General features: G+C 41.8%; 7 protein-coding genes across 25 annotated transcripts in view; 5 read left to right on the plus strand and 2 right to left on the minus strand.

The window, feature by feature from the left end:
* Positions 1–19405: 19405 nt before the first annotated feature.
* On the plus strand, positions 19406–60136 carry trim9 (tripartite motif containing 9). 2 transcript variants are annotated; one of them, XM_085767337.1, is made up of 11 exons: positions 19410–20456; positions 31518–31613; positions 32843–32965; positions 46815–46925; positions 47677–47830; positions 48577–48722; positions 51180–51318; positions 53070–53108; positions 54511–54814; positions 55301–55463; positions 56710–58022. In XM_085767337.1, exons 1-11 carry the CDS (start codon positions 19617–19619, stop codon positions 56785–56787), a joined length of 2193 nt encoding a protein of 730 aa, XP_085623463.1. In that variant the 5' UTR covers positions 19410–19616; the 3' UTR covers positions 56788–58022. The 2 variants fall into 2 exon arrangements, with proteins under 2 accessions (XP_085623464.1, XP_085623463.1); XM_085767338.1 differs by lacking the exon at positions 53070–53108 and having other exon boundaries at positions 19406–20456; positions 56710–60136.
* A 1877-nt stretch (positions 60137–62013) lies between these two features.
* On the plus strand, positions 62014–72858 carry pygl (phosphorylase, glycogen, liver). The gene is made up of 20 exons (XM_085767267.1): positions 62014–62342; positions 62946–63047; positions 63178–63256; positions 64177–64280; positions 65018–65149; positions 65356–65467; positions 65877–65959; positions 66096–66233; positions 66692–66784; positions 67264–67410; positions 67580–67743; positions 68699–68813; positions 68952–69053; positions 69653–69800; positions 70137–70195; positions 70310–70451; positions 71131–71338; positions 71435–71569; positions 71753–71819; positions 72474–72858. The coding sequence occupies exons 1-20, from the start codon at positions 62100–62102 to the stop codon at positions 72660–72662; spliced, it is 2562 nt and encodes an 853-aa protein (XP_085623393.1). The 5' UTR covers positions 62014–62099; the 3' UTR covers positions 72663–72858.
* A 310-nt stretch (positions 72859–73168) lies between these two features.
* LOC146963506 (lysophosphatidylserine lipase ABHD12-like) lies at positions 73169–77426 on the minus strand. Its single transcript, XM_085767268.1, has 12 exons — positions 77155–77426; positions 76124–76226; positions 75793–75912; positions 75601–75631; positions 75463–75508; positions 75087–75216; positions 74917–74954; positions 74531–74610; positions 73982–74064; positions 73792–73873; positions 73562–73695; positions 73169–73319 (listed from the first exon to the last, which is right to left on the minus strand). The coding sequence occupies exons 1-12, from the start codon at positions 77255–77257 to the stop codon at positions 73292–73294; spliced, it is 978 nt and encodes a 325-aa protein (XP_085623394.1). The 5' UTR covers positions 77258–77426; the 3' UTR covers positions 73169–73291.
* Positions 77427–79189: 1763 nt separating this feature from the next.
* nin (ninein (GSK3B interacting protein)) lies at positions 79190–103366 on the plus strand. 9 transcript variants are annotated; one of them, XM_085767257.1, is made up of 29 exons: positions 79195–79625; positions 83565–83777; positions 84755–84848; positions 85899–86062; positions 88328–88373; positions 88457–88632; positions 88934–89080; positions 89214–89381; positions 89549–89685; positions 89841–89981; positions 90408–90582; positions 90813–90923; positions 91023–91112; positions 91283–91418; positions 91543–91664; positions 91788–92911; positions 93276–95660; positions 95999–96091; positions 96187–96256; positions 96354–96521; positions 96609–96725; positions 96925–97038; positions 97143–97289; positions 97630–97809; positions 97910–98044; positions 98163–98264; positions 98395–98487; positions 101530–101643; positions 102343–103366. In XM_085767257.1, exons 2-29 carry the CDS (start codon positions 83586–83588, stop codon positions 102556–102558), a joined length of 6957 nt encoding a protein of 2318 aa, XP_085623383.1. In that variant the 5' UTR covers positions 79195–79625; positions 83565–83585; the 3' UTR covers positions 102559–103366. The 9 variants fall into 9 exon arrangements, with proteins under 9 accessions (XP_085623390.1, XP_085623383.1, XP_085623382.1 ...); XM_085767256.1 differs by lacking the exon at positions 79195–79625 and adding an exon at positions 83263–83381; XM_085767258.1 differs by lacking the exon at positions 79195–79625 and adding an exon at positions 83263–83381 and having other exon boundaries at positions 97221–97289.
* A 1365-nt stretch (positions 103367–104731) lies between these two features.
* On the plus strand, positions 104732–115261 carry sav1 (salvador family WW domain containing protein 1). 2 transcript variants are annotated; one of them, XM_085766746.1, is made up of 6 exons: positions 104732–105090; positions 106012–106367; positions 106410–106551; positions 109406–109676; positions 110369–110524; positions 113548–115261. In XM_085766746.1, exons 1-6 carry the CDS (start codon positions 104997–104999, stop codon positions 113759–113761), a joined length of 1233 nt encoding a protein of 410 aa, XP_085622872.1. In that variant the 5' UTR covers positions 104732–104996; the 3' UTR covers positions 113762–115261. The 2 variants fall into 2 exon arrangements, with proteins under 2 accessions (XP_085622872.1, XP_085622871.1); XM_085766745.1 differs by having other exon boundaries at positions 106012–106551.
* Positions 115262–117990: 2729 nt separating this feature from the next.
* On the minus strand, positions 117991–129075 carry atl1 (atlastin GTPase 1). 6 transcript variants are annotated; one of them, XM_085766740.1, is made up of 15 exons: positions 128851–129075; positions 126240–126490; positions 125689–125823; positions 125021–125125; positions 124651–124701; positions 123830–123886; positions 123495–123587; positions 123263–123401; positions 122945–123072; positions 122648–122704; positions 122274–122345; positions 121727–122158; positions 120376–120435; positions 120253–120267; positions 117991–118343 (listed from the first exon to the last, which is right to left on the minus strand). In XM_085766740.1, exons 1-15 carry the CDS (start codon positions 128882–128884, stop codon positions 118230–118232), a joined length of 1743 nt encoding a protein of 580 aa, XP_085622866.1. In that variant the 5' UTR covers positions 128885–129075; the 3' UTR covers positions 117991–118229. The 6 variants fall into 6 exon arrangements, with proteins under 6 accessions (XP_085622866.1, XP_085622865.1, XP_085622868.1 ...); XM_085766739.1 differs by having other exon boundaries at positions 128845–129062; XM_085766742.1 differs by lacking the exon at positions 120376–120435.
* A 1126-nt stretch (positions 129076–130201) lies between these two features.
* The window catches only part of map4k5 (mitogen-activated protein kinase kinase kinase kinase 5), a 33913-nt gene continuing 21354 nt past the window's right edge, over positions 130202–142760 (plus strand). For 3 of the 4 annotated variants that reach the window (XM_085766734.1, XM_085766735.1, XM_085766736.1), the window contains exons 1-4: positions 130210–130734; positions 131588–131847; positions 135657–135714; positions 142123–142213. In XM_085766734.1, coding sequence (XP_085622860.1) covers positions 131740–131847; positions 135657–135714; positions 142123–142213 — 257 coding nt within the window. In that variant the 5' untranslated portion in view covers positions 130210–130734; positions 131588–131739. Of the gene's footprint in view, positions 130735–131587; positions 131848–135656; positions 135715–142122; positions 142214–142760 lie in introns of all 4 variants that reach the window. The other variant, XM_085766737.1, reaches the window with a different exon arrangement.

Here is a 142760-nt window from a genome sequence, read left to right on the forward strand (position 1 = left end):
ATGTATGAAGGTCACCGGTGGGCAGTGCTCCCGTGCTCTCCGCATTGTCACACGGCTCTCAGAGCCTGTTAGGATCCACGTGAGACCCGATGGGCTCCAGTAATTTCAAGGTTTCTAGAGTGATGAGTGAGAAGTGGCACAGCGTGGGAGTGAGGAGGTAGAGCATGTACTCCAATCAAAGCTAAGCCTCTCAAACTGAGGCTGCACTACACAACAGTTTACAATCAGTGTCTCTGGGTTTTGCACTTCTTTCTGCCCCCTCCCCCCCAAAAAATCAGTAACCCTTTCATTTACAGGCTGTTAATTATGTGATAATGTTGAGAAATAACAATTAATTGCATAGTTATGCCAAGAAATAGCCTAGAAATAACGGTCAATTTCATATAAGATAAAGCCAAGAAAAAAACAATTGATTGCGTAGAAATAGCCTAAATTGTAAGGACTTGGTGGAAATTCTGGCCTTTCACAAAAAATTCAAAGCATGAAAAGCATGTCAATCTTTTGCCTTCATGAAAAACATGACATTACTATGAAATTGACTGTTATTTCTTGATATTACTATGCAATTAATTGTTATTTCTTGGTTATTTCTTGACATTATCGCCTAATTAACAGCCTGTAAATTAAAGGGTTACCAAAAAATCTAATTCACTCTCAGTTTTCTGCCTTTTCACCCAAATTCAATAGTGAGAAATTCAATAGTGAGAAAAACACAGCATTGACTGTACATCTTATGACTGTCCATCCATAGTGACTGTACAATTATGATCGTTAACTCTTCCACTAAGACCTTGGTGTCAGAAAATCAGATGAGAGGGGGCTCTTTTGATTGGCTGACTGTTTTCAATCCAATCATCATCATCATCATAATCATCATCAATTATCATCAAAACAGACATGTTCATTTTATACTCTATACACATACTGGAACCTTTAAGTGTGCAGGTATTACATCTAAACGTAGAATTTACCCTGAGCACGTTTGTTCTCATTCCCTCTTTAAAATGGCACTGTGTCAGCAGAATCGGGGGGATGCGCTGATGCGGATTTTCCCAGAAGACCAATGAAGATGACCAGACATACCTGAGAGCTACGTAAGCTTAACATGGCAATTACAACTAAATACCAGCTGCTCCAGGATCCCCATCAACATCTGGAGCCACTGGAGCGGTCTTAATTACCTGTGAGATTTCATATTTTGCCTTGTGTCCTCTCATACATCTTACTTATTCTCGCCACGAGGACTTCCTGTGGTTCAGACTCTCCAGAGGGATTCGTTGCCAACTGCTCACAGATTACAAGCTTCAGGGAGCATGGTTACACTCCAGCTGTTGCTGTAACACACAACATTACAACAACAACAACAACAACAACACTCTTTTTTCACCATGGATAACTAAATTTCATATTAATTGGGCGACAAAATGTCTTGTAAACGTAACCACATGCTGATTAATGCAGTTTTAAAGCATTAACTCATTTGTGTTAAATTATCTGGGATTTTTGGGTGAAATCAGGGCAACTTGGAGCACCTTAAAGTCAACAAATTTGAATATTTATCCATTATGTAGAATTAAATTGAATTTTTAAATTTAGTGTTAGAGATTTTGAAATGTTTTTAAAATGTCTTATAACATGAAAAACTTTCCAAAAGTTTCACATAATGAGTAATCAGTCATTCTTCTCCCTTCAGCTCTATCCACAGTGCCATTAGGGAGCTGTGTGTGAAAGGGGAGCTGGTTGCGTTTTATTGCTTTCTATCAAATTCCCCTCTTTATGCATCATTCTATTATGAGTTTTTCTCTTCGGTGTAAAATCAAAACTACAGTAATTGCCTTTGTTACAGAAGCAACACCTCCTGCTTTCTCTCATAAAAAACTACAGTATAAATCACTCTGCAACCCGAAACCACATTAGGGATTCTTCAGCGTAATGCCTTTTCTCATTTGTGAAGTCGCAGTACAAACAGTATCCTCAGTTTTGAGCTCAGCCGCCTGCAGAAGTGTCAAAGTGTCGAGCGACTGAACCCTCTGGCCACTGATTAATGAGTCTCTCTCTCCTCCCACAGCCCGCAGCCTCTTAAAGGTGCCACTGAGCTCTCATTTGTTTTCACGTCTCTGTCACCTGCAGGCATTGTCGGGTTCAGATGTGTTGCACACTGAATGATAAATGGTTTGTTTCCTGATAATTAAGCCTCTTGGACAGCAGATAGGAGGTGTTAATTAACACTAACACTTCAGACAATCTTTCCTCAAATGCAGCAAAATGGAGAATTCATCAATGACAACTTGGTTGTTTCTTTAAAAAAATGCTTTAAAATACAGTAATTGTTCACACTGGTCACTTGAAGTGTTGACAACTGGTTGGTAACTATAGGTTCAGGTGTGATCCTATATCTTCAGTGCAGGCAGGTTTAAACATTTAAGAAAAATCAGCTTCGTAAATGTTTTAGTAGGAGGAAAAACACTCATTGGGATTATACAAGATAGGCCTATACACACAGTGAGTAACAATGAACTCTAACCCTCCTGGACTTGCTGTCCTGCAGTGATGTATTGCTATCCATTCGTCTCCAGTGGATGCTTGTGGACAGTAAAAACCAGTTTCTAAATGTGATGTACGACCATAAATTCAGGAGCTAAAGAACCGTACGAAATGGTGGATGCTTCGGTGCAGTGTGTGATATCTTGTGAAATGAATTTATGGGTTTGCTGTAAGCCACCCAAGAAGAGACAGGGAATCCATCACCCTGGGGGGAAGAAAATAGTATTTTACCTGCAACTCTCTAACATAATTTTGGCAACAGTGAGATTAGCTGAGAACGCCCTTAGGTCAGTGTTACAGCTGAGCATACTCTGTGCTTAATTTGATTTCTTTAATAGCTTTAATCTCACTGGGAACCAAAGTGGTGTTAGATCCATCTGGAAAAGTTACACACAGTTGTTAGTTTATGATGCATGTCTCTTTTACATGTGTGTTTCTCCATGCCTGCCTGTGTGCATTTGACCAACTTGATATCATTAGACATCAGTGAGTGGATGCTGTTTGCTTATCTGTGCATCCGAGTGCAGTGAGTGATTTTACCGCAGTGCTGTCACAGGTTTATGGGGTGTAAAGAGGCAGCGTCCTTCTGTGGTGTTCAAGGGAAAGGGAAGATAAAGGAGGGGTGATGCACTGAGTGACATAAGAGGAGGAAGTGTTGTTAATAAAAAAAAAAAAAATTGGGGTCAGTCGGACAGTGTGTCACTGGGCCGTGGAGCGCGAGTGATTCTGCTGAGCTCAGCTGACATCCTGACGCCTTGACTCATCATGGAGGCAGCAGCGGCAGTTTTCAGATTTAAGAGACTTAATCTTTATTGGCACTTCATGACTTCCACTAAGACTGTGAAGGGCATAAATTATCACTTCAAAAGTAATTGAATGTGTCTGTGCCTCAAGATGAACTCGCTCAGGGCTCTGAACTTTTATTCCATTTTATTTGACTGGCCATCAAAGGGCTCGAATCATCTGTGATCTTGTGCTTTGTATGCAGCGTTAGACTCCAGATAACATTTCCATTTCTTTTCAGTTTTCAGACTTTTTTCGTTGAAACCTCCTGCGTGTGTCTCTGAAGAGCCCATGCAGTGTTGAGAAACATTTTACAGAAATGCAGAGGAAATGAGGTCAGTGATTTTCAAATGATAATGACTTCCTCCGCTTTTATTCGTCGACATGTAAAGCAACCGCGCTACACAAACAAACAACAACAACATGAATCTGCAGTGGTGTCCATTCGCTTGGTACAAAGCAGACAAGTGCATTTCTTTGCATATTGTGTTTGGTATTTGCAAAGCAGCGGTGTCTGGTTCTCTGGAGTTTTTGCACGCTGTTAGATTAGTTCGGGGAGCGCTCAGTGTGCAGCCTGGGATGCCTCTTTATGAGCTTCTGTAAATGTGTCAGGCAGCATCAGGGGAAAGCCAACTCCTCTGGTCCCTGTAATTGGATTTACATGTGTGGAAGAAGGCCTGGATTCATTTGGAACAAAAGACTTTTTTCTACTCATCCTACACGGTCCATCCTATTGTTCAACATTTTTCAATTCCCTCACTGCTGGAACAAAACCAAAAGTGCAGGCAAGAATCAGCTTGTTGGTTATCATAAACAGGTTAAAAATAGGACAGTGTGGTATGAAGGGAAAACAACACATAGCTACTACTGTGTGCAGTCCTCTGCAATCTAAACAACCAAGATGAATATCAGAGAAGATGGCATTGACATTTTTCAAGAATTAATGTTCAGACACCCACCGCCCACATCATGTTTATATTCTAAAAAAAGATAGAAAGGAAAAAAGAAAGAAAGAGCCTGTCACTGGATCACCATGCAGTGAAATGTTCGACAACACTGTCACATTGTTGGCTCAAAGCTCCTGCACATAACTTTAAGTTAAACATAGTGGAGACACTTATTTTTAATTTCAGACTGTTTACATCCAAATCAAGCAGGAAGTGGGAGGCAAAGTTTTATTTGATGGCTATTGTTAGTTTATCTTCACAAACTAGTTATTTACCCAAACCTCCTCTTTTTGTTTCCCATTGTTTACAGTGCCAATTATGGAGACAGAACTAGAAACATGACCTAAGGTCATTGGTACTGGCAGATTTCTCTATCATCATCAGGCCAGGCATCCCTCTTTTTTTCATCTAAATTTCAGCCTCAAAGTCATTGTTTTATGTCAAAATCATTGTGTTGGGCTGCAGACCAGTAATAATAAAGATAATCAAACATTTAAAAGATCTATGGCTCTGCTTCTTTCTGACCATAGTGTAGCAGGAAATTAGTTTTATTTTGAGGCTGTATTTCTGCTTCATTTCCTCTCACTCTGCAATATTGCAAAAAGAAAACTAAAGTTTGTAATCGCATGAAGAGGCCGAACACCAAGTCGCCCTCATCTTTGCCCACAGTGAAACCCAAGCATCCACCCAGTCTGTGTATTTTAGGGATGATTTCAACAGCCAATTTGTCCTTTGTTTGTGTTAATTTGTGTATGATTCAATCTCCTCTGGATTTTAAGAAACATGAAGCTTCAACCAGGCATTAATACAAAATGCATTAACACTAAGAGCTCTGATGGGCCCATTAAGATTCACACATTCACATTAATGTTGACACTGTGCCTTGCAGAACTGAAGGTGAAGACAAGAGGTGTTGAGTGACATTCAAAACGACGGAACAAATAGCATGGTGCCTCATTTACCATGCATCTAATCATTATCTAACCTTTTTTTCTATTTTTTATTTTATTTTATTTTATACATATAAGGATTGACAAACTCAGTTTCCATCAAAATAAAATCCTAAAGATACTTATTTGTGGCTAGGAATGGTGTATCCAATGCTTATGTGTTATAAATAAAGTTGGTTTAAAACTTCCAGGTGAGTTATGACGAGTCACGCATTGTGCGCACGCGCAGACATGTATGGCGCGTGAGGAGGCACCGGAAGCATGTAAACAACCAAACTACACCGATTTATCAACTCTGGACAAGATCTACAGTAAGTCTGAGAAGATTGAGACGGAATATTGGGCCTCATTCACGAACCGTTCTTAAGAACAAATTTGTTCGAAGTTTTTACGAAGATTGTGGCATTCATGAATGTTTTCTTATCCAGAATTTGTTCTTAACTAAGAACAAAATCTACGAACAGTCAGGAGTATACTTACGCACTTTTAAGTGCTGAGACTTCTGCAAAAATAACCGATTATAGTGTTTTCTTTTGTTCTGCAGTTGTATGATATTATATGATTTGAATAAGAACTATTTTCTTATCTTTTATGATGTTTTTAATAATTATATATTAATAATAATAATTGACAAATCATTGCAGTTTCTTAAAAAAAACATTATAGACACTTATTCATATCAGTTTTTTTTTTTTTAAGTGTTCACACTACACACAACTGTTTTTATTTTTTTTTTTAAATATATGATAATATGATGATATTTATGATGGCACACGTGAGAGTGTGGTCTCTCTGATAACAACCCTAAGAGCTGCATCCACTGCTGGCTACTAAATATAGCCTAAATATAAATATAAAAATATAAACTAAATATAAGCCTTTTGTTTGTTTCATTCCTGCCACAGTAGCGCCACTTCACTACTTTAGTTCTTTTTGGTTTGGAGTCTGGTGCTCCCTCCCAGATTTTCATTTGAGCATTTCAACTTTCCCTCTCACTCCACCTTCTCTGCTCAGTGCCTGTGGGTTCTGTGTGCACACGGCCCTGCAGTCTCATTTTACGGGCATTGATGGGGCGGTTACCTATGCTAATCCTATGTTAATTAGACTCACCTGGTACACGCCCTCAACTTACGAGGAGATGGCATAAGAACACAGCTGCGAACAATTCTGAAGCTTACGAACGCGTTGATGAATCTGACGTAGGGTTTTCTTAAGGAACCTCTTAAGAACAACTTAAGAAAGAATCTAAGAAGGTTCTTAAGAAGATATTGGTGAATGAGGCCCATTGTTATTAACTTACCGCAGCTCAAGTAGCTACGTGAGTTTTGTGCCGTAGCGGGCGAGAGAAAGAGAGCGGGCGACCGGAGCTAGCTAGGAGCTAACTTAGCAGTGCAGCTGTGTAGCGGTGACTGGAGCTGTTTGTGTAAATAAATACAGTCTATGGCTACGACCCAAGACCACCGCAGTGAAGTTAGTTTTTAAGTCGGATATTCGACAGACATTCGCAAGCCACTCCAACATTTCATGTGCAGTGCACCTGTATTGCAGGCTTTACAGTAAACACATGGAGAAGATGGCTACAGCATGAACCGACTTCCTGTTTTCAAAATAAAAATGTGGGATATTTAAAGCAGAGACACCATGTTTAAAGCTATTGAGAAACTATTGAGCTAAATATTAACATATGAAAATTAATCAAATATATTTAGAGATTTAAAATGTAAAAACAAGCAGTGTATCTCATGCAGCCACCTAGCTAGCTACTACAATCCAACATGAATCACATTCTTGGAAGCTATTGAGCTGAAATGCTAAGATTTAGCCTACTTATAAAAATAGGCTATGTCATCATCACTGGAGTTTTACTCGCAGCTATATTTTGAGGATCAATATCGAGGTAATTTTCCCTTATAATATGTCACATTTGATAGGCTATATTTTGTGTCAGTTCAGGAAAAATAATCCTAAAACTTTTCCTCAGCCAGGGAGGAGAAAGGTGAAGATATTATCCAAAGATGCAGGAGCGAGACAAGAAGCAACAAAATCATGTGACAGGACCAGAATCCAAAAGAGATTTGCTGCTACTCCTGTCATGAAAGGTACGTCTCAGTCTGGTCCATATTTTTGACACTAGTGTTACTAGTGCACTGTTTTGTTTTTTTCTCCTTTGGCTGTAAAAATTGTAGTTTTGAAAACCCCCAAATTTCACTTTATTTCTGTATTGCTGCCCTCACTCACCTGCTCTGCATCAAAGGTAGACAACCTAAATCCCCCTAACAACTGAAAATACTGTAGTTTTCTCATGTAGTTTTCTATCTACTGGATGATTACAGGTCTGTTTGAGTTGCTCCATTTAAGGAACATTTCCTTAGTATAATTGCATTAACATTGGATTATTTCCACTCTCTGTCAAACTCACTGTCCTTTAGTATCCACCACAAAGGTGCATCCACTCTTCAGGACTTTCTGCCATCTTTCATCTCTGCTAACTCTGCTATGCTGCTTTCCCTTTGTCACTTCTTTCCTTCTTCCTCCTTTGACATATCTTCTTTTGACTGAATGAGTGCACAAGTTGCTGGGCTGCCATTCATTTGTCTGTTTTGGGTCTATGATTGTTCATTATTGATGCATGTGTACACCAGCACAAAGGCTCAACTGGCCCTCCACTTTATTGATTTGAGCGCGTTGCTGCTGCTGCTGCAGTCTGGCAGGCGAGCTTATTTGATTGGCCAGACATTTGTATCTGAAATTGAATTTGGGGATGATGATGTCTCCCAGTACCTGCAGTGACTCAGACTTCAAAGTTCATATGCAGGAGTAATCAGTGCGGGAAATTAAATTTACATTTTATTTCATTTTCTTTATAAGGACAAGGGGTATTAATTTGTGCCAGTGTGAGCTACAGCTAGTTGGTTCGCCTGCAACCAAGTTGTACAACTACTCAGGTATGCTGTATTAGTACAGATGTGATTTGTTTCAATGTGGTTTTATTTCAATGAATAATCATTGCAAATCACTACAAAGTAACTCACTCTATTCATCCCATCATCCTGATGAAGGTGATGCCCTTTTTCTGACAATGTCCACAGGGCAGTGATTGGTATAATGAGTTAGAAACACAACCATGACACAATGGTAATGTTACAAGGTCTGGTAAAAGGATAGGCATAATAATGGAGGGGGTTGGACACTGAGTTGGCGTTGAGGTGGGGGCTAAGCCCAGAGCAGGAGGGGTAGGAGGTGAATGTATGAGTGCAGACCTGAGCCAGTTTGTCTGCTCCCGGGACTGAACCAGATTTGGTTTGCAGTGTTTTTACTGCCAGTATTTTAATTGAGCCTACAAATCATGTGGTGGAGTCTAAATTCATCAAGTGAAGACTTCTCTCCCACAACAGTAATTGGTTTCCAACCTAGTTGAACCAATGTATTATACAGCACTCTCCATCACCAATATAAACACACCAAATGTGCAATGCCTTTTGGAAGAAAGATGTTTTTCCTTTAACTTCTCACTCCTCTGTATCATATTTAGCAGAAAGACCTAATCTACATCAAGTGCAGACGCAACAATTACGTTGTTCATACATCCCTGCAGGCCTGTGTTGCAAAATATACCATCAATCCTGCTCTTGTTTGTCCAGAAACAGAGAGATACTTCTTATATAAGGTGGATGTCCTTGTTTCTAAGAATGCCCATTGCCCATGTAAGTACAATCGTTCATGACTCAGTGACAAATGATGCTCACACAAACCGATGCTGTTGTCTGAGAGGCAGGAAGGATTGTCGGAAGTAGTGGGAGGACAGGACGGGCAAGTGTGAGGAAGCAGTCTGAATAGCTAGAGGTGGGAAGCATACAACGGCGTATCATTCATGGACAGACACCCACGCAGACACACACTCATCAAAACCCCTTAAAAATATATTTACGTAACGAGCCTCCTGCCCTTAGCAAAGTACATGAGTAAATCCTATTCCTTTTTATAAAAATAGTCCTTTGGAACAGACCCCTCATTCGGATGTGACGTAGAAGATTTCTCTTTTCACATTATATCTCAGTATGTTGAACGTTAACACTGCTGTCAAGATGCCAAATGCATTGTGCAGTAGAGCTGGCAGTCTCTTCAAGTAATTTGTTGATTTATGAAGGTGCCTCATTGAACTACAGTCTGTGTTTTTTAGAGCAGAGGGTTGGACCTCTTCCTGTGCCTGAAACACGTCCACCCACGCTTTCAGCCAATGGCTTGGGGGAAGAAAATTGCACATTTGTGCTTCTTCGCAGAAAATCCGAAAATTAAGACTTTAATGCTCTGAAATGAGGCAGCCAGCCTCACCATTAATCATGAGCTTATATCAAAAGATTCTGAAATCATTTATGAAAACCAAAACTGGCAAAATTACCAGGACTTTCCACTTCCACCCGCTGTTTCATTATATATTCTCATCGTACATTATTTAAGTAGATGGCATACAAGAAACTATAATACTTTTCTATAGGGCACCATAGTGACAGAATAGTTATCAAGTACAGTCTCCAGGGCCGTTGTAAAACCATCCACAATGTCTTTTCTGTGCCACACTGTAAAAACTGTGGTTTTGTGGATTTTATCAGTCTTATCTTTTTACTTTGGGCTGAAAAGAATATTTTAAAGTTTGCCAGAGAAGGCTCTGTGATCTATTAAACGTTTCCCTTAGGGGATAGTAGAGTGTAATGTCTTCCTCTTTTACTCAAAAATAATGTTTTTTTTAACGATGTAAAAGTTGTAGCTTCTCTGTTGTGACCCAACTCCACCATGTGCGACTGATAGATTCAGATACATGGATAAAAAGCAAATGAAACACAAAAACAGACACACCATCATCCAAAAACATTATAACAATTGTTATCACTTATTTTTTATCAGGATACAGTTTTGTGACCATCTCTTTTTCACTGTAATCATAAAAACTCAGCAGAGTACAAACCAAACTCTTAATCTTCACTGTGAATGCAACTATAGTCCTCAGTCCTTCACCACCATCAGAAAATGCCCCGACTGGTTGAGCCAAATCTAACACGAGGCTGCCACAGTCTGTTGTTGGATTTATTTTCTCTTTTTTCCGTCTTTGCTGCAATCTGTTGCAATACCAGTTCATCAGAGACAAACCCAACTGTAAAATTTTCATGTAGCATCTTAAAGGCGTGATGGACTGTTGTCAGAGTAGCTTTTTCTGATTCTTTTTGCTCTTTGTTGCACTTGAAAAGACTGTGTATTTGCCCCACTTTAGTGCTATTAAACTCAATATAAGATAGATGGAAGTTGGGAATGATCACATAAAATATCAGTATAAGGCAAAAATGTGATCTCTGTGACTTTGACTGTGGCGTGATTGATGGTGTCAGATAGGATGGTTTGAGTATTTTGGAAACGCTTGATCTCTGCACTAGAGGAAGTCACAGGTGAATGGATTGGTTGGTGTTGTTCTGAATGTACAACCTTTTGGAGGATTGGCTATAACAGAAAAGGGACCATGTTGGGATCCACTCCTTTGAGCCAAGAACAGAAATATGAGGCTCCAGTGGACACAGACCATAGCTTGGTCTGATGAATCTTGGATTTCAGCTGAGGATCGCAGATGGTAGGCTCAGAGTTTGGCATCAACATCATGAATCCATGAACCCTATATGAGCCTTGTGCACAGACCAGGCTGCTGGTGGTATAATGGTGTGGGGACTGTTTTCTTGTACCCCTTCCCACTAGCCAATCGTGGTTTCATTGCCATGGTCTCAGCATTGTTATTGACCCTGTGCATCCCCTTTATGGCCACAGTTTATTTATTGCTTTCAAATCTCTACTTCCATCAAGACAATGCATCATTTTTCCTGAACAAAGGGAATACCTTTGGGATGTGGATGGGATGAGGCCCATATGGTGTTCCTAATCCAATCATGTAGCCTTCAGGTATACAGTGTCAAGAGATTCATGTACATATCTATAAACGTAATCACTGACTCGTAAAATCAGTGCTTCCTTAATGTTTCTGTCTCGATAAGGACAAGACAATGAATTAAAATAGAAATTACATAAAAACAAAGCGAATACATATGAGAATGTACTGCATGTACAGCAAGCTATTGGATTACTGATAGTGTGACACAGATAACAGCAGACCAAGTGAAATATGAATGAGATGAATGAAAGAAAAGCGTGCCATGCCATCAGAGCTATACTGTATCAACACGGTCTTTCTTGCTTTTCAGTGTCTCTCTGTAGTACAGTGTGAGGTCTAATATTAGTACAGTGGACACATATTGTACGATGACATTTTAAATCTTTCAGTGTTGTAGTTTTTAGTGCATTAGTGAGGTCTTCCAATAAACTCTGCTGCCTTTGGCCCATTTTTACGCTGCTATTTTTGAACAAGAGAAAGGCCCAGGAAAAGCACCTTGTTTTTATAAAGGTAAAGTGGACCACTGTATCTCAGTGTGTAAGGAAAGTATTTTTGAGGTGGGTCCTATACTGCTTCCACATCACTAAGTATTTACAAGTCACATAGTTAGAAATGACATTCACCTGCTTTTTAGTAAATGGATATGGTAATGGTAGTGTCCACCTCTCCTTCTGCAGTGGGATTAGTTTAATGCTCCAAGTGTTTTGAACCAGAAGCATGGACAAACTCACCAGGCCACTAGGAGCTTCCCTCTGAGCAGTTTTCTGTCTTCACTTTGAGTCGTGGACTTCAAAACGCGTTGAGCATCATGAGGATTGAACTCTTAACTCTTGAACTTCTTAGAGCCTCACTGCAGCTCCTACTGATTGAACCCAAGACCTCAAACCTCCAGAGTAGTAGACTTAGTTCCTGAGCTATTTGAACACATACTTTTAAGGCTTTCTCAAAACTTTCCCTTGACTTCAAAATTGAAAGCGCTGGGAATCAAACCCACAACTCTAAAGCTACCAACACTCCCCTAGCCGTCTCCCCAGCCGCATTTATTCTCCTTACAGACTTTGAGTCTTTAATATGGATGTGAGTTTTATACCTGATCTTCTTTTAAAATGACCTTTTCAATAGTTATTCATTCCATAATGTAATGCTTTGCAATAAACTGCAGTATTTTCATCTTTCCTAGTCTGTATGTAGGTTTAGGTATGTAGGAGGTTCTACTGTGTTTGAAGTTGTGTCTTTAGCCAACAGAAGCAAACTGGTTAAATTTCCATCTGATTATTTATTTCATAATGCCTTTGGGATTTCATATCCTTATTTATCTGGAAAGGCCAATGCCCACACCTGACCGTTGCCTTTCTGAAGTCCTTTATTGCTGCTGGAGGTGGTGTTGACCGCTGCACCTCTTATTGCTCCCCAGGGGGCTTCTGCTGCTGAGATGGGGGGTGGCACCAATGAGCAAAACCAGTAGATCAATGGTCACCAGGCCAACCTCTCTGTCCTCATCCAGTGCCTGTTGGAGGTCAACTGTCAATGGCAGAGAGATTTACACGGAGGCCTGTGGTTGGCTGGGTATGAGAGACATTTAAGGGAGTGTGGAAAGCAGAAAACAAAGAAACACAGGAAAGGGAGAATTGACAGAAAATAAATAGTATGAAGGTATCTTAGACAGCTAATATCATGGCATATTTGTTATTATTTTGTATTTGTAGTGGTTTCACGCTGACAGTTTTTAACCAGGGTCTCCATCTTTTTCTCTAACCTTTCATTGGTGAATTAAATTTTAGCTTCCACTGAAATATTATTTTGAGCACAAGCTCAACCAAGCGATATTTATGTTATAAACATTTAGACTCTAGATTTGACAAACAAAATAATAGGTATTCTGCAAAAAGCAAAGCTGTCACTTTTATGATACTGAACAAGGCGAACACTGAAATACCTAAAAACCTTAGTGTGCAGATATTATACCTAAGTATAGCTTCACAGAGCTACTGATATTAGTTTTATTTTTGGCATTCAAATGGCGGTGAGAATGTGATAGAAAAGTGATTTTTGCAACATATCTTAAATCGATTTTGAGCCTATAGCTGTGCACTATCGCAGCTAAATCTCATCAATGGCTTCATAGCCATCAAAGCCAGTAGAAGCTGAACCAGAATGAGAGGATCTGACCCATGATTTTATCTCATACTGTTGTTTCTCACTGTGCCGATCTGTTCCCAGCACAACCTTGACTACAGGGTTTTTGCAAAAACTTACTTAGAGTACTTATATAGTTCACAGTTTATATATCTCACTCTGTCCAATAACTTTACCCAAACAGTAAAACTGCCTCCTCCATCACTCCGATATTCGAAACAACATCCCAAGTTTTATGAGTTCTAGTCCCTGAGGTTTTACAGAGAGGAGTTATATTTCACTGGCAGATGTGAAGGTCTCTTCATATTTGATAAAGGTGTCTAATGGTTTAAATCTCTGGCTGTGGCAGGACAACCTCTCCTTCATTTTCCACAGCTCCCAATGGAGTTTCCATGCTCTATGTCCACTGATGGAAATCACCATCAAAGTTTCATTGCGACAGAATTTATTTTTTCTCCTTTCGTATCTTTTTTTAAACATGGCCTGTAAAAGCAGCATGCACTATACCTCCTCTAGTTACCTGCCGTATTCATGAAGAATAATAAACACAGGCACTGGCTGTTGTGTCACATGATCTCTCTTTTTTTTTTTTGTATTCTCGTGCTCCATTTTTCTGTACCTGTTCTGTTTTCACTATATTGGAGGTAAACAAAGGCGTCCTCAGGCTTGTAACAAAGCCGGCAGTAACAAGAGCTGATTCCATTAGGCAGGGAGCCCCCGCTGGACGCCGGGTGGGGGTTGGGAGAGGGACTGAATGTATGGATCGACAAAATTGAAGGAGGCAACAAGCGGGGAAACACAATACAGGCTCCTATCCATGTGGGAAACCCAATACCATAACTCTTAACTATCATGACATATTTGGGTTATTCAAAGTATTTAGTAGGAGTCATTCCTTGAGGGCGAAGAGGACAATCAATGTGAACAACTGTAACAATCGAGCCTTGCTGAACTGCACAGCTGTGTTATTCAAATAAATGATCCCTGAAGACACATCGATTTCTTTGCGGCTCAACTAATTCACAACTACTTGTCACATATTTCAGCCCAGAGCAGCACTTGGAATTGAATGATCGCATATTTAAAGACGCTGAACAGAATCAATATTTTCCGTTCCGTGCTCGATTCCTCAGGTTGCTGTGGGTTGGGTGAACGTTGTAAGAGTCCCCGTGCAACAGGAGAGCCGGGTTTAGTAGCAAATCCCCAACCCATTCTGAAAAAAAAAATCATTAGGCTATTAATTGCAGCATAGATTCCCTGCAGAGCCGCCTGGACGGTGTGCATGGGAGACATGGAGAGTGTTGCTGCACGTGCCGACCTTTCCCCGCTCACATGTCTCTTTAGGCAGCCTACGCGTACTGTAAAATGACGATTGCACTTTCTCTCTGCTGCTGCTCTGCATTAGCAATGCAGCAGTGGGCTGTCGATTGCCGGCTTTGTGGAAGTTCACAATAACTCCGACCTTGGCCCCTCTCACATGAAAGTTGCACAAGCAGGCAGAGAGAAATAACAATCCAGCACACAATGGAGCACTTCAATGTATTTCAGACGCAGTTTCAGCTGCTTTGGGCTTTTGTATTTTCACTGACAGCATAGCACCGAGGGGCAAAGTGCCAATTCAAATGAGTGGCTAAGAAACACATCATTATGGGATTCCTCTCTTGCTGATTCCCTGCACAAAACTGCAATATTTAAAATCACTATGCATTTTTCTTCTACATTCAGAGGATCAGTCATGCCCTGATTGTCTGCTTGCTGCATGTCTTGACAGTTACTCTTATAAAGTTGTTTGGGCATTCTTCAAAAGATCAGACAAATGCATGCACATTGAAATGTCTGCTCAAGTTTTCTGAACTAACACGGCTCCAAAATGTTTCCATTTTTCTCTTTACCTCGGGGTCAGATGAGTGGCCTAATGCACAACGCTCATTTGCATTTTTTGGCCATTTTATATTCATTCTCCTTCCCTTTCTTCTTTCTTTCTTCTTAAGAATACATTGATGATCTTAAAATTAGACAAAATATTAGACTCAGCAGAACCACAGGAAAAAAACCTCCCAGTGTTATGTTCACTTTCATTAATTCTGGAGCATAATGAATTTATCATCTCCAGTTTCTCCCCGAAGGCTTAATTTGCAAATATTGCATCAAGAAAATGCATTTTTCAGGCCACTGTGAAGGACACAGATGGTGCTGAATCCATAAACATGAGTTCATCTGAGGTAGCGGAGGGTGATGAACTGCGCTGAGATGTCAAAGAGTCAGCACAGTGACATTGGACTTTTGTCATCTAAGGTGCCCGTTCAGCTCCAGAGAGCCGTAATAGCAGATGGTTATTAGGTAAGAACTGTTGCATAAGGAAAGGTTAATGGTGAATGTGCAAGTGATCTTTAGGAACAGCATATTCATAAGTTTGATTCAGTAGTTTCTGAAGGTTGGGTGAACTTTGCAAAGTGCAAATTAACTCTTATCTTCCCAGTATTCGTAGGATTTAATTCTGTGTTGGATGATTCTGCATGTCACAGTTTAAATTCAATGCCATTGCCCAGACAGGAAGTTGTTTGTCATATATATGTGTTGGTTGGTTTTCTAAGTCCAACTATTGCTACCAAACCAGCGTTAGAATTAAGAGCTGTTTACTGACTAGTCTGGAGCAAACACCGAAAGTTAAGCATCAACTCATCATTTCTTTACTGAGGTTAGCACGCTAACCAGCTAGCCCCAGCCCATCTCGTCACTTCACAAGAGAGACTCCATGTAGCTTCTAACCTGCACTGGAGACGAAGCACTGCTCAGAATATATACACATTATTTAAGACATAGAATGGCCAAAGCTCTTGTCAAACAATGATCACTACCCCCCAATCTTCTGCAAGAGCGTTTTGAGGCAGTTTTAGTTTCTTAAAGCCAAAACTGGATAAGAAACTATATATTTAGCCATTGTTTTAACAGCATTGCATAATTTGCGATCGAGGTAAACTAGTATTGAAGCAGAAATTATATGTAACATTTAAAAGACAAGACATTAAGCCAATTTTGAGCTAAATGTCAACCTGCCAACTAACACTTGTCTTTACAAGCACACAGCTGACAACTCTCATTTACTATATTTAGAGTAAAACAATGTCAATTCTGCTTCTTTGTCTTTAACTCAAACAAAAGTAACTTCAAAGGGATACTAAGTTTGTTTCTCTGTCATTTTTGGACTCAGTCTAACCATCCACACTCCCAAATTACAGTAACTTCATTCTTTTAAGAGTTAAAAATAACCCTCTCTTCAGCCACAGCTTACAAAACAAAACAAAAACTCCATCCACTTCCATTCATTCTATTCTCGACAGTATCATGACCGTGTCCCGTAGAGATTCCTATCCAGCCTGGTCTGTGTACGTAAAGCTCCTGCAGTCTGTGAGCTTCTTTACACAGATGGCTTGATGCCTCTGAGGCTGCAGAGGGAGTGTGAGCTGAGAAGAGTTAATAGACTCAGTGCAAACTCACAAAGGAGACTTTATCTCTTATCGATGGAAGGGTAGACTCCAATAGATTATACAAGCTCTAAGCAGGATGATTGAGCTGTTTTAATACTGCTTTTAGGACCAGTTTGACTTGTGAAGAGCAGACCTGCCTGCAAATTTAAAACTAAGATGTATTGCAGCTTAGTAATTTGTTTCCTGCATGTGATTTCCTGTTATTTGATGTTAAGACCAGGGCACAATACAAAGGAAGGTAATTCAGAAGTGTGAAACCAATAGGAGAGGTAGTTTTATTTCAAGGCAGGGACAGATTTGTTTGGCAAACTGAACCAGTCAGTAAAACCTGCCATGCACAGCTTGCCTGCTATTGAGGGTTTGTGCAGTGGATTGCTGTAATCTGACACTCTGTATTCAAAGAGCCTGCAGTAATAATTGTTAATCTTGGCATTTCCACAACAAATCTACAGAAGCAAAAGTGTAAGCAATGTTTAAATCTGCTCCAACTTAAACTGTGAACATTACCATATCCAGATAACGTGCCAAGGCTAAGCTAAGTGCTGCCTTTAAAGTTTAAAATTTGGCTGTTGGCTGCTGTTGCATTAGCACAAACCAGTTAAAGGCACAGCTATTTCCATTTGTCCTGATGGTACCTCTTCTCTAATGCTACTGCACATCAGGTCAGCGAAAACAGGCGCTTCATGGCCGTCTCAGGAGCCTTCTGGGGTGTGATCACTGAAGGGTAAAAAGAAATCTGTGAAGATTTTCTCTCAGAGCCGCCTGGTGTGTCTGTCTTGGCAGCAGGGAAGAGCTGGCACTGCAACAAATAGAGAGAAGATGAAATGGAGATTCAGCGGGATTGGCCACTCGTCTCCTCTAAGGCAGGAAACAGGAAGATGCAATGTGGCCCCCAAACCGAGGAGATTACACGGAGAACAATGTCATCACAGTGGAGGCGTCGGTGAGCACACGTGAGCCAAAAATAGCTGAAAATGACTTCTTAAAAACATTTGATTGGAATCAACATATTAATGCAGGGAATAATTCTACCATTTGATGTGTATTTATACAATATTATGTATTGATAATGGAGAAATGGAGCCCTACATGGAGATCATTAGGCCTATGAACATATATAGAGTTATTTGGCTGGATGCCAACTATAAATCCACATTATCTTTTAATTATCTTCTGTGAAACAACATTATTTTTCAGATTTCCACTTTAATATGTTTTGTCAGCTGTCAGGACACATTACTGAATGCCAGACTGATTATCTTTAGACGTCCATATTAATGTTCTTCCCATTCTTAAACAGCTTTAGAAAATATGCAAATGTAATCTCATTGAGTGGCCTCACGTTGCCCTCCGTGGATCTCAGAAACAGGGGCATCCCGTTAAATGGGATTATTTCATTTAATTTCCCTATCAACAGCTTCACTGAAGACTAAAACTGGGAGCTCACGTTGCCATGGATGTCTCGGAGATGACTGAGGTATTTGGCCATAGAAATGGAGAGGCTCTTTGGATACCAAAGAAAAAAAACCTCTTTTCGGTGCAGTGGAAAGTCGCTGCTTTATCTTATCTCGCAAGGTGTCAGTTTCCATGTTTTCAATCTCCTCCAGGAGTGATCTTTGCTCCTGCAGCAGCTGAGAGGAGAAGCTTTGCAAATAACAAACAACCTAAATCCTGCCAGTTTATACTCTGCTGCAGCGATGCAGAGCTGTACGGGGGTTTTATGCAGATCCTTGTTTAAACAATCTAAGACAGTCTTCCCAGTCACTGTCGACCTTTCTTTTTCTGACTTCAACTCTATTCTAAAAGAAACACTACTGTATTTTTTGTATCAGACAGTTTTTTAATCCTGAAATGATTAATTAGTAGAATATTAAGTCTGTTGGCAGAATATTAATTATGACAGAGTTGACAAACAGTCATTTATCATGCAAACAAACCCAGCATGTGGTTCCAGGTTATCAAATATGATGATTTGGTTTTTTTCCCCTTCATTTTATATTATTACAAATGAAATATCCTTGGGTTTTGAACTGTTGGTTCTACAAAATGAAGCAATATGAATCATTCATGTGTCTGTGGACATGTTTCATTATATTTTTCCAACATTGTATTGACAAAACTGTCAATTGATCAATCAATACAGTTAAAATGCTAATAAGGAAATGATCAGTGCAGCGATCCAAGTCAATTTGCCAATGAGGACTTTGCATAGGCCTATATTGTATAATCAAACAAACCCACAGTAACCTAGGCCATGTAAAGCCCTTAGAAAAAGTGTATCAACAATGTGATATATAATAATAATAATAATAATATTGTACCATTTATCTGGCACTTGTATACATGTAGCTCTGTTTAGCCTACTTAATAGCCCATAATAGCTTTGTCTTCTGATCTATTGTGTCTGCACTATCACAGTATATTAATTAGTCTTGCATTGTTTCCTTATAATCCCCTAAACAACTAGTAGGCTGCTTCTACATGTTCAGCAGTGTCCACAGTCACAGAGTGTGTGTTGTTATCAAGCTCATTAACGGACCCTGTCTCCACACTGACAGTTCAATTGTCCAATGGTTGTCAGGAATCCACTGGTTATCCAATGGGAACCGGTCTGTGCTGATGCTGTTTGCTTATTGGTGAGGAGTGCGTGGTATCTGTTAGTCTGCCTCCTCCGCGCTGATGCCTTTCCTCTGGTCAAGGTTGCTCTTGCAGTGATCAGCAGTGAGCAGGACGCGACTGGAGCCCCGTTTACGCACGAGAGCAGCAGGCTTTAACTTCTGTTTGTGTTTGCCTTTCACGCCTCAGAGGAATCTCTCGCCACACAGCAGCAGCAGCAGTCATGGATGAAATGGAGGAAGAGTTAAAATGCCCTGTTTGCGGCTCTTTTTTCCGAGAGCCCATCATTCTGCCTTGCTCCCACAACATTTGCTTGGCTTGTGCTCGGAATATTCTCGTGCAGACCCCCGATGCTGAGTCCCCACAGAGCAGCCGAGCCTCCGGATCCGGCGTCTCCGACTATGATTACTTGGATCTGGATAAAATGAGTCTGTACAGCGAGGCGGACAGTGGATACGGCTCCTATGGGGGCTTCGTCAGCGCTCCGACCACCCCTTGCCAAAAGTCTCCAAACGGAGTGCGGGTTTTCCCCCCGACTGTCCCCCAGCCTCCGCAGCAGCAGCAGCACCTGCTGCCGCAGCCCGGCTCTCTACCCCCGATCCCCCGCAACTCCTGCATCACTTGCCCGCAGTGTCACCGCAGTCTCATCCTGGACGACCGGGGTCTCCGCGGATTCCCCAAGAACCGGGTGCTCGAGGGGGTCGTGGACAGGTACCAGCAGAGCAAAGCGGCCGCGCTCAAGTGCCAGCTCTGCGAGAAGAGTCCGAAGGAGGCCACCGTCATGTGCGAGCAGTGCGACGTCTTCTACTGCGACCCGTGCCGCCTACGGTGCCATCCTCCCCGGGGTCCCCTCGCCAAGCATCGCCTGGTGCCTCCGGCGCAGGGCCGGATCAGTCGCCGAACCAGTCCCCGCAAAATCTCCACATGCACAGAGCACGAACTGGAGAACCTAAGCATGTACTGTGTACAGTGTAAGATGCCTGTATGTTATCAGTGCTTGGAAGAAGGAAAACACGGTACACATGAAGTCAAAGCTTTGGGCGCAATGTGGAAACTGCACAAGGTACGTGCGTAAATGTATCTGCATAAACCTTTGTTTGTTGTCGGTTAATTGTGCTGTTTCTTTGCGTATTGCGTTTTTGCAGCGATGATGGTGATGAGTCAGTTCACAGTGATTCATCATCCTGAGCCCAGCAACAAGTGTGGCCTAAGCCTTGAAAATGATGTTCCGCTATCTTGTCCGGTCCGTTTAGTATTCTGCGGACACACGCTGAGCTGCAGGTTGCTGATTCCGTCACACTGGATTCAGATGAAGCCTTGTAACAGGCATTACAGTAACTTGGTGGATTTTCCTCCCTGACACATGCCTCCTGCTCACATACGAGTCCGTGTATATCTCCAAAACTGGGACCTCAGTGCGCAGAGATATCAGGAGGCAGCTCTGTTTGTAATTCTGTTCACGAGTGGACATCCAGCAGCAGCTAGGCCTCCTTCATCAACAGGAAACTGCTGCTGTCACATCTGCTTTTCTCCCTATAAATGATAAACTTAAGTTGCTCAGAGATTTCAGCTCTCGGCCATTTGTCTCCTGAGCTTCCAAACAGAGAACTCCCTCTACTCTATATATGCCCCACTCCCCCCTCCCCCTCTGTGTTTTAACAGCCCACAGGTGCCCCACAGATCATTAGACACGGCTAATATTGGAGCTATGCTTTAATAAGAGCCAGCAGTGAAGCACAGTTGCAGGCCTGTTACTATGGACTGATGCTATTTTGGAAGCTGAGTTGTTGTGGGCAGGGTGAGGCACGGGCCTGCATAGGGCTGGACCGGCAAAGCTCAGTTTATATCTCTGCCTCTGCACCAGCAACAACCCTCAACCTCCACACTCCAGCTTCCAGTGAAGAGTGAGGATGTAGAGCTAACTATAGCTGCTCTCCAATACGCACTCATACACCCACACACACCTGGGAGTGGGATGTGTAGTGATGGTGTCTCCTGGTTTCCATTAGAAAACCGGGAGAGAGAAAAAAAAATGCATTGAGAGTTGATGCACATTGCGTAACTGCTGCCTCCCTCCTCCAGGTGTAGATAAGCTGCTCTCATGATGAGTTGGTCTCATATGTCTCCAGAACAGGCATTTTACAGACCTCCAGTCCAATCATCTCCCCCAGATGATGGTGTGATAGTGTGTCACCTCAGATGCAGGGGGGCAATTGTAAAACTAATGGAAAAATCAGAGGCAGGTTTGAACATTTCTCTCGTATCAAATTGCCATCACTTTAAAAGTTGCTGACCTTTACTGCATCTTCGTTCTTGGATGAAGAAAGAAAAAAAAAGCTAAGGGAGTATTTTTAGAAACCAATCAATGGTACCAGGGATATTGGTGCCAATACGCAGCCTGTCGCCCTGTTTTCTGGCTTCCATCAGGTCACCTGCTTATTTCTGACCTGTCATCTGAAGCTGCTGCCTACAGAGCTGTGACAGATGGCTCGGAGCTTGGAGCTCAGATCTGGCATCTTTTGAGGATGGGTATCTTTTGAAGCTTCGGGGTGTTCCTCATATGGATCGTCAGGGGAAAAAATGGGACTTCACTCCATATCCTGCAGAAATACTGTGGATTCTCGTGGATCAAACATACTTGTGCATAGTGAATAGTAGGAACTTGTGGACGAAGTTCAAAGTGGTGGCACTGGCTTTTCCTGAAATCGGATTGATTGCTACTCCAGTTTTCTTGCATATAACTCGCTAACTTGTGTTGTTTGTCCAGTTTTTGGTATCAGTCGATTGATTTTAATTGGCCAGAAGACCAATGTTTTCAAGATCTCTGGATATTTGCAAATTTATGGGTTTTACTGATTCAAAATGAAGTATGTTGTATTTTATTTACCAGCTCTGAGTTTACACGCAGTATGTAGCCACTGTCAAATGTGGTTTTTTTTCTTGGCATGTGTTTCTTTAAGCAGCATGAATTGACTTATTTTGGCAACTTGGGGAGCAGGGAAACAGGATGTACATAATTGCATCATTTTATCAAGCTGTTACGGCTAATGTATTAGCACTGACTAACTGGTGCCTCTTTACGAACCCTAGCAGAGTTAAAGCAACATTAACATTCACTTAGAGAGAACATCTTTGGCCACCTGACGAATGCAAGTCTCACATTCCTTCTCGCTCTGCTTTGGTTTCCCCTGACTCCTGAGAACATATATCTGGCTCTTTAGCTCCTAAATATCTCACCAGAGAGTCGCCACCTTTGTCTGTCTGTTGTTTGGTGATGTACAGTAGATAAATGCAGCTTGGATGTGGTGGAAGCACTGTGATTGAATCAAAACAGTCGTGGGCCATAAAAACCAAAACAAATGTGAACTGCTAAAATGTGGATAACAACTCCCAATTTTTAACAATTTTCACATAAAAAATCTGATCAAGTATAAATAAAAAATACTGGATGGTGCTGCTTTAAAGTTTGGCTTTAAAAACCATCCTGTATTTAATTCACATAGCAAAATGCAGATAAACACACACACAAACATCTTTCTGTCCTCTTTATACATAAAGTGATCAAAGCTTTTGGCAGTTTGAGCTTTTTGCGACTGTGCTGCTGCATTTTTCAGCATCTCTGTCGAACACCACACTGCATTTGAACTTTTAGTGGCACACCTTAAACCCACACCTGCAGCATTTACATTTCTCAGCTACAAAAATTTGGCAGCGCGCTCTCCTACGCTTCTATCACTTAATAAGATCTCGACTGTTTTTCCATCTGGGATTTGTCTTCAAGGCTTTTTAATCTGCACCGTCGTCATCATCGTTCCTCGTCTCAGTACGCTGGGACACACCGTGCTCTCTCTATCTTTGTGCAACATTTCTCTTTTCATGGAGAAAGAGTTGAACCACCTGCCGCCATGGCAACCAAATCCCTCTTGATGTTGTGCAGAGCAGCAGAGGTCTCTAAGATACTGGACCCCACGAGAAATCCATCCCAGATGCTTTTCAGCCTCCCTTCCCCTTCATCTACAGTTCATGCGTGTGTCTGTTGTACAATGGATGCTGCTCCGGATCATCACAGCCCCCGTTATTTATGCTCCTTCTCTGCCATTAGCTCACGCATGCCTCCTTGTCTTGACTTGTCTGCTCTGCTGGCCATTTTGGATTGCGTGACTGTGTCTAAATCACGACGGTTAATCAATTTCACGTCTTCAAAGTCAATTTCAGTTACAAAAGACGAGCAGAAATTTTTAAGATCGCGCCGGCGTCTTCAGATCTGCGTCGCAGGGTTTTTACTGTATGTGCTGACAGGACATCTGCGTTAATCTCAGTAAATCACATTAGAAAAAGGCAGCCTAAGATCATTAAAGCTGTGCATAGCGAGTGGTCGTCGGCTCTTCACGGATGTCACAAGAGGTCACGCAAGACCCCAAATCCAATCTGGGTCATGCTCTGTCACCTCCTTCTGTTTAGTGGCAATTAAAGGTGATTAATCAGACGGGAGGCTTAAGCACAAGAGGGTGTGTGGGTGTGCAGAAAATAAGTCACAGATTGCAGCAGAAAATTAGTAATTTGCCCTCTTGAAGAGATAAATCAGAGGCGGCAGAGGAGATTTTAACCCAGACGACCCTGAAAGTTTCCCTTTGAGCTCAGCATGAAAGCAGAAAACAGTTGTAGAAGTGAGTAATTTGAGGAATACACAAGTGATTTAAGGATTTTTCCACTTCTAGCCTGCACATGTGCTACGCTTTAATGTCGCCATGTGTTTGATCATAAGCCCACTGACATACACAGACAGGATCCTCTGGAAGGTTTCATACAAGATGCCCCAAAAAAGCGGGCTAATGAGGACAGAGAGAGCAGATCCTCGGACGGATATTGAAAGTCTCGTCTCGGTCTTGGGGCAGATGTCGTCAGCGTCTGTTGATTCATTCTGTGGATGAGCTACCTGCCGTCCCGCCTGAACTCAGTGGGGGCGGAGGAAAAGCCTTGAGAAGTCAGGCGCAGGCGGCGGGATCCCTGTTGCTCTCTCCTGCCCAGTAATGAGACTAACTGTCAGTTTGCATCTATTGTATCCACGATCGGTCCTGCAGTGTGACTGAACAGCTCTCAAGACATCCAGACAAAGACCAGCAGGAAACTGTCCCGTACAGAGGATGTATGGGGCTCATTAGAGAGGAGGGGAAATGTGTCACGCTACTTACTGATGTAAAACACTGTTATTTATTAGACAGAGTTTCTAACCCAGGAGTGTTCAGCACAATAAGAGTGTTACTGGTGACAATAGCGTAATATCAGAGAGCACACCGACTCAAAGTCTATTGATAATGACACTTATCAGCAGATCACAGCACAGTAAACACATAAGATCGCTTCAAATTGATATTTTTAGATCATTACTGTCATATCTCTAAATTAAGAGCTGCAGTTTAGTATGTGAGAAGCAAGTTTGTTACAGTTGATATTTCTGGGCATCAGACCAATGGTTGTCAATCAATAATCAACATTTGAGGCCAGGTGTTAAAGCAGAAGTAAGCGATCCGGTCGTTTTGGCTAACTTCTTGTCAGCCGATGGAGTTAGCAGCCCCCGCCCTCGTCATGGATCTATTGGTCCTCGTCCCTACGTCACCACATTCACGCGCATCCCTTGGCTGCACACACAGCCCTTCATTCCGTTCTCTCTCCTCATTGGATAAAGGTTGTAGGATACAAGGAAGTATACAAGACGTTTTCTCCTCGGCTTACGGCAGAGCAGAGTGACTGACAGACCCGTGTTTCGGACCAAACACTCTATGTAAGTGATTGCTGTCGGAAGATATAACTATTTAAGACTTATATTAACACAAACATTCTGCATACTTCTGCTTTAATAATGCTCATCCAAACTTCTATTTGGATAAGCAAACCAAATCCTGCATTGACACTTTTCCTGCGAGGGGAGACATTCCTGGACGTCCTCCCCTGAGTCCTGCATTGTTAATGACAAATAAAGGCTCAGCAACCTGTGGTGACACCACAGACTAAATCTTTAAGTATGCCATCGTCCCTATAAGTGATTCTGTGCAGATAATAGACATGGTTGTCGTACTGTTCACAGGCGCAGACTGTAATTCACTGATAAGGGGATGAGACGGAGGACAAAGGCGCGACTGAGGTCTATAGAGACTGAAATTTCACAGTATCCATTCAGGTTGATGCGGCTCCATTACAGGCAATGATATTTACCCCTCTAGCTGGCATGTAAAGAGATTAGCCGTGCAAATGTTAATGAAAGAAAGAGATAAAGAACTGGAAAATGAGAGTATGAACAGTATGACCCAGGATGCCCTGAGAGAGGAAGGGAGGCAAAGACTAAGCGTGAAAGAGAGGTAGAAAAATGGTGACTGTGTCATCGCCAGGTAAAACACCTCATGTCCAGTCTGTCCTTATGTGTCTACACAGGAAATAATGGCTGATGCACTGCATGTGACACATTTTTTATGTAACTTTTCTGGGTGAGAGCTCAAACTGCCTGAATATTTCAACTGGCTCCAGGCAGGAACTGGGAGAACTGAGAGATAAATGTCTCAAAACTGTAGCATGCCAATTTTCTTTCTGGTCTCACTAAGAAAGAAAAAGAAGAAAAGAGATCTTTTTTTATCCTTTCCTTTCTGTACATAAATGAGTCCCAACCAAAACAACTTTCAGAGGCTTTGCTGCATTTTAAAACAGAATATTTTATCACTTCCTCCTTTACATGTGGCTCTAACACAGTCAGCCCACATTAAACCAGGACACCAGTTGCATAGAGAAGTTGGCTCAACCTGAAATCAGAGTCTCATACAGGTTGACCCTGTTTTTAAGAAGATCATCAACCTAACTTCATCATAATCAACATTTTTTTGGTTTAGCTTTCCAAGAAACACTGATGTACTGTAATTCTCAGCCCATCTCTGTCCTACAAGAAAACCTTATAAAAGTCAAGCAAATTGGAGTTAATACAAACGGTGTTACCAGAAGGAAAAACAAGTCAAACAAACCTCAGAAAATGGAGCCAAAAATCCTGGATCACAGAGACCAAACTAAACAAGCTTGAGAAGACAAAAGGGAAACAAAGACCAAAGATAAATCCAGCATTTCAAAAGTGATCTTGTTTCTGATTGGTTAACACAAGTCTATAATTTAATAAGAAGGAATTGTAAATGATTAAGTTCAGACACCTTGCTGATACACTCAAGTAATGGCTAATTATAGGATTTTTGGTCGTGGTTACATGTGGTACAGGATTCAGGAACATTTGGTGCTCCACAGGGCCACTCCAGACCTGTGGCCATGAGTGTGTTGCAGCCAAAGCAAATGGCATTGGATTCCTTAGACATAGGCAGAATGACAAAAGAAGCAGCTGCTATTATTAATATGCATCTTAATTTCCTCCAGGACTGCTTGTAGTTTCCTCATTTTGGAATCAGGCCATCTTTCAGACCTGAAGAGGACAAGCATCCTTATCCCACCAGTTCCGAAACTTACAGCTAATTCCACCCGACACGCATCTACAACACTTGTCGTGTCCCAGGAAGAGGATTTCACATTGTTTTGTGGTGGAAAATCGACAATTTAAAGGTTCTGAAGACAAGATGAAGAAAGTGGAAGAAGAAGGAGGGTTAGGGTTATCAAAGAGTGACCTGGTTTGGCCCCAGATGTGGCAAAGCCCTTTAAGAAACCACTGCTTCCTCTTCTTCTAATGCAGCAACAAGAAGTCCTAACTTTCTTGAGAGGGTTTTCTCCTGACCAGGCGTCCTCCCCTTTGACACAGTCAAACTAGACCGGCAGGTAGACAACTTGATCATCTGCTGGAGACGGCGCCCTTGCCAGATAAATCCGGCGCTGACGAGAATAGATCACTTCTGCCCCATTTCCTGCCGTGTTGTCCCAGGTGTCCGTCAAATAAGGACTCTGTTTCTCACATGAAGAGACTGTGGCAACTTTCAAAAGCCCACATTGTTATTAATGTGGTTTCTTCACTTTTTTTAAAAATGTGTGGATAGTTAACGACTTCTCCTACATTATTGATGACGGCAGATATATGCAATGAATAATGCACCAGCCACTTAGGTTCTGCGTGTGGAAAATGGTTTCATATGGGAACTTGTTAAGCACGGAGGAGTATCACAATCTGGCCAAGTTTTTAACTCTTCCAGCGTGTTGGAGGATGTAAGAGCTTAATATTTAACAACAGAAAGGTTCCCGAGACAGTAAATATCAAGTCGCCTGCTTCATATTTCAGGATGTATTCTCAAAGGGCTGCAGCAGTTCATGTAAACAGCCACAACCTTTCATGTTCGAGTCTCTGGTTGCCGATACTTTAGGGGGAAACACAATCAGTAATCAGGCTGCGCACAATTACGCTCATTTGAGTTTCTTTCATCGTAGGGATTTGGTGGAAATGTGTCTCTCTGTTTGTTTGTGTCTTCTCTCACCAGAAGTTGACCCTGGCGTCATCTCACGTTTGTTTACAGCACGCAGCCAAATGACTGTCTAATACACACAGGATTAAGTGAGCCTAAAGAGACTGTTTAAAGAACAGCAGAGAAAGTACTTAGCCCCGGAGCTCTGAGGAAGAGCAGGGGACTCTATAAACATTTCTGTGAGAGAGGTAAAGGCAGCTTTTTGAAAGTAGGTTATGGGAACTCAAAAGCTATCTTTGCCCTGGAAGTGATGGAACATTTTGTAGATACATGTGTGTGTTTTATAATTAGCTTGAAGAGGAGTGCATTTACTTTGCTGCGGCTTTAAGAGCTTAGCAGTGACATTACACCTACCTCCTCCTGTCCTTGCACTTCCCACTTCCTTGTGGGGGCTCTAATCCAAATTGGCTGTGACGCCTCTCTGACATGGGCGCTTTCCTTTGACAGATTGGCTAGTTCGCTCGGCCGCAAAAAGAGAAATGAAACGCGCAGTATGGCCCCAGAGCTGCTGCTGGTGAATTATTCATTTCATGCACGTGTTCCCACTCGGCGTAATTACTGAGATGATTAGCACTCCCAAATAGTAGGGACACCCTATAAGCTCACCATCTCAACAAACCCTCTGAAGCTCAAACATCCCAGCATCCTCCTCTCCACCCTAACGTTGCATGATGCTTTTATTACGACAGTCCCTGAACACGATGTATTTCACATCCCTGGGGCGAGCTTGAAGTCGTGTTGCATTAATGCAACTGGAGGATTGTTGAGGATGACACTTAAAAAAAGCCATGCGCTCTCTGAGGAGACCGTATATATATCAGCCAGAGCTAAAATTACAAGAGCATGAATCATGTCATGGTGGTGAAATCTATTCCAATGGCAAGAAATGAAAATGCAAATCAAGTATGATGAGATGTAAATATCATGCACGATAAGTTATGGTTAATAGTTCTCATCAATCATCATGGAAGTGATTGAAATTTCATCGTGTTGACCATTTCCTCCCTTTGGGGGTCATGTTTTTTTTTTTTAGTCTTTTCAAAACCAAAAACACAAGAGAAAAAATATTAGAAATGAATAAAAAAAATATATGTTTATCTGCATTAGTGTGAGCTGCATGCCTGGCTAATCTAGTTACCAACATGATTAGCAACCAGGCGAATTTCCACAGAGCAGATCAACACAATCCATATCCAAGTAACCTTTGTAAGTGTAGTCAAGTGTCGCTGACTTAGCCAACACTTGCTATAGGAGATAATCATCAGTCGTCAGCTATAAATGAGAAGCCAGTTTTTGGTAGCACAAGAACAGGAAGTATGACAGGCCTCGCAGCAGAAAGTCATTAATTAAACAGTCAAATAGCCGGTTCATTAGATGTCAAACTGTAAAGCTCTGGTTTCAGGCCCATCGTGCTCCTCAAACCCATCTGTTGCTGAAGTCTGTCTTTCCGCTCATCTGCCGGCCGCGGCGTTGTGCTCTTTACTGGGCAGGAAGTAGCCGTGAGCGGTGTAGAAATAAAACCGCCTTTACTTTCACGGCACGTTTTGACCTGGTTTTGTGGGCTGAGCTCTGCAGGCTCTCGAACAGACATTGTGGAAAAACGCCTCCAGACAATCAAGTGCTTTTCATTTTATCTGGTCTGTTGCTGAACCCATGCTGACTGTTAACCGGGTGAAGAGAGGCGGGAGCTCCCTCAACGTCCATTACTGTATCAGGGAGGAGAACATAATGAACATCCATGCTTGGATTTTTGGTCATTTTGCCAAAATTCGCTACATCATGCTTCCTAAATATGACAGTTTGATCCATTTATCTGTTTTATTTTGTTATAAACTGAATTGGTTTTGGATAAAACGAGCAATTGCCATTTTTGCCACTAGTTTCCAGTCTTAAAATACTGAATGATTTATCTGTAATGTAAATATTCTTTATCTTTGAAGGCCTATCTCAAAATTTAATGGAAACCTATAGGGTCTTGAGATATCCTGTGTTGGTAGATGTCCCAACATGGGAGAGACAACATACGCTTCATGTCTTCAGGTCTCTTGAGACATTGGAATATGATTCCCAAGTTAACGAAGAGGAAGTTCCTTGAAGTGCTACACAATCCTGGAAAAGTTTACATTTCTGTCTTTGCTCAGCTGTTACCAGCTCAGACTGTCCCTCGATGCAGTAGACTCATGTTAGCGGCAGCTGTCATGGTTTCCCAAACGCAGAGGTCAAAGGTCAGCCATCAGCCCCCGCAAACGGATTCCCATTTGACCAAAGCAACGTCAGATACCAGAAGCCGGGTTGACACAGGAGGAGCGGAGAGTGCGTATGCTGGGGTTGTTTTCACAGCGTTTTCCACTGTATCAGCTCGTTGCTGGTTTTATTGCTGTCTTCCGGAGTTGAAGTGATTTTTTTTTCTTCTCTCCTTGTTTGCCAACTAACGCCCAGTCCCCCTCTTTTCCTCCCAGAAGACAATACACTCCCCCTAAGTTAACGGTCGCCTGGTTCACTCAACCGAGCCAGGTTCCCACAGGGTCAGGCCACGTCCTCTCGCTCTGTCACCTCCATGTTCACACAACCCGGCTTCCACATACGTGAACACTCGGACTGTTTTCCCCCCTCTATCCAAACAGAGGCATTCGTGTGTCATCGCACACATCCAAAGCGCTGGCATTTCCCGTCAGCTAGAGGAGCTGTAATCCAGTAAGAACAACCATGCAACAGTCAAGTGTCTGTATTGTACATAAATCATCTTGGTTTTAGCTGGAAATGTCAGTTTGTGTGTGAGAATAGGGCTGACAGTGCATTTTGTCTCAGGGGTGAAAACTTTGACACTTCAAAATGTCAGCTTCTCAGCAGCTATAAGGCAGCTTTGTCTTCACATTCCCCTACAATGCACTTTTGACTTCACCCAAAAAACTTCAAAACTGGCAAAGTTGGAGTTGAGATAGTAACAGCTATAGTACACAGTGGATATGCCAGATTGGATCATGTCATGTCAGCATGACACGGCGGGGGAATATCTGCATCAAAAATAACTCAGCTGCTTTGAATCTCACGCTGAGCTGCCTGCCTGAGTCTTTCCTGTCGATGTTAAAGGTCCCGCAGAATAGTTTGGAGATGATCAGATTCTTTGGTTTGATGTGTTTTTTCTGTACATCTTTGGATGTTGTGTGGGAATCTCTTTGCAGAATAATAAACTTTGGGATGTGTCCTTTTTTCCATTTCATGTAACCTTTGATGGCACCGTTCACAGAAGTATTTGGGGCATTTTGTATTTGGTTATTTCTGCAGAAAGACATTAGGAGGACAGAGAGATGTGAGGAGGTCCTCGGATATCTTAACCCCGGAGCTATAGAGGCGCCGCTTAAAAAACAATACAGTTGTTGGGGAATAATGATGTAAACCATGCTGTATTCATGCCTCATTGCTGAAATGTTGTTGAATAGAGCTGGAGGATCTAACAACAACGTGGTTGTTTGGAGTGTGGTACTTTACATTGGTTTTATTGTTGACTCCCCAAAACTTCAGTGATGAGTACGCCACTTAGTTGAATTGAATTATTTTTGGTTCAGCACTTCCCCTTATACATAATGGATTCGAGTGTTTTGATTAACTGTTGAATATTTAAATACAAATCTATGTTAAGTGCAGTGCTGCCGCTGCTGTCTCTCTGACGTCTCTCTGTGTCCTCTCTGCAGGGTCAGCTGTCCCAGGCTCTCAACGGCCTGTCAGACCGAGCCACCGAGGCCAAGGAGTTCTTGGTCCAGCTGAGAAACATGGTGCAGCACATCCAGGTACACCACCACCTCACACACACACACACACACTTTGTACACTGTTGTTTTTCCAGATTGTAACCGGTCATCAACTGTATAAATTGCATCAACCCCCAGTGACATCCCACTGATACGTGTGTTGGCATTGTGTTTCCAAACTCTCATCCCCTTCTGTGATCCCAGAGTGTCCACCACAGCAGATCACAGCAGTAGCTGCTGAGAGACAAAATGGCTTATCGTATTATTTCAAGTGTCGCTGTTAACAGTTTATAATCCCTGGCTGAGGCGATGTTTATTGTAAAGCTGCAGCGCTGTGTAGGATGTTGTTTATTCGCAAAACAACAAGACTCATTTACAGAAGAACTCAAAGTTGAGCTGTGTTTTGTTCGATCTGTGTCTTAACCCTCTAATGTGGGTTAAAACGCTCCGTTAATTACATTCATTGATTTTCAACACGTCAAAAATGAAACTGCTTTCATGTTTAACATGTTAAATTCTGCATTGAAACCTTTTCAATCTGTTTACGACGCAATTCGTGAAGATTTCATGTGGATGTCAGACACTGTGAGGAGGATGTCTAAAAGACTGAATCAATAAAGCCAGTTACATTCAATAAAAAGGATGCATTGCCATAGTAACAAGAGACCATTTTTCCCACTCTCAGTCTTTTTTTTGTGTGTATGTGGGGGAGTGAGGAGGATATTGATTTAAGTGGAGGTGTCCCTCCATTCACAATGTGTCGCACGTGCACCAGGTCTTCCTGTGTGTGAGGAGACAAAGCCACGGTCATCTTAAGAGGATGATTAGAGGAGGAAGGTAGGTGGGATTAAATGCTCCCGCTGATTATCGTCACGCGGTGAGATGACGTTCGAGCGGGACCCTGAGACACGAGGGTGGGGAAGCGCGGAAGATAAGTTGGAGACGGGGGGAAAGGGAAGAGGAGGAGGAGGCGTGGGAGTCTGGGATGTGTGAAAATGAGTAGCACTAGGTGTAATGGTACCTACAGTACATCAATCAGCCATCCCATGAGGCTGATGGTGTTTCATGATGGTTTTACCCACACGCCTCGTCTGACGGATGACGCAGCTGGAGGAGAGATCGTCTCTTCCCTCATTTAACTCAGTTTCCTAAAGCAAACATCACATATAAACCATGCAAACTTTCTACATAGCTGAGAGTTAATGCTTCCTGCCAGTCCAGATCGCATCAACACATCATCTCTTCTTTTTCTGTCTCTCGCTCCGCAGGAGAACGGCGTGGAGTTCGAGGCGTGTTTGGTGGCTCAGTGCGACGCCCTCATCGACGCCCTCAACCGCCGTAAGGCCCAGCTGCTGGCTCGAGTCAACAAAGAGCACGAACACAAGCTGAAGGTGAGCTGAGCGTGACGAGATCCGTCCTGGGACCACATCCACCCTCACACTTAATATCCAGCTCAATGTGACAGGTGTCAAAACTCTCCTCAGCGGTGGATTTATTCATGAGTTGCAGCATATGGTCGGAAAATAAAACCAAGAAGGGAAAGAATAAGTAAAGTCACAGTTGTTTTAAGGCAAGATGTGATACATTGGACATTTTAAAGCAGTCCTGTTGGTGGCTGTGAGTGATTTTCTTCTGATGGAGAAACTCAAAATCTCAAACAAACTTCAGGTCTCGTGTTTCCTGTTATTGTGAAAAATAGAGTTAACACCACAATGTGTGATAAAATGAATCTCACACTGACTGTGGTTGGATGAATTAAAGGAGTCATCACCCGGAAATCGCATTTTTCCTTGTTAAAACATGTATACTGGTGTTGGACCTCAGTGGAAACTTGCCTGAAAACCTGGGGTTTGAAAGTGGCTGAGTTTTTTCGTTTGGGCTCTTTGTTTAAGCCAGAGTAGCTCATGAGGCTGCGCACCTCAACATTACGAGATTTTGATTCTGCGCCTACGGTGACGTCACCGTGGCGCCTGCTTTCATAAACACACCTCTCTTCCACCACCCCGACTTCTGCCGCGCCGCCATTACGGGTTGTTTTATTTCCCACTGTAGCGCCGTTATTTCGTCACTTTATTAAGTTTTAAGAATTTTTCATGCGAGAAAGCAAGGGTTTAGATCCCCAATGTGCGGTTAGTTTATCCAAATGACGGCTGTTTAGAAGTTTTCTCCGCGTTGGGAGAAGTGAGGTGCAGCCAGCTGCAGCGAGCACCAGAGGAGCGGAGGAGGAGTGACTCCTCAACCCGCCTGCAGCGCTCGTTTACCTGGCCGAACGACATCGTCATGCCGCCGAAAGAAACTATCGTTAATTTATTAAGTTTTAATATTTTTTCATGCGAGAAAGTAAGGGTTTAGATCCCCAGTGTGCGGTTAGTTTATCCGAATGACGGCTGTTTAGAAGTTAGCTCCGCGTTGGGAGAAGTGAGGTGCAGCCAGCTGGAGCACCAGAGGAGAGGAGGAGGAGTGACTCCTCAACCCGCCTGCAGTGCTCGTTTAGCCGGCCGATAACAACGTCGTCGTGCCGCCGGAGGAAAGGGTCGTTAATTTATTAAGTTTTAATATTTATTCATGCGAGAAAGTAAGGGTTTAGATCCCCAATGTGCGGTTATCCAAATGACGGCTTAGAAGTTTGCTTCGCGTTGGGAGAAGTGCAGCTCCAGCGAGGCAGAGGAGCGGAGAGTAACTCGTCAGCAACCCGCCTGCAGCTGCTCGTTAACCGGTCAAACTACGTTGTCATGCCCGCGGAGGAAACGGTCGTTAATTAACTTACCCGCAGGTTTGTAGAGGTTTACCGCCGACTGGTTAAATTCTTTTTAGGTGATAAACGTTTGTCTCACTGATGAAATCTAACAATTGTGGCAGTCGTATTAGTTTGTTCGAATGAAAAGTGAAGCTTCACACAGAGCAGCAGCAGCTTTGCACCGGGGCTCTGTAGCCTACGTACAGAAATCACCACATTTGCATCAATAAATACATGTTTTACAATGAATGAACCGATACAATTTTGTTTTATTTTATGAAGTTATAACATGGTTACGGTACATGACAGAGCAGCATAGGTATGCGGTTTCCAATACAGCCTGCATGTAGCCCACAGGGCCAGCCACCATTCCGGCTCTGTCCTCCCTGCGTCCAATCAATGCGCGCCTCATTACATATTAATACATTGAACATCCGGACCAGTCAAAACCTCGCGCCTACTCTCACGAGAGAAAGTTGCCATATGAAAAAGTGTCAGAACAAGCTCTATGTTTGAATTTTTTTTAAGAAAATGTTTCCAATAAGTTTTAAGAACTGATTCAAAGCAATTAAAGGGGGATTGGATACATAAAAAACCAGGTGATGACTCCTTTAAAACCATTGCCAAAAAAAATGAATCTAAATGTACAGTACTGTAAGTGATAAACGTTGTGAGTGGTCGGCTTTTTGTTGTTACTGTATTTCTGGTTTAGAATGAAAAACCACAGATGTGTCCAGGCGTGAAATGTTAAATTTCTTCTTTAAACCATCTGCAACACATCGACCGAGGGACATGACAGAGAGATGGAGCTGACAGGAGAGGTAGAGGAGGGGGAGGAGGAGGAGGAGGAGGAGGAGGAGGAGGAGGAGGAGGAGGAGGAGGAGGAGGAGGAGGAGGAGGAGGAGGAGGAGGAGGAGGAGGAGGAGAGATACATTTGTGATGTACAGCATCCAATTTCACGCTTGGCCGGTATGTAGAATCAAGGTTTCACGCGTGTAGGTGGTCTGAGGAACACAGTCTGTGCACAGCAGCATGTGAGTGTATACACACATATGGACATATAACACATGCACAAACACACAGACACACACACACACACACACTTATACCTTCACATACACTTGTTTTCCTTAATTTTCCATTAGTAGATGTGGAGCTTGTCGTGGATGTGAGTTTAGATTTGGCACGTTGAAGGTTTTCTATATTTGATTTTGCGCCTCCCTCAGCCAGTCAGTGTTACTCATTTTTCTTTTTAGTGTTTTTGAAGCTCATAGATCCACTTTGAAGACTTGAGACCTTTGTAACTGTATCAATTATTTTTCTTTCAAAGCGACAGTTTGTGACTTTTAAATGAGAACCCCAATTAGCCACGTAACCCAGTATTTGGCTAATAGAGTATAAGTTCTTAATGAGTTGGACGGAGTCAAGCTGACTGACTGTTTCCCTTGTTTTCATAGTCATTGTGCTAGCTCTAAGTTTATTAATCCTCTCATCTAACTCACAACTGGGAAGAAAATCAAGCAAATTTCCTAAATTGTAGAGATGGGAGTGATCAGATCCAATAACATTATTTATTTGATACCGGACTGACTGAATTGATTGAGTTATGTTAATTAGCTGATAATATATATTAATATTAAAGGGACTACGAAGAGTTTCGGAAAGCGAAGTGCTGTCACATTACATTTCCCATTCTTGGACCGGCGCAAGACGGACGAAAGCGAAAATATTTGCCAAGAATGTTTTCATTCATCAAGAACGAAAGTCGGAGGTTCGAAGACGATTAGATACCGTCGTAGTTCCGACCATGAACGGCGATCCGGCTGCGTTATTCCCATGACCCACCGGCCAGCGTCCGGGAAACCAAAACTCGGAAATACTGGGCGAGTCGAACACTAAATAATAATAACAAAATAACCATAAAAACAATTATATTAACAACTATTTATCGAAAATGGACCCATTAACAAGTGTAGGTAACGTAGATTCATCCACATTAATATGAGACTCTTTTTAACCAAAAGCAAACTCCTCGGGGTCTTTTTAATGTATTTAAAATATTGATAATGTCTATATCACTATTCTGTATTTTTGCTCTTTAAATAAGAAGCGCTGCGCTAGATTTAATACAGCTTTGTGCAACCTTACACAAAATACCAACAACAATAACAAAAAATTGGTATGTTGGAATCATTATCAGTATCAGTATCAACATGGATCAGTGCATCTTTACTAAGTTATCAAACTAAAAATCACATAAGAATCAATCAGTAACTGTTCCTCCCTGTGCAGACGGACCAGGACGGTCCTAGAGGACAAAGGACACACAGAGACACTCTGAACAAATGTGTTCTCCTCTCAGGACTGAGCGGATAGAAATATGCCTCAGTCAACAAACTGAAATGAGCCGCAGGTTTTTGAGACTTCAGCATTGGAAAAGATGCAGCGCCTGGTTCTGTGTTGGCTCCAAAATGCAGAATCTGCTCCATTAATAATTGATGATTGGCTGTTGAGTGATGGATGGGTGTTTATTCGGGGGCAGGGGAGACATTGGACACTTTCACACCTCCAAGATGGAGGAATTTTTAATGCATCTTTAACGCAGGTCTCATCCCTCCTGTCAGCCAGCTGGTTGGTGGCTCCATGTGCCACTCACTGAATCTTAACATCCCTCTGTGACAGATCTTATATTCCTTTCCTCCGAGTCTTCGTGAATCTGTGCGGCTCACTTACTCAGAAACAGCTTCCATCAGTTCTTCATGGCGCGTGATGCAAGAACTATTTTATTTCTCATTTGTTCCTTGAGGGCGTCGTCGACTCGTCGCTCACTTTTCCTACGTAGACGCTCTAAGCCGAGGTAAAGGGAGGAGGGGAGGGATCACAGGGGAGATTACTTGTTGTCTGAAGCACATCTCCAGTAATTGGAGCCCCTCTGACATGGACAGTCAATGGGATGCTTTCCGCTTCATTAACATGTGGCTCGGTGGAGGAGGTCGTCGTGCAGCTGTAATTGAATGACACACACATTTCTTTGCTGCTGCTGTGCTCCTGATGCTAATGTTGTCCTTTTTCTGTTTTCCTAAACGTAGCATCTCCCATTGGATTTAATTGCATATAAAAAGCAGATTGTTGGATAAAAGAAAAACGCCAGCTATGCATATTATACGTGTCCAATTAAGACACTAATGAAGTGCTCTGATTAATGCTGCTGATTCAGATGCATGAAACTTGGCTGTAATTGCCATGAAGATGCATAGAAAATAATATAAAACTGCAACTGAAACGGAGGCCGCTGCAGCTGACTTGGCATCTCCTGCGGAGCCTCCCCGCTGCTCTTCCAGTCGCCATGGTGACCAGGACATGTAGAGCTTGTTGTTTGATATTGTGGAGGCGAGAAGTACAGTTGTTCATAGCATGAGTCAGGTTCACATCAGGAGGACTGACCCCATGTGTGTGTGTGTGTGTGTCCACCGCACAGAGCGAGACAGCGGAGGAGGAGGTGATTACAAAAGACCCTCAACTCAGTCGCACTGAATTGCACCCACCTGTTTGTGTCAGTTTATTCATTTATTTAATCAATCAACACTTTATTGTCATTTTGTAAGCTTTACAAACAAAATGAAAGAACGTTTCTCTGAGATCAAAGTAAAACACACCTCACCTCACATCCTTCAATTATAATTAAATACTCTAAAGAGATATTAAATACTCTAAAATACATAATTAAAAGTGCAGCAGTGGAGTCTCATACTGTAAAGTGCAGTCCTGTTACAATTTATCAAATACAAAAGATCTGCCACAATTTTCATACATAGGAAGATTTGAATGACTTATTCAGCGCGAACAATGTGTGAAAGTTTTTCACATTTGTTGTTCTTTGCGACAAACCAGAATCAGAAACTTTAAAGCAGAAGTAAGCGATCCGGTCGTTTTGGCTAACTTCTTGTCAGCCGATGGAGTTAGCAGTCCCCGCCCTCGTCCCTACGTCACCACATTCACGCGCATCCCTTGGCTGCACACACAGAGAGGACCGCCCCTTTATGCCGTTCTCTCTCCTCATTGGATAAAGGTTGTAGGATACAAGGAAAGTTTTCTCCTCGGTTACAGCAGAGCAGAGTGACTGACAGACACGTGTTTCAGACCAAACACTCTACATAAGTGATTGCTTGCTCGGAAGATATAACTATTTAAGACTTATATTAACACAGACATTCCGCTTACTTCTGCTTTAACTGTTATTCCACTGGAAAAAACGTTGTTGAATTAGTTTAAAGCAAAACTGGGCCGTGTTTTGTTGGAAAGGTTGAATCTTTGACTGTACTTGTTGTAAAGTGAGCATAAAGTTTTATATCTGAACAGTTAACAGGACTGCACTTTACAGTATGAGACTCCACTGCTGCACTTTTAATTATGTATTTTAGAGTATTTAATATCTCTTTAGAGTATTTAATTATAATTGAAGGATGTGAGGTTTAGGTGTTATCCTCTAATTACTTGTACAAAGCCATTTCCACATTGTCAAAATATAGTTCTACTGTAAGTGGGGCTGGAACCAAACTTTGCGTTTTATGTGGAAAAAAGTCCAAAAACACCATTAATCTACATTTATAATCTACAACGTGCATGAAAGTTGAATGTAAACTCCCAATGTAAAATCCCACCAGACACTGATGTCATACTGAAGATGTGACCTGTGTTTACCTCATGGCGGCTGCAGCCACTTTTATCGTGTTTCAAGCCCTTTACTGAAAATTGCAGATCAAATTTTCAGACTGGCAGCAGGTTTTCCTGCCTCCAGGCAGCCATTTTACCACTTCCTGTCAGTGAGATATGAAAATCCATTTACAAAGGCTTTAAACCTGTTTCAGTGAAAATCCATCATCATGAGTTATGGCTCTTTTTTTTTGGTCAAAGTTGGCACCACAGAGCAGTTTTCCTGACCTGTCAGAAAAACAAGCAGCTCAGTCAGCAAACATGTTGTGAGAAGAAGCTGATTTTTAAAATTTCTAGCAATGAGTCACCGTTCTGCAGCAAATCTAAAGTCTCAGGTGTCAGTGTTTGTCCCAAGCATCTGAACAAGAACGATTCAAATTGTCTCTAAGCAGAAGTGCAACTCATGAATGTAATTCAACGCACCATGATAAACTGCTCCTCTCAGTGTAGTACAGTACGTTGATGTAAAGATGGAGGGTGTATTGCACACGATCAAACCGAGACACACTGTTTCAGCCGTCGGTCCCTGTTGCTGTGTTTCATGTGGGAGCAGAAACACCGAACTGATGAGCGGTTCCTCCGGGGGCTGATCACAGCAACACAAAGTGAATCACAAACGAAGTCAGTCTGCGTTTTCTTCCGCTCGATGCAGATTTTGCCACCAGATGCTTCATCCCCTGGACCCCCGGCTCGGGTCGTTTAATGAGCGCAGCCTCACTGAAGTGATGTCGCTGTTGACTCCGCGTCAATCCGACAGAGCGTTTAGCTCCGGGGGAATCCCTGCTCTCCCCCAGGGGGGTTCTCCTCCGCTTTCAAACATTCAAACGCGGAAGAGTTCGGACTGTTTTGTGGCTCGTAGATGAGCACGGAAAAATAAAGTCGGATGGTTAGTTCTGTGACGCTGAACGACAGTTTTTATTGCTGCAGTGGGATCTGCAGCAGAGAGGATGAACATGAAATATTAAGAGAGCAGCTGAATCCACTATCAGGGTGTTGTTACTCACCACTACACTGCTGCTGTCTTATTTAAAATACCTGAGCGACACACAGCTAATGATGAATTTCATTAGATATTTCACTAATTATTGTTTAGATTAATAAAAGCCCAGGTTGATAGTGGGGGAAATAAGTATTTGATCCCCTGCCGATTTTGTAAGTTTGCTCCCCCACAAAGAAAGGGATGGTCTATAGTTTTATAGTTTAAAGTTTATTTTAACAGAGAGAGACAGAATAAGAACAAAAAAATCCAGAAATAATATCATCATATAAAGGTTATAAATTAATTTACATTTCATCAAGTGAAATAAGGTCAAAAATCAGCAGGGGATCAAGTACTTGTTTCCCCCACTGTATTCAAATGTCAAAACCCAAAGATTTACAATTTACAGTTTTATATAACAGAGAAAATCAGAAAATATCCACGAGTAAGGAGCTATAGCAGAGGTTTTTATGGTTTCTTTGATTGAAATGTGACTGAAAATTGTGTCTGATGACTTTTATTTGTCTCTTGGCTAATTGATTAATCTGCTGCTTGATTCAGCTCTAATCCTTTTAGTCCTTTATTGAACAAAAATGCAAAAATATTCTCTGCTTTCAGCCTCTCACATAACTGCTGATGTTTTTATAGACTGAATCCTTAATTGATTAATTGATGAAACAACTAAAAGATGGTTGATAATGGAAGTAGAAGGCCCCGTCATGCTGTTTCCATCAAGGAGGTGAAGCCTGTCGTACTGTTGTATGTGCTCTTTGTTGGCCTGAGTGAGCGACGCGTTAATGGCGTGCAGACGGCGCCTTGATCCTCGCTGACAGCCGAGTGTCAGAAAGTGGCACTTGTCACTTTCTCTGACCGTCACTGCAGCTTTAACAAACAGGACTAATCCCTTTATTCATCTGCCTTTCATCCTCTAACAGTCTGATTTAATGTTTCCCACCACAGTCCCTCATGTATTTCCTTTCTACTCCGTCTGCCTTTCTTTAACCTCCTCCCTTCATCTCCTCTCATCTCTCTATCCATCACTCTGCTCACCTCTACACATCTTCTACTGCAGCATCTTTTATTCTTCTCTCCCATCTTTACCCCGTCTAACCCTGTCCCTCCTCTGCAGCTCAGCTTTATACTTTCCACTCATCCTGTGTGTGTTTCTCCGTGTCATTAAATCATCTTCATGCTCCTCCATAATGTCAGACTGTCACAGATTTAATGGCAGGGTCCTGACTACACTGTAAACCAGCCGGTGCTGCTGCAAGAGAGAGAGAGAGAGATCGGGTTATTGGAGACTGCAGCCACGGTATCTCGCACGGCTGCAAGTGCCGCAGTGGCCTAATAATCACAACACGAACAGAGAGAAGGAGGTAATTTATTTCTCAAAGAGGCAACAGGTCCTGCAGACTCACTCACACAGCTGATGTCAAGATATTAGGTAGATATTATTATTATAATTAGTAATATTACATCGTGCTAGTGGACAACATTTGTGTTGTTTAAATCTCATCTCATAATAATTCAAATCAATCAAATGACCCTGTGTAATATGGAAAGAACCGCACGCCAAACAAACCAACAATGAAATCGTTTTCAGAGAAAAAGCTACCACATACTCCCCTGCACAGGGAGCGACTACCTGGTAAAACGTGGCGATGAGTATTTAGCAGCTGAAGAACCAGGTGTTTCCCTCAGGAGTTGGTTGACACCAAAAACGGAAGCTCCACGCCTGCTGGATGTGTAAAAGAGCAACTATTGGCCGACATGAACTTAAAGAGGAACTATGCAAGATTTTTTACCTTAATTAAGCAGCTTCGGAGTAATTGTGAGGGTTAAATACATGACTTGTAACTTGTTACAGGGAGAATGGAGGCTCTCTGCCTTCAACGTAGCGTCTCTTGGCCGAAAACCAACCTTGCAAGATCAGAATCTCCGACCCGGTGTCCCAGCTCTCGTCTTGGCGGCACCACGACAGAAATGCGCCGCGTAAACCGCAATCTCTTGTTTATGACAGATAAGACTACACAAATAAATCGTGACATTGTATATGATGTATAACGTTATCCACCGCTCCATGGATGGACTTCTCGCCGGCTTCGTTGAAAACAGATGCACATGGCCAGGAGGAGGGTTAGCAAAACAGCGAAAAACCGACTGGACTTGCAAAGTTCCCCTTTAAAATGTGATGATGTGTTCATGTTTCCGTTTACTGTTCTTCCCCAGAAAAAAAACAAAACAGTAATATCAGCATTAATTATTGTTTTTGCCTTGACTCACCCAGACTGCACTTGATATTAGCACCTTTTACATCAATAGTAGTAATGAGTTTGTTTCTAGGGTTGGGCTGCACCAAATACAATATGAAGTTATTGTAATAATATATTGTGATATATTTCAGTTTATTAGTTATTTTGTAACCGCAATTTATGTCACAAAAGAGAAAATCTGCATCAAAGTCTGTTTTGTTTAATAAGATGAAGTTCTCAGTCTGTTCATGTCACTTTTTAAATCATTTTTATTCTAGCAAAATGTGAAGTCAGACAGACAGACTGACCAAAACAGTCATTAAAAGTCCTTAAGTACTAAAAACTTTGATTAGTATTTGTACCCCCCTCCCCTCCAGTTGTTTCCAACGGCAACAGTAAATTCATCATTTTAACTATGATGACGAAACCTGCTGCGACAAATGTGAACGATGACTGTGTGGGAGTGTCGGACCGTTCTCACACAGTGTTCGTTTCTGATGTATTTGCCTTCCCTGTGTGTTGGAGATTGTTTTAGCATCACTGTTGAGCTGCTGCGACTCCGTGCGACGATGTGCTTAATCACTATGACAGCCACATGCGTCGGAGAGGACGGAGGACGTGAGCTCCATTCATCTCTACTGCTGCTGCTGCTGCTGCTGCAAAAACTCTGTCCCACTTAACACCGGCAGATTCGCCCTCTACCGCCGTCCTGCGCTCAACTTCTCTCATCAAAATTAAAAAATACCCCCCCCCCCCTCCCTGATGCTGCTGCTGCCCCACCTCTCACTGCTGCCTCTGCTCTTCCCCTCTGTGGTAAATTCAGATAAATGAATCTGATTACTGGCTGATCATCTGGCGGAGCTGAACCGCCGGCGGCAGCTTTTGTATCTTATTCTGAATCTGATTAAAAGCAGATTTCTGGGGCGATGACTGCAATACAGAAGAGAGAGAGAGTGAGAGAGGAGCTGCTGCTTGGTGAACGTCTGAAAAGTCTGAGAGGGAGGAAGAAGAGACATGATGAGACATGTTGGTTGTCGTCATATCAGGGCAAATTCCACCATGTGCCATTATGTATACTCTCTGTGAATTAAGAGATTGTGATTCCAGCTGCGTACAGGGGACAGACAGCGAGTCTGATTGTTAAACGAGCACCGACAGCAGTGACAAACTCTTCCTGGACACCTGCCAGGCCACTGCAGGGGTGTGGATGCTCCAGGCTAGACACAGCGGGGGTAGGTTTGGCCTTCAGCCAGAGAAATATAGACCGAGTCGCCATAACTATTAAGTCAGTTGAATATATTCAGTTTGCCGTTTGATATTTAAACGCAGTCAGATTCTCAGTTTGTTTCCTTCTGGTCCCAAACCTTTAAAGAGAAGCTGCATTTTTATGTTCGGTTCATTTAAGTTCACGCTGCTCGAGTTTGAATAAACCAAGGTTTATTAAGTATTCAGTCGGTTTTTCGCAGCCTGTCATCTCAGCGGGAAGCAGAACCCACAGATATGTCGGCACAGGCGGAAAGGGTCAAAACAAACGTGACTCCAGACTCTGTAACTCCACCTAACCCCTGACTGGCTTAAATACAGATTTCATTTTAGATTCACCTTCCCTGGTAAAAGAAAGAAAGAGGGTTAGAGACAGAGGTGGAGGACGGGAGTCTCCCAATGGCTCAGAGTGAAAATCTGCAGTGTTGAGTGTGTTTTTGCAGTGTGTTGGAAGAAAGCCGTCTGAGGTCAGCTAGAATAATTTTCAGATGCCTGAACAGGCCGCAAGCTTGTTGTGCTCGGTTCCTCAGGTTTTCTTTCTCCTTTCTGGGTCAAATGTCAGTGACGACTCGTGAGCCCTTAAAAACACTGTTTTGATATTTACATGTCCCTGTGCCTGTGTGCATTTTCCTCTTCCTGTTCTCTGGCTACTTCCCACATTATAAAGGCATTTGCACATTAGGTTAACTGGCGACTCTAGGTGAGTGAGGTTGTTTGTCTCTACAGTATGTGTCAGCCTCGTGATAAACAGGAAACCTGTTTTAGACGTACCTCGCTTTCACCCTATGTCAGCTGGGACTGGCTCACGCCCCCGTCCTCACAAGTTATAAACGAAGACAGAGACTGCACTGTTTTTTAAAGAGACCCCGAGGAGTTTGCTTTTGGTTATAAAAGAGTCTCATATCAATGTGGATGAATCTACATTACCCACACTTGTTAATGGGTCCATTTTCAATAAATCGTTTTGTATTTATGGTTGTTTTGATATTGTTTAGTGGTCGACTCGCCCAGCATTTCCTAGTTTCGGTTTCCCGGACGCTGCCCGGCGGGTCATGGGAATAACGCCGCCAAATTTATATAGTTTATATTCAGAACTACGACGGTATCTGATCGTCTTCGAACCTCCAACTTTCATTCTTGATTAATGAAAACATTCTTTGCAAATGTTTTTGCTTTCGTCCATCTTGCGCCAGTCCAAGAATTTCACCGTGTGTGCGGAGGCTCATGGGAAATGTAGTGTGAAAATGCTTTGCTTTCCGAAACTCCTCGTTGTCCCTTTAAGTGAGTTTTGTGCTGAATAAGCCTAGTATTTTATGTACAGAAATGAGCCTCATTGCTTATTGTAAAACAGGCTTTTATCGATGTGAACCAACCAGTGTGTTTGTGAGTTGATGCTCACAGAATATCTTCTTAAAAGTGACACTTTGCATGTCAGCTGGATGTGCTGATATTTACAGCTCATGTCAGAGCAGATAAAGACTTTGTTTACACTTTTACTTTTACAGTTTTCTTGTGGAAAGGCTAAGAATAAGAAACAAATCACAGATAAGCCAAAAGTAAAAGCCAAAGCACCTGTAGCTCTGTCATCTGAATCTCCAGCAGTGTTGATGTTCTCCAACCGTAAGCGTCTTTCTCCCACTTAACCCCGACCGTCATAACAACAGTGCAACAAGTATTGCTTGTTAGGGACAAATTAAAACATGTTTCCACAAAGTTGATAATGTGGCAGATGAGTTTTTCCTCCTGATGAACAGACTGTGACACAACACCATCTGATACATTATTGTACCAAGCACAGGAACGATGTGTGAAGTGTCTCGGGGGAGATGACTCACACCCACCCCCTCCGGCTGCACCTTGATGTGATAGATAATCTCCTCGAAGCACTGCAACTATCTTGTGACATTAGTGGGTTTTGCGAGATCGTTGCATCAGGTGCGTCTTCAATTCAATTCTTGAATACATCCCAGAAACCTCAACATATGTTGCTGATAATATAAAATGATAAGTACCATGACAGAATATTTGATCACACATGCTATAAACTCAGTTTCCTGCTCCGAGTTGATTGGAAAAGGGTAAAGCATCCTCCTGTATCAATAAAATAAGATGTGAATACTTATTTCCCAGGCTGCATCTGAAGAGAAATGCAATTAATCAGGCAACAATCAGCCATAATCATATAGACGTGTGTTGTGTGCTGGTCTCGGTGGTGCAGCACTCGCATATTGATGCTGCTGTCTGACTGCAGTCATCAGTAAATCATCTCGCTGTGTACAGTGTGTCAGTCTCCGAGCGGCAAAAGGCAGAAAGGATTTTCCTCTCCACTCAGCCTCCGAGCCCGTCAGATAGCAGCAGTGAAGTTTCTGTTACCTAGCAACCATCGGTCCAGCACCTCCGCTTATTTCACACTGTTACAAGGAAGGGAGGGAAGGGGGGGAGAATGTTGGGTGGTGGGCTCTGTGGACATCCGTAGTGTCGCTGGGAGAGAGGGAATCTCCCAACGAGTCGCCATCAAATCAAAGGAATTGATTATCGGAGGGTCTGTGTGATCAGATCGTTATAATCAATAAGGGCCAAGGGACAAGAAATCTTTAAGTTGGTAGAACTGATAGTTTCATCGCCTCCGTCCGTAAGCGGCGATGCTGATGACTGGTCACACGGCCAGCGCGTGAAAACCGAAATGTCACTCTCCTTCCGTTAACGTCAATAATAAGTGTCCTCCTCCTCCTCTTCTTCCTCTTCTCTCTTTAACCATCTCTCAATCTGAGTCTGAGTCTCAAGAGAAAAAAAAATTACTCGATCGATCACTTTGACAATCCCGCTCGTGATCTCATTATTGGTTTTCCTCCTCCTCGTCCATTCACAGCTTTGTCTAATCGGTGTTCGCCGGCCTCCTTTCCTTCCTCCTCCACCCAGCGTCTCCTCTCTTCCGTCCCTTTTCTGTCTTGTTTTTTTGTCATGATTGCATTGTTTTTCCCTTCTCTCTCTCACTCCCTCCCTCATTCATCATTCAACCACCTCCTTTGCCTTATTCACTCTTTGCATCTCCACTCTCTGCCCGATTACAGTTCTCACACTCCCACCTCCATCATTAAAACCACATTTCTGCATTTCCTCCATGTTCCACTCCAAAATGATTACAGGAAAAGGGTGATGATTAACATACAATTATCTTCCACATGCTTGTTGTTGTTTTTAGAAGTGTATTTTACTTGCAAAGCCTGATTCCCCTGTGGCTCTTTCTTCTTTTCTCCCTTATTTCTCCTCCATCTTTGCCTTTTTTATAACTGCAGGTGGTCCGGGATCAGATCTCCCACTGCACGGTGAAGCTGCGTCAGACCACCGGGCTGATGGAGTACTGTCTGGAGGTCATCAAGGAGAACGACCCCAGTGGTTTCCTACAGGTACGATGCGCTGTAAAGACTCTTTGTTCACCTCACCTGAAGCGGAGGAGGATGCAAATGTTTCTTAGAGGAACAGTTCTTTCTGTTCCCAAACAGAGCAGCCTCATAAAAATGAAAAGAACACTTACTAAATGTTTAATATCGACCAAGAATTCACAAGAAAGAAGCAAAGATGGAAAAAGTCTGGAAAATAAAATAAGATTTTATGAAGCAGGAACCGGTTTAACCCGCCGTGTTAGAGAACAGACAGAAAGTAAAGCTGTCAAATCTATTGTGAGGAAATAAAAGGCTAAAAGCTTGAAAGCTGCACTTAAAACACATTTTCCCTCCTTGAGGTTTAGTAACATTTCTCACAGGAGGAATATTTATTCAGATAAAAGAGAAATCCCTCCTTCACATGGTGCAAAGATAATTAAGTCATCACAGTTTAAACATTTAAACGAGAAACACAGGTTCGGCACTTATATCTTCTGTAACAGGTGTTTGATCATTTCCTATGAAGTTTAGCAGAAAGATAAATATTTGAAAAAACATATAATTTCTTTACTGACTGGAAACTGACTCCATTTCTTCAATAATTATATAGTTTTATACAGTTAAAATCCAGATTTGATGTCTTGTTTGAGTAGAGGATGATATAAAGTTGACATAAACGTAGATTCATGTGTGATCTTCTGTGATTTCCTGGTTCAGAGCTCAGTGTTCGTCGTTGAGTTTTAACATGGATCAATCTGTGCCGTGTCGCTCTCAGATCTCCGACGCTTTGATCCGGAGAGTCCACATGACGGAGGGCCAGTGGGGGAAGGGAACTCTCACCCCGAGGATGACCAGCGACTTCGACCTCACTCTGGACAGCGGACCCCTCCTGCAGACCATCCACCAGCTGGACTTTGTCCAGATGAAAGGTAAAAAGACTGGAGATAGCGGGTGGAGACACCTGAGGGGGTTTCCCACCAGAGCGATGGCAGGTTTCCTTTTTTTTTAAGTCAAAGAGGGAAGTTTAAGCTCCCTTGAGAGCAAATGTCTGCTCTACTGGAGCGTTTTTAGCAGGATGGGCTATCCCTCCACCCTCTGTCTCTGTCTTATGAAAAATCACCATAATATTCCAGCAGCTTCAGAGCTAATTTACCAATGATATTATTAAAATACGAACAATAGAACTGTGATATTTCTTCACGTAGTGTCTTCCCGTGACGTGTCTGGGTTTTCGGTTTCAAAGACAACTTGTTCTTGCATACAGTACGACCTCTTTTATAATTTATTCACTAATTATTTCCCTGGTAAACATCATTTGTCCAGCAACGTGAGTGGGTGCACTCTCTGGCTGTTTGGGTTGTTTGCATATAAATTTGTGTTTGTGTATTTTGTACCTGTTTTATATGGAAATACTGAAGGTGTTTGCTTTAATTTTCTATAAATTACCCAGAAAGCCAAAGAAGTTTGCTGTTGTTGATATTCATCATGAGTCGGTGTAGCCTTTGATTGATGTGTTGTGAATTCATGAAGTCATGGTGAATTTTCTAAATGATAAATATTGAACGGGGGGCTTCATGTACCGCAGAGTGAGACCCAGTTGTGTGCATACTGTGCGGACGTCGTCTTCCCGTATCTCAGTCGGCTCTAATCTGGCCTGGTTTTTTCCTCTCCTCAGTCCCGGCCGCTCCGATGCTCCAGCTGGAGGAATGCTGCACTCAGAACAACAGTGCCACGTTGTCATGGAAACAACCACCGCTCTCCACCATCGCCGTGGACGGATACATCCTGGAGCTGGACGATGGCAACGGCGGCCCGTTCAGGGTGAGTTCTCCTCTGCAGGTATGAACAGCAGAGATTTATCTGTGGACTTTAAATAATGGGTGTCGACATTACTTTTTTACTTTAAATGGGAACTTTTGTTGGATTTACATTCAGATTACGACACAGAAAGCGAAGCTCGGGACCAGTTAGAGTAGTAATTCACCTTTTTAGAGAACAATACCCCCCTTCAACCTCAACAAAGACTCGTTCATTTGGTGCCAGGGAGGACACCAGCTCAGCCAGGGGAATGTGAAAGCAGCGCTTTGTCGCCGATCTCCCTCGAGACGACGTGTGACGGCCGCGCCGCTCAGCGCAGCTCCGTGGCGATACGAGAGCAGGTCGGGTGACGAGCCGTCGTGAGGCGGTGAGGCGGTCTGTATCCCAGCTGTTGGCCGGGATGATCCTGCAAGGAAGCATGATCTGGGATCAAAGCGGCGTTCATACACTCGCAGAGGTTCACCATGAAATCAATCCTCACAAGACCCTCCCCGGCTCCCTATACATCGAGGCTCCTGCTTTGTTATGATGACAGCTAATACGTCCTGAACGGTTTCCTCAGTACAATGGCAGAGCGGATCTGTGTCTGACCTCTAAACCTGTAAAGATAAGCCTCCTTCCTCCTCCTACTCGTTCACTACAGCAGCCGTGTGCAGCTTGTTTAAGTGCAGCTCAAGAATTTGAAATCATCTTTTATTAGTCGCCCATTTTCTCATTCTGTGTGAAACCAATAACTCTGCTTTTTTGGAGTAAAAATTAATTCTGACGAACCCCTGAGGCCGAGAGTTTTCAGAATCAGCACAGAGATAGAAAGAGGAAAATAATCTGTGCCAGTGTAGAGAGGAAAAACAGGACTATTTTTGTTTTGAGATTCTTCTCCATGTAATGAGAGTAAATGAGGAGAGACACGACTGGTTTTTCCCATTTCCCAAGATGAAAAACCCAGGAAACTTTATAATGACTGCCGATGGGCTTGAAAAAAATAAAAAATAAAACGTTTAAAAGTGAGAAATCTTGGACTCAGTAGCTGGACAAGAAAGATTTGGGTTTGTTTTTCTGAAATCCTTCCAGCCCACATTACTAATTGTCTATCTTTTTGAAAGAATTATACTTTACAAATATTAATACCACACCTCTTCCTCAGTCATAACCCCATTCAACCTTTGGAAAATTAGACAAAAGTATTTGAAATCACATATACTAACTCTCACACACTCTCTTAATACCTCAACCTCTTGATCTCTTGAATATTTGGCTTCAGTGTCAAGTATTTCTCTTTCACGTTAATATTCACTCCTAAATAAGCACAAATTAAGCAATGTTTACAAGTTTTACTATTGCTGCATAGCTAAAGTTAGCATTGACAGCTGTTTGTTTATCAGTCAGGAAGAAAAGTTGCAAGTTCAGGGTCAAACTTAATTCTTTTACTCACCATCAGCATCAGTCTAAATGTCTCTATCACTTTTTTTCCTCTACTGGAGTTAGCATGCTAACCAGCTAGCTGTCGTTTTTCCAATAGCGACTCACTCCAGCCTCAGACAGCGTCCAAGCGGCACCAACACGTCCATCAAATTAACTTATGCGCTTTTTCTGACTGTAAATAGACGACCCTGGTTTGTGAAGAGGCTGAAATGGGACGACAGTTGTTCCTCTCGACTGCGGAGCATCAGCTGAAACGCTCCCTGTGTGATGTAAAAAGGTCCAGCAGCTGTTTGCAAGCGGCTTCCTGTGTTTTAATTTGGGAGAAAGCAGGCAGCGATGGGTCCTGCGGTAGCCGCGGCCAGCTGGCTCTGCTCTCTCAGCCTCGAACTTCAGCCTGCGCTCTGTGTTCGCGACTGTTTGTGCGAGTCCTCGTCGTCGTCGCTCTGTCTTAATTACAACTGTTTCCTGACAGGGTGATCATTTACACACAGTAGCTACTGCCAGCAGAGGCACCGACCGTATCCGCTAACTGCTAATTGGGTAGACAGCTGAAGCCAAATTGTGTTACAGCTTGGACACTTTATGATGCAGTTTGTCTCGAGATTCACAACAGAAATAGTGAAGAGTGTGTGTTTTAAAGTTGTTTTTGCCTTTATTTTCACTCTTTAAATGTAACTCAAGTCATTTCACGTCGGACCGGCAGCTGATTTTCGGCCAAAAAAACTATTTTACGGATTGTGAGGGAAGTTTTCTCTTCCTCTTCTGTTCTCTGACTCATTGAGGTTCGCCAACGCAGCGCCACGCTGAGCCTGGCGAGTTGTGTGCCCATGTCTATTTATACCCCGGTGTGGGCTGCCTCACCCACGCTCGGTTGTACACACTCACTCTCGTTTATAACACTCACCGTCAAATCCAAACAGGACGGTCTCTCCTCTCTCCGAAGTGCGACTCTGCTGCTGTGTCAGTTTTGGTGTCATAATTATTACGCACTTGATGTAATCGTCCAAAGTTTTGACAGGAAGCGCTGTGTCTTTACAGGAAGTCTACGTGGGGACGGAGACCATCTGCACAGTGGACGGGCTTCACTTCAACAGCACATACAAGTCCAGAGTGAAGGCCTTTAACGCCAGCGGAGTGGGCCAGTACAGCAAGACGCTGATCATGCAGACGTCTGAGAGTACGTTAAGCACCAGCTCCTCCTACTACTGATCTGACTGTGTGGATAGAAGGGGAAAAAAATACTCAATTAAAACTGAACTCATCCACTAATCTGTTTGATCTCCATTAAGTTAAAATCCGGAAAGAGCCAAGACTCAAGTCTGTGAAGTCTGTGAAACCTCCAGAACTGAGCTCATCATCGTCATCACAAATGAGCCCTCAAATATTTGTCGTGCACCATCCTAGTCCAGCCTGTGAGCGTGTTAACACAAAGCAGCTGAAGCCAATCCATTAATATTGGGTTTTGATCAAATCAAACCAGAAACTCTCAGTTCATTGATGTCTTTAACTCAAAGTGTAGCTGCAAACTCAAGAACAAGATAAAAAGAGAGACAAGAGGAGCCACTCTTGAGTTTTAAGATGTTTTTTTTTTAATTAGCAGGAGGCTCTTCAAAGTCTTTTAGAGACACTTGTATAAATAGCTCATCTCTGCTGACAACACTGAAATTATCACTCCCAGTTTCTAATGACTGTCATTTAGAAAATGGCAACTACACACAAATCATGTCCGCTTGAAAATTTACTCTGAGCACATTTGCTCTCCCTTGCTACCTACAGTACCTGCCACATGTTTCTTCCTGTGTGCTTTCCTTTCCCAGGTGGATTCACACATCTGATCTTCTGTCTTAACACTTGTGGAAAGTTTGTACTTGAGCAAACAGCTGGCAGGTGTTTTATCACAGCTCCAATAAGAGCAGTAGAATCGTTTTCTTGTTTTTTCTCAGATCACAGACTCGGGTCTCGGCTCTTCTTTTAGGATCAACATGTTCATTTTACAGCAAATAAATCCCGACTGAACTTCAGAAGATCTTAGGAATAATAAATTGCTGCTGCCACATTAAAGCCTTGCATCTTCAGAAACTTTGCGGGGGAAATTTGACTTATTTTGCATCTTCCTTGGCAATTTCTTTAACATATTTCTGATTCAAAATCAAGCATTTTGATTTATAGTGACGAGTATCAGAAGGATTTTAAATACCTTGGGGCAATCAACCCTCTGTCAATCTTTCATGTAACAGAAAAATAATAACAGTAAAAGCTTCCGAAATATCTGGTGCAAGGCTTTAAGGCTTTAAATTAAGGTTTTAGAGTGTGTTTGAGCTTTTATACCAGGTACATCCAGCAGCAGCTGATAATCCACCTGTGCGCTTGCGTTCCCATTAGTTTAATGCAGCACTACGTAGACGGGTAAGCTTGTCATCCATCAGTGCAGCTGAAAGGCCCAGGCAGCCTCCGACTACCTGACAGAGAGGGAGCACTCAGCAGCTGTCGGGGGCTGCACACACAGTGATCTAACCACTCAGACGTTTCCAGAGCTCCGACGTCGTTCACCCGCCCGGTCGGACCAGGCTTTGATGTTGTCGGTTTTATTTCCCACAAGTTTCTCAATCAAGAGCGGTTCTCTCTTTGTTTTCATGCTTGCTCTTTTCAAGTCTGGGTTGTTTCTATAGGAGCTGTTTTGTTTTGTTTTGTTTTGTTTTATTTTATGGTTTCTCTTTCTCTTTTTTCTTTTTGTTATTTTTTATACTTTGGTCACTGAGCCAAATCAGCCTCCCTGATCAAACGTGCTTTTTTTTACCCCCTCCACCGTCCCTCCCTGATCCCCGTCTGCTTCGACGCTTCGCTTCGTTCTCCTCCTCCTCCTCCTCCCCTCTTTTGCTTTCTCCTTTCCCCCTCTCTTTTTCTTCCCCTTTTCATTTCACATTTCAGCTGGACTCCCTCCATGTGATATTCAGTCTATAGGCACAGGTATGGACGGCTCTCATTGCTGCCTTGTTTCCTATTTAATCCCCTCCCGGCCATTTCCTGTTTCATCAGTGCACCCCTCACTCTCAGACCAGCAGGTGGGCCGTTTGCTGCTCTGTGGGCTGCACTTATTAAACGTTCAATATGGGCTTCTAATAAACGTCTTTGTTTTATTTCCTTTGGGAAATAAAAGGTTTGCAGTGAAACTTTACTGCACACAGTGACACCTCTGAAATGTGGACAAGCAGGTCCAGTGGAGCCCACATGAAGTGCAGACGCCCGCCTGCAGCGCTCCCACATTTCTCTGTGTAGATTTAAGAGCTGTGGCACTAAACCTCCAACCACGAGTCAGTCAGTTTGCAAAAGTGTTGTTAGCATTTGATTTGACCTGCTGTTGAAGGAACCATTAAACCATTAGGGACATTTTACAACAAACCCAGAGACAGTTTGGGTTTTATTTTATTCAATTTAGAGATCTAGACTCTCTACGTTTTGGGGATTTATATGTAAATGACTCTCAACAAAAACATTTTTAATGCACTCAAAATATTTTTAATGAATGTAAAAAGAATCTACATGTAACTAAAAAGTTACACAAATGTTTTTCTGATGGACACACAAATATTTCTTGCTGAAATCCACAAATATAACCAATACATTGATTATTTATCAGTATAGCTATATAAAAAAAAATATGTATAGGGTTTTCTACTATGAGAGACATATTAATTAGTGCAGCTTTAAAATGGAATTTAAAGAGAAACCCAACAGCATCGTGTCTCTGCAGAACGATCCAGATGTTTCATACTTTTGTCTTTTATGGTAAATGAAAAACTATGATTACGAATATGAGTAATATGATTCCTCTAAATAGTATCCATCTTTTTATCCCCCACCCACTACAGCTTCACACTATGAGGCCAACCTGTCCTATATCCTAAAATCACTGTGGATTTCCTCTATTGAAGAATCGTTTTTTTATACATCTATAATTGATGAAAGAAAAAAAATAATCCAGCTATTTTAAAGAGCTTAGATGATGACGCCACTCGTCTGGTTCCAAGCAGGGGAAAACAACTGCCAACTATTATTTGCAGCCTGTCTGACACAGGGGTGATATTATTAAGATTATTATTATTAAGATTAAGTTAAAGATTAAGTAAGTTATATTATAGTGTGATGCTAAGGACTTTTGATCATCATTAAATATCATGTAGTGATAGTTGATCTTCTCATCTTCTCTCATGTGTTATTCCTTCATTTTAGAAGATTTTACAGTGTAACTTCACCTCATCTGACCGCCAACTTCCTCCTCCTGTGTAAAGTCTGTTCAACTCGCCTCTGATTATCGATTAACTGACGCTGAACAACAGGATGTTCAACTCTTCTCCTTCTTCTTGCGCAGTTGCTTGGTTCACCTTCGACCCCGCCTCCGCCCACCCGGACATCATCTTCTCCAACGACAACCTGACGGTGTCGTGCAACAGCTACGACGACAGGGTGGTCATGGGCAACTCCGCTTTCTCCCGCGGCGTCCACTACTGGGAGATGACCGTCGATCGCTACGACAACCACCCGGACCCGGCCTTCGGAATCGCTCGGGGCGACGTCTTGAAGGACGTGATGCTGGGGAAGGACGACAAGGCCTGGGCCATGTACGTGGACAACAACCGTTCCTGGTTCATGCACAACAACTCGCACACCAACAGGTGAGGAAACTTCCTGCAGGACGGACGTTAACAAACTTCCTGCAGGACGTCGCAGAGTAGATTCAGGTTTTTTTGTTTGCATATTTGATTTTTGATTTTTTTTTCAAGAACAAAGTTACAGTTACAAACTCACACAACATATCAAATCAGGAGAAGATTCAATGTCCACAAGGTGGCAAAGTAAAAATGAAATGAACTCACAGTGACAAGACAATAGAAAGTGGAAAAATAAATACATTTAAAAAAAAAAAATAATAATAATGACAGTAATAAATGAATAAATAAATAAAGTACATTATACAATAATCGGAGATACTGAGGGAGACATGGGGTAGCATCACTATTCATAGTTCATACCAAGTCGAGCTCCAATACAGCGAGATTAGTCTACCTGGTGTGCTGGTAGATTTTCCATATACTAAATTAAAAATGGCTGCCATATTTTGTAAAATTGTCTTAACTGTACTTCTTTGTGCGACTCTGCAGGTCCGACGGTGGCATCAGTAAAGGCGCCACAATAGGCGTGCTGCTCGACTTCACGCGCAGGATCGTCATCTTCCTCATCAACGATGAGCAGCAGGGTCCGGTGGCGTTCGAAGGCCTGGAGGGCGTTTACTACCCCGCCATCAGCCTCAACCGAAATGTCCAGGTACAGACTCATGTTGTTGTGTAGATCCACAAAACCAACGTCAACAACTTCAGGGGGAGAATTCTTTAAATTATTATGGTTAATTAACCGTTTCTCACTGCTGTAAATGTCCTAACCTGACAATTGATGAGATGTTTTCTGCATTTTTGGGGACATTGAAGATTTTCTCCGCTTGGTTTTAATATAAAGTTGTGTGGGTTAAAGATTTTTTCTTATTTTTAAGCTCTGCAAACTCTGATAAAAACACATAACAACATCATGTGTTGACACTGATTTGGTTGTGCACCTCCACAAAGTTCAGGGGTGACAGATTTTTTTAAAAGAGAAGGTCAAAACAGCAGAGGCTAAACTATCAAATAATTTAATGAAATTTAATGAAAATACATCTGATACAGGATATACAATGCAACCTATTAGCAATTTTTGTAAGCCCTGATCACCCTGATGATTTGCCCATCTTACACTTTAAGCAGAGTCATTTCATTAATCTGTTTGAACAGACTAAGTCCTCCTCCTCGGCCTCCTCCTCCTAATGATGAGTAAACTTGACTTGAAGTGTAAAATCAGCGGGACGCCGCTTTCAAAGGTCAACATATAATCATGTTGCCATGTAATGTATAAATATTTGAAAGCAAATCTCTGCAAAGTGTTTAAATTTAGTGCATTTAACAGCATTATTTACTTTCTTGGGACGTTTTATATCCACTATATTATTCAGCAATAAATATGATGTATTTTCCACCACTGTGCGCTCTTAAATAAACCACATACAATAAGCTGGTTTACCCTCCAGAGTCACATTTGATTCACAGTAAGTGATCAACATGCAGAGGCCCCCTGCAGCTGCTTCATAGCGGGCCTCGGCTCCCTGAGCGCACCGAGTGATGCTGCAAGCAAAAACAGAGGTTTTTACTCGCAGATCAATGGAGCATCACATGAGTACAGTTATTATTCATTAAAACTGCTCTTCCAAGTTTTAAAAAATATGGACTCAGAGGATTAAACCTTGAAAGAGGAAGCTTCAAAGACCTAACAACAGTTAAGAGCTTTGAGTCTCTTATTGCTCTCAGCCAGTTTTTCTCATAGTGAGCAAGCAAACTGCCTCCAAGACAAAACACTCACTGAGGAAATGGCTCAACAGCTCCACCTGCAGGCACAGCAACAAAAAAACAAACTTTTTTTTTTTTCACCATACAGTAGTTTACCATTAACCCATATATCTGTATGTCAATGTATTTCTCCACAGGTCACGCTGCACACTGGTCTACCCATCCCAGACTTCTACACACCCGGGGAGGCAGATCCGACTGGCTCCGTGTGCTAAAGACTCACCGATGCCCGGTTTGGGGAAAACCTCTCCCAGTTTTCCCAGGGTTCATCCTGCCAGTCATTAACTCTGCTCCCACCCTCCTCCTCCTCCCCCTTCCTCCTCCTCTTGTCCCCCTGACCGACTGACCCCCTGACTCTGTGTAACAGGCCCCATCCAGCGCTGAGCCATGCCTTTATCATGCCTAAACCTTGGACACATGGACCGACTGCAGAGCTCTTGTCAGACCGAACGGTGCTTCACCATCTGTACCTTGAATTTTTGACGTGACAGCGACAGTCGAAGGAGGTGGAGGCCTGTTGAAAAATAATCACCGTCTCAAGCCAATGGATCAGGAATGTGATAAAGTTATGTACAGTGATGATAATAATAATAATGTGGGGTTAGAGGAGTAGTTTGATATTTATTCTCTTGCCAAGAATTAGATGAGAAGACTGATAACACTGTCATATCTGTCTGGTGGTGATTATGTACCTTCAGCCAGCAGCTGGTTAGCTTAGCTTAGCTTAGCTCCAAGACTGGAACCGGAGGGAAACAGTTTGGTTCTGTACAAACTTCAGAGATTATTCCAAAACACCACAAATGATCACTTATTGAAGTCCTTTGTAAAATCTGTACAAAAATTATAGCGTAAAAACACGATTTTGTAATTAAGAAAAAGTCCGGCACATAACTAAAACTACTACAAACTACAAATTGTTGTTTATGTTCTAATTTTTATACAGATAAAACAAACAAAAAGCCTATGACTTGGGTTTTTTCACATTAAGACAAAGAAAGACGGAGCTACAGTCGTTCTTTCCCTGTCTCCTGTCTTTATGCTAAGCTAAGCTAACCGACTGTCCGCTGCAGATCGAAACAAAAGTTTCCCAAATTTTTTTAACAATGTCTTTGAAGGACGAAGGTCGTTTTGTAAATGAGCGGAAAATGGAGCCCCCGTCACATTTCAAAAGCACACGTGCAGAGCCACAGCATCTTGTAAATCTTCTTCCTGCCTTCGCTCACAAACACCTCCACAAACGGGGAGAGCGCGAAAGTCATCTTTTTTTGTGTGTGTGTGTGTGTGTGTGAGTGAGTGAATGGACGGATGGACGTTGGATGGGTTGAGGCTGGTCAGCAGCAGCAGCAATGATACCTGGTTGAGAGCAATAGCCGACTGTCGCATCCTCGTCTGTGTAAATGAGACGCTTTTCTTAGTGGCTTAGCTCATGTGAACCTTCTGTATCGTCTGTAAAAACAAAAAAAACTAAACAAAAAAGACAAAAAACGCGGCGTCGGCATATAAATGATACTGGAAGCAAAGCCTTTCTCTGCAGTGCAGCTCTCAGAACAAAACGGGAGGGTGTTGTTGGTGTGATGTATCATAAAAGCAGGTGATTCTGTGCGTGGAAGTGAGTTAAAGAAGACGACTGTGAAGCTATTTGAATAAGGTGCTACAGCAGCTCGCTTAGTTCTGGCTTTTTTTTACTGTAGGTGACTGAATCCTGGTAGTTTTGTAATATTGTTATTGAAATGATCTCTTGCAAAGAGGTGTATAGCTAAATAAGTTATTGATGTTCAGAGTTTTTCCAATGAGAATTCATCAATGTTCCTTTATTTGATGTCTAGTTATAGCAGCACAGAGAGGAAGTAACTGAATATTTTTGTCGCTTTAAAAATGTCTGTTCTCAAACAAAGAGGCTTTTCACTTACTGTGAGAACCAGTTCACGTCAACAAAGAAAGTAACAGGAGCGGTGATGATGCGCTGGGGATGTTTTTGGTGGCGTTACATTTTTTTGGGCAACAGCTTCCTCAACTGGCAACGATGTGTGACAGAGAAATGTCTAAAGACTGCCATTCCCAAACACAAGAATGCAGCAGCAGCGACCCACTTAGAAACCAGGAAATCTTCTGGGGCCCCGTCCAAACTTTAAATCTCAGCTCCGATCAAAACAAAAGACCGATGTGAAGCATTTCCCTAAAAAATTTATTCCAGAAACAGAAACGATCCAGTGATGGCAAAAACAGGGCGTATTATTAATCAACTATCCACATGCACAAAGATCTGAAAATGTGCACATCTCTCAAAATGGATGCAGTGATAGGCTACTTTATGCTAAAATGCTAATGCTAATGCAGGTGGCTGATGGGAGTGTCGTCAAAGTTACTGGATATCTTGAAATTTTGACCTGATGATGGCAAAAGAGGAAAAACGAAATTGTCACAGTTCATCCTCAGAAACACATGAACGAGTGTATAAAATTACAAATCTCTCCATCCAGTACTTTTTGATATATTTCCCCTAAAACCTCAACAGTGGCACAAGAACAGCTCACAAGGATTCATCCTCTGGGAACCATGAATATTTCTCAAAAATCCTAATCCTCTGGAAACAATGACCCATTAATAAAATACAAGATATTAAACCTGAAGTTGTGCTGGAGTAAAAAAAATATTCAAAGACCTTTTTGGGACCATAAATGTTAGACCAAAGTCTCTCAGCAACACACCCACCGGTTTCAGTCAAGACCAAAGTTACAGAGCAACACAGTTAGCATGTAGCATACTGCTAACTCTAACTGAAGCGCCCGTTTGAGGAAGCCGTCGCCTTTTTACAAAAAAGACGCCTAAAAAAAGTTTACCTGAGTCTCATAGCCATGACAGACAGAGTTACACATACACGTCTTTAGCATTTACATGAGGTGCTATCATGTGTTTGAGCTTCATGGGTGTGCCTTTTCCCCCCTCTTCTTCAATACCCAAAAGATTTCTGAAACTTTGCTACAAACTAGATTCATTGCTTCAGCAGAGTCAACCTTAACATCTGTGATGCCTGACTTCACCTGCTGCTATATTTTTTCTATCGTACAAAAAAAAAGAAAAGAAAAAAGGGCAAAATTCAGCAACAGTGATCATGTTTGTTATGGATATAATAACCACAGTATTGAAGGGAATATTACAGCCAGATATGGCAAGGTGTGTTTTCTTAACTTTTTAAATTATATTATATGTTCCCCCCCCCCTCTTCCCCTGGGCTTACACTGATTGTAAATCATCTGGGGCTGCACACAGTCAACTCTTATTATTTCCAGTATGATATGTGCATGTGTTCTTTCAGTGATAAACTGAACCCAGCTGGCTGCACAGCTTTTTTGCTGCAAGGCTGAATTCGAGCTTCGGTTTATGCAACACTTAAATTGGCTGTTTTTCAAGGATGAGCCTTTTGTCCGGTCGTAATTATAATGCTGCGGCACAAAAGCAGCTCTTTCCGCAGCAGGTCACTGAGCAGCGAGAGCTTCACACGGACAAGTGCAGCCTTTATCACGGCATTACACAACCCCAGATTACAGGATGAATAAACAAAAAAACTGTTTATTTAACCAAAAAACTGTTTATGATAAGACCATATGTCTGGTATGAGACAACATCCACTCTTTTTTTAATTTTTTTTTTAACATAAGGTAAATTCTCTTTTATCAGCGTGTGTGAGGAAAATGTAAATGAACGATGACAAAAGTGTTTCTGTACTGAACACATGGGGTGCTGACACTAAGAAGTGTGTGATTGTAATGTTTATTATTTCTCAAACCAGCCAAATACATTTTATTGATATTAAAATAGACCCGGGGTGGGGGATTTGAAGTCTTAACATACAGCCTCATAAAACCTTTTATGAATTATTGAAAACGTACACACAGTCGCTGGGCGACACTGGGTGTTATATCTCCAAATGTACATACATATGTGTGTGTGTGTGTGTGAGTGTGACTAAGTGTGTGTGTGAGTGTGTGTTACCTGCACTGTAACCTCATTTTAACTCCAAAGTGATTTTTCTTTTTGCCCAGTTTGATCCGAGGTGGAATGTCATCGGTCAATATTATTATTACTATTATTTACAGTGATACTGAAATATGTCTATGGAGAATTTTATGAATATAAAATGAACATTGTTACAACTTTGATTTTAACACAGTATGATTACTATGGTTGTTATGATTATATGTCTATCATTACCATATTACTGCTATTATTATGATGAGTTGAAGTGTAATATGAGGCTCTGTGTTTTCTGTATGTGTGAATATTCAATAAATAGGTGTCAACGAGGTCTGGAGTATTGATCTGTCTTATCTGATCCTATCTTTTTTGTTAACAAATGTAAATTATTGTAGATTAAATTTGATTGTAAGTAGTCAGTCTAACTGATAAAGGCATGAGTCCTTTATTTAGTAGATGCATCTCCGGCAGCTTTGCACATCTGGACACATCCTTCAATACAAGAACAGTGAAAACAGGCACAATGTGTCAATTAAGGACTTTGACTCTCTTACTTACTTTACTTTGCCACCTTACTTACTCTCTTACTTACTACATACTCTCTACTCTTACTGCATGACATTATCAGTGCTGCTGCAGCTTCATGCAGAAGTTCATCATATCACTGACCGTATCAGATTTCTCCTGCTTTTGCTGATAAGTGTAACCCTCTCTGTGTTTCCAGGACCTGCAGAGACACGTTTCCACAGTGTGATGATGCGAGATCGAGATGATGTGTTTATGATATTTATGCATAAAGCTTTTGTCCAGAGCACTTTTACAGTTTGCTTTGTATTCACACTGAGGTTTCATGCAAAGCACTGGCCTTTCCTCATCATGCGGGCAGCAGAGGAGCTGGCTCTTGAACCCCACCCACTCTACATCCTGCACCTGCACCACAGCTGCCCCAAAGTCTACAAGCCAAGATATCATGTGAGTTTTTCTAAGAGTTGTCTTTCTCTTTGACTCTTTCTCCCCCAACATTATACCTGGTGAACCAACAGCTGTTTGATGCACCGTCCTTTGACATCATGTTTTTGTTTTCATGATAAAAAGTTCTGCCATCCCATCTGATGCATCATATATCTCCATATAAAAGTGATTTTCATGTCTTGAATATCATTGTTACTTTTGTTTTCATTAGGTTCATTCATGGTCTGATGTGTGTATAAAAGAGTAATAACATCAGAGTTCCTTCATCGTCTCACTAAACTTATGATAAATTATGATCTATAAGTGAAACTCACAGAGATCTGTGTCAACTTCAACAGGACAATCAGTCCCTCAGTGCTTCAGTTCACCTCCTCCTCCTGCAGCTCAGCTGAGGCCTGACAGGGAAACACCCTCCCCCTGCACTCACCAATGAACCTCAGCTAAAGGCGGAGACTGCTGCAATGAAAACTGCCGCTCTGTTTCCTGTCAACTTCACTTCCAGCTCGGGACCAGCAGCCTCTCTTCTCACCAAGCACAGGACACGAGTCGACACACACCTTGCCCTCCCCCTCACCTCAGCATGGCGACACCCCTCACCGACCAGGAGAAGCGCAAGCAGATCAGCATCAGGGGGATCGTAGGAGTGGAGAATGTGGCCGAGCTGAAGAAGGGCTTCAACCGACACCTGCACTTCACCCTGGTGAAAGACAGGAACATTGCAACACCCAGGGATTACTACTTTGCCCTCGCCCACACTGTGAGAGATCACCTGGTGGGGAGATGGATCAGGACACAGCAGTTTTACTATGAGGCCGACCCAAAGGTAAAAAAAGATCAGAGGACAAAACTGTTACTATTTCACACTGTAAAAACACACTTCAGAGTAAAATGCAGCATCCCTACACACAGAGACAATCTTTGGAAATACACTGCAGACACTTCACTCATCCAGGAAAAGTCTGTCAGATGCAGGAAATGCCCTTTTATTCACAGCAGACAAGCCTGTTTGGTCTGTGGACTATATACAAAATGCATGACTTGTGCTTTTATTTTGAAGGAACACATTCTGTGGCATGTTTTTTTTTTTCTTACTTTTTTTATGGGAAGTAGTAGGCTGCATGTGTTCAAGTTTTAACAGTTGCGTACTTTCCAAATTTCCACTTGGTAGAACATTTCTTTCCTGTTTCTTTTTTTCAGGTCATTGCATCATGTTTACTCAGCTATTTTGTGCAGGAAAATGTTCCCTCGTTCGAGCTTCATTCAGCTCTGCGTTGCACTTATGCACCCTCATTGCATAATCAACCAAAGCAGATCATGAATAACTGTGTGTATTTAATCTTTGATTTGTAAAAGTCTCTGTAAAACATGCAGCCATGTGCATAAAGTTTCACAATGTTCCTGCTTTCCTTTTTTTACTTTTACCCAGAGGGTGTATTATCTGTCTCTGGAGTTCTACATGGGCAGGACGCTGCAGAACACCATGATCAACCTGGGGCTGCAGAACGCCTGCGATGAAGCTATCTACCAGGTCAGACTGGTTTATATAGGAAACAGTAGCCTCAGCAAGCATAAATACTAATGCTGAGCACTGCGGTGGTTTTTATCAATGTGTGAACAGTGAAGTGAACAGTGGGATTGTGTGTTGCCCTCTGTTGCAGCTCGGCCTGGACATGGAGGAGCTGGAGGAGATGGAGGAGGATGCAGGTCTGGGCAATGGAGGCCTGGGCAGACTGGCAGGTAAAAGGCTGCACATGTGTGAAGAGAGAGAGAGAAAAAGCTGTAAAAGTTGCAGTAAAGATAGAAAAACAAAACACATTCGGATTCTGAAATGGCTCTGCAAACACATTTTCTGGGGCAGTTTCTCTAAACCTAGTCCTGGATTTAGATGAACAGAAATCTACTTTCTCCACTCATGGTGTAAAATAGTCCTGGACTCAGTCTAGACCTTAACGAAGATTAGATCTGCTCCAGGACTAAATTAGGGTTTAAATTAAACCTCCCAGGAGGCAGGTTTAACTTCAGATTAATGCCATTTGTTGAAGAAGACACATGGATCACTTCGAGTGCATCAATGTAGATAAACAAAAATGACCAGTTGGACCGGTTTGTGCTGTCAGAAATGACAAAATAGTTTTTGAATGCATCAAGTAAATTCAGTGGAGATGACATCTGATACCCAAAGAGGAAACGCTGTGCCAGTTTGGTGCAGTGCATGTTTAAATCTGTGTGCAGTTTATTGAGACCAGTGCAGGTGAATTTACATTAATCTTGTTTATTTTAGTTCAATTTTCCTTAGGCCAAGTATAAGTGATCTTTAATTACTCCGTGTTTCAGAAGGACATTTATGGAAACTGTGATTAATTATTCTAGATTAAGGCCTAATTCAAACCTTATCTGTGAATCTGCCCCCTGGTCTCCATCACAACCTTACATTACATTATAATTACCAGGCCAGTTTTGGCAGGTGTCCACTAGAAGCCTGTTGTGTTTGCCTGCTGCTTATTCAACATGTGTGGCAACAGACTCTACATGTCCACATGAGCACTGAACTTCCCCAACAGCAACATGACCCAACTTTTAATTCCTCAATTCATCACTACAGAGTTTAAAGTTACGATTTCATGTCTAACTGTGAGTGATTTTTTTTCTGAACACAGCCTGTTTCCTGGACTCCATGGCCACCCTGGGTCTCGCTGCGTACGGCTACGGGATTCGCTATGAGTATGGGATCTTTAACCAGAAGATAAGAGAAGGCTGGCAGGTACAGTAACTGCAGCTGATTTCAGTTTTTTACACAGCTCAGTCGGCTGTCGTTAAACCCCCCGACCTCAAAGATTGACCTCCATACATATCTCTCTTATCTTTTACTTTGAAATCCACGGTTCTCCTCCATGTTCATTCTGCTGGGACTCAAAGTTAAACTCAAAGTAGATATGAATTAGGTCGAAATACATCCCAGGCTAATCATTAACAGTGACTCCACCTGTGGTCTGCCCCCTTCAGTGCCAGCGATGGCGGTGCAAGCTCCTGGCAGAATCTGCTGGTTGGTTTTAGATGAAGAAAAAAAAAAAACACTGCTGTGATAAGAGACACAAAACTAAAGGCTTTTGCCCTTTTGAGTCCTGCTGCTTGTTTGCAGTTCGAGCCCTCAGTGTAAACATGCACCGCTGACGCTGAGGTTGATGAACTTTAAAGTCCAACTCCTGCTGCTGGTTGATCGTAAATACGGAGCAGGTCTGTGCATTTTAATCAGCAGAATCTGAGCCGCTCATTCACTCTGACTGGATTTGATGTAACATTATAATAAAATGACTTGATTCATCATCACAGAGAGAGAGAGAGTCTTCTTTTTCAAACCTATGTAAGGAGGTCAGAGGTCAGAGAAAGTGGCGTTTTACTCTTACTTACTCTTGCTCAATGACTCATCTTTCTGTCTCTCTTAACCTCCTGTGTCACATTAAAGCTTTTTATTCTCTGCCCTTGACCGACCTGGTTTAGGTGGAGGAGGCAGACGATTGGCTGAGACACGGAAACCCCTGGGAGAAGGCCCGGCCCGAGTACATGCTGCCAGTTCACTTCTACGGACGAGTGGAGGAGACGAGAGACGGCTCCAAATGGGTCGACACCCAGGTCATGATGCTGAACTGTTAATTAGATAAAACTCTGGGAAGATCACTTTTACTTTTGCACCCACAAACTAATTACCTTCTTAGAATAACAATTAAGTCTTAAATAAAGATTTTATAAACTGGTTTCAATGTGAAATGAAAAGCTAAGTTGTGATTTTGAGTTGACAGTTCTGCTGACTCAGTCTGTTTTCACTGCTCTGTGTGCAGGTGGTGCTGGCGATGCCGTACGACACGCCCATCCCCGGCTACATGAACAACACTGTAAATACCATGAGGCTCTGGTCTGCTCGCGCCCCCAACGACTTCAACCTGAGAGACTGTGAGTCTTTTTTATTTTTAAGTCTTTTGCACAAAACAGACTTAGACATTTCATTTCAGCTTTCAACAGAAAGTCTGCAATAAAGACGGAAGCTGCTGCAACAGTGGCGACATGCAACGACATGTAGGGGTTGCAAAACAGATCAAATGCAGTTGTTTCTTATTCTTCTTTAGAGCTCTGTGATGTATAAAATATTATATAGCATCAGTGAAACTAACTTTAAACTGTTTAACTATTTATTTCAATATCTTGATAATTGTAGTTTGTTTTTTCATGCGGTTTTTACTGTATTTGTAATTGTATGTGTGGGACCCCAGGAAGAATAGCCATTGCTCCTATAATGAAGTAATGGCTAATGGGGATCCCAATTAATAAACAAATAAACTAAGATGTATTCAACTCTCTGCAGTTAACGTTGGAGATTACATTCAGGCCGTGCTGGACAGAAACCTGGCTGAGAACATCTCCCGTGTGCTTTACCCTAATGACAATGTAAGTTCAACACCTCATTATTAAGTGTGTGATGCGTCAATATCTTCTTATCACAACATCGTCTTCTTTATTCATTCATTCATTTAATCATTAACTAACTGTGGCTTTTCTGTCTGAATCTGTTTCTCTGTCCCAGTTCTTTGAAGGGAAAGAACTTCGTCTGAAGCAGGAGTATTTTGTCGTGGCCGCCACCCTCCAGGACATCATCCGCCGCTTCAAGACCACGAAGAAGGGCACAGGTGGTCGCACGTCCTTTGAGAGTTTCCCAGACAAGGTGAGTTGCTCGGTGATGGACGTCTGTTTCAGCAGGAATAAGATATATTTCTTCATTTCATTTCCTAACTTTGATCGCTGGCCAGGAGCAAGGAGTCGGTTTGAGTTAAAGCTCCTGAGCCCTAAATTCAAAATGACTGTGAGGAGCCTGAGTTCAGAGCAGAGATCCAACAGAAACACCTGCAGAACAGATGATCAGCAGAAACATCCACTTTAGCCTGAAAACTGAATCTATTAAATCTACAGCAGCAGCAGACTTTGTTTCATAACACTGAGGAAAAAACCCTGCAGATATAATATAAAGATTTATATTAAACACCTGCTGTTTCTCAGCTGCTTCTTTAATAATACTGAGAACAGGCTACAAGTAAACTTATACAACACACTCTTAAGATCCAGTATAACAAGACAATATGATAAGACAACAGCTGCTTCACTGCACTATGTCCTGTTTTCCAGGTCGCCATCCAACTGAACGACACTCATCCAGCCATGGCCATCCCCGAGCTGATGAGGATCTTTGTGGACATCGAGAAACTGGACTGGGACACGGTGAGTATCTGATGAGGTGATAGTGAGCAGGAGATCCTGCTTTGCAAGACTATAAGTGCGCCAAAGCACAGAGCGGATCTGAATTCAACCATTTAGCCTATTGAACGTGATCTATAATGCAATCATTGCAACAGGTTTAAATGAGGAAATAATGCAGTCTATGCAAGTTAACACCAAGAAGGTCAAAACCACAGAGTGCAGCAAATGAAACAGATCTTTGTGTTGCATTATCTTGATGTGCAACGGGTAAAGCTGTTGGTCTGGTGAACAAATAAAGTCCAAATAGGCCGATATGATGTAATATTTATGATGTACTGTAAATGAGCAGCAGCTATGGAGGGAGGAAGGGACGACATCCAAAAAGTGGGGAAGATTTTGACTTAGTGAAGATTTTGTCTGGTTTATAGAATATGAAAACAACTCCAAAGCTCAAGTGTGGTGTTAATTAGTCAATAAATTAACTCCTCCCCTCTGTGCAGGCCTGGGATCTCACCAGACGCACCTTCGCCTACACCAACCACACCGTCCTGCCCGAGGCTCTGGAGCGCTGGCCTGTGGAGCTGCTGGAGACGCTGCTGCCCAGACACCTGCAGATCATCTACCAGATCAACCAGGTCCACCTCGATGTAGGTACCACTGCTTACAGTCAGTCAAAAGACAAATCCTGAAACACCACAGTCATCCAGCTATGTGTTTTTTTATTTCCTGTGTGAAAAAAAGTTTCTTTACTTTTGCAATAAGAAGAAGAAATCAGTGATTAAAGCTGCTCCTGTGTGTGTTTTGCTGCTGCTGCAGAACATCGCAACTATGTTCCCAAATGACATGGACAAACTGAGGAAAATGTCTCTGATTGAAGAGGACGGATGCAAGCGGGTGAACATGGCTCATCTGTGCATCGTGGGCTCTCACGCTGTGAACGGAGTCGCTGAGATACACTCCAACATCATCAAGACTGAAGTGTGAGTCCTCTCTGCACAGTAATGACGCAGACAAGTCGATCACAGACAATCAAAGCTAATCAGGTATAAGATTAAACAACAGATACACTGACGAATGATGAAAACTGCAACAAAAATGCAAATCACCACATAAACCATGGTTGCAACATGAGTATGGCCTCATTAATTACCACAGGGTTGACTCATCGTCTGTCACACTGTCTTCACTGTGGGAACTTGTCTGACAATGTAAATGTTTAAAAAAACTTGAAAAACTAGAGCTTTAATTCTAAAATACAAAAGTGCTGCCATTTATGACCACACACACATATGTAATATCTATGACATATATGGACATATAAATAGCACATAATTAAAAAAAAAACAATTATACATGGAATCTGAAACTACTCCACATATTGACATACATGTCTAGTCCAAATAGCTCTGTTTATATTAACTATGTTTGCTTATATTGTAAACATTTTTTTAATATCTTTATCTCAAACCTTGTAAGTTTATGTTGATATTATAAACAGTGCGTTCAAAAATCTGAGGCCAGTTTCATAGGATGTAAATCTAAGTCAAAATTAATGTTGAAAGTAAAAAAGAAAAACGTACAGTATAAAAGTTGTATTACCAAATATTCATTCATAAATTAAATATAAATTTCATTTATTTATATATAATGCAGTCGCAACATATACAGATATTTTCCATACGTGCAACAGATCTTACTATGGGTTTGTATTTATATTATAAACTTGTATCTCCACATAAACAGAAACATAAACAGCAACACATGGATATAGGAACCTTTATGTCATATATTATGTTTCCACATGGATGCTTAAGGAGATACTATTTAGCCCTTTAAACCACATGGATCCACATCCTGTGTGCCCACCATACGTGTCTCTATCATTGTGACCTTTGACCTTTGTCCTCTGTATCGTTTCTGATTTTCCTCCTGCAGATTTAAAGATTTCAGTGACCTGGAACCAGAGAAGTTTCAGAACAAAACCAACGGCATCACTCCCAGACGCTGGCTGCTGCTCTGCAACCCCGGCCTGGCCGAGCTCATCGCTGAGGTCAGTTTGAGCAGTAACCATGGCAACCTGTCTATCCCCCCCAGCTGTTATAAGAGCCGGTCTGAGCTCCTGGCTGGTTTACAGTTTGTTTTTTACTGACGTTCACTGTTTTAATGTGAAATCTAACTCCTGTCTCAGGTGATCGGGGAGGATTATGTGAAGGAGCTGAGTCAGCTTGAGAAGCTGAACGACTTCGTGGACGACGTTGCGTTCATCCGTGACGTCTCTAAAGTGAAGCAGGTGAGTCACAGTGTCTGATTCATACTTATTGTTTTTACAGCACCACATTTATCTTTCAGCTTTTTAAAAAAGAAATTCAACCCATTTTCGAGGATACACCAGTGAAACACTGCTTACTCATCTTTGCGTCAGTATTACCCATCCAATCATACCATATAAGAGAATTAAGTGTCAAAAATGTAAATGCATTTATAAATGCTGAATCCATCATTTAATATGTTTGAAAATACAATATCAAACACATTATATTAATCCAGAGTTATTATAAACATATATATAAACTATATATAAATAGATTCAGAGGCTTTAGCTGTTATGATAAAGCCGATTCTTCCATAGTGTGACAGCATTGTGTTGTCATACATGCAGAGTGGATGCCATATTCAAATACCATCTCCAACATGTTTATTATCTCTTCATGTCACAGCAGGTGAAGACATTGCAGTCTGATCAATTTGTGTGTTGCATCATTGCGTTCTTCCTGTTTTAAATTCAGTGCATGTCTGCACAGGCCGCACCTGTGGCTCAGCAGCTTCACATCAGCGAAGTCAACGACTCCCTCGTTGATAACTTGTCACGTACGACTGATTCTCTCGCAGGATAACAAGGTGAAATTCGCTCAGTACCTGGAGAAGGAGTACAGGGTGAAAATCAACCCGTCCTCCATGTTTGACGTCCACGTGAAGAGGATCCACGAGTACAAGCGGCAGCTGCTCAACTGCCTGCACATCATCACCATGTACAACCGTATGTGAAATCAGCCATGTTTAATCATTTTATAAGAGCCGGAGGGTTTCACGAGTCATCATAGGTCTGATTCTCAGTGAGTGATACGATATGTGACAAGATGCAGAAGAATCTCCACCCAAGCAAGTTAAAACAAACACTAGTGAGAATGACAAGTTATCAGGCATGTGAAGCAAGTGTGGGAAATTTCCACACCGTTGTCAGACTGATATAAACATGAAGGCAGTTTTATCAGCAGTTTACTTTAGTGATGCATGTCTAATGTGTTCATATCTGGTGTTTTTGTTAATGCTGCATCACTGGTAAAGAGTGTGTGTCCTCTGTTTTGTTCCAAAGGCATCAGAAAGAACCCGACTGCACCTTTTGTACCTCGCACAGTGATCATCGGTGGAAAGGTACCAGCTCAGCCCAGAGCCAACCAGACAAACCACACTCATGAGTAAACAGCTCAAAACAGTGGTGTGGTTACAGTATTAATGCAGTAAGTCATGCACTGTCGCCCTCTGCAGGCTGCTCCAGGGTATCACATGGCCAAAATGATCATCAAGCTCATCACCTCTGTGGGTGACGTGGTGAACAACGACCCCGTGGTGGGAGACAAGCTGAAGGTCATCTACCTGGAGAACTACAGGGTGTCTCTGGCAGAGAAAGGTACCACGCAACAACTTATTTACTTATTTAGGGCCCTGAGCTGGAAGGGGGCCCCAGGGACGACTGACATTGGTATTTTGAAAATAATATATATACAGTATTTCTCACTAGAAATATAAACAAAGGACATTTTTATGCAGAAACTACCTCAAAATATTGATTTTTCCACTAAAAATGATATAATAATGATAAATATTTGCTATGTTGTTTTGTTCTCACGGCCGGAAACTTTAAAGTCATGTGACTTGGACGCAAAAAAAATAGGAAAAAAATAGTCAGAAAAGATTTAACAGTCATACAATTTAAGAGCCGTTATTGTAAACCCTCTATGTTTTTGCACTTTGGACCAACATAGCCAAGGTACATTTTATATGAGACTGCGTTGGCATAGTATGCAGAATTGAATCATTAATAGTTTGGGATTTTTGGATTCATTCACAGTTAATGTTTGTGGTCCCGGTTGGGGGTGGGGGCCCTCCAAGTTACCTCTTGCCTGGGGCCTCCAGAGTGTCTAGAAACGCCCCTGCACTCGAGTCTCTGTTGTCCAGAGGGATTTTACTCCAGAATATTGAACTCTCTGAGACAAAAATCTACCTCAACTCAAAAGGATTGTTCACCAGAAATCAGTCAGGTCAGTCTTCTTCTTTTGGTTTTACTCACAGTGTCTGTTTTCTGTCAGTGATCCCTGCTACAGATCTGTCAGAGCAGATCTCCACCGCTGGCACTGAGGCGTCAGGAACAGGAAACATGAAGTTCATGCTGAACGGCGCTCTGACCATCGGCACCATGGACGGAGCCAACGTGGAGATGGCCGAAGAGGCCGGAGAGGAGAATCTGTTCATCTTTGGCATGAGGGTGGAGGATGTGGCTGAAATGGACAAAAAGGGGTAAAGGAGTCTAATCTTTGAAATCTTATGCTGTCTTTTTTTCTGGATGTTTTCATGTCGTTAAAACAAAACCTTTTATTTGTTTTTTTTTCTTAGATATGATGCCATGTTGTACTACAACAAGATCCCTGAGCTGAAACAGGTGATGGACCAGATTACAAGCGGGTTTTTCAGCCCCAAGAATCCAGACATTTTCAAAGACCTCACCAACATGCTCTTCAAACACGACCGGTGAGCGACGTAACCTCAGATCCTTTCGACATGCACATGATTTCATCTTCAAACCCGCTCCTATTTGTTGTCAGAAGTGGATTTTGTTCTTCAAACGAGTGACGCCTCACTCATGCACATTTTATGAGTTGTGAGTTCAAGTTGTCAGATCTGACTGTTTTATTCTCTCTTGTCTCTCTTCAGTTTCAAAGTGTTTGCAGACTTTGAAGACTACATAAAATGTCAAGAGAAAGTCAGCCAGCTCTATCAGGTAACATTTTCCTCACACAGACCCAGATCAAGATGTATCTGAAAACATTTCTATCATTGTGTTAATTTGGTGTCTCTTTTTCCTTTCTTTATTATTTTCTTTTCTTTTTAATTTTTAAAGTTTGAATTGATATAGATTTTGAAGCCTTTTTCACAGTTTTCATCTAGTGTTCATAACAAAAACAATCTAGTTTCACATCTGCCCCAACAACAACAGGTTGGTGTCAGCCAATCAGAAGAGAGGATACTCCTGGCCTCTCTTCCGATTGGCTGGCAGTTTTCTGAGTAATACAATATAAAACAGAGCAGATTTAAGGTAAAACAGGTCAAAATAGCTGTGGGCGGTGACTGCTTTGTGACTTTGTGACATCAGAAAGTTACAGGAAGTCCTGACAGCTCGTTTTAAGGCTCAGTTTCCGAATCCACGCCTGATTATAATATTATCAAATACAGAAAATCTAAATAATTTAAATCTACCTTAACACAGGATGTACTGTTTAATAATTAGCCTGATACATATAGTTGATTACTAAGGGCTTAAAACAAGGGGAGGTCAAAATAAGCACAAACCTAGAGAAGCATGAATGACACAGGAGATGAAAAAAATAAAAAATAAAAACAATGTACAATATAATGTTTTCCTGTGCCCTAAAAGAATCCAAAGGAGTGGACGAAGATGGTGATCAAGAACATCGCAGCCACAGGAAAGTTCTCCAGCGACAGAACCATCACAGAGTACGCGACAGAGGTGTGGGGGGTGGAGCCGACAGACCTGAAGATCCCCGCGCCGAACGAGCCGAGAGAGGCCATCGAAGAAACGGCCAGAGCTCTGAAGAAAATGTGAGGTTGCTTCAAGACCAAATGCCTTCATGTTTACAACGTCTCAACTGTTCCTCTGTGCCTTTTAGTCTTCAAGTCACGTGTCACTGAACTTTTCGATAACTTTTAGTATTTCAGAAATCACTTCTGCACGTTTTTTTTTTGTTTGTTTTTTCATTGTCAAAGCACTTGCATTGAAACATGTCTGTTACAGTTCTTTAGTCTCAACTCTAAAATATGGAGCCAGTGTGAAGAGCAAGGTCAAATATTTGCAGATGATTTGCTCATATTCAACATTCCTGGTGCACAGGATGGGCGGTGCGTTCTGCATGTCAGGAATTCAGTAGGATGTCAGTCACAGAGCAGCTGACTAAACTGAATTTTTAATTACATTCCTGTGAGTTTATGCTGCAGATAGAGCCCATACTCCATACAGACTGAAACAAGATTTATTCATCTCTGTATCTTCTACTTCATTTGTGATCTACACTATTTCATCCCAGGGTTGGAATAAAAAAAAAACTTTCTGTGTGATGTCATATCAAATGCTTTTATTTCATGTTTTTTAGAAGTTAATTCCAGCAGAAACCAAATCTGTACAGAAGCAACAAAGTGACAAAAACCTACAAAGCAGATGCACTTCTCTGGAGCACTCTACCGTCTCAGCTTTTGAAGAAATCCCCTGCAACAAGAGGCAGATAGAATATTAAATTTATTCAAATTTCCTGAGGGAAATGTGGTTTATGAACAGCGTCTGCAGAAACTACACTGAAAACTTTTGCAGAAACAGATGAATGGTTATTACAGTATACACCATAGATAAAAATGATATCTCTAAACTTTTGCCTGAACCAACTGTAACAGACTTTTTTAGCTGAACAGAACATGTATCGTGATGTCTGTGAAATTTAACTATAAACTTACTGAACCACATTTGACAGATTTGGATCTAAGTAGATGCCGTTGTGGGAGAATCCATGGTTTGCGGCGTAGGAGATCATTTCAACCTGAACATCTGTGTTGTGTTGTTTCTGAGCCTGGAGTGAAATCTGGTACAGCTGGAGACAGGAGAAAATGCAAAGTCATTCAGCAAGAGGCAGCGAGATTCGCCAGGAAGTTATCTGAGCAGAGGAAAGGAAGAGGATTAAGTGTACCTCCAGACCCATGCGATAAGGTACAATGTTGTCATCCTCTGCATGCAATATGAGAAGGGGACTGGTGGTCAAGGTCTTCAAACTGTTAAGGTGTAGCAGTTGAACACATTATAGTCAGAGATTAATTTTATAAAATGTTAAATCCAAATATAATAGGATATCTTCAAAATAAGAGGATTTATGTACTTACTTTTTATCATTTGCAAATTCAATGTTGTTCCCTTCCAGGATGCTCCAGACCAAACTCTCAAATCCTGGGAGGAACATGTACAGCTGGAGGAAAAGATGCACAACTTTAAAATAAAAAAAAAATAAAAAAAAATTGGGCAATACCTGGAGCACTGCTATACATACAATTACTTGTGGAGATGATGTGTGCACAGTGAACTCTTGCTTGATTAATACATACTGTATGGGTCTCAGAGTTCTGGTGCATCATTGGCTTTAATAGATCAATATATAAACAATATTTTGTGGGGGTCAATTGCATTACACTTTGACTTGCGCACGTTCAGCCACTTCTCTTTCCACAGTCTCTCCTCTTTTTTCAGTCTTGACTGACTGAAACATCTTGGTATTTTTTAATATAAATGTCCAAGAGATATTTGCTGCTGTTGTCTTAGTGTTTCCGTCTGTTATTCTTTTGAAACAAGGCAAACTTCACACAGCTGTGTTTCCACGGATTGGTAAACACCCCGAGGAGCTGCAGACACACAAAAATGTAACATCTGGCCCTCACCTTAGCAAGCGGGTGAAGGACCACGACCTCTCCGATTTTTGTGTATGGGGCTTGAAGGATTAAAGCATCAAGAGGAGACCCTGGGGTTGGAGACAGTTAGAAACAACATTACAGATGGATTGGGCATCGTTTTTTTTTTACAAAAATTGCTTTTACAATTTTACAAAACATACCAGACACGTTAGAGTGACATCACTTAGTTTGGATTTAGGGCACAGTGAGAAACAAGCTAAGGTGCAGGGCCCTCAAAGGAAGCAGCCTAATGAAATTCAGCCATCTTTACATTACACCTGTGTTTTCCTGCATTTCCAGGTCAAGAGGTCTTTTACATGATGTCAGCAGGTAATTACTGAGGAAGAAAGATAAGATAGTGCACTTCCACCCACCTGCCTCCTGTAGTCTCACAGCAACATTAGAGGCAACCCTACAAAAAATAAAATGAGTATGCTTTGCATGTTTACATCAGTTTTCATGAGTCAAAACGTTTCATTTGTGTGTATTAATGACATGAACAAAGGATGTTAGTGGTGACAGTGTTTGAAAGAGAGAAACTGACCCAGTGCCAAGTGAGTGTCCCCATAAGCAGACAAGACTCCCTCTGCTTTGTTGCTTTACCCACTGGTACAGGTAGAGGGCGTCACTGGTCAACCCAGCTTCACTGGGCTCTCCACTGGAGTCTCCATAACCTCATGAAAACACACCACAAGAAACATACTGTACAATACAATAAAATACTGTCATTTGAAAATGGTCAAAGAGTGTCTATGATCACAAAAAATTATTGTTGCTAGGATTTCATTCAAACATTTCAGTGCAATAATCAGCATCTTGATAATAATAATTATAATGATGATGGCTTGGATTTAAATAACGCTTTTCATGGCACCCAAAGCGCCTTACAGAAACCATTACTCATTCATACCACACCTTACCTCTGTAGTCTAAAGATAAGACATGATACCCTGCAGTACTCATGATCTGCAACACACAAAAATCACAAATGAATCTTTAAGCTTAAAATCAAAACTATTCCCAAAAGCTGACAAGTATTTTCAGAAGACAAACCTCACCTTCATCAGCTCTACTCGGTGTTTCATCCCCCTGCACAAATGACAAAAGAGCAATGAATACAAACAAACACGTGGCTTTTAGACTCATTTCCTCTGATCCTCAAATCCTTGTGCGCCTGAGCAGCCATGCAATACCCACTAGACTCCATTAGGATCAACTCAAGGGTTTCTATCGTGCCACTCTCATCCCACCTGGTTCCCGCGTTTCCATGGAGATAGATAATAACAGGATGGCCGTCTCCCAGAGACTCCCGGTACCACTCAGGGCTTTTCCCCTCGGCCTTCTCCCATTGGCTGGCAGGGAGCGTATGCCTACGAGACACAAAGATAGAGAGGGACGAGACTGAGCATCACAAACAAAATACGACTGCCTTTTAAGATACACAGTAGGTTTTTGAGTGGTTCTCCTGCTGCTACGTGAGTCGAGTGCCACCTGGGTCAAATGTGCAGCAGCACGTCTTTGTGGTTTTTTCAAGTGCTCATGCACTCAAATCTACACAAAAGGAATCTACACATGACCCACCACACTCCCACAGAGATACCCTCCTCGGTGTTGAGGTAGAAGTTGCATGTGTGGTTGACGACATCCTCAGGTCGGCTGAGATCCAGGAAGAATGGAAGCCTCACTGTGGCAACAAGCAAGAGCACACAAGGTAAGTAGCTTATAAGTTTTCTTATGCTTTATGTTCATCATTTATCATATCAAACTATACACAAATACTATTATATGATTACTTTGTGTTCCTGTTATGTATCTGCCCTAATTAATGAGTGACAGCATGTCCTGTAAGCACTAGTTTAGTGTCTTTAAGTCTTGTCTAAAATAGAAATCAAGCAGTGCCTCTATCATAAATTAGATGTAAAAGCACCTTAGCAACACAGTGAAGTTCACACATATAAGTATATGCTAAAATATTAATTTAGCTGTAAAACAGTTTTGAGTTCAACTACATTGCTCAGTATCATTATTAGCCTTTTGTATTGTATCTTAATTTCATATCGCATCATATTGTATCGTGCCGTATCGTATCATATCGTATCGTGTCATATTGTATCACATTGTGTCACATTGTTTTATGCTGTAAGTACCTTACCATATCGTACCGCCTTGTGCCATAACATATCGTATTGCATTGTTCAAGGTTGTGAGTTACAAATGTATTTGGTTCAAAACCTGATGAAAAACTACCTCAATCATAGACCTTGTATTTTTTTAAAACTGTAATATTGGGCGGTATTGGGTATTGAAAACACTATACTGTGGCATTAGTGCAATACTCATTCATCAGTCTTTAAAACAAAGTAAGATTGCAGACAATGTGCCTTTGTTTTCACAACACACATTTTGGCTTGTCACAATGGAAAAAGCACAGGTGTTAATAATAACACTAACAATGCCTCTATTCTTTTCAAGTGTCTCAGTAAAACATGGCAGGATGACAGTGAGCCAGTACGTACAATACCAGGGCCCAACTTAATGCAATTTATACAAATATTGGTTCTAATATTGAATAAACACTCTGAACTAGAAACACACAGCAGCCTACTACTTACACAAGTGAGCAAATATGGCGTGGCCCAGTATCCAAGGGAACAGGAAGAGAAAGACGGGCACTGAGGCATAGACAGTGACCAGGAAGGACACGGCTCTCTTCATTTCTGCCTCACGTGAAAACTAGCTCCTCTCTGCAGCTGTGAACAAAATCTGCCCGGCTGTCAGAGTGTCAGTGTATGAAGTGAAGGAGAATCCAGCAGAGCTCCCCTCCTGCACAACAGCAGTATTGTGAAAGACAGAGAAAAGAGGTCAACGTTCAACTGAGACGAATTGTATCCTCTGTGTTGCTATTGGCTCACATTTGATACAGCGATTCAAACATGTCGTAAAAGGGAAATTAAGTCAGCTTCTGGTTCCTGATAAAAGTGTAGATTAGAACATGTCCGAGAGGCCTTTTTCTTTTCTTTTTTTACACAAGAACAATGACAACAAAGTATAGAATCAGTGCCTTTGATGTTTAGCCTACAGATCGCAGAGATAAGCAGTACCAAATGTTATAAAATCATCCATGGGAGCAAACATTTGGCAACTAAAACAACAAACCCTTGCCGCCCCTATAATGGCACTCAAACAACAAAACAGAACACACCCACCTGACAACTCACCACAGTGTGCTGCAGGGGATTGTGGGTATTGAAGTTCTTTAACATTTAACTCACTAAATGTTTAAAATTCTTCACTTCAGGCTGGTTTATGAACCAGACAAACCAGATCAGCAAAGGTCATAGGTTTCTCAGAGTGGGGATGAATTTGGAAGTGCATTCAGTGTGTGGAGTATACAGTACACACTGACATATGAGACTGACATATTTTCCTTGGGTACAACCGTCAGAAACATAGGGGCAGATATGGACTTCAGCCAACAGCTGCATACAATACAAGAAAGAGTTACAGATCTATCTCTGAATATGGATTTAAAAAACAAACAAAGTAAAACCAAATAGCAGCATCATCAAAGGCTCTGGGTGGTGCCTAAAGTGTAAACAGAGCATGAAATTACCTTAAAACACACAAGTAGTGCAGCTGAGCAAATGTACATAGTCACTTGATTGATGTTTCTGCACAGCTCCCTGCAGGCCATATCTAGGTCAGGTAAAGTTCATTATCACTGATCCAAACCTAAGAACGAGAGATGGAGATGACACTTTCTTAGGCTATAATGTTTGAGTACATAGTAGAAAACACTGTGTGGTTAGTTCGGTACACTCAAATTGACTGTGGAAGTGGGTGAATTTTGTTTTATTTACAAGAAAAACTGTTATCATCTTTGTACATTATTCATCTGGGAGGTTTATTAGATTGTATAAAAGAACTCAACACCGAACAAGCATCCTTGTCTTTTCATGCACACCATGGTTTGATGTTTGTTACACATTGTGACCTACAGTTGTTATAATATAATTGTTTGGTTTTTATTGTTACCTGCATAATGATAATAATTCCTGTTTTATGTAGACTATGTTGTCAAATTGTGAACCATGTGCAAACTGCCTTTTGTATAGAGTGTAGGCTACACACTGTGCACTGACACAGTAAACTACATAGGCCTACTGGTAGGCCTATTTTGTTTGTGCAACATGTGAAACAGAGGTAGGCCTACCTAATTACAGGGATGAGTGGGTCTTTCTAGTTCAACCAGGCAACAGGTTAAATCAGAAAAAGCTCCCTGGGCTGCATAATCTAATCACAATGTACTGTAATAGAAATCATAATATAACCAGGTGCAATATGCAAATTGCAGGGACAAGATTGTAGCTGGCCTACAGGGCCCGACCTAACAGAACTCACATACTCAATTTTATATTAGGCTATAAAGTGAAAATGAAAAGCAAAAATGACCATTAAAGCCAACATTGTATATCTTATCATATCAACAATGTATGTTTTTTGTTTGTTGTTGTTTTGCATTGTGCAGCTGTTCTCTCTATGCTTTTAAAGTTACAAGTTACTCAGCAGTCACATGATATAATAATACAATGAAATAACAAGAAGAAAGTAGGCAGGGAAGTTTTGTATTAACCCCGGTGTGAGCTGGGTCCACAGGGGGCCGGGCTGTGACCAGTCAGGCGGTCGCAGCTCTCCCGGTCACCGCCCCTTCCTCTTCCAGCCGCTTTTCAAAATCCGCTATCGGTGGAGGAGGAGAAGGAGAGGAGGCGGAGGATGCATCCGAGGACACAAAGCGGCTCTCACAACCTGAGGAAACAACACTCTCTCTGCTGCTGAGGTGGAAATAACGTGTCTCTAACCAGCCTCACTCAAGTCAAATTACTTGCAACTGCCCTCGGTTTCTTTTTGTTTTGTTTTTTACGCGCGGAGGCTCTTTTACCTGCAGCGGGGAACCACCACGCGCCAACGAACGGGAGAAATGTTGTAAAACAAAAAACAAAAAAAAGTTTGTTTGGCACCTCGCGGATTATCAACACGTTTTCAACTGTGGAAAAAAGGAAATAAGCCAAGTTCGGAGACTCCGGTGAGTGTTTTTTTTTTTCTTAAATAAATAGTCGTTTTACTGGGTGCATCCTCCTTTATTTTTTTTTTCTACCGTTTTTAACCAAAGATGTTGCTATGGAGTCGGTTAACGGTAATTCCAGATTCGACTGCTCGCGACCAACCCAGCAACACACCGTTAAATTCCTCCACGCCGCCGGAGGACATTAAATTAGCTCGGTTAGCAGCAGCAGCAGCAGCAGCACAGCCCCGGTGAATATCCCCTCTGATTCGTTAAGCTACATAAACTACTTCACAGCTGGCTAATGCTATTAAACCCGCTCATAACTGACTCCGTGAGCTTCAGGCTCGGTCAGTGAGTCAGTGGAGCAGAGCGGTGTAATTTCTAAGATGACCGTTAACAGTGTAAACATTAAGAAACTGGTAAGAAAAAAAAAAACTATTCACGTTTTCTTGTCATTTTCGACCCATTTTCTCTGATTTAAACGTAACTTTTTTTTTTGTAACTGTAGAGTCTCTGACGCTGATAAAGTTTGTAAGAAAACTGACTAAGATGATGGTTCATTTTGAACTAAAACACCGGATACATTAGTTTTCACATCCTGAAGTAAGACACCATGGTGGACATCATGACTGTGCAGTAGCTACTGTGAAAATGATCATCCAACCAGGATTTATTGATCGGGAAATGAGTCATTTGAGACTCTATTGCCTCCCAGCTTCTGTGGTCTATAGGCTACATCATACAGTTTTCATTCAGTCTGACCAAACTTAATGTTTTTTGATTTACAAATCAATTTATTCCCTTACTCAGATAACCATTGGCTGCCACTGCCAGTAATGCAACTGCAACATTTCCTGGTGTTTCATATGCAAACAAAAAACATACATACAAAAAGAACTAACATAGCATATGAATTCAAAACAAGACATATAATGCATTTGAAAATAATGTTGCTTATGTGCATATTCCCATAAATTGATGTAAGGAGATGTTAAAGGTAGAGTCTGTAGGATCAAAATAGACTTTTAAAGAAATCCTGCTTCATCATCACCCATGGGTTTCTACTCATGTGTGGTAGTGACTGTGTCTGCAGAGCTCCTGCCGTAGAGCTGCCTGCATTTTGATGTTTTGGTGTAGTCGGGACGTTTCTGAGCAAGGAGTTGGTGTGTTTTGTCCAGCCAATGACAGAGCACAGGTGAAGTTGGGTGTATGGTGCAGCGGGCCTGCATAAAACATAGCAACTGGATGCCATCAAGTCAGGAGAAATGGTGGATACATACAGTAAAGAACAGGAAATGCAGTCTGGGTGAGGCGCTGGCACTGGCTCGGAGTAGGATGGCCGCCACCATGAGCACAGAAGCCTATAGGGCGCGGGCCGGCTCCACCTGGACCTGAGGGTGCAGCGCCTCAGAGTCTCTTCATCATTACACCACAAACCCAAACAGCATCTAAAGTAAAATGACACCTCACATCAAATTACTACAGTACCAATCATGGTTAGTCATTAATGTTAGGGTTGTTGTTTGATGTGGGTGGGAGCAGTGATTTTCAGGTAATTGCTGGGATTATTTTCATTAGGCTAATTTTTATGGACAGTGATTAGTGATAGCATATAATGATGGTAAATCACCAAATCAGACCACACTGTCCATGGTGACATCTTCAGTTTTGTTTTGTATGACTACTTATCTGTTTCTCAGAAGATGCTTTCAAGTCATTGAATATCATGATCCATTAAATTCTATCAAAATAGTTGCCCTCTAATTCCTCTTGGAGAAAGTATTGATTAATGTACTCTCAGTCCTATAAATAGCCTACAGGGAGCATCTTTGTTCCATAGTTGATCTGAAGTATCAGTGTTTCAGCAGGCTGATGGTGCAGAGGGAAAGTTTTGAAATCTTCACTTTTCTCCTTGACACCTGCTGGCGATAATTAATAATTATCCGTCACGTTAGTACTAGTGAATGCTGGAAGGGTGTGAGGATTAACCTCCTTCTTGTGACCTGGACGGGCCTGATTCTCTGGCCTCAGCAGCTGTCGACCCACGGCCACCGCCAACCACTGTGACTGGGCTGAGCAGGAGGGCTACTGGGATAATTGGCTCAGGCGGCTGCTGCTTGCAGGAAGCAAACTATCTCACTGTGACAACATGAGCAAAGAGCATGGAGACAATCTGATTTAGTGAAAAGCCTGAAACGTGTCCAGGACGGATCTGTTCTGCATTTTTATTGATTATGTCCTGATAATGTTGGGTTTTTTTTTTTTTGCACACTTGCAAAAGCTTTGGACAAGTTTCCATCCTGCTGAACCGGGGTCTTCTCTCATTTCATAAGCTGCTCAAATGTGCAGATGCAGAATACTGATTTGGTTTTTGTGGACAGCCTATTGTCTGGGGTGAATGGGTACCCCAAGTCTGGGTGGGTGTGGGGGACACCTGGCCGAGCGCTTGATGATCTCCTGCGAGAGCAGCTGGAAAAGCAGCGGGGTCAGGCGGGTGCTCTTTGTGTAGACATATAGGCTCAGAATGGGAATTTCAACTCATTAAATATAGCTGTATACTCTAATTTTAAAGATAGGTCTAGGCAGAGCATTTATGCAATGTTTCTGTTAAAGGTGAGCAGAAAATATAGGAATTACCATGAAAAGCATTTATAGTAAAGCACATAAAAGTTTTCAAGGACAGCATTTAAAATTGAAGAAAAAGAAAAGGGTTTCATAATTAGTTGAAATCAAGAAACTAAAATAACACTATTGGGTGCCAAATATTCCCAGCACTTCCATATTGTGTATTAATGTTTTTATTAAAGGAATTGTTCAACTCCGTGGCAAACATATCAAAAGCGTAAAAATAGAAGTAGATGAATGCTATATATATTCTGTTCAGCTCTTTGCTGCTATTTGCAGTCATGAGTTCGGACTTCCCCTAAGCTTCAGGTGGCTGATCTGGGCTGTTCTGTCTATTAGTTATGTCATTGCTAAAGGCCGTTACACCATTTAATGTTTTATTGACCCATGATGACCTCTCACATTCGTCTCTCATACCACCAAGATTTATTGTTTGTGTTTCTGTTATTGTCTTGTGAGAAATGTCGTTTCATTGTTGTGTCCAGCTCTAGATTTCAGTTTGGGGCCGTTTGCCTCCTCCTCTTTGTCTCCTCACTTACTGAAATGATGCATCCCAATAAAAACAACAAAAACTTTCTCCCTCTGTAACTGATGCTACCAGCCAGTAATTATTGGCACAAAGCTCTGGTGTAACCATCTCAATTAGTCCCAGGCTGCTTGTTCCACTTGGTTCACTGCCACTATGTTGCCTTTGTCCCGGTCTTTAAAATTAGTTGTAGTAGTGTGTAGCTCGTAATATTGTTTTTTATCATTACGAACTTACAAAATAATGGTTTTTATTTTACAAAAAAAAAAAAAAAAAAATCAAATATCCTTTTGTAGGTTTTTCTATATTATTCATTGACAGTATTTATTAAAAAAGCAGAAATGTGTCAAAAAGCTGTATCTTCCTGTCATATTATGACAGTGTCATGTACTCCTGGTGGAGTGCTGCTTATTATTGAGAGAGTCATGGTCAGTGTCAGACTTGTTTGACTTGGTTGTGCCTATCAATTCACCTGATTGTCTAATCACTGTAATTGGATTAGCCAAAGCCTTCGCCACAAATGACGCTGGCGCAGTGTGTTGGTGGCTCAGTCGCTCAGCAACACTCAGATGAAGGTGCTGTTAGGAACTCATCCTGTTGAGATAGATGTTTCCACCCTGTTTGTGAGTATTTTTGATAAACTGTAAATGTAGAATGAAGAGATTTTGATATCTTTGTGACTTTAGTGACCTTTTAAATTTGTATTGTTTGTGTTGAAACTGTGAAGGTGAATTCTAACTAATGCTGCGGCTAAAATGCAATGGAAAGAGGTTACAAAACAGGCATTTTCCTTCTGTGTGTTTCAGGGCAGGGTGCTGTCCTGTGGGATGGATGACGCCCAAGAGCAGGACCACTACGAGGAGCGCCTGAAAGAAGTTTTTAACAGTTTCGACAACAGCGGCTGCGGCTCTCTGTGCCCAGAGGAACTCTCTGACCTCTGCCTGTCACTACACCTGGACGATGCCACACCGGCTCTTCTCAATATACTGCTGCAAAACCAGGACCGCCTCACTGCCAGGGTGAGTTTACTGCGCTGAAACAGTATGTCTTTTGTATTTGTGTGGTGTGTGTGAGTGCACCAATCGGCGCAAATCTCTCAGGAAATTTGTATTTGAGAGACAAATTGTCTCTTTTTCTGAGCTGTGGCCTTTTGGCTTCACTGTGCATCAGGTTTTCCTTTGATTTAGGCAGATGCCGGTGAGCCACTCCACTTTTCGGGGCTTTGTGTCTCGAGCCTTTTTGGTGCTTTGTTAGTCGTCTTGTTGAGGAGAAAATTGTGCCCCTGTCAGCCCTCGTCCCAGGTGTCTGTTGTCAGGACAACCAAGCCGACTAATCACCATTCACAGATGCATATGTTTGAGGGTACTCCATGTGAAGATGTATGAAATAGCAAGGACACTGGTCAGATGTGTATAATTGGACCTCAAATTAAACACGTTGTATAAAATGCAGTGTACATCCAGCAGCACACGGTTTTTAATCTGCGAGAAGAAAGATGAGATGAACTGCACGACCTGCCTTGCTCCACACTTTTTGCATCAAGTTTTGTTTGACTATAAGCGTGTGCACAGACAGATGGCTATTGTCTTGCATGGGCGGGTGCGTGTGTGGGGCGGGGTAAATGTTAGCAGAGGGGGCAGTGAACTGATTGCCTACCCACGGCATCCAACAATAAAGTCAAAAACGAAGAAGAAACCCCCACCTAAAGCTGCCAGCCGCCAGCCTCCGAAAGCACAATACTCAGGGTTAGCAGCTGTTGATTCTTGAAGTGTGACCTCGCTGCTCCAGCTCTGACGAACCCTCCTCCACCCAGACATCCAGGGACGCCCAGCCTCCATCCAACACACAGGGAATTACACTCAGTCTTAGGAATTTCAAGAACTTCTGCTTGTTTTTACTTTGCGTATAAAGCATAGTTTGCATTTTCATACAATGAAGCCTCACTTTTATTTGAGACAATACATTAATGCATAATCTGTTTTGATGTTTGTTGCAGGTTGACTTTGACCAATTCAAAAATGCACTGATTCGGGTTTTGTCATCAACCATCGAACCACCTCAAGAGGAACAGGAGACCTTGCAAAAACCAGGTGAAGTCCAGATTGAAAGTGTTTTGAAGACAAATGGAAAAACCAAGTGTTTTATTGTCAGTATCAGTTTGATATTGAACTTCAGGGAAACCTTATCCCTTTTCCGAGTCATGCAAGCGGAGAAGGTGACTCTGTAAGCTAAATAAGTGGAACAGCCCCCATGCTGATTCAGCTGTAAATCTACATACAGAGGCACAGAGCCAAAAGCATTGGACCTAAAGCCAATTAGCTGACAATTTAACTGTGCACGGCGTCACGATTTGACCACAGACATGGCTTGTTACTTTATCAGTGTAGCTAACATAGCAAGGGCTTATATACTAATCTGTTTCTCAGAAGATGCTTTCAAGTCATTGAATATCATGATCAATCTTTTTGTGTAAATGACCAAGATACTTGGAGATAATGCGAAGTCTGACTCATCATGTCAAAGTTGATAATTGTCAGTGTCAAGTTCCCTGGAAACCATTGTTGACATGTAGTTTCTGTTTCATGCAAACAAATAGGAACATGTGGGTGTAAAAGATTCTGTAGTTACCACATTTTGAGAAGTTGCTACTTTTAGAGAAGCAGCTGATGAAGGTTGAACAAGTATTAGTCATAGTACTTTTTTTTTCTTGTGTCAAACAGAGTGTCACCATTTCTTTTTTAAAAAGCATTGAAATGTGGTTTCTTCTGAGGTTTAGCTTGGGTGTGTTTTGAAAAAAAAAGGAGCCTCAAGTAGCTCAATCTCTCAAACTTTTATTTTTTTATTGGTTAATTGTAATTGAACTCATGTTCTGCTGCCTCTTTATGCCAATAGAAATTATTGCTATATACTCAAAGGAAGCGCTGCATAGAAGGACATATTGTCTCTACTGTTTGGTTGTTTAGCTGCTATGACTGTGAAACAGGTTGTAAACTCTATTCTTATGAGTTATTAATAAGGTTGTAAGTGTCTAAAACGTAACTGCAGAATAATTATTTAAACATGTTATCAGTGAACCACATATTTGTTTGCGTGCAGGTGTCACATGACTTGACAAATTTCTTGTCATTCTTTCCCCTCAGAGTCTCCAGAGATCCAACCAAAGTTTGTGAAGGGCAGTAAACGTTACGGTCGACGCTCTACGCCGGAGTTAATAGAGCCTATTTCTGACTTCTCTGAAGTTACCAATGCAAACCCAGTGGAGGGAGAGGACAACTATGAGTCGGCTGTTCCCAGGAAGCGTGAGGTAAAAGCCTTAGACTGATGTCCTGAGTTTTTCCCAGCACCGTTCTGAACCTCCAGACACTCGGATGCCGTTCTTATCACCCTGTCCTTGCATGTACTGATTTCTCTGCAGCCGCAGACTGACGGGAGGCGTTATTCTTAGCTAATCTGCTTAGTGGCATGCAAGGCAGATCCTGAAAAGTAATATAGACACTCCAACACAGGATTCACAGAGCTCTGTTTATTGCATAACAATGCAGCACTGTCTGTAAATAAGACTGTGAGCATAATTAGAGTTTAATAAGCCTTGGGTAATCAAGATGTACCCGCAATGTTTATGTAGTGTCACGCAGCGCTGTCAGTTTAGTGCTTCATGATGAGATTCTGTATGTGTCGAGTGTCGTTGAACTATGCCCTGAGTGTATGTGCTGGCGGTGGTGTGGTGGACAAGGCAACAGCACATTGATGTTTACGTCATGTCCAGACAGATCAGAGTTTACGGCAGATAAAAAGAGCGGCCGGCACATGTTGTAGAGTTTCTTGTCGTCAGTATCTGCACTGGTGTCCTACATTTTCTTTAAAATTAATTGACTTTAGATGCCTCCTAAAGTCCCCACAGGATGGCCGTGGCTTCAATGCAACAGGTTTTGTTGTGACAGAATTTATTTGGCATTAGTTCAGAGTCGTAGCCATGCACAGCTGAAGTCTCTGCATGGTTCCTCTGGTTGATCTTCTAGATCCTTTTCTTGGATAATCCTGCTCTCACTGCTGACATACTATAGGGTAGTTTGACATAAGGATGATCAGTCGCCTAACGCGTCGCGTAACTTCTCAAGAAAAAGTATCAGCAGCTTCTGAAATGTGGAGATTAGTTGTTTCCCTCTGTTTTTTATATTTACTTTCAAGTTGAATATCTGGGTTTTGAACTCAATTGTTTAATAAATCATTGAAATAATGGTTATATGCAGCCCTATGTTAGTTTTTACTATATATATATATATATTATATACAGCCTAGGTCAGGATAAGAATTACAGCTCATTTTTCGTACTAATGCCAGGTTGAAGTGCAAAGTGTGTAATAACAGGAGAAGTCTCCAACTGATACCAAAGATATAGTGACAGCCAGTTAGGCTACGATGTGGATGAATGTTTTAATATTGTGCGTGTTGTCTGTGACTCCACCCCAGATGCCTCCCGGCGCCAAGACAAACTCTATTTGAGACATTGAACTGAAGCGTGTCTTGGTATTGACTAATCTAGGTTGCAACAATGCTACAATGTCCGGCCTCGGGGACCAGCAGATGGGGCTGGGTCAGGGGTGCTCTGCCACAGAGACTGCAGGCTTGGTGCTCAGGGAGGAGGAGGGAGTTTGGCCGTGACAGAGGAACAATGAGCCCCACTACCCCCACCCCCCTTCTGGATGCCTATACACCATGCATCAAAACGCCACTCGCAGAATCCCATCTGTTCTTCATTCCCTCACTGTTTGCTTCCCAAACAATAGATGGCCGCGCTGAGGCTGGTTTGGAGAGCAGTGGGTCACACCCAGAGAAACCCTCCTTTTTCTTTTTTCTTTCTTTTTTTTTGCATTTTGAAAAACACAAAAACTGGAGTTTTATACTTCTTTATTCTCAGCCTCCAAAAAATACAATTTTCCAAAATAACAGAACAATCTCACCTTAAAGCCCTTTAAAATCTTATTTCATGATCACATTGCATGATTTTCATCAGTAAGTTCTTCAGCTGACATTTGAGATGATACAATCTTCATTTTCTAAGATTACGATCTTCATTTTCAAAGATTACTAAATCTTGTGTGTCTAATGACTAAATAAATTTGTTTTTAATTCTAGCCCAGTATTTTCTATGCTGCACATTGGCACGAAGTGTCTGAAAAGGGGCCAATAAAGAAAAGTGTGTCTGTCCATTGCATATTCTTCATTGTTCCCACCATTGTCACCGCCATTCCTGATTTCCCACTGACCCTCCCAGAGGACCCGTGCCATCACAAAAGCTCTCTTGTGTCTTTTTGTGAGACACCCAGCCCCCCTCTCGCACCGACTCAGCCTTTGCCTAATTTAAAAACATGTTTGAACTCATAAACAGCTGATTGTCACATGAGAAAATCAGGCCTGTGGGATATGTTGATGTGGTAAATTTTGGCACAAATGTGTATCTGTATTTTGATTGTTCAAAACTGCAGGAGAGAACTTGTTAACCTAAAAAAAGGGGGACTGTTTAGGCTCTTTGTGATATTAATTTCAGTGCCTTTTTGTGTCTTAACAGCGCTGGAATGCTCTCGAATCAAGCACAGAGGAGTACGAGGCAGAAGGTACGTCCTCACTTTTAGAAGATTTCCTTCACACCGTCGATGTCCATCACAAAATGATCACAGCCTCTCAATCTTGTGTGTAGGTCAGATGCATCTCTGGAACCCCGATGAGCCGAGCACACCTCGAGGATCCATCGGTCCGCTGTCGGCCCATTTAGAGGAGAGGCTGCGCGAAGCCTGCGAGGAGTTGGCCATACCCTGGGACAGATGTGCTAGTCACACTGAACTACTCACTCTCTGTGAACATCTGGGCCTGGAGGTTTGTTGGAGTCTAAATTAAGAAACTCTTGATTGCATATTTTCTTATGGCGGAAATATAGTTGTTTTAGTTTTTCCCTGGATAAAAGAAAAGTCCAATTATGAACTTGTTTTCAGTACAGTTGTCAATTACTGACTGATTGCTACAGCCTAACGTAACTTTAATTTCAGGTTTAATAACTTTCAAATCACCATGAGGCAATCAAATTATTAAAATCACTGACTCAAACACATTTACAGTATAAAGCAACTTCCTGGTCCCTCCAGGAAATATTGTGACTTAAAGAATTGTTACTTTTCAGATGAGCAGTGACATGCTTGCGAGTCTGACTGGCGATGAAGAGATAAACGTTCAGGAGTTCGTATACAGGGTTGTAAACCACAACAAACCCCCCACACCGTCCGCCTCCACACCGTACAGACAGCTCAAACGACTTCACTCCACTCAGGTATGTTAGTTGGCTGAGCTGTTTGTTATTTGTTTTAGCATCACGAAAAATTGTTGCACAAATTCCAAGATAGGAAAAAGTTACCTGGAGTTAGATTTAAGCTAAATTGTGTTGTTTTTTTCCCCCCGTGCAGCCCTTCGATGAGGGGGGCCGTAGGATTGCCACCCCCTCCGTTCTGACCAGCACCATTGGCATGCGTCTCTTCTCCACCCTCGATGACGGCACCGGTTTCACTCCAGTTGAATACGTCCTGGATGCCTGGATAGACGAAGGCATTGAAAACAGCACTGAGATCTTGCAGGTGCGGCAATATACCTAGTCTAATTATAACTGGCCATTATTGGTTATTCTTCATTAGCATTGGAAAGAAATGTCAAAAGATTTTATTTATTCTGCAATGTGATCAGTAAAAAGAATTACTGAAATATTCTCCAAGCAGATAAATGCATGTTTGTTTGTTTTTTTCAGGCTTTAAATTTCGACCTAGATGGCAAACTGAGTCTCAATGATCTCACCATCGCACTAGAAAACGAGCTGCTCGTCACTAAGAACGGGATTCACCAAGCGGCACTGGCGAGCTTCAAAGCTGAGATCAGACATCTCATGTGAGTATGAGTCACCACTGTAATGCGGCTCATTCAGAACGTAATACTCTTTGTTTATATTTAGTAAGTACATCTCCAATTATTAAAGATTAGAATGAAAAAAAATTAGTAATATTCCTATGCCTGTTTTTTGGGGGTTTTTTTTGTCCCGTCAGAGAGCGTGTAGACAAGGAACTCAGGGAGAAGGAGAAAATCCAATCTGACCTGGAAAAAGCTGAGAAGTCGAAATCTCAGCTCGCTGCCGAGGTGGATGAGCATCATTCTGCGATTGAGCACACGAACACCCTCAAGATCAGGTAACAATTAATCTCCTGTCTGTGCTCCTGAATAAATGTGTGGATCTGTTTCTTATATATTTAATTGTGCCTCTGTTTTATTCTCTGTCTGTCTGCCCTCCCTCATCTGGGCCTCATTACTGAGGTGGATTTTAAGGATTAAAATGCTGAAGGATTATAACTGTCAACTTTATTCGTCCAGTCCCTTTACAGAGACTGCAGTTGATCTTAATTAGTTTTATAAATTATCATTTGACAGTATTCCCATAAAAAGGATTTAGGTGGACACTTATTGTTTGTTATATTTAATTTCCTGACAAAAATAAAATGGCATTTGTGAATGTAGGCAGAATTATAGTATTGTCACTGTGCTTTCTGTCTGGACTGTTGTACTATTAGATATCCAAGCCTTAACGTTCAGTATTCTCTGTGGATAAATGTTTACAGGAAGCTTGAGCAGGAGCACAAAGAGAGGCTAGCAGCAGTCCGATCAGAGCTGATGAAGGAGATGGACCAGATCCAGCAGCAGGCGGGCCTGCAGCGAGAGGAACTGGAGGCAGAGATCGAGAAGATCAGGGAGGATGAATCTTTTCTCAGGGAACACCTCTCCATTTCTATGAAGGTAACAGAAGGATTTCATGATTAACTGGTGATGTTTGTATTTTTAGTACGTCTGTTTGCTCCCGTATTATTTATTAGTGCGCAAGGTACTCAGTCGGCAAATGGTTTCAGCTCAATTTCTTGTCATGGTTTCACTTCTGTCGGTACACGGGGATACATTATCATCTGCTTATCCGAACAGATATACCAAATGATTTATGTCAACATATGTTGTTATTCCGTGTCCTCTAGGAAAACAGACGTCTTGAAGTGGAGCTGCTGGACAACACCGAGAAACTAGTAGAGGCACAGAGTCAAATTGCAAAACTCCAGACAAGTATGGACAACGTAATGAAAGAAAAGGTACCCCATCATTCTGCAGCTATGCATTTCATTTACCTTTTTCTTTTTTTTCTGAATCTTTGTTGATCTTTGTCTATGTATGTATCTCATTTCCTGTAGTTCGGAGACTTGGACCCTGGCAGTGCAGACTTCTTTCTCCAGGAGGAACGTATCAAACAGCTGCGCAGTGGCTATGAAGCTCAGTGCAGGGTAATGTTTTCTTTTTCTTTGGCTGTCTGTGCAGACATGGTGACAGCCATGTTATGTTTGCTGTTCAAACTGGGTTTTAGATTAACTGAAAAATCAACGTTCGTGAAAAAAGATAGAATTATTATCTTTGTTCATTAATAACACAGTATTATTTTGTTTTTTATTTCTAGGAGCTGCAGGATCGTATTGATGAGCTACAGTCAGAGCTGCAGGAGTTTCACAGTCTCGGTCGAGTTCTTCAGCCCTGCCATAAACCTCTCTCTGAAGAGCTGGAAAGCAAAAGCCCTGGTATGGAGTCTGATCCAGGTAGGCTGCATGAATACTAACACTGCATATACTTCAAATAAAATCTCCAGGGAACCCCTTGCACTAACTACATTTCATGAAACAAGGATATTTTGCATTAAACGTGTCATTTGACCTTTTGCAGGCATCGGCTCAGAAGAGGTTCAACCATTCAGCATGAGCCTGGAGGCTGAGATGATGCTGGAGCAGCTCAAGGAGCAACACCTGCAGGAAATGGAGGAATTGCGAAACCAACTGGAGAGCAAGGTAAATGTAGATACCATATATTTCACATTTAACAAATATCTGAATTCTGTAATCAAAAAAGGATAAACGTATCAATGCAATATTGTCGCTAACAATTCCTCTACTTTTTTTCTGTTGCTACAGATCTGTGAATTTGATAAGATGGTGGAAAAGCAGAGGGCGACCCATGAAGGCCAGAAGACTGCCTTGGCTCTCCAGTTCCAGCAGGAGGTCCAGGCTCTGAGGGAGGAGATGGCCAGCGCTCACACACAGGCGGAGGAGCTCCAGAGCCAGCTAGAGCAGGCGGAGCTGGAGCGGAGCTGCCTGGAGGAGAAGCAGGCCGAGGAGAGAGAAGAGCTCAAAAACCTGCAAGAGGAGGAAGTGGGAAGCCTCAGACAACAGCTGCTGGAGGCCCACACTTACGCCGTGGACCTGGAGGATCAGCTGAAGACCGCCGAGGGACAACAGGCCGAGACGGATGAAAACCTTCACGCTGAGATGGAGGAACTGAAAAAACAACATGCCGATGAGATTAAGAAACTAGAGGAGGAGCATGTCGGACTCTCTGAAGCCAGACTGGAAGAGGAGAGAGCTAGGCTTCAGGAAGAAAAGGCTGAGATGGAGAAGAGCTTGGTGGAGGAGTACGAGAGGGAGAAGGAACTGTTGCAACAAAACCATGAGGCTGAATTGGAAGCTAAAGTAGAGGAGGCAAGGCTGAGGTTCGAGGAGGAGCGGGATGAGATTGTGCAGGGACTCACAGAGCAGTGGGAGAAAGAGAGGGCTCAGCTGGATGAGCAGAACAACGAGTCTCTGCAGGTGTTGCTGGAGGAAGAGATGTTGAAACTGGTCAAGGAACAAGAGGAGAAGGAGAGCAAGCTCAGAGAGGAGTGGGAGAGCGAACAAGCTGAGCTTCAGGAGCGTCACGAAGAAGCGTTACTCGAAAGAATACTTCAGGAGAGATCGCAGTTACAAGAGCAGTTTGAGCAGAGGGAGAAAAAGATGAAGGAAGAGTGGGAACAGGAGAGACTGCAGCTGGAGGAGGATTATGAAGGGATGCTCCAGGACAGGTTGAATGAGGAGAGGGAGAAGCTCGAGACTGAGAAAGAGGAGGAGGAGAAGAGGTTAGAGAATTTAATGGCAGAAGAGAAGGCTCGTCTGGAGGAGAGCCACCGAGAGGCCGTGAAGGAGCTGACGGCAAAGCACACGGAGGAGAGGGACGCACTGAGCAGCCTGCTGGACAAGCTACGAGACGACATCGCTCAGGAGAGGTAAGACATTTTATTCTCTATTTTATATATCAAAGAAACATCTAAAAGTGAAATTTGTTTGCTTTATTGTCACATGACATTACATGAGACAGTTGATCTTTCTCACAGGTGTATGGTAAATATGAAGCTAGTTAACATACAGACTTGAAACAGTTTGTTATGTCCTGATGCAAATTAATGAGTGACAACCTGCAGCTGAACACAAGTTCTCTACTTAACACATGATATCTTATCAATAAACATAGATACAACAAGATATACGATGACTTTATTTCTTCTGGATGGTATTGCTAAAATGTGTTCATAATAATACTGTTACTGTAACAAGACTGTTGCTGTAACATCACTGAATAACCATGCACAGGAGGGAGATCGAGGTCAGCTTCAGCCAAAGAATCAAAGAAGTGGAGGATCGTTTCTCAGGTGATCAAGAGTCTGTTGCGGTGCGTTTCCAGGCCGATGTTTTGAAACTCGAGCAGCACTACCAAAGCGAGCTGAAGGCAATTTCCGAAAGCCACGTCGAGCAGAAGCTCCACTGGGAGGCGCAGTTACAGACGGCTCTGGAGGCTGCTGAAGAGCAAAGAAGAATAATGGAGGAGACCATGGAGCAGGAAAGAGAGAACCTGAATCAGCAGTGGACAGAAAAACAACATGAGCTTGGAAGTATACACAAGGAAGAACTGGACGAACTGAGGACAAAGAACAAGCAGCTGCAGAACGAACTGGACGACTTCATCAGCGCAGCCCAGACTAAAGAGATAGAGCTCAGTAAGCAGCTGAACGACCTCCATAACCGTCTTCAGGAGAGCCTGCAAACCAAAGACGAGCTTCTGGCTCAGTCTGAGAACAGAGCTCTTCATGCTGAGCTGCTGCTAAATCAAACGGTGGAGGATTTTAAACAGGAGAGGGCAGAACACCTGAGCAACCTGGCAGATCTCGAGGCGAAACACACCGAGATGCAGGTACTTTCTGAGAGGCAGATCATGGAGAGGATTGAGCTGTTAACAGAGCGAGACGATTTGAAGATGAAGATCGAGGAGCTGGAGACGCTGCTTAAACAGGCGGCAGTCGACTTTGATCTTGAGAGGAGCGAGTTACAGGAACACATTTCCAGTCTTGATGAGAAGTTGAAAGATAATCTTGATGAAAATGACAGAGAAGAGCTTGTAGCAGAGAGAGATCTGCTTTTAGAGAGAATTAAAGAGCTAGAGACGGAACTCAGTCAGGTTTTGGCCTCAATAGAAAATACCGAGAAAGAAGAAACAGAGGAATCCGATGACTTGAATGCACCGACAGAGGAGGAGGAGCAAAACGCAGAGGAATGTGTTTCATTGAATGGTGAGGAAGAGGAAACAAGTTTGGCACCTGAAATCTGCATCAGTGAAAGTGAAAACAATGATCATGAATGTGACCAAGAGGGCTCTGCCTCCAATGATGATGAAGATGATGGCAGAGAGGAAGACGATCAAACTGCAGAGACTGAGGACAACACTGAAGACGCCGGTGATCTTGGTGAGGGATGTGAAAACAATGCTGGTGCTGTTTCCGACTGCCAAACTGGAGAATCGTTCCCCGAAGAAGCCGAAAAAGAGGACGACCCTCATGTCAGCTGCTGTTCCCCAGAAACCGGGCTCTGCGACGAAGAATCAAACTTGAACGATGTTGAAAACAAAAACGAATCTGCGGTCTCATCGCCGGAGGAGCTTGAAGGTGTGGACGCTGATGAGGATGCAGCAGATGGTGAGAACAAAGCAGCTCTTGAATCATGTGAGGAGGAGTTCAAACCTCAAGCTGCACCAGCTCTCGACTCTAGAGGCCTTTCCCATGAAGACGAGCCATGTCATGAGACTGTGGTTGAACCGTCAGTGCTGGAGGAGACGGGAGACCCTGGTGAAGTAGCTCTGGAGGATATTGAGGTTAATTGTTTAGCAAATAACTCTAACCACCATAAAGAGGAAACTGAATTAGATTCCGACTCAGACTGTGAACATTTAACCACCAAAATAAAGGACGATTGTCTGGAGCACCTGGATGAACCTGATGTGCGTGAGGAGCAGGACGGCGCTCTCCTTAAACTGCAGTCTTTGTACAACACGGCCGCAGAGGAGAATGTCCTCCTGCATGAGAAGATTTCTCTGCTTCAACAGAAGACGGAAATACTGGAGAATCTTCTGGCTCACAACAGTGAAAAGATCAAAGCTGGCCACGAGGTGTTGGAGGAAAACTACAGCCTCAAAGTCAGAATGATACTGTTAATGGAGCACGTCAGAGAGCTAGAGATCAAGGCCTTAAAGATGACAGATCTTCAGATTCGGTACGAAGATTGCTTGTGTGAAAATACCAAACTGAAGGACCAGAACAGTGAACTTGAAAAGAGGCTCTGGAGCCTCGAGAGCAGGATGGACACTTTCAATGATTTCAAAGATCAGCAGATTTCCCTCGTGGACGAGATCAGCAGGATGAGGGAAGAAAACACCAAGCTGTCGGAGCTGTTTGGCGAGCTGGAGAGGCAGGACGAACTCCTCTCAGCCGTGCATCCAGACTCGGGGCGAACCGAGAGCCCCGCAGAGGAGGAGGAGGAGGAGGAGCTTCAGGATCTGACCACTCAGATGCAGCTCACGGCTCGGGCGGTGAGTGATCTCGAGGACTGCTGCGTGGAGTTTGAGAAGCAGAACAGCCAACTGCGCCGAGCCGTCTCAGAGCTCCAGGACAAGTCGCAGACATTAAACCAAACAACACAGGCCCATAGGTAACGTGGAGAGAAACTAGGACCCCGTCCTCCCATGTCTCCTGTGGCGTCTCGTTGTCCCAGCTCTTTGGTGCTTTGATGTTTTTAGGAGCAATCCAGTTGTTGTTCCCAAGCACAACAATAGTGCTGTTGTTGTTGGTCCCTACCTCTTTGCTCCTAAACCCTTGTGTGATGCAACAGATCTTGACTTGTGCTGCTTTGAACCTTGTAGATCACCAGTAGAAAAGCAAAAAAAATGTGTTTTAATGACGTTTGGCTTTTGATTAACATGTAGCAACGCATTTCTTGCTTTGATGTTTTCTAATCACGTCTTCTGTGGATTTTCTGACTTTGTGTAGATCTGAGGCCGGTCGTCTTGCAGAAGAAAACCTCGTCCTCAAGCAAAAGATCGCTGCTTTGAAGGAGGAGGACTTGAAAGAGGCTGAGTTGATGTAAGAAAAAATATATATATTATTTTCAATTACCCATCTCAGTGCGTCATTTGCTGTCATGTAAACTGACATTTTCTTCAATAATTAAATCTAAGGCAAACTTTGGAGCACTTGAAAAAAGAGAAGAGTACGGCTCAAAAGGCAGCAGAAAATCTCCGGAAGCAGGTACTTTACATGTAACTTGATCAATTAAGTTTGTTAAACAGTTTGCTGCTCATTCAGAAGGAGGTCATGAAGTTATAATTTATTTCCTCCGCTGCAGATTTCAGAGTTGCGCTTGCAGAGTCAGCAGCTGGAGGACGAGAACGGGATGCTGTCAGAGAAAAATGCCCAAAATATTGCTGATATGGAGAATCTACGAGAGCAGCTCGTGGAGCTGATGAAAGAAAACGAGAGGAGGGAGGCGTTTCCCGCCGAGGAGAAAAACAAGGTAAACAGTGTTTAAAGATTGATGGTCGTCATGGCGCTGCTGTGTTGTGTTGTGGTGAGTAGTTAATCAGTGGCTGTTTTGTGTTAGCTGGCAGCTTGTGTGTCTGCTCTGGAGGCAGAGCTGACCAAGGCTCTGGACGACACCGCACAGCTGGAGGAGAGGAACATCCAGCTGTCACAGCAGCTGTCTGAACTCAAAGAGAAGGTGAGAAATGACTGTTAATTGGATTTCACATCAATCCCCATCACAGCACAGCAGACACAAGGAATAAGTATTAATGGCATGTGATTCATAAGATATTCCACTGAATCTAAGTTAAAATTCACCCAAACACCGGTGCTGATGAAGGTACAAGAAGAAACTCCTGTAATAGACTGAGCTGCGGTGGTCTTCTTGTTTTAAGGCGGCCAAGTTGGACTCTATGGAGAATCAGTTCACCAATCTGGTGGAGGAGCGGAAGAGTGTGGATGTGGAGTCTCAAGGCCTCCGCAACCAGCTGGTGAAAGCTCAGGAGAAGGTGAGGAGTTATTGTAGCCACAGAACAGAAGTTATGTCCTTATCAAACTTTACAAATGTCCAATATTATAACCTGAGTTACTGAGTTTCCTTTTCCCACTGTAGGTCAAGACGGTGGATGACACTCTTCACGCTGTGAACCATCAAAGTTCTCGTCTAAAGACGGACGTTCGTGTTTTGCAGAAGGAGCGGGAGTCCCTCAAACATGAAGTTGCAGTCCTGCACAAACAGCTGCAGAACGCCAATGATAAAGTAAGAGGTTTCTCATCTTTGTCATTTAACACACTCGATTACAAATCCAACTGGCTGTTCCCGTCCAAAAACAATTCCAATACCTAATACATTGCTGATAGAGATTTCTAATGCATATATTTTATTACACTCATTGAATTCATATTTTGTTTGCTGTGACCGAATATATTTGTAATATTATTTTGTTTTTAAAGGTCCAGTGTGTAATAATTGGCAAGATTTATTTGCAAAATCTGAATATATTACCCATGAATATATGTATTTGTATAAGTGTATAATCGCTATCAAATCAAATTTGTTTGGTTCAGCAGACTTGACCCTGTGCCTTTGTTTATCACAGAACCATGTTTTAGAGATGGCCTTGCACTCCAGTGGTCTGCAGAGTCAGAGCAAGAAGCTGTACAGGGATGAGATGTCTCGGCTCATCGGACAAGAGCAGCATCTGCTGAAGCAGGAAAACGAGAGGCTCCAGGCACAAGTGTGCAACATCGAAGGAGACCTCATGCAGTCCAGAGAGAAGGTGAGCTGAGCCGAGCCCTGCGGTAAACTCAGATTAATCTTAAAGACCTGCATGCGTCTCTCCCTGTCACTAAACTGCAAGCCATCGTTTTCTGCTGCAGGTCCGTCAGCTCGATGCCACCATCGTGTCTCTGAAGCAGCACAAACAGCAAGATCAGTCGTCCCTGGTGACGGCCCTGGAGCAGGAGAACTCCTCCCTGAAGCAGGAGCTCCAGGCACAGAAGGAACTGACCAAGGTAAAAAAAACAAAACAAACGGTTGTAAATCTAACCAGTTCACCTTTTGATGCGTTCCTGATCAATTATTTTTCCTAAACATGTTGACCATGTGCCGTCCTGTGTACACTGGTTTCAGGACTGTGAAGCAGGACAAGGACGCACACAGCTGGAGAGCCTTCAGCAAGAAAACGAGGCGCTCAAGACACAAATGGCTCGACTGTCCACACAGCTGCTTGAGGTACATCATCATGATACCAAATGTTTGCCCTCTTCTCTTCTTAAATTTCTATTATTTTAATGGAAGTTAATCTTGAACATGTAGCTATTGAGTTTATGTTCCCTGACTCACGGTTCATGACTTCATTCAGTCCTTCCAGGCTCAGTTTGTTGGACTTCTGCCTCCGTCCCCTCGCCGGGTGCCCAGAGGACAGCATCGAGGCGAAGATCCAGACAACATGCAGGTACAGTACAACCTCAACCTTCCCTGATAGCAGACCTGGGCAAATATACCTGAGTATATTTGACCAATGTCAGACAAAATGACTGAGCTACAGCTAGAACCGTTCCCTTGTTGCAGGGTTTGGTATTATATTCATTATCAGCCATTTTTCTGTCGCTGCCATTCTTTTCTTTTGTCACATCATGATTATTTGTTTTCATAATAATCATGAGTTCATCATCAAATCCCATAAGAGGGAAAACTATGAGCTACATCTCAGGTTGGACATGTTATTGGGATATAATGGGAAATAAAATAGAAATACACACACGCTTTTTTTCTGTCACTTTGGTGTAAAAAGTGTGTCCACACAAATAAATCACTTAATTCAGGTGCTGAAAATGTTTTCTATATTATTTTATTTGCTTTGAGGGTTACTAAATGTAAAGAAAAACATAAACGTAAATTATTACTGCATAACTTTAAAAGCAAAAGTTTTCCAAACACCTGAGCTGAGTGTCATTTAGTTGTGTTAATCCTCATTTTTATTTTTCATTTCCTTATTTTGTTTGAACACTGTGTGGTTTGTTTTGGTGTCTTCATCTCCTTATGTGGTGTGGGTAGTGTTTGTTTTTTGGGTTTGGTATTTAGTTTGTAGTGCGTGTGTGTGTCTTCTTTTTCTTTATTTAATTTGCCATCTCGGGACTGAAACCGTGTCAGTGGTGTGATCCTCTGGGTGTGGTCCTGGTGACTGTTCTACATTTGTCACCTCATGCTCGTCAAACCCCCCTCTCTCTCTCGTTCTCTCTCTCTCTCTTTTCAACTGGTAGATGTAGCTCGCCCCCTTTTTATCTCTATATGGATTCATCCCACTGATGGTGTCACTGAAGCCCATTGACCTATTTCTTGTGTCATTTCACAAGGTTACATGAATGTAGTGGAAGGAATTGGGCTCCCAGTTAATACAATCATAGTGTATACTATACATTCACCCAGTTAACTTCAACCCACTACATCCAGCAGCACAATATATCAACCTCATAAAACTTTTAACAACTATGATCTTACAGAAGATGTTTGATCCGCTGTAGTTATTTTTGTTAGGGGAAGAAAGCTGAGCATTAGTTAATTATTAAATGCTTGATTCGTCATTTATAAAGCAAATTATTTATTTATTGCTTAACTAACGCTTAATAGTGTGTAGTTATTATACAGTCTTCCCAAACAAACTGGCATAAATATTTGGTATAAATGTATAGTATACACTACTGTAATATGAAGTGGGATCTCAAATGTGTGTAGGTGCTGATTGCTGATTTACTGATTGCCGACTGGCCGACTCACCTCTTAGTTCACCACATCATCAGTGAACATCAGTTATTAATTAAAATTATTTGAGTTAATCTGTGGAGACCTGAAGTGGTCAGTATTAAATGAACAAATAAGAAATACTTGAAATATGAATAAACACAGACAAAATATTGAAAAATAATTCACAATTTCATGGTTGTCGATTTTGTCTGTATTGTCATGATTTCATTTTGAAATCCCATAAGCCATCATCTTTATTTATTCATCACACCCCACCTGTTATAAGTGAGCCACGCTGTGTAGGTGTTTAGGTTTAGAGGAGCGGGCAGAGCTCTGGTGAAGTGTACCTACCTGCCTTTTTCTCTCCAGGGGCCGATGGTGGAGCAGCGGGCGGCTCACGCAGACAGCTACCGGCGGATCGGTGGATTGTAACACCAGCGCCTTTTTCCTGCTTCTCTACTTTTCTTCTCTTTTTTTTTTACCTCCAAGACTGCTCCTTTTCATATTCTGCTCTTCCTCTGCTTTGTTTGGAGCAAAGATCCGACTCTAAAGCACATAATAACGCCGTCCTTATAGGAGATTGAACAAATGTGGTGCCTGATTTCAAAGGGCATGAATGTGTAATTGTATTTTCCCGCTGCTAGGTGGCAGGAAAACACAGAAAAGACTTCCCGGTGTTTTCCCCATGGGATTAAAATGACATTCCCATTGAGAAGTTCGACATATATACGGACTACAATGTTGTATCTTGACACTTTTTAATCTTGACTACAGGGTGTTTTTTCTGGGAATGTACTTGTACCATTTTACTATTGTTTAAAGACAGGGTATACAGATAAATCTTTCCTCAGAGGCTAAAAATCTTGTTTGCCTTATGATCATCAAGGAGTGTTATCGTTGAGGCGGGGTTAGTGCCTGACAGCCTTCTGAGCCTTTTCTAACAATCAAGCGTTTTCAGCCTGTTGTTGTTGTCAGGTGATGTTACTCCTCTGTGTCCTCCTGTCTCAGTTATCTAGAGATTTCTTAACAAAGGTACCAAGTTTTCACTGTTCGTCTCTTCTCGTTTATGCCTGTATTTCTAATTTGACACTAAACTTGGATGAATGTTTCTTCAAGCTACCTGTCCACGTTAATGTTTGTGTTCTGGGTCTGTTTTGTGTTGCTGCTGCACAACCAAAGTGAATCACTACTTTCTGGGTTTTGTTTCAAACATGTCGCACCACCACTATTTACTTTTGAATGTTTATCTGGTATTTATTTATAGAAATTCCACGTGAGCCAAATCATTGTTTATCCCCAGTAGTGGGTCATCAGTATAATGTGTCATATCTATTACTGTCTATCTGTGTTTTGATTTTGAGTCAGGTAGTGAGTCTTTTTTCTTTTTTCTTTTTTTGCACCATGTATCGACTCGTGTATTTTATTTGTTTTATTTATTTTAGTAGAATCATGTTCGGGTTTATTTTATTTATGCATTAAATTATTTTTTGTAGAGGTATCCGGAATACATGGCATAATTTTATACCTATTTATATTTTATTTATTTTTTCAGTGTGTTGTCCTCTCCTGTAGAAATGTACTAGACTTCATTTAATGCAGAAACTGAGAGAAAATAAAGCACCTAGCTCACAAGAATTTGGTCTGTATGTTGTTTCTGACTACACCAGCTCAAAGGCCAAGGTAATTCAACTTTCATTACCATTTTCTTGCATTTGCAGCTGTTTGATGGTATCATTCATTGTCTTGTCACCAGGATGACAGGAAGAGGAAGATGCAGAATATGGAGGAACGCATGAAGGAAATTGAACTGTCGCTGCACAACATCAAGCTGCTGCTCAGAGAGAAGGTTGCTCAGCTGAACGATCAGGTCAGTCCAAAAAGCTCTTATCCATCGGACCTAAATTTAATGATTTTTCTATAAACAGTTTTTAATCATTTTCAAAACTACTTCAATCATGGAACTGTTTTCTCGTAGAAGACACAACAGGTATCAGAGTCATGGTGGAAAACGACAAACCAAATCTCGAATCTCCTGAGACGATTAACACATCAAAATCATCCTCATCAAATATGTAGACTAGTCAAAAAAAACCTGAAACCTAGAGAAATTATCAGAATATTTCACAAGGAGAAAAAAGTTGAACTTTTGCGTTCCCTTATGTTTGAGTTTGTTTTCGATCAGCAACACTTCAGAAAAAGAACAAAACAACACAACACATCCATCCAAAAGAAAGGGTACATAATGCTGACCAAAACAATTAAGGCCTTTATGTAATAAAAATGCTTGCAAGGAAACCCTTCATTTTTGTTATCTAAGATTTACAACTAATGTGCTACATCCTAAATTGGATAATTTAAAGTTGGAAGTGAATAATTCAGTACTGAAAGTTTTTAAATGATTGTAGATGCATCTTCTATAGCGGACACACTGGTATGTTGCAACAAGCTGACACTAGTTGATAATACCTGTCTGACTGTTTTTCGTTCGGCAACATGATATTATATACTGTATTACCAATGGATTTCATCAAAGCCTTTGTCATCTCATTTCTCTGACTTTTTCCAGATTCGCAAGAATGGCCGAGCAGACGTGGTGATCAAAGACCTGTACGCTGAGAGAGCCCAGCTGCTGGAGGCTCTGGAGGTCACCGACCAGCGGCACAAAATTGCGGAGAAGAAGAACTACCTGCTGGAGGAGAAGATCTCCAGCCTCAACAAGATCGTGCGGGACCTGAACCCATCAGCCCTTCCCTCGTTACCTTACCACTACAAATGCTCATAATCCATCACTAAAGCACCTGGAGGTACTCGGGATGTTAACAGCACTCCAAAGTCGACTGTAAACTGCACTGTTTATTTACTAAACCTTTTTTCCTGTCTTCAAAAACATTTAATTTAATATTGAACACTCCTTTAACGCAAACCAAATGGATGAGAAAAGGGTGTTGTTCCATGTCCACTGACATGTTTTAGCCTAAATTTTTACTATTTTAATTTTATTCTCAGCAATAATTGTGTTGGACCTATGAAGACCTGAATGTGAAGGTTGTACTGTAAAGAAAACGTGATATTTTAGTTATTTATAATTAACGTTTTCAAAGCAGCAAGTGATGCAAGTAAGAGTAAATATTTTACCATGAAGCTTTCTCAAAAGAGAAAAGCGATACTGACGTGCACTCGTTATACAAGTGTTCTTTTGTCTGTGTTGTCAAAGAGATTAATTGTGTTGATCTGTCACGAGCCCTTATGTAAAGAAGAAGCAGAAACCTGTCTGTCAGTGTAATCATATAAACCGAAAAGTCAAATAGTCTAAATAATCTGGGGACCTTTTAATAGTATTTGCTTTCATGTTACATGTTCACTTTTAAATATCTGCCAAGTGGAAATACCTGCTTATTTATATGTGAATATAATGTTATGACCTGTTGCAATATGTAAAGCTGTACTGAAAGACTGTGCCATGATGAATGCGCGTGTGTGTGTGAGCAAATGAAGGATGTTGTCTTTGAAATTGCTGCAGACTAAAGCACTAAAGTTGAAGACAGGGTAAAGTTTTGTGTTTTCAGCAATAAATGAAACACATAAACTGAGTTTGCTGAGTTTGATTTTTGTTTTGGATGAATTTGTCTGTGCTACTGTTTAGAGCAAATCCTCTCTATTAGAGCTGTTTAGAGCAAATTTGTGAACTTCATGGAGTATAAAGTATGTTTTGTTCATGTAAAATGTATTGTTTCAGGTGAGATGCATACATTAGTCTTTTAGTTGTTGTTTGTTTTTTAGATATCTTTAGCGATGAACTGTGCATTAAGTATACAGTATATTACCTAGAACCTTATAAAGGAGCTCCACTTAATGAACCTGTGTTCATATTAAACCAATAATATATTTGCACAGCACAATGAATGTGCAATTTAGGTTTGGGTACTTTTAATAGATTTGTATTTAATGACATTTTGAATTCAGGTCTATTTTCAATTGAATGCTTCCACTTCTACCCATTAGATCGAAGTGTTACAATCACTATTTAATCCCCGCTGTTTAATTAATGTCATATTTCGGGACAACAAATCTATTTATAGCTGCTTTTAGCGTTCAGTAATGTGTGGTGGCTGTATTGATGGATGAGCAGTGACGCCGATTTGTCAACATTATGCAGAAGGTGAGTTTGCCGATGGGCAGGACCGTGGAGTTATGCTGCGTTCGAGACAACGCGGAACCCGGGATTTTTCAAACCTCCTACTTGGAAAAAGGGCAATCAGACAGACGCCACCTCATATCGGAGCCCCGACTCGGGAAAGTCAGAGAAAAAAAGTAATATAACCCGACTTCTCCGATAATCAGTTGTCTGACGTCACACAACAACGTTATGAATATAATATATTTATTTATGGTTACACACCTAACCTACCTACCTACCGATGTTGTGGAACACTGTAAAGTCGTGTTTATTCCTCTTCGATTTTAAACGAACTGTTCCATTATTTTTAAATAGGCCTACTTTTTTTGTTTTGTTTTTACTGTTTTTATGCCCTTTGTAACGTTTTAATGCCTATCGTGAAGAACTTGTGCAAATGTCAAAATTGTCCCGGGTCCGCCAGGTTTTTGGTTATTGGCGTGATGCGTCTCGAACGCTTTGAAATCGGAAATCTGAGTTTTTTTTAACTGGGAAATAACTAAGTAACAATAATACTAATTTAAAATATATATATTTAGGCTATACCGCGCTTTTACTGAAATACTGGGGGAGAAAATGTGGGTTTTGGTTTTTAGCAGTGATTTGAAGGTGTGGAGTAGTGGAGGTCTGTACAGTCTGGTTCGGTGCTTGGTCCGAGGGGCCGGGAAGCTCAGAGTTCCGAGCTGTCTCGAACGCAGCATTAACCATTTCCCAGTGAGGGCCAGCGGAGGGAGAGACGACGCACAACGCTGCTCCCTCTCTCAGTCAGTCAGGGCGGACTGGACGGGACCGCGGCAGGAAAAGACGCTCCCAGTCGCTCCCCCCCGTAAAGTTAGCCGGCTAACTTGCCCGCTGGCTAATCTGAAACTTTTAAAAAATGTCGACTTTCCGCGCTTTGCTAAAAACTGAACGGGACGACGGTCGCAGACTCAGAGTCGAGGGATTGTGCCATGAAATAGCAGCAGCGCCGAGTTGTTGTTGTTTTTGTTGTCGTCGTCCTCGTCCTCGTCGTAGTTGTTGTTGTTGATGTCTCCGAGCCTTGAGTTATGCTCTCACGAAAGAAAAGTAAAAACGAAGCGTCGAAACCAGCCGAGGTACACGGGAAATATGTGAAGAAGGAAACGTCGCCGCTCCTGAGAAGTAAGTGAAGTGAGCGCAACAGGTCGGAGTTAGCATCGGTTAGCTCGAGTTAGCATCGGCTAGCATCGCCAACGAAACTTATTATTAACTCGGTGCGAAAAGTACCAAACCAACAGTAACCAGCACACTGATGTGAAAGTGTGGAGATATATTACACCATTTGTTGTGGCTCACGAATTCATAACATAGTGTTTAATCTCTTTCTTTTTTTATATATATAATAAACTGACAACTCTTGAATGCTAACCTGATAACTAGTTTATAGCTAAGTTAGTTCAGAGTTCATCTGATTACTACACTAAGTAAACAGGGTAACAAATATAGATAATAAATCCTTACTTAAATGTCTTTTTAGAGTTATTATACAATTTATATTTAACTGTTTCCTGCCGCTTTATTCATGAAAAGTAATGAAGGTTTGTTGCTAAGTTAGCCTACATCTGTCCAGTTGTGTACATTGACATTGAATGAGAGTTGTCATTAGCTCTGCGCTGTCACAATAATAATGTTCAATAGATTGATCATTAGGGATTTCATATCAGTGGGAGTGGTTGATAAATACAGTGTTTTATTAGCTGTAAATCAAGGTGGCGCATTGTTATAATGCTTGACATCTTTATATTATTGATGCGTTCAAATGCAACTGGAATTTCTATGTTGTAAATGTTTCATGACGTGTTTCGAGGTACTTTACTTACAAGACCTTTTATTTTGTTGGTATAATATCAAATTGCCTATAACTATTGATAACTGTGAAGTACAAAAAAGTACAGCATATCCCTCTACAAGTACTTCCAAATTGTTCATAAGCACATTATGTGATTAAGTGTGTTTATTTAGATACCTCTGATGTCTACTGGTATTGTGTGTCTGTGTTGACTAGTATTGACAGTTGGGCCTGCTCTGTTTGTGTGGTTGCAGATCTTATGCCCTCATTCATCCGTCATGGACCCACTATTCCCAGACGCACAGAGGTCCCTCTGCCAGATATGGGGCCCTCTGCCTACACCGTGGCGCCCAGCCGGGAGCCCGTGGTGTCCCGCAATAAGAGTTTCCTCCGGACCCCTGTGCAGAGGCCTCCTCACGAGGTGGCCCGCAGAGAGAGCCACCGCATGTCAGCACCCCCATACCTGCCTCGCAGTCTGGGAGACCTGCCTCACGAGTACGGAGGCTCCTCACAGTCCTTCCTCACAGACGTGAGCCCCATGTCTGAGAACGGAGACGCTGCCCGCTATTATTACCCCTCTGAACCTTACTATGACAGCCAGCAGCACCAACAGCAGCAGCAGCAGCAGCAACAGCAGCAGCAGCAGCAGCAGCAGCAGCAGCAACGCCAGCCCCAGCCCAGGAGGGTCCCGGACCGCTTTCCTGAGGACTATAGATACTATGAGCACAATGAACACAACTTCCAAAGACTTCCCCGACAGCACACTCCCCCAGCTCCAAGCAGACCCCCCTCAGGTAAACATGAAATTTGCTTTTTGACTCTCATTTTTTTAACAGATAAAGTAATAGAAAGTAATAAGGGAGAGCTGAAAATCTGACAAAGGTCTGGAATTGCAGGCTTGGACTTCACTGCACACATGGTTTTGGAAAGTACATGGCAGGCAGTCATGGTCTCTTGAGGGACTGAAGTTTGTGTTTTTATTGCTGTTTCTCTGCAAATTCTGTGGTATGAAAGCTGGGGCAGTCATGTTTCAGTATGAGGGGGAATCACAATCACACCAGCAAGTCTGCAACTTCTCAGAGATTTTTTCCTCTTTTTCAGAAGGAAAAAAAAGTTGAGACAACTTTTGGTGTTCAGAGAAAAAGCAGCAGTTGAAGCACCAATGTATGATTGTTGTTTTGAGAAGTATTACGGACGAGTTGTGGACCACACAGGCCTCATTGAAAGGAATGCAGGGCAGGCTGGCGGTGGTCACTGACTGAACAGCTAGAAAAACTGTGCTCAACATTGTAAACATTCGTATGACATAAATGTGTAATTTCAGGGGGCAGAGGAATTTTCCACCCCACCCCCAAATGATAGAGAACCTTTTATTTTGTGGCTGAGTCATCAGTGTTGTACACACGCTTTAGTATTATGCCGGGCCCACCTATCGCATGTCATGGATTCTTGTTTGGAGTGAAGTTAAACAAGCATTAGGGGCTCTGCATTTTTCACCTCTCTGTTTGCTGAATCTCTCTGCTGGCAAAACTAGTAATTTGCAGACCGCCCCCAGTCAAATGTCTCAGCCTCAGCCGGCTCACGAGCATGAATCATCCGTCTATGCGCCGCTGCTGCTGCTCTGGTATCGTTACACTACAACTACACACAAGGCTAATGACTTGTCAGCAGAGATGTTTTGGAGTAGTCATCTACCTGCAATCAGCTGACAGACACCTCCTATTTCTATTCCACATGAACAGTATGTTGACCTTCTTACAGTAATTGTTCTTTAAAGGTAGTGTTTATTTTAAATTGATGGGTAAAAACTAAAATATACAAATAAAGAAAAACACTGTTTTCATAAGTACATGTAATCAGATCCTTTCTCCCATTATATACCAGAGATCAATACTTCCCAGCTGAGATCGATTCTTAAATATCCCCGCTCAGTGGAGCGCATCGAACGGTCTGCTCATCTGATCAAGAAATCTCAATCAGTAGTGTCTTATTTTAACAAAGACACAACAAACGGTCTTTACACACATCTTTTTTGCATTTTTTAAGTTGTGACAATGACACATAATACAGGAACTAGTGACACTGTCAATCCTAGTACTGGTACCAGTACTGATGGTGCACTATGGTAATATAATGGATCCTAATACCAACTTCATTCATTTCATTAGACTTGGCACCTCCTCACATATTACCTCTCTCTAATTTGGTGCAGCTGTAGCTTCCCTGGTGTGTGTGAAGTGTAAGTTTAAAAAAGAGAAAATACAAACTTGCGAGTTTTTTCTCTTAACGAGTTATCCAGGTTTAAAATTAAGCCTCTGGCTCTTCTTTTAACCTACGATGGCCGTAATATACAGTTGTATATTAAGTTACTCAATTACTGCATCACCACCAGTTGTAAACACAGCAGCCTGCGCTTGACTGTATCCCTCCCATGACATCATTATTATTATTATTCTAACCTTTATTTAACCAGGTTTGTCCCATTGAGACAAGAGAGACCTGGCCGAGAATGGCAGCACATATAGTTAGAAAACAAACAGTTTAAAGCCCATTGTCACATTAAACATGGACATAAAAGATACAAATAACAAACAATGAGGATGAGGATGATCAAATAAAACATACTCATGAAGCCTGGATACAATGGGATTTATCATGGACTCAAATACTTTCAGTGATACCAGATTTTGGAGTTTGAGCTCTGGTTGCAAACTGTTTTCAGAAAACCTAAATGCTGGAATCGGTGTGATGCATTGAGCTTTAGGTTTGCTGTGAGTATGGCGTGTTGCCATTTCTCTGGAGAAAAGGTCAGAGATGAGGATGATGATGAGGATGATGAGGTGGAGGAGGAGGAGGAGGAGAACGACGACGAGTGTTTCTGCACATTCCGTCCCTTCACTCAGCAGCTGGCGAGGAGCTGCAGCTCTGTTGCTGTCACTCTCGTGCAGTATTTATCAGATTGTAGTCGCCATTTTGCCGAGATGCTTCATTCCCCGCACATTCTCTTTGTGTTTTCAACCCTCTCTCTCTGGGTCCCTGCAGGCTTATTCACTTTGAGTCACCACCACTTCTCCTCCTCCTCCTCACAGCTGTTGGCTCGACATTCCTCGCTGACATTATTCACCAGTAAAAAAAAGTACAGGACCTGTTGAGTGAGTCCGCTCGGCTGTCTGCTCTTACACAGCGTTTGTGAGTGGTTAGTGTGTCTGGCCATGCAGAGATCTCTGCCTTTCCTGTCCAAAAGTAACAACACTCCCATTTCCTACCATTCATCAAACATTGTCGGTCAGAATAAGATGCTCCGTCATAACAGTCAAAGAGTCAAGGGGATGAAGCGACGCTGTTCACATTATCACTGCGCGGCTCAACACGGCATCAGTCATACTTTAAGACGTGATTCATCACATTCCTCCCTTATCCTGCTGTATGTGCAGTTGCCACATCGCACCGACCTTTTAAATGCTGTACATTCCTCTGCTTTTAAATGACATTTTCCCACACACGCTGCTTTTTTTGAGAGATTTCTGAAAATATTTGGTCTTTCCCCAGAGGTGCTGTTAGCTGGCAGCTGCTCCTCCGCTGTATGTTTGTTCAGACATCTCTCGACCTCCCTCTAGGTTTCTAAAAAGAAATGTTTGTTTTCCTCAGGCATAGGTCGAATACAGGCCAAGTCCCTGGGGAACCTCTCCAGTCTTACGGGAGAGGACCTCCCACTTCCGGCCGGCTGGACCGTCGACTGGACCATCCGTGGCAGGAAGTACTACATCGACCACAACACTAACACTACACACTGGAGCCACCCTCTGGAGAGGGAAGGGCTCCCTCCGGGCTGGGAGAAAGTTGAGTCGGCCGAGTTCGGGGTCTACTATGTGGATCACATCAACAAGAGGGCACAGTATCGTCACCCCTGTGCTCCGAGGTACGGCGACTAAAACTAAAGCGTTCTGTGTTGTTGGCACCAACGTTTTCCCCTTCGCTGTTTTAGCCTTTATCAGCCATATTGGTACCAATGTGGAGACTTTTTTTTGTGTCTTCAGACTTTTGCAAACTTAAAATGTCTGGATTCAATTTAGAAATGATGTCTTTGCATTGTTAGTGTTAAGTTCATTCATTTTTTATCTTTCTTTATCTAGGTTTTTCTAATTATATTTATTTATTTGTTTTAGTTTGGAATAATAAAAGTTATCAATTATCGATTGTTCAACAGTAAAATGTTGAACAATCAACATATTTGTCACAATGTTAAAACCATATCTGAGGGATCATCGGAAAAATGTGTTAATGTATAGATGAGACAGTATCCCACATCGGTCAGGCCCTAATTTTAATGCTTTGGTTCCTCCTTTCAAGCCCAGAATGCCTCAATTTTATTATTTTCAAAACTATTTGAAGGAAAAAACTCACTAGAAAATGTACTTCCTGTGTTACATAAGGCCCCGCTGCTCTGTTCTGCTCTCGTGTTGCACCTGATGGATGTTCAGTAAAAAGTGTAAAACAGTTTGAGCGGTCGGTACGAAGAAAAACACGCCATAAGTACAAGTTGAGTTGTGCATATTGCTTTGATATGGGCGAAGTAATGTGCACATAATATACTATGTTTTTATCCTGCAGCGTGCCGCGCTACGATCAGCCCCCACCACTACCGCCTCCTGTGACCTACCAGCCTCGCCCAGCGGAGAGGAACCAGCCGGTGCTGGTCCCAGCCAACCCGTACCACACGGCCGAGATCCCAGACTGGTTGCAGGTGTACGCCCGCGCGCCACTAAAGTGAGTACTACACATCCTACACACAGTCGTCCTTCAGTGTTTAACTCATGAATGGACAGGCTGTGAGGAGCTCATGAACGAGGTTTCCAGAGTCAGGTCAAACCTCTTCAGCGAGTTTCCTTCAGGATTTATTTGGCCGCGTTAATCCATGATGATGTCACCACGCTGCTTCACTGTAGCTGTGGTTATCAGACGGGTAACAAGGTGTCTGGTGTTGGTCACACGTATCTCCTCAAAAAGCCCAGTCTGGGAGAATCGTCTTCCTCACTAGTCCTTTAAAGGGATAGTTCAACATTTTGGCAAATTCGCCTATTGTCATAATCCCTATCGACATAGCAGTAGCTTCATTACCTTTTGATTATCGGTGCATATTGTTTTGTAGGGGTGTCACGATTCTCCAAATCCTCGATTCAATTTGATTTTCGATTTTAGGGTCACGATTCGATTCGATTCGATTCTCGATGTTTTTTCTTTTTCTTACAGCACAGACGCCTATGCTATTTTCACACTAGTCTAGTCTACGATCATTGGTTTTATTCATCAAATGTTGTACAGTAAATCTTATTTCAAAAGATGGGATACATATAAGTGATGCAATTTCCATAATGTATCACATTAGGCACTATGGTCACATTTAAATAATTTCTTTACAATATAAAGGTAACATGCCCCCAAAAATCATGATCCAGGGGCCAAAATTGCCCCCAAGGTTTTGAAACAAATATATTTATATCTGTACATTATCATAGTTTTATTTTCATTAATTTACCGTCGTGTCTCATTATTCTCCTGATGTCGGCTTAATGTAATGTAAACGAGATTGCGCTGATACGGAGAGTCATGTGACAGCGGGGCAGGGCAGAGCTGCAGCTGCTGCTGCTGTGATGATCAGGTCCTGATCAGACTGGCGGTGGCCCACAGTCAATCAGTCCCGGTCCTCCACCGTCACCAGATCCCCGAAAGCCCCGCAAATAATACATCGACAAAAAGTGGCAAGTTGCACATTTTCGTCGGCTTATTATTTGCGGGGTTTTTTTTATTTATTTATTTTTATCTTATAACGTCTCTGCAACATGCGGCTCTCAGTGCTTGTCGGTGTTGTGTAGTTAGAGCTGCGTCTCCCTCCTGCTTCCCAGGTAGGAGGGGGACAGTAGCCCACCAGGGCTGGCTGATAAAACGCTATAAATTGTGAAATAACTTTTCTTCGATAGAAATATGAGACGTGGTCGATAGTTTTCATTCATCCATGTTTTGGCAAATAGCCAATGATATTGAGAGTCGCGCTGCGCCGAACCAATCACGTGGCTGGAATAGAGCCAGTCAACATGTGCATTTGTTTAGGTTGCTGCAGACGGGCACATCAGCTGACACCGCCGGTAAAAAAAAAAAAAAAAGAGAGAGCGAGCGAGAGAGAGAGAGAGAAAGAGAGAGAGAATGAGTGAGTGTTGTCTCGAAATAAAAAGTAAATAAGAACTCGGACCAGTGACTGACAAGAGGCTTGGTGCGCAACGGGCAGTTGTAGCTTTGCTTGCGGGCGGGGGGGGGGGATCGTCGATCCTCTCTTTGACTTCGATGCTCGAGATCGTGACGTAATTTCGATCGATTTCGATAAAAAATCGAAATCGTGACACCCCTGTTGTTTTGAGATCAGCAGGGCAGAGACGTGAGCTGCTCAGTGAACACAATGGAGGTGAACGGTACAGGTCCCCTGTCCCTCATCAAACTCATCAAATACACAATCCAACAACTCCAAAACACTCTGGTGGAGAAGTTGTGACCTGCACATTCACCACGCTATGAAATTATCATGTAACATTAGGAGACAGAGTTGTTTTCGAGGCAAATGCAGCCTGAACTACATTCCAGACACGGCTGTTGGGCGGAGTATTTGCTTCATGTGTCATAATGTTACATAATTATACATGATTGTTTCATAGTGTGTTGAATCACGTCACGTGCCTTTTACTCACGGTGGCTTCGCTCCAGTCTCACTTCTGTAAAGGCCTCGATGCTGCTGAGATGGACGTCTGAACCTCACAGTGACCTTCTGGTTACTCAGTTTGGCTGCACGCGGCAGCTCCAGTAAAGACTCCTGGTGTTTCCAAACGTCCTTCACTTCAGAATTATTGAGGCCACTTGCTCCTTGAAACGGTTTCATACCCGTTCCCTGATTTATGCCTCACCACAGTTTTATTGCAGAGGTCTGCAGAGAGTTGAGTTCCTTGGATTGATTTCATGCACTGGTTTACTGTATGTCCTGAAATGCAGAATGACCTGTAGGACCTTTATATACATTGTGTGCCTTTCAAAACAGAGATGACTCCTAGGGATGTCACAATTACTTGTTTTCACAATTAATCGTGGTATTAAATGCCACAATTAATTGATCGTAAAGATTCCTAAATACAGTCACTTTCCGAAAGAAAATATGTTGGAACTATATCGGCAGATGTGCGCCAAAGTAAAGGTAAATGCACAGATACTGGTCCATTTATCTAAAGTAACACTGAATTGGTAGGAATGTAAATGTTTGCGTGTCATTTGTATTGTAAAAAAAATTATTAAAATGAACTTAAACATTTGGTATTGATGTCAATTAAAGACTTAAATATTTCAAACACTTCCCCCAGCGGATTAATAGCTGGTCCTATATTAAGAGATTAGATGTAATTATATTTTGACTATATTTGATTTTACACATTTCAAGTGTTTTGAAATGTATTGATGCATAATAATCGTGATGATCGTAATACCGTGATTATTTCTCTGACAATAATTGTACCAAGAAAATCTGTAATCGTGACATCCCTAATTACTCCTAACCCTAACTCTTTAGAGGAGCTGAACTGTTTAGAAGATTTTTTACTTTGGTCATAAGTTGATGAAAGGTCCGAGTTCTTTCTGAAGAAACTCGATCATAAACCTGATAAATTGATCCCTATAAATAACGTGGCTCTGTGGTGTTGATGGTGTACAGAGGCTCCACAGGTGATTCACCTCCGGTCTCTTCTCTGTCACGTCAGGTACGACCACATCCTGAAGTGGGAGCTGTTCCAGCTGGCGGACCTGGACACGTATCAGGGCATGCTGAAGCTGCTCTTCATGAAGGAGCTGGAGCACATCGTCAAGTCGTACGAGGCGTACCGACAGGCGCTGCTGTCTGAGGTGGAGGCTCGCAAACAGCGGCAGCAGTGGTACACCCAGCAGCCCAACAAGAACTTCATGGGGAACATGTGATGTGTGCGTACTGTGTGTGCAGCAGCGGGGACGCGGCCGCACGGGGGTCACGCCTCTCTGAGGTTTCCACAGTTTGGGAGCGGTCGGGTTTTCCTTTGAAATCATGATTGACTCTTAATTTGCCTCTTTACCAAACACATCTGTGCCTTCGCTTGATCCAAATATATCAGCCAGGAAGTCGAGACACACGTTGGCAGGGGGCTCCGCCTTCTCCTCCGCCTCCTCCTCTTCTTCCTCCTCCCTCCCATGTGACACTCAATTCACTCATTTTATGAATGACCATGTGACTGAAAAACAACTCCAATGAAGAAGAAAAAAAGCTATAATGTGCTACATGTGGTGGGAGGCTGCTCCTGGTGCCATTTCCAGCCACTGCCCTGAGAACTGAATCGCTGTATGGATTTTTGTTTTTAAGACTGAGGAGAACAGAGTCTCTGAAACTCTGGATATTTGTTGAAAAACATCCTGAGATTGTGCCTTTTTAAAATAAATAAATAAATAAAAAACGCAGCATTTCTACAATGTCTGCTCGTATCGCGTGTACACACCAGCTACTCCGTCATTTTTTCCTGTGGGAGAAAACGACAGGCAGCTTCTTCTAATTTGTTCCCATATGAAATACTTCATGACTCTTTTTCCTTTTGCTTTGTTATCCTCATAAACTGAAACCACACTCTTTTACATTAAACAAAAAAGTGTGCATTTTCCTTATTTTTTAAATGACATACCGTATGCTTTATGAGACAATCCACCAAAACTTTAACCGATATTTAAGTTTTGATATGAAACACGTCTTTTATTTAAAGACCTTTTGATGGATGAAGCATCACATTTGATGCAGTGGTTTGAGCATCTCTCGGCTCTTTGGCATTACTGTAAGTCAGGAATATTCTTTGTGTTTGTGTGTATAATGTAACATAAATAAGCTACTGGAACTTTTTAAAAACAACTTCAGAGGACACATTTAAGTTTGCCAAACAAGTGCAATTCAGTTTCTTCTTGTTTCATTCTCTCTGGATATTTCCTACCTTGGTGATGCCTTATTTTTATGGACTGACACTGATCTGTCTTGTGATTATTTAGAAGCACAGGTTCTTGGCCCTTTCTATTCTTTGGCAATAATTCAAACTGTTTTAAGATATGCAGAAATGTCTTTAAAACCAGGGTTTGGTCTAGTAGAGACTCGTGCTAGTTCTCTATTTGCTATGTGTTAATTAACGTTAGGAAAGATGAGTAGTTCATGACTCTAAAAAAATGGTGTCAGGAGCCATTTAAATATTAAAAACATGTGTTAATGTAAATCACTACACTTGTGAATATCCTATGGTAACAGTAGAAAAGGTTTGTAAAGAACCTGGTGCTTCTCTTCAAGGAGAACTTCGCTGTGCAGGAAGGTCTCCATCACATCTTTTCAGATTGGTGTCTTCAAGTTGTACATAACTCGTGTTGTGGATTTCAAATACAGGACATAAGCAATAAAGTCTGCAGTGAAGAAAAAAATACAGTTGTGACTTTACAGATGTGGCCTCTTGCTGCCCATTCACTCAATCAATGACAATGAGAAAGGAGTCAAGATTCCCTTTATGGAGATTTATAGTGAATCTCAGCTCAGGTGTTGATTTTACATTCACGGTGTGCAGAAAAAAACCCACTGTCCTGCTCAACAACAACAGACAGACACAGTTGGTGAACAGATATTTTCCTCAAGAGATGGTGGAGACCAAAAACAGAGCTAAAAGAGAGTGAATGCTGGATTTAAGATTCATCAGGTGGCTACAAACATGACACCATAATGTTCTGTGATCATTAGATGTGTAATTAAGGAGCTGTCCTTTAATAACTTCACCACCGTATTTAAAAGGTGATTAATATATCAGATACTTGTTTACAGCTCCCAAGTGACCAGAAAAACAATTACTGTATGTTTTAGATAGCAGAGGATGAATCTGAGTCTCAGGCTGCAGAGAGAAAGTTCCTCAACTTAAATCTTAGCACGAGATGATTTGGTGTCGCAGCATTTTTTACTTCCCATTTTTTACTTTTCCATGTTTCTTACACTCTGATTTCCAGTGATAATTACTAGTTTCCATCTGAAAACCATGGTTAAACATAACTGGAGGCTTGAATCTTCCAGTTCACACCCAATGAAGGTTTCTTACTTTTCACTCTCTGTGTCCAGCTGTAAGCTTTCACAATCCAAAATATTTTCATAACCATTTTTCAGTAACATACAGGAGTTGTTGTCATGTTTCAACAAGTTAATTAAAAGTTTATTTTGATTATTTTTACATCTTCAGACGCGTCTGCAGGGAATCTCTCAAGAAATTACTCAAGTCTGGGTTTTCATTAATTTGGTCCAACTTTATTGTTTATTTCTTTGTAACTGAAATTTTGCAATGCATGTGCTGAAACTAAGCAGTGTTGACTTGGAAGAGCTCACCAAGAGGTTGAATCATTTGACCTTTCAGTCCACTGAGGCTCCCACCATATCCGGAGTTGGTTTAAATGTTGATGAGGGCGGTTTTAGGAATGAATTCTTAAACCCAAGAAAAGTCATCGGCTTTTGTTTTTTCCTCTTTTTCTTTTTTTTCTCCGTTTCTGACAGACGTTCAATTCATTGTTAATCTGGAGCGTAGATGCAACACAATGTAAACAGATGCTACTTCTCTGACTTGTATGAATGGAGACAACAAAGCCATAAAGGAATGGGGATTTTTTTTTTTTTTTTAAACCTCTCGAATCTAAAACTTGGACGTGGACGGTTCTTTGTGTGAAGGCCTCACTGATGTTGATTATACATTGTGGAAGACTCAAGAAGCCACTCTGCTGCAGTGCCTTTAAATTTTCAACCCTTGAGGTCAAACCTCAGTATAAACTTGCTAAATATGCATGACAGTGTTCCTGTGCTGTTGGTGACCAGCTCTACACGGAGAGAGAGGGGAGGGAAATAAAAACAAGTTTGGATGGCTGCAGTGACGCAGACGTTGTTGCAGTGCTGTGATTCAATGAGCTAAAAACAATAACCACAACTCTACAAATGTACAGTAACAGTCTACCAAGCCAAAAGTATTCACACACCAATATAGTGCCGTCACCGATACAAGCCTTTTGTTTACAAATGCAAGCGTTTTTTTTGTTTTTTGTTTTTTTTTGAAAAGTCTCTTTCTCTGGGGCCTGGACTCTTTCGCCATGCAGCAGTTTCTCACAGATGATTCAACTTAAGTGTGTGAAGATGATGAAAGAGATGTGGAATGAGGATCCTTTTCCAGAGCAGGCCTGTCGCCCCGCCTAATAACACCGAGCTCTGCTTCCTCGGTGGCCGCAGAATAAAAGTACATTCCTGGGATTTGCTCGAACATTCAGTGAGAAAACACAACAATGGCTTCACCCTCCACCTCTGCACGTCACAATGGGAAACTAAACACACTTTCCCTTCAACCTCAAAAGGCTAAACACACACATATAGAGAGGATCGCCGGGACGCTGCGTAAATACAAAACTGCAAGCAGGACTATAAAGTGGGGGAGATAATGTCAGCTATGTTGTGTAAACGTTAAACTGATAGTAACTGTGTGTTGTGTGTTTGTCTTTTCCACCCGGTGCTGTTCTTTTCAAAGCGGACGCCAGCGCTGATCCTGAACGCTGTCAACCTCCAATACAGAACAAAATCTACTGTTTACAACTAATAACTGTGCCATGAAGTGTCTGCATGTAGCCAGGCTGCAGAGGATGGGAAATCATTAATTTTTTTTTTTACATGTTATGGCACAATACCACTTTGTCACAACCATTAAAACTCAATTTTTTTTTCTTATAAAGTATACCTGGATTTTAGAGCTTAAAGATGACGGACATTAACCATTTACCATGCTGATGATGCTTGTAACGCTTCATTATTTAACATACAGTACATATTTTGGCTTTCAAACATCGCAGATCGTAGATATTGTTTCTTATAAACAGCACTAAACTTCAAAGAACGGAACAATTGTCACAAATGATGTGAGGGGGGGGGGGGCGAATTCACAGGGATGATGTGAGAAAAAACCCGTCTGATATGGAATAAAACAGTTTGACTGGAGGTTGGATTTGCCGAGGTGTCCTCCGGCAGAGCGCCGCCTACAGTAGTATCTGTACAGGTGTTACTTTTGTTTTGTTTTTGTTGTGTTTTTTTTCCACAGACAAAAAAGAGTGAGAGACAATGATTCATGGCATCCAATCAAATCGCTTCAAAGCAGACACCCCGCCCACTGAGGAGGTGCCGATACATGAACATTATACAGTCCCGTTATTAGGTTTAAAGTAGTGACTGTATTGGTGGGGCAGCGCCAATACCAGAATAAAAGAGAGTGCCTGATGGGTGAGGATGTTTCTCCTCCTCCTCCGCTTCCCTCCCCTTTCTCCTCCTCCTCCCTCCTCCCCCCGTCCATCACCAGGAAGTCCCTGCTGTGTTCTTGTCTCTGTCTAATCAGTCCCTCTTCTTGTCCTCCTCCTCGCCGACCTCGTCCACCTGAGGCCCCGGGAAGGCGTGGTGGTACAGGTGCCTGTGATTGGCCGCTACATTATAGAGCTTGTAGAGAGCCTGTGTGGAGCAGAGACAGCACGATATAAGTAATAAAACAAAACATCAAACATCAAACATTGCAGTGTGTGATTTCAGTGTGAATGTTCAATTTTGTTTTTCATTTTCACTTTCAAAAATATAAAACTGATGATGTGATTTTTTTTTGTTTGGTCTTGTCCCTGCACGTCCTGAGCATACCACTCTGCAGCAACACAACACTGACGGTGCTGAGAATACACAATTATGTTGTGAAACATTTTACCTGTGATTTGGATATTGGCCATAATGCACTTTTGATTGCATTGTGATTAATTGTGCAGCCGTAGTCACAAGCAGGAAATTCAACTCTTTAACATGGATTAAGTCAGAGAGTGTAATGACAGGGATTAGGGTTGTAAGGAAATAGCAATAAAGTAAAATATCGCAACATTTTATGACATACTATCAATATTTTATCAATAGTTTACACTGTGACGGTAGATTTATGTTATTTTTGAGTGTCCAAATGACGATGATTCCTTTGTTCACTAGTACTACGATGTAGGATGTTATAAGAACTCTGAAATACAAATACAGGTGTCTGAAAGCATAAAAATAAACCGTTTTTATTCACCCTTTTACACTACACAGTTACAGTTACAGCTCTACTCAGCTCTACTCGACTTAGTTTAGGTAGTGACAACTGTGATTTGGATATTGGCCATGATGCAGTTTTGACTGCATTGTGATTAATTGTGCAGTTGTTGTTACAGGCAGGAAATCCAACTCCTTAACTTGGGTTAAGAGAGTGTGATGACAGGGATTAGGGTTGTAAGGAAAGAGCAATAAAGTAAAATATTGCAACATTTTATGACATAATCAATATTTTATCAATAGTTTACATTGTGATGGTGGATTTCTGTTATTTTTGAGCGTCCGACTGATGGTGATTCCTTTGTTCAGATTGCAGAATCACTAGTACTATGATGTAGGATGTTATAAGGACAGTGAAATACAAATACAAGTGTCTGAAAGCATAAAAATAAACAGATTTGTCCGTCCATACAACAGTGTGTGCTCTTGAGACTATGGGAGTTTTTCTAAAAACAGATTTTTCGGGAAGAAAAAAGCAATATCTCAATATATAGCAATATAACATAATTAGCCCACCTTCAGGACGTGGATTGTATCACAAGATTCTTGCAAAAACACGGCCCTCATAGAGATTCAGTTGTGGAGCAATGTGGTCGGGTAAAAAAGAGGCCTGGTTAAGCTGCTATTATGCTTCAAGACAAAACTGAGGTGCCAGGTCTCTGTTAATCCTCCATGTCTCCCACTGGTTTTAAAAAATGATCTAAATAAAACTATAATCCCTGAGTGCTGTCTGCAGGTATTCATGTCCAACCTCAATCCAAAAGACAGAACATCTTAAAGCTAAAATGTAAGAAAAAAAAAAAAAGACGTTATTCCTCAATACGCTCATTGTTGTGAGCACATTGGTAAGAACTGGACATTTTTACTGACTCAGATTTTTCTGGCATCTGGGCTGTGGTGTCTGGACAGTCGGAGAAAACCAAAAATCAGCACGAAACAATGAAATTGAGGGGAGACCAAAAAAATAAAAAAAAATAGGAGGGCAGCGATCTTAAGTGGAAATTACACGCTTGAGTTTTTCTGTGGTGGAATATTACATGGGCTTCGACTCTCTGTGTTGTAATTAGACTAAATACATTAATTAAGCCTCCAGTTCTGGGGCAGTCGCCCAATTAGCCCAGTCTGTAATGCAGCCCAGGATAATGGTGACAAGAAGAGGCAGCGAAGTCACATTAAGAGTCACTTATTCATTCAGCCGTGTCGTGGCCTCCACAGTTTCCAGCTGTTATTTAATTACTGATGTAGAGTATCTGCATCTTTTTGTAAATAGTGTTGTGAACATTAATTCACTTACCTCATTTGTGCTCCCCTGCAGAGGCATGAAAAGAGAAGAAAAAGAGACACAATGTGAGAGCATACATGCACATGTAACATGGTGTATATGTAATATTTAGGTTTGTCAATAACAGTTCATTACTGCTGTAGTGGATCTTAGCTTTGATGGATCCTCTGCCTCAGATTTAGAGACTGTTGCCACCTAGTGGTTCAAACACACTGTATCACCTCTCTGTGTCATCTGTGACGTTTTCTCTTAGCTCATCAGTTGATTAGTCAGAAAACAGGAAATTAGCAGACAGTTTTTATAATAATGTATTAATTGTTTTAGTCCTGTTTTAGTATTATGACACAGATTCACTGGGTTCTGCTTCTCAGATGTGAACATTTGTTGGTTTTCTCAGTCCACTGTGATGGTTGTACCATAAAGGTGAAGGAGTATTTTTTTTTCTTTTAAATATTTATCTTTAACATTTTATAGGGGAAAAAATGAATAATTAATACCATAACTTTGATTTAACTTCAAACTAAAGTCAGGGTTTTTGTTTGGTTCATAAGACGTTGGACCATTTCAGATAAATCCTCAGTGTTTCATTTGGTGCCAGTGGAAACCAGAGCTGATTTTAATCTGCATTTCTGATTTTGACTCTGAATTTCAGCCCTGAAACGTCCAGTCTCCTCTCTCTTTGCTATTTGCCTCCAGCTGGTTAATCACACTCACACTCAGTGGACGGGTCAGTCAATACGAGTGTGTGCACATATAAAGAAGGTCTTTATCTCTTTGTATAGTCTGCAAAGATTCATAATTACATTATGAACTAGAGTTGCCTCAACGGCTGCAAAAAAGACTATTCTTAAAAGTTGGTTTGAACCAAGTATTGTAATGAATAAAGTCTGGGTTGCATTGTTTTACGATATTTGTCTGTTGGAAAACTCTACAGCCAAAGAGACATTAGCTATTGCCTATATTCCTGGGCTATTCTAATTTATGCTTTATTTAAATTATTGTTTGGAGGTGTATATTTGTTCAGAATTATGTTTTTCTTTTTGCTGGTGACCTTTACTTAATCGCATATACTTTGTTGGTCAATGACAAATGGCTATAGCCTAGCTGAATATTATTTTCTTTTTTTTTCTTTGTTTAGGGTGGAGTGTTGTTTTGTTGTTGTTGTTGTGGTTTTTGTGTCTAAACATGAATTAGTAGCTTATTTCTGTTGTACCATATGAAACAGCATACAGGGTTTTTTTTGTTTTGTTTGTTTGTTTTGTGTGTGTAATTTTTATTTATTTACTCTTCTTTAATGTATTTATTTATTTTTGGTAGTTGTTAGTCCATACCTCTGTTAAGGAGTTGTATGTCACATTTTTTCTCTTTCTTTCAATAAAAAAAAATAAATAAATAAAAAATAAAATAAACTAGAGTTGAACTTGATGACTATTGGTTCAAGTATTGATAGCGTTGGACGGCCAGCTCTGTGCAGAACTTCATTTACCTGGTCCCACAGAGCGCCGGCCACCTGGTCGATGACGGCGCCCAGTTCCCGGTATTCCCCCGAGTAGCGGATGTAGGCCCAGGTGCAGAGCGTGATGAGCGCCAGACCCAGGATCATGTTGCACAAGCTCGCAATGATGTCCACGCCCACAAAGCCCGTGATGCCCGCGGCCACGTACATGACAAAGATGACCACGAACAGGGTGGCTGGCGTGCGGGCCGCGTGGAAAATGTTCTTGGAGTCATTGTGCTTGATGTACTGGACGAAGACCTCGTCGATCTCGCCCTCCAGCTGCTGCAGGTAGCGCCGGCTGAACTCCTCGCCTCCCATCTTCTTCACGCCCCGAAACACCTGCAGGGCCTCCTCTCTGATGCCGCTGTGTCGGTTCTGCAGCTCGCTGGGCGCCAGGAAGGGCCGATCGCCGCCACAGACCTGGAGAGGGGGAGGTGGGAGAGAGAGCGGTCAGACGAAGGAGGAGGATCCCACAGCTGGACGTTCGTTTTGGTATTTACTGTTACTTTTAAATCCTGTTTATGTTTCCACCTACCCCCTCCATCTTCTTGTTGTATAAATCCTTTGCAGCTGCGACCGCTGCCAAGTTGTTCGCCTCTGCTGTAGCCTGAGAGGAAACGCATGGAAAATGTATATTGATAATGTAAGAGAAGACCAAGCAGAGCAAGTTTCATTTGTCACAGCATCAGAACTAGAAGAACAGATGTGCAGGTGAGTAATTAAAAAAGTTACAATATTATATATAAATCTACTTTATATAAATGAAACAAAAAAGCAGTTACTAAATTATAGATACACCAACATATTTTCCTTTCTTTTTTTTTTAAACTATTTATATTGTACGATGTGTGATATGGACCTGTGTCTGAATTAAAGCTTTGTATATAAATAATGACTTCATTAATTTACCTGTAGCATGGACTTTGGATGTGGTAGTTCTTCACCTTGGTAAATTTTGATGTACGCCTGAAAGAAAGAGTGAAGAAAGAGTGAGGAAGAAAAAATAAAATCAACTTAAATCAAAAATAACAAGACATTTACTGTTATATGTGTTTTAAAAGAAGAGTATATGACTGTCCAATTCAATCCAAAGGGGAAGGGTACAGCCTGATGACGATATAGCTGATTATATGTGCTGTATATCTATATCGCAGTACGTCTGATTTAAAAACTTGACTTGTGCTTCACATGCTCCTTCACTCTGACCTTGAAGTACTCCACCAGGCCTCTGCAGGTGATTTTGCTGCCGTTAATCTCCTTCACGTCGATGTTACGAGGACTGAGGAGCCAGGGGACGAGGACCTTCAGGTTGTTTATGAACTCACCGTCGATTTCTAGACGAGAAGGAGAAGGAGGAGGAGGAAGAACGAGCTTAATCTATGCTTAATCTCTGGTTGTTGATTTGCTGTTTTCCAATCAATTTCTGCATTTCAGTCCTGGTTTTGATGATCACCAGCAGAGAATCACTGGAATTCATAAAACTAGATGTTATAAAACACATAAAAAAAAACAGCTGGAGTGTACCTTTAATTCTTCCATCGAAGTGCGGGTTCGTGGCCACTTTGAGGCCGGGGTGAGGCATCAGGAAACAGGAGATGTTGGTGAAGCAGGAGTGGATGTGTTTACGCACGTTCTGCAGCTCCTCGTGCTGGTTCTCTGAGATCTGCAGAAAACATGGACAGTTGTGAAAAACGGCATGACGTAAAAAGGGAGAGGGAGCCGACCTTTAACCGCCGTGACACCAGTGATGACTGACCTTCAGTCGCTTCTCCAGGAACTTCATTCCTCCTTCTTGTCCGTAGGGAAACTCGTACGGGAAACTCCAGTCTCGAACGAGAAAGATCATAGACTGGGAGAGAGAAAATGTCGCTCTGATTCACTCACTACATGATGTACTGTAGATTTTAAATCAAATCACATCTACATGTAATTACACAGCAGGCACTGTGAAATCCTTCTCTGTAATTTAACTTTCCCTGGCTCATTAAATGATCTTACATAACAAACCTCGATTCAGTGTTTCAAGCTGCTCAGAATAAATAATAGTAACATGTTTGAATATCATTTAGAGACATTTGTGTTAGACAGTACCTGGAATGGTTTGAGGAAAGTCTCCTCCATTGCTAATCTGCCATACTCGGTGAAAAGCTGAAATAAAGCAGACAAGAATAAATCAATAACCATGTCTAATGTTTTTAATAAAGGTCCCACATTTTACACTGCTCCGGTGTTTTATCCAAAGTGTTGATCCATAAGAATATTTGTGGTTTTGAGTATTAAAAAACATGTCAGTGTAATCTCACACGACCTCTCTCAGCTTCTCTCTGCAGTTCTATTAACAACAGATCGGCGTCGGCCAATCAGAAGAGAGGAGGCTCTGAGGCTCTCTTCTGATTGACTGATTGTTTTCTAAGTGGTTCAATACAAAAAGAGCAGATTTCAGGTAAAACATTAACTAAATCCTGCAAGTTGTGGACGGCGGGTCCAGGTGGGTGGGGCTTAAAGACTGCTTAGTTGTGACATCAGAAGGTTACAGAATTCCTGACAGCTCATTTTGAGGCTCTGTGTGTATTTCTTTGTAGACTAAGCCTTTGTCACTTTCAGAGTATTAATATAGAAGCTAGCAAGACTTTATAATCACACTACACATCGATATTTACCTCCACACTATATGGGATCTTTAAGTTTGTTTTCATGTCAGGCATATTTGTACCACTGAGACGTGCAAGATCTTCTGCTCTAAACCTAAATTCAGAGGTTAAAGTATATAATCTCATGTTTATGTTTCTACTATGAGTCACATTACACAGCCAGTTTCTCTTCAAATGTATTTTTGGCAACAGATTTCAAATGTCGACCACTGCTCTTTAGGCTGTTAATCGTGCATTATAGTTGACATTTGACAATGTTACCTGCAAATGCTGAAGGTCGTCCTCCTGTACATTCTGTGAGATGTTGTAAACCTGGAAAAAGAACAACATTAATTTACACTGTATGTCTTTACAGCTGCTCCATAACAGTCAAAGACTGACCCGTATGTAAGATCTGGTGATGTTGGCACAGTCCATCCTGACAAGAACATGAAAGTCTGCACTAGATTTCATTGTCATCCATCTCATACTTGTCAGTGAATTTTAGTCTGGACCAAAGTGGTGGTGGGGAGAACCACATCGCTAGCTTGGCTAAAAATATAACCCTGTATTCTTACATATTAAGAATATTAAATATTCATAGTCTTCCACTGAAGCGGAGCTGGGTCAGACGGGTCAAAGTCATCCGTACCTGCATCGAGCTGATCATGGTGCTCAGGGCGAAAACAGTGGCTGAATCCCTCAGCGTCGACTGGCTGTCGAACGTGCCTTGTGTGTCCATTAGCAACACAGCAACCTGTGTAATGAGACAGATAAAGACAGTGACCTTCACTGCATGCGTGGCGGTCCGCATGTTTCTCCTGCCTCTATTGTGCTGAGTAAAGACGGTTGTAATATAGTGTTGTGGATTATTATAGTAGAGCCGGAGCTCCAGGGAACATGTAGGCAAAGAAAAATGAGTAAGGAGACGCCCTGAGCAGGTTGTTGTGGTGTTTTAATGTGGCCATAAAAGAGCTTGAATTGAAGATACAATATGGGGATGTCTTTATTATCATGTTGGGATGAGATTTAAAGCTGATAAATAGATCTCAGGCTTTTCCTTTGCTGTCTCCACACTAACACGGACATAAAAGAAGCTAGTTGGAAGCATCTCAATGCAAAAGTGATTCCTTCAAGTGTTAATTCAAGTGAAATTAAATGAATGTGAAGCTGAGACGCAGTGAAAAAGAGGAAAACCTGTTGCTGAGATATAAAAGAGTCAGTTTATAAAGCAATTGGGGGGGGGTGTTATCATGACATCTTACTGTGTCATGTTGAATTGTGTCACATCGTGGGAGCAACATGCAGCTAAGACCTCACCTTTTTTCCGTCTGGCTTGTCCACCAGAAAGACCTCGCTCCAGATCTGGATCCCGGTGGTCTCCCTCTCGGAGCCCCCCCTCCAGGAGAAGCCGGTCAGAGGCTCGTCTGATTCCCCAAGCCAGACGTCAGAGGCCTGAGCACCGTGAGATCAGACAGGTCACTTCAACAGGTCAGTTTATCTCGTATTATGTACTGCGTCCGACACTTCACATATTATATATAAATCAGAATAAAAACATACTATACTAACTGGCCAGTTTTCTGTTTATTGATTCTTTATTCAAATTAAGCTGTGCATTGTATACTGTTATTCTCTTGCTCTCTTTTGCAAGCTTTCCATCACTGAAAAACCCAGAGTTTAAATGCAATTTTTAAAATAACTTTTCCACCCTGAAAACAACATATCAGATATTGAAAATCACTGGTACTGCTTTGTGAAACATCTCTTTTGAACATGCATATCTAAAGTTTAGTTTGAAGACGGGGGTCTAAAGTCACACTCTGGATCCAAAAAGCTCAACTTGCAACAGACCTGCTCACATCACTTACATGGTTGTACATGTACCGCAGCATGAAGTCCATGAGGAAGGACTTGCCCTTGCGGAAAGCCCCGGCCACAGAGATGGCCACCACGTCCCGGTCTCTGACCTCCTCGGCCAGCAGGATGCGGCTCAGCGCGGCCTCGTCCAGCTCGAAGGTGTGGTCGTCTTTGACCAGCAGCACCTGGACGGGCCGGGCTCGTCCGTCCGGCTCCTCCTCCTCCGAGCTCCAGTCGTAGACCTTTTGGTCACTGAGGGACCCTGGAGGACGAGTCGGAGGGAAGACAGATTAAAACATTAAAACATGTTGCAGAGCGATAGAAAAAATGATTTCAAAAAACATTCCAATGGATCCTGCGTTCTTTATCTTAGGTCTTTACCCAAAAGGTCGTAAGTACAATCCATTGCAATGTTTTGGAAGAAGATCAGCAGAAGTGTTACGTATTGGGTGAAACAGATGCTGACAACCTTTCCTTTGGAGAGAGTGACATACATACGAAAGGGAAGGCAAGGCATATTCGAAGAGTATGGGAACCGTGTTTGTTAATGGTATCGATTTAGCAAATGACAATGAAGAGGAATAAGTAGTCATGTAAACCTTGTAACCGAATTAATGAGTTCAAATACCCGCAATTGTATTAAGCCCTTAAATTATGCACAAAATGTTTTATGCCTGAGAAGTGGATGTTTGTGATGTGTATATGTAATGTTTGTTTGTTCGGTTTTGTTCTGTTTACAACACTTGTACCATAACAGGTGCCTTCATTAATGGAGCACAGATCCACATATTTGATATAATTACAAATACAGGTGTATGTGTATGTAAGAAAATGTTAATAAATATATTGTTTAAAAAAAAAAAAACACGTTGCAGCGCTCAGGTGAAAGAGGGAAAAAAAAATCAACCTTAACTAGACATTTTCAACTTTGAATGTGCATTTATTAAAAAGGCAGAACTGTGATATAAACGATGAATGATATTGCTCTCCATCAATCCTAAACAGAAAGTGAAACAAACTGTAATTGCTGCACATGAGGGAGTGAGCACTCAGAACTTCTTCACAGAGATAAGAAAAACTCAGCTCCATTAGGTGAACAAACAGGAAAAGTTGAGCCCATTATTACTTCCTGTTTGCCTCAGATCAGTGGCTACGCCCTCAAGCTTGTTAATAACAATAATGAATTACAACATGCCATCCCATCCCATCCCATCTGTGAGCATCCAATGAGATCATATGCATCCACGGCTTTTTCTGGAGCTTTCCAGGCAGTGACTCAGTGTGTTTCAATCTCCTGCTGTCTCATGTAGAGTGAGCGAGCTGCATGAAAACCCTGAAGCAGAAGATTGGGGGGGAATTTTAGCTCCTTAATCCCACTCGTCTTTTTTTTTTTTTCCTGTCATGCTACAACAAACTTGGATCCGACGATATAAGTTTTGCAAAGCTCAGAACGGGGATCTGAGCTTTGCAAATAAAACATAAAATAAAAAGCATCCTTCCATCCTCACACACAGTCATTAACCCACTTCAATCTCAGCGGCTTGTGCTGCTGATTTCCACGGTGTAATTGTGAGTTGAGCATGCCTGTAACGTTTCACAAAGGCACAGCAAATGGGTAAAAAATTTGGAAGCATTGCTAAAAGATTAATGCAGGGTGCCAAGTATGCACACACACACACAGTGAATAATTTAAGGAAGAATCATCCAAGGTTTCTTCTTCTCAGTCCCTGTCTGAAGAAGACTGTCAGCTTCACTCCACTCCACCACTCCTCCTGCAAAGGCCTCACCCAGGCCCGGCACTCGCCTTCCTGGTTAACCTGATCATGTTGCTGCTGCCCCTGGAGACGTCAGAGGCAGAGTCTGCTCAAAGTGGGTCAGGACTGACAAACTCTCTAATGGCAAACAACAGCATTTCACCCCCTCTTTTTTTTTTACTCCTAAAACAGTCATTCAGTCATTTATCCCCCCTCTTTTCACAGGCCTGTATTTAAAGAGCCACAGAGTGATGTCAGTGACAGTCAAGAGACTGGTGATCATCCTAATCATGGTGGTGGTGGTGGTGATGATGATGATAGCAATGATGATCAGGTCAAAGATGATGCTGATAACATGCTCTTTACTGATGCAATATTACATAATTTCATGGCAGATGCACCACTGACCATTATCAGAGCCTCACGTTTGATAAACTCAATAATAGCAGAAGGTTATTTCCAGGCCTTTTGCAGCCTGGAGGTATTTCCTGTGTTGTGCTGCTGGTTATTTAAATCTCTCTTTTTTTCTCTCTCTTCTTGCTATTCCATGCTGTAACATATTTATAAATAAAATGTCTGCTTTCTTATGCTTGATTGGCCGATAGTCCTGCAGTGACAGAGACAAACATGGTGTATTTCTCACTGCCGGAGACATTACATACGGTCAGGATCAAAATAAACACACACAGTGCTCACAATTCTTTGTCGAAATGAAAACAAGCCTTTCATCATGGAGTCTGAGATAAACATGTAATTGGCTGCGTTGCTCACACCCTCGGCTCGACACGAAGAAAAAAAAAGGAAAATAAAAAATAAAAAATGTGCGTCAAGGAAAGCGTGAAATATCAAATGTCGTACGTACACTCACCCCAGCTGTCTCTTTCTTTACGGTGCTTCGCCATAATACTGCCGTTAAATCCCTCTGTTTGTCCGTTAATGAGCGACCCTACAGTCGGCAGTCATGGGTGTCGGGGGTGGGGAGGATGCCCTATCTCCGCCGAAACGATGCTCGTATCGCAGGAGGATGATGGAGCTTTTTATTCCTCGCCTGCTGCTGCAGCGGCGGCGTGTGCAGCCAGGTGGCGCTGTTGTCTGTTGTCTGTCTCCCCCAGGTCTCCCCTCCTCTCTCTCTCTCGCTGTAAAAAGTAGAAGCTTTTATAATGCGGAAAAAATGAATGCGGCTTCAGTGTTCGTGGTGTCGAAATGCGACCAGCGGCCAAGAAGTATTGGCCCGTACAGCTGATAATCAAGGCCGATTTCATTCAGCCTGATGTGGAAACAGCGTGTGCGCACTTCCTGCTGCCGCCGGTAGGTGGCGCCACTTACACAAATAATGGAATACGTGCTGCCTTTGCGTACTGTCGTAAATATCCTTACAAACCTCACACCATATTATGTGGGCAGTGGCATTGTAATGAGGGGGGGAATAATAACCAATTGTCTATGTAAAACGTAAAAAGTCAAAGGCTACTACATTAGTGTTGAAGGTTGAAGTGTTAAAAAGGTGAGGGAAAAAAACAAGTTTCAGAACACAAATCCAAAGTATAGATAGTGGCTTACGCAGGCAAAATAATTCATTGAACAAATGGTGCCAATACGTTTTCATCATGATTTATTGTCCAAATATGGGGGAAAACAAAGGAACAAAGAAATCAAGCCTCCTGCTACATCTCCTGCTCTGGTAGGGAAAAAGAAAAAGAAAAAACATAGCCCATTCAGGCACATGCTGGTCCTAAACCAGTCTTCCCACATAGATAACCTAAGGTTCCCATGGCATTACCCAAAAAATAAACAAAAATATGAATCAACTAAACTAACTAGGCTCAATAAGCGAATAGGCTAGTAGAAAAGAATAAATAACTAATAAATGAAAATATTATCAGGAGGGGGAAAAAGCTAATTAAAATAATAGTTAATAATAGCTAATTAATAGTTAATAGAAAAAACGGGACAGTATCCAATACTAGCACTAAGAGGTGCAAAAAAAAAAAGTATAATAACTGTCGAATAGACATTTCATCCTTGCTTTGCTGCTGCAACAAACAAACTAGGAAGCACTTGTCTTGATTCCTAACATCCTAATACTTTGTTTATGCCCGAAGCTGCTGGATTTACTTACTAGCCTACATTTCTTGACATCATGATGTGGCTGCAGCCTGGCACCAAGCATTTTTGCATTGCGTTTACGGACCACTATACTTATCATTAGGGTTTTAGTATTTACGTGGAGCTCCTGAACGCAGCACCAGGACCCAGTAACTGCGACTCCCCCTCAGAGATTGCAGAGATTAGCTACAGTTACAGACTGTTGCTTCTTTTCGGGGGGGGGCTTTTTTCCTCTTTTTATGGAGTGCATTATTAAAGAGCAATACTTGACATTGCATTGGTAGCTTCACCGTTAATCTTTTCTTTTACTTTTTTTTTTTTTAACACATGAACCCGACGCTTCTGTAAAAAAAAAAAAAAAAAAACTGTCAACAGAGGGAAATGACATGTAACGTCTGCGCTGCCGTTGCACTGAAGAAGACGGAGACTGGGCGGACAGCAGCAGCAACTGCAACAGCAGCAGCAGCAACAACCGACTGAAGTTTACTACTGTTTCCTCGATAACAAAGGGGCTCTGCTTTTTTATTTTATCTCTTTTCTGCCGTTATTTTTCGACGCCATCGTGCGGATTATAGAAACCCCTGGAAAAGATTTAGGATGCAACAGTCGCCCGTTCGCCGTTGCCGCCGTGTTTGTATCGTTAAAGGTACGTACAAGTTAACGTTAGCTTAGCTTTAGCATTAGCATTAGCTGACCTGATGCTAAAGCCCAACTCACCACATCCACAGTTAGTAGACCAGACCAGACCAGACCAGGACCTGGCTATTTACTGGAGTGGACAGGCAGTGTCCACTGCTAAAGTTAGATAGACAGAAAGCTAATGTTAATTTAACGTGTCCTTTAAAAGTGACATATGTTTCAATGTTAGCGTTTTAAAGTATTTTATTTTGAAGGGCAGGTTTAAATGAAAACTAATGCGAAGAGTTGTTGGGGTGACAGATGACATAAGACATAACGTTATTTATCCCACACATGGAGAATTTGGTTGTTACAGTAGCCTTGTAGCATACGAGGTAAGAAAAAAAGTGGAAAAATCAGAGTCCATTTTATTGTCATTCATAGTACATTTGTAACTTACTGGATCAAAGTTACAAAAACACAAGGCAGAAAGACAGAAACATCACACAAAAAACAGACCAATATTTTCAATAATAATAAAAATGTTACAAAGATAGATACATATCTGAAAGAGATTTATGAAAAAGTAATACCCAAAAATATATCTATATCTAATATAAAAATATGCAGTTATAGAAATATGAAACGATATAAAACAAACATAAAAGTATAAAAAAACAAAGAGAGAGACATTCTGTACAGTTATGTGTCACAAGAACAGTTTATTAGATGTCATGGTAATGGTGTCAGAGAATGAATATTTCTGACATAGCCCGCCTTAGTTTTGGATGAATAAACACATATACGTAACGTGTGTCATATTTGCACTTCACTTCTCTACTTTCCTTAAAAAACATTTCTTATGTCTCTCTACCTATCAGGACATGGCGCCCGGAAAGGGACAATTTGAGCAACGGTGATAAACTACTGTTCAGGACCTACGCTTCATCATCCTCATCATCATCCTCATCAAACCAGCATCATTATTAGATCGAGCCAACTAAATGTAAAGGATCGTTTGGTTCAAGCCACCATGGATATCTTTCCCCGGCCAAGCGGAGAAATTCAGAGGAGGAACCCTCAGCATGACTTCGAGCTCATTCAGAGAGTGGGAAGTGGGACATATGGAGACGTGTACAAGGTAGAGTGGAGTTGCTGGTTCCCACAGCCTGTCATTAGAGCTGGAGATATATTGGTTTACCATCACATAGATTATCAATCCCACAGTCCAAATTTAAGGCACAGTGTTGTTTGTTTTATGAGTCATGAAAACATGTGGCCAACACATTTGACAGTAGCTGCTGTTGAACATGGGCCAGTCTCTCTCAAGTCACGTTTACAGCCACAAAAAATATGACTGAAATAACCTGTTACACCACTATACACTGAGCTAAAGATGAGAGTCATATTGTCACTTATCACATGAAGTTGAGTCATTATGTTAGGGCAGCAACTAATCATTATGTCACAATTTATCAGACTGTTCAATTTAGATTAGATTAGGTTTACAATCTATAAAATGTCAGATAATACTGAATAATGTTGGTCACAACCTCATATACTGGTTGAGGCTGAGGTTTTCAGTTGTTTTATATTGTCCAACCAATGGTTCAAAGTCATTTATCATCATTTGTGAATTCAGTTTTCAGTTAGTTAAACAATAATGTAGTCTGCAGACTAATCAATAATGAAAATAATGCCTGCAATGTGTAGGTGAAGTCTTTCCTGTCTGAAAATATTCCCTGAGCTTGTTTGTCTGTTCAGGTTGAGTGAAATGCGTAGTGAATGCCTGTACCTGCTTGTCCCTTTTATACACATCACTTTCTCTTCTTGCAGTGGAGGCCAAGTTGCCCATGCTCTTAGGATCTAGAAGTATTTCTGATAGTGAGCAAACAATTTTACAAACTTTCAACTAGTCTTCAGTGTCAGTGTCATCATGGTGGTGCAGGTGATTCTTCATGAACACACATTTATCTATGTAACATGAGAACAAAAAGAACAAAACCACTAATGCACCACATTTATTTGCTGCATTTCAAAGACCGGCCCAGTTTGACGCAGTTAATTTTAAACACAAGATGAAACTGATGAGCTAGACCCCAGACCCCAATATGTACACATTTGCAGTTATTTACAAATACCCACCAAACTGCCAAAAACAGATCCTGCCGCAGACTCGGAGCACTTTCTGTTGTAAGGGATGGATGACTTGGTCTCACTGTGACACAAAACTTTCCAGTGTATGAAGAAATTTTTTGCAGGAATTACAAATGACTCTTCAATGCGGATGCAGCTTTTACCGAAAGTCACTCGAGTTTTAAAACCCTTCATTGGTAGAAAGCACACAAAAATGTTCCTGCATTGCACTAAAATATATGAATCAATGTTTTTCTTCTAAAAAAAAAAAAAAACCTACACACACAAACTCTCCCCACCACTGTGGTTTATCCAGACTTTTCACTCTGTCAGTGAGTGTTAGTGTGTTATATGCTGGAGAATTTTCTTTCTTATCCATCTGCCACGGACAAACAGATGACCCATCTGATCCAGAGTGTGATAGTTCGGGCTGCCTGTCATGGTCCCTCTCTCCATACAAAGCCTCTCTGGCCAGCCCCCACCCCCAGACAGGCCACCGGAGGAATGCTGCGCCTGGTATTCTCCCAGAGCTTCGCAGGCTGAGGGCTGCAGCGGGCTGAAATATGATCAGGCCCCTGTCTAAACATGCATTTCACTATGGGTGTGTTCTGCACCACACTGACAGCGGAAACACCTCAAATTGGGGAAAAGTCCTCCCCTGGTCTGCGATGCACAGTTGAATTTTAAATGTGCACAGCCTTCTTCAATTTGAATGATTAATTACATCCCATTTAAATTAATTTGAGAGTCACATATTCTTGCCCTTTGCTAATACTGCAATAATGATTCATTTATCTTCATTACAGTGGCTCAACCTTGACTCTCAGTGTAGTTTCTTGTTATTTTGTCCCTTTGTGTGTTTGTATTTTGATTTCAGTAAGGACTTTATAATTGTTGCTACACATCATGTGCAAGAATCTTATTCAAAGCTCCAGTACTTTTTTTCCAGATCTTTCTTTTTAGGCAAGTTTTACTCTGGATTTGATGAAAGGCCACTAAAAGTATCAAGTAAAAGCCAATAATGTTAGTGAGTGGGGTCCAAATAAGGAACAAATGAATCCTACACACCTGTACTAACTTTATTAATAATGTTTCGGTAAGACGTTTTTGATCCTGCACAGCTCAGTACGCTTCAACTTTACAAAAACCTTGCTGAAATTGTTAAAAGTTGTAGGAAAAGGAAATATTTCCCTCCTTATTATAAAAAGTTTCTTGTGTCCCCAACTTCACTACATTTACCTTTGGCACAGGGAAGAACAGGTGTGTCTGATGTCTGCATAGATCTGACATGGTGATTGATCTTGTGTCACACCTTGTCTGTTCAGAAGTCTGTAACATGCCGTCCTCTCCTCCTTCCCCCCAGTCAAAAGATCGTTTCAGGTTGTTCACACTGTCTGTCTGCTGCATCACACGCGTGAACTCTCAGCCTTAAACTTCCTCTTTAGGGTTTTAGATCTCATGTCTGTCGTAGCCGTTTCAGGAAGCTCGGCACAGGTTCTAAGTAACTCTTTGGTCATTTCTCAAAAACAAAACACATTTTAAAGCAAGATAGTCAAACGCTTCTGCAGTTGAAAAGACGTATAAATAGCTTATCTAACACACCATTGTTCAGTCCACACACGGCAGAATAATTGTCCTGTTTTGCATAATAGGGAAGTTGTTTTCTGTTAATTGTTGTTGTTGTGTGTGTACATGTGTGGCATCAGCTGCAGAACAAGTTTAACCTTTGTGTAGGACACCGTTTGGATGTGTGAATCGAATCACCACCAGTAGGTCCCCAGTGTTGAAAGGTGGCCACGCTGGAGGGTTTTTGTGGTTTACGGTTGATTTAGCTGCTCGTCTCATCGCTGCACTCCCACGGATTAGGGAGCATCCCGTCTTGACCTGGATTTGGATGTCAGCACAGCCTACTTTGAAAGAGAAATCTCTGTAGTATAAGATAGATGGATACTTCTTTTAAAATGTCTTTCTGTACAATAAGATGTGGTTGAAGGTGTAATAAGACACCACAGTGTTTAGATGGCAACATACAAACATGAAGCTGAAACACAGAGTGTAATGGTAAGAATGGACAAACATATGCAAGTATAACACTGAACCATAAATCATCTACAGCAGAAACATTAAGACGTTTGGTAATCATCATAGTTGTGGACAGACGGTGTCCAGCCTCTTCCTGCTGACTAACACTGACCATGTGGTGTCCTACTGACCTCCTGGGATGTTGCTTGTTTAAATGGACTTTTAGTTTGGTTGTAAGATACATACTCACTACAGAGAATGTTTTTCACTCCACTTCTCACAGAGGCCAAAGCATCATACAGACGACAGTCATTGGTTTAATGCCTGTGCAGAAAAAAACTGCAACTTGTGTCCCATCAAAATGCAGGATCATGGTTGTAGTGATAATTTCCCTTTGATGAGTCATTTGTCTATTTGGTTATCTAATTCATTGTGTGTTTAATCAATAAATAACCATGCAAAAATAGTAAAAAAAAAAAAAAAAAAAAAAGCCTATGGCCACATAAGCATCTTTTTTAATTTGCATAAATATAAAACAAAGTAGGACTACAGCTGGCACTCATTTCTTCTTACTCAATTTCCCAATTAATTCATCATTTGAACTGAAATGTAGATTACAAATACCCATTTTCTCAAAATATTTAGTTTACTGACAAACAAAGACGTCAAAACTTTGCATCTTAGGGGTTAGTACTGTAATAGTATTGTCATTTAACTAAAGCAGTACTTTAAACAATAGTAACAAAAGGAAATTTGTAGCCTCGCTGACAGTTAAACTGATGTGTCTTTCAGGCTCGAAACATCCAAACAGGAGAGCTCGCTGCTGTGAAGATCATAAAGCTGGAACCAGGTAAGAAGAGTGACCGTGTTTGTTACTATCTCAGTTTTTCTCATCACTGTTTTTAGATTTTTTTTCATCAGAGCTGAAAAAGTCTGGAAAACAAGTCTGTTATTTTCCAGGGTTTTCAAAGGAATGCATGATAGGTACAAAAAAAAGACAGAAAATATCGTTGCACAGTGCCAGTACACATGACAGCAAATATTTATGTGTTCCTAGACCCATTGGTGTTTTTACTTTTTTCGTATTTCTCATGTGGAATGACAGTCTTTTAGTCACAACCATAGCTTTTATGACCAGTTACAGAGTCGCAGTTATATTGCCCAGTGTTCCTGACACCGCGTTGATTTTAAAGCAAAGTCGGCTAAAGGGTGTCATTTTGAAAACAAAAACAGAGCAGCAGCGTGCGTGACATAAGTGTATGAGGCAGCAGAGGAGAGGAGGGATGACATTTGTGCCTGTGCCCTGCTCTGGGGTCTGTGCCGCTGATGACCTAGTGACAGAGTTAGTGCGATCCAGATTAGTGGGATTACCAGCAGGACTTTGTCCCACCGGCAACCAGACTGAGCTCAGCTGATTGGAGAGATTCACTTCTGTTTGTTTTCTCTTTCACCCACCCTGCTGCCACTGTAGGTGTAAGCGCTGTGAGTGTTTAGATTTTAGTTCTGCATTTTAATACAGTTGTCCCACATAAACTGGTCAGTAAACGTCCCTCCTTGTGTACTTGGATTATGGACTTTCGGATGGGACAACCACAGCACGATGACCACCAGTAGGAGGAGGGAGACAGTCAGCATACTAGCACAGGACAGCACACAAACTCTCTGTCTAAAACGCTAAAGGCCAAAACAAATCGTCTAAAGAACAACTTTTTACCAACGAACTGTGGCCTCCGTTACCACTTCCCTCAACTGAACACCTGCCCACACATCTGCCCTAAGAAGCATTTATTTATTGCACTATTGAAAGTCAATCCTGTTGTTTGTTTACATATGTCAGTGCTGCTGACGGTGTTGCAGACACAGGTGACTGATAACGCTTTGGTTCTAGTTGCAGCCTTAGTTTTAGTGTTTATATTAAGTTGCTTTGATTTATCTTTGATTCACACCAAATGTCATTGTGCAGTGTATAATGACAATAAAGTTAATTCATTAAAAGGTATATTTTGGTTTTAGGTCCACACATAGCCCTCATCAATTTGAATGGTTAATTACATCCGATTTAAATTAATTTGAGTCACATATTCTTGCCCTTTGCTAATACTGCCGTAATGATTCATTTATCTTCATCATAGTGTCTCGCCCTTGACTCTCAGTCTCAGTGTAGTTTATTGTTATTTTGTCCCTTTGTGTGCTTGTATTTTGATTGCAGTTAGTACTTTTTAATTGTTGCTAGACATCATGTGCAAAAATCTTACTCCAAGCTCCAATACTTTTAACCAGATGCAAGTTTTACTTTGGATTTGATGAAATCCAATGAGATCCATATGTGTCAAAGTGGGTGTCAAATAAGAAACAGAAGACTTTTGATTTGATTTGATATGTTTAGGTAAGTAGTTTTTAATCCTACACAGCTTAGTAAAAAAAAGAAGATTTCAGTTGCTTTGATTTATCTTTGATTCACACCAAATGTCATTGTACAGTGTATAATGACAATAAAGTTAATTCATTAATGTATATTATCGTTTAGTTTATTTTTCTAGGCTGTCGTCTTGTATATTGCTTAAATCAGTAAACCCCAGATGATCCGTCTGAGATACATATTTTTCTCCCTGATCAGACTGTAGAGGTCCTGATCTTTGATATAAGGCCTTGACATACTCTGTTGACATAAAGGGGGAGGGGGGATTAGAGTGTGTTTGTGTGTGCAGCAGAAGATCAGAGGGGCTTAGCTACAAGTTGGAAGAAAGACTGGACGAGAGATATGTTTGTCTTGCCCTCATGACTCCTAAGAGTAGAAATTGTAAATGCAAAGCCCCCCGATTTTCATATGAATATCATTTGGAGGGATGCCACTGAAAAGCGGTAACTTCTAAATGATGAAGAACATGCAGCATTTTTTAAATCAGGAAGTGAAATGAGCTTATCAGAGTCCACCACACTCACACTGAAACCAGAGAGGCCGAGGAGGAGAAAAGTGTGACAGGGTGTTAGCTAAAGCAGGCCAGGTTTCATACTTTATTTACTGAAGTTGAAGACTGCTGCATGCTTGTTACTGAACATGTAAGAAAACCTTTGTGAGCACAAAGCCGATAGAAGTCATCGATCAAAGAAGCTGTTCAGCGAGCACACACTAGAACTGCTTCACCACAGTCTCCCATCCACTGCTGGTGTGATTTAGCCGCAACTTCTGAGGCAAATAGGAAATCATTGTAATCATTGTAAACCAAAGCTGACTCTTTGTAACAGCATAATTAGCCAATTATCTTCAACTCTGGTGGCTTTTTTTATCGACTTTGTGTCTGAGACAGCAGCAGCCCGAGCTTCTCTTTTCATGTGCTACATCAAGTAACGGCAGCTGGATGCTCTTGAAGATGTGTCACCTCTCATTCATGTCGAAGCTCAAGTAGGTCCAGTTGTTTTCCTGTAGCACTTAGAAATACCCTGACACGGATGAGTAAATATCTTCACAGACAACACAGCCTGAACTCCCAAAACCAGCCCAGTGAATCCACATCAGCAGTAAGAGAGAGAAAAGAGCAACAGGGTGACAGGATAGAGATATTTTTTGAATTTCTAGATTTTTCTAAACAATAAGTAGGTACAACCCTAATCCTGCTCTGAGTTTATTAATTAAATGTTTCTTGCACAATACAAATTGTCCCATTTTCTGCCCCAGGTGGAGCAAAAATGTTTCCCAACGACTATCCCAAAGCATCGCTCATGTTTGCTTTATCCTTCTTTTGAAAATGAAACAAGGGTTTAACCCAGACCAGGTCATCCTGTTTTAAGCAGGACTCTCTCTCTCTCTCCTTTACCCCCCTCCTTTGTAAAAAGAGTCACTCCTTTTCAGTGCTGGAGGTAAACAGCTGTGGGCGGACCGTCGCACCAAACAGGTTTGACCAGGAGGGAAGGAGTTAGGAGGAGTGGTGGTGGTGAAGGCCTCTGGCTGCAGGGGCTGTGGGGAGCAGAGCCGGGTAATCTGATCATTCAGAGAGGGGTAAACGATCTGTAGCGTTCGTCTCACTTCACATAACCGACCACGGAGGGGAAAGTTGTCGTCACTGTTTCTCTTTATCACCATCACTCTTCTCGTGACGGTGCATTTTTTTTTCCAGTTTTTTAAAGTCCTGTCGCTGAGATGTTGGCACCATCCTCCTGGCAGTTTCCATTAGAGATTCAGCTGCAAGCCATTTGGGTGTGGAAGAATGTCTCTCAACTCTGTGTGCCGCTGGATTTATTTTTCTATGAGCTGTTACGTCAGAGCAGAAGTGGGAACTCTGAGATATTTTTTTTGAAACGGTGCTTTGAATTTTTTTAACCTCTAAGGTTAAACCGACGACATGCATAAAAATCATCTGGGTGTGAGGGGTTTGTCGAGACTTAATTTTTATACTTCCTGCACACAGAATTAAACTTGAAGCAAAGATGTGTACATTTAGAGAGCATAGGGAAGCGCTCAGTCTGAGAGGAAGTGGCTACACTTTTCGACTTCTCAGCTCACCAAGAAGAGAAGATTGTGGGGGGGACTATTTTTTTTTTGGGTTTGTTTTTTATTTTTGACCAAGCACAGAGTCACGTCACCGAAAATACCGTTGCTGAAATTTTTGTGGCTCCTCGAACCGCTTGCACTTTGTCAACAGATGCATGTGAAAATGACTGTGATCAGCAGCACTTCCTGTTTTAATGTGAAATGACACTAAAATGAGAAACTGTGTAATTACACCAGCGGTTATATGAAGTTGTAACCGAATTAATGAGCTTGCCCTTAAGTGGTGCTTGCTTAGTAGTATTTTGTAATGTGACAAACACACAGAGACTGGAAATAATTTTCACGTTTAAAGCTGTAGAGCTGTAGTTTTTTTTGTTAGACTGTTATTCATTCATTACATCCTTATTGTGCCCCATAAAAACAATAAGCGAGGCTGAGAAACAAAACTTTAGACGGGTGCAAACTGAGTAATGCTGGCATCTCACCACGGTCTCTCAGGCATCTGTAACGGGAATAAGGAAATGGAAATAATGGACCTGCTGGAAAAAATAATTGTATGTTTTTGTAGGGTGAGCAAATGAAAGAAATATCTTGAAGAGGATTTAAGTAGAACTTGGGAATTAAGCTGTTAAATTCACATATTAATGGCTCTGTAAACCTCTTCCCGCATATAGCAGATTGCATAATCATGGTACATCCTGCCACAGGTGACTTACACTTCCTTTTGTAAAACATCTCTGCTGTGGCACTAAAAAGTATTCAGATCGAGGCCTGAATCTGATGAAGCCAAATGTGAAATGATGTCGTCCACATTAGACTCAGGTATACATGTCATTGGTTGTTCTTTTAGATCGGTCTGATACGACATCTGATCCTCTGATTTGACTCAACACAAGAGTCAGCAACTGATGCATTAAAAGCTCATTGAAATTTGCCAGTTTGTTGTTCTGCATGGCATCGGCATCGGCATGCCATTCACACTTCTGTTCAGCCTCTCACGTGAGAGAGAGAGAAAGACTAACCCCTCCCTTGCAGAATGAAAACAGGACTGCCATACATACAGTATGGTAATTGTACGTGGGGGGGGGCACGATATATCTCCATTTATTGTGTTTGCTTCCCACCTTCAACTGCTGCTGCATCACTTTTTTTTAATCAAACTTTTAGTTTTGTTTTCCAAACTTTGACCACTTACTTACTTATTGATAACAAATACAGAACATAGCGACAGACATAAAGATGAGAAGATGAGAAGTAAGAGAAGCCACAGTAGTAAACAAAACAAAAACAAAATGAAAACCCCCCCCTCTCCCAGATCCAAAAGTTACAAAATGGATTACAAACAATTAGTTTTGCTTTTCTTTCTTTCTTTTTTTTTTAAAGTATATTTTTTGGCTTTTCATGCCTTTATTCGATAGGACAGTTGAGAGTGTGACAGGAAATGGGAGGCAGAGATGGGGGGAATGACATGCAGGATAGGGCCGTCCGACGCGGGACTCGAACCGGGGCCGCCTGCAGCGAGGACTATAGCCTCAACACATGGGGCGGGTGCTCTACCAACTGAGCTAAACTCCGCCCCAGTTTTGCTTTTCTTTCTTTCTTTCTTTCTTTCTTTCTTTCTTTCTTTCTTTCTTTCTTTCTTTTGGCATCTGGAGGTTTTGCTCAAACAGTATTTCGTTGTAAATGCACAATGACAATAAAGATCGTTAAATTAGGTGGCTAGATCCGCTCCTTTAGTTTTCCTGCCACCGAAACCCATTATAGATCAATCTTAGATTCCTTGACTCCAATCACACGAGCAGTGAACAGCTCCAGGTAAATTATATCAGGAAATGTGAGGATCCAATTGTTCACTGACAGCTTATCGCGGGTGTTTCCTCCTCTTAGCTACTTTGCATCACTTTTAAAAGTTAACCTGGAGCTGCAGGACGTAGTAAGTTGCTGGTCAGGAGGACACCTCTTCATCTGTCAGTGATGCTGCCAGTTTGTGCTGGACTCTCTCTGACCGTGTTGTCAAAACCAGCCATCGAGAGAGAGAGCCTTGTTTACATGTTAAGATTGGTGAGCGGTATTGACACACTTCACGCAGGAAGAAAAAATGGTTTATTGACAGCAATTTCCAGCCACAAGTAATGAGTAGCCTGCTGTTTTGATTTGAATGTTTTTGGCAGAGACTGTGTCCATTAAATGGGCTTAATCTGGACGAGTGCCTATGATGACAGTCTGTTGATAGAGCGCTGAAGCTGGCAGGGCCTGGTAGATTTTAAACCTCCTGTTAATGTATTCCAGCGCCGTGTCTCTGCACAATTGAGAGCAGCTGGGCTTACATATTTTTGTCCTCTTACTTCCTACTGGTCGGATGTGTTTGAGTGCATTGCTGAGCTGCAGAGCAGCCTGGATATTTGCCTATACCACATAAACTTTAAAAGTACAAGGTGTCCTCTCTATAGATATGAGCCGGTTGATGAAACTTTAAACCATATAGTCAGAGGGATGAAAGAGGAGTTTTTAAACCTAAAGTTTAAGGCTCCATGTATGTACGTATCATTAGTGGTTATTTTTGTCATCATTTCAAATATAAGGTTTGTTCCTGTGTCAAAAATATCCCCTAACTTGTGTTTTGATTTCATGCCTGCAGTCATTTTGTGAGGTGTTTGTTTCCGAGTGGAAAATATCTCACTTACAATGAAACAATCCCCAGTGCAGAATACGAAAAAAAATAATAACTTTCTGTCCATGTGTCTGTGTGATTTCTCCCTCTCTTTCCAGGGGATGACTTTTCCATCATACAGCAGGAAATCTTCATGGTGAAGGAATGCATGCACCACAATATTGTGGCCTACTTTGGGAGCTACCTCTGGTAAGAGCCAGCTCCGAATAGTGCTGCTTTGTCATTTTACTCTCAGTATAACTATTTTCTCTCTTCGCTTGCTGCCAGTTCAAGGTATAACATTTATGGAAGTCGCATGTTGCTGTCAAAAAGGATTTTAACGAGCCACTGTCTGAAACTCACATGACGTATTTAATTACTTAGTCACACCTGTATGTGAAAGTATGACTCAGAGTCTTCAACTGGGCCGACCGGTGCTGACTGTGCCCCCTCAGCGCCAGGATGCAGCTCTCATGTTTTTAATGGAGCCTATGTTTTGTGGTCGGTATCTTGAGAGGAAGTCGCGCCGGTCTGCCCGCCACTGCCTCAGACTTCCAGCAGGTTTAATTGGAACATGAGCCTGTGATCTGTTTTCATATGCCTGCTTGTCCTCGAGAGACGCATGTCTTATCGCAGCAGGTATGTCATATATAGTCTGGCCGCACAAAGAACAAATGGGACTGTAAAGCCTTAATGAGCAATCCACCATGCATCAATTACTATAAAACCAGCTCCATTCTGCTGGAAGAACCGCAGC

The sequence above is a fragment of the Trachurus japonicus genome, chromosome 22 (assembly GCF_045865225.1).
Source record: "Trachurus japonicus isolate A0001 chromosome 22, Traja_1.0".
Classification (NCBI taxonomy): domain Eukaryota; kingdom Metazoa; phylum Chordata; class Actinopteri; order Carangiformes; family Carangidae; genus Trachurus; species Trachurus japonicus.

Coding starts and splice junctions, on each gene's coding strand:
- sav1 (XM_085766745.1), top strand. CDS start 104,997: ATGCTCTCACGAAAGAAAAGTAAAAACGAAGCGTCGAAACCAGCCGAG. Junction 105,091..106,011: donor AACGTCGCCGCTCCTGAGAA/GTAAGTGAAGTG, acceptor GTGTGGTTGCAG/ATCTTATGCCCTCATTCATC. Junction 106,552..109,405: donor TCCAAGCAGACCCCCCTCAG/GTAAACATGAAA, acceptor TGTTTTCCTCAG/GCATAGGTCGAATACAGGCC.
- trim9 (XM_085767337.1), top strand. CDS start 19,617: ATGGATGAAATGGAGGAAGAGTTAAAATGCCCTGTTTGCGGCTCTTTT. Junction 20,457..31,517: donor CAATGTGGAAACTGCACAAG/GTACGTGCGTAA, acceptor TCCTCTCTGCAG/GGTCAGCTGTCCCAGGCTCT. Junction 32,966..46,814: donor AGCACGAACACAAGCTGAAG/GTGAGCTGAGCG, acceptor TTATAACTGCAG/GTGGTCCGGGATCAGATCTC.
- atl1 (XM_085766739.1), bottom strand. CDS start 128,884: ATGGCGAAGCACCGTAAAGAAAGAGACAGCTGGGGTGAGT. Junction 123,588..123,829: donor CTTTCCTCAAACCATTCCAG/GTACTGTCTAAC, acceptor TCTCTCTCCCAG/TCTATGATCTTTCTCGTTCG. Junction 123,073..123,262: donor CTTCGATGGAAGAATTAAAG/GTACACTCCAGC, acceptor CTTCTCGTCTAG/AAATCGACGGTGAGTTCATA.
- LOC146963506 (XM_085767268.1), bottom strand. CDS start 77,257: ATGAAGAGAGCCGTGTCCTTCCTGGTCACTGTCTATGCCTCAGTGCCC. Junction 75,217..75,462: donor CTTATCTTTAGACTACAGAG/GTAAGGTGTGGT, acceptor TGTTTTCATGAG/GTTATGGAGACTCCAGTGGA. Junction 74,065..74,530: donor TCCTTCACCCGCTTGCTAAG/GTGAGGGCCAGA, acceptor CTTTTCCTCCAG/CTGTACATGTTCCTCCCAGG.
- pygl (XM_085767267.1), top strand. CDS start 62,100: ATGGCGACACCCCTCACCGACCAGGAGAAGCGCAAGCAGATCAGCATC. Junction 67,411..67,579: donor TCAACCAGGTCCACCTCGAT/GTAGGTACCACT, acceptor CTGCTGCTGCAG/AACATCGCAACTATGTTCCC. Junction 67,744..68,698: donor AACATCATCAAGACTGAAGT/GTGAGTCCTCTC, acceptor TTCCTCCTGCAG/ATTTAAAGATTTCAGTGACC.
- nin (XM_085767256.1), top strand. CDS start 83,328: ATGAAGGTGCTGTTAGGAACTCATCCTGTTGAGATAGATGTTTCCACC. Junction 90,924..91,022: donor ACAACGTAATGAAAGAAAAG/GTACCCCATCAT, acceptor CATTTCCTGTAG/TTCGGAGACTTGGACCCTGG. Junction 95,661..95,998: donor CAAACAACACAGGCCCATAG/GTAACGTGGAGA, acceptor GACTTTGTGTAG/ATCTGAGGCCGGTCGTCTTG.